Source organism: Carassius carassius, chromosome 21 (assembly GCF_963082965.1).
Source record: "Carassius carassius chromosome 21, fCarCar2.1, whole genome shotgun sequence".
Taxonomy (NCBI): Eukaryota; Metazoa; Chordata; class Actinopteri; order Cypriniformes; family Cyprinidae; genus Carassius; species Carassius carassius.
Window position 1 is genome coordinate 1,052,501 of NC_081775.1, and position 107,500 is coordinate 1,160,000.

At 40.8% G+C, this 107,500-nt stretch overlaps 2 protein-coding genes across 3 annotated transcripts in view; both read right to left on the bottom strand.

The window, feature by feature from the left end:
* The window catches only part of brpf1 (bromodomain and PHD finger containing, 1), a 33,479-nt gene extending 27,378 nt beyond the window's left edge, over positions 1-6,101 (bottom strand). Inside the window, exons 1-3 of one of the 2 annotated variants that reach the window (XM_059502965.1) lie at positions 5,600-6,101; positions 5,045-5,233; positions 3,167-3,894 (exon numbers count right to left, since the gene is read on the bottom strand). In XM_059502965.1, coding sequence (XP_059358948.1) covers positions 3,167-3,849 — 683 coding nt within the window. In that variant the 5' untranslated portion in view covers positions 3,850-3,894; positions 5,045-5,233; positions 5,600-6,101. The remainder of the gene's footprint in view (positions 1-3,166; positions 3,895-5,044; positions 5,234-5,599) is intronic. The other variant, XM_059502964.1, reaches the window with a different exon arrangement.
* A 14,946-nt stretch (positions 6,102-21,047) lies between these two features.
* On the bottom strand, positions 21,048-99,980 carry LOC132097333 (serine/threonine-protein kinase WNK2-like). Its single transcript, XM_059502966.1, has 31 exons — positions 99,814-99,980; positions 98,650-99,272; positions 87,100-87,272; positions 86,349-86,569; positions 85,452-85,609; positions 79,598-79,686; positions 79,040-79,259; positions 76,983-77,220; positions 73,658-73,764; positions 72,613-73,212; positions 70,252-70,845; positions 69,262-69,669; positions 68,163-68,290; positions 68,030-68,126; positions 66,919-66,968; positions 66,685-66,844; positions 66,337-66,453; positions 66,051-66,221; positions 64,453-64,504; positions 64,286-64,366; positions 58,494-59,185; positions 51,905-51,962; positions 49,991-50,064; positions 49,741-49,893; positions 46,683-47,065; positions 45,696-45,913; positions 44,818-45,018; positions 36,954-37,052; positions 30,080-30,124; positions 28,830-29,128; positions 21,048-21,675 (listed from the first exon to the last, which is right to left on the bottom strand). Exons 2-31 carry the CDS (start codon positions 99,199-99,201, stop codon positions 21,334-21,336), a joined length of 6,780 nt encoding a protein of 2,259 aa, XP_059358949.1. The 5' UTR covers positions 99,202-99,272; positions 99,814-99,980; the 3' UTR covers positions 21,048-21,333.
* Between the last annotated feature and the right edge of the window lie 7,520 nt (positions 99,981-107,500).

Below are 107,500 nucleotides of genomic sequence, written 5' to 3' on the forward strand. Positions count from 1 at the left end.
ATATCTTAATTTGTGGATTTTTTTGAGGAAATTATGTGCATTCCTAACCACTACATAATGACATCCACGTGCCCTGCTCACTCCAAAGTCCCCACGACTTGTATGTGTCTGTTCAGAGGATTCAGAAGAAGAGTCAGAGAATTGACAGACTCACTATTTTTGAGTTAAGTCGAGTTATAAAGTGTGAATTTGGATATATAAACTTGGATTTGCGAGGGAAAAAAAGTCAGAATTGTGTGATAAAATAAATAAATGTTATGTAAAAATGTTAATAGTAAGGTTTGTAGGGCTAATACAATACATCATTGAACAGCAAATGTGAATATTATGTAGACTTATTGTTTAAATCAAATGAATGCTTTAAAAGTTAGCAGTTTTCATCCAAAATATGTCCATTTAAACGTCAGCGTTTAGCTTCAAATGGTGTCTTTGATGACAGTATTCTATAAAAATTATTTGCATTCCGATCTTGACATCAAAAGGCACAACAATATATATATATTTCTCTTATTCCATGGATTTTACCCGTTTACCTCCACTTGTTCCCAGTGTTTTTCTGCAACCACTATGCGCTCGCAGCTGTAAGTGACGTAACTGTGACGTCTACTCTGAATTGGTCTATACTCTATTATAGTTCAATTCTGCAATTAATCCTCGGATCACATGCGTGCCGAACCATGGGGCTTGGTCTGTACAGATCATGGATCAACTACGAACCAGTTTACTAATATATTATAGCTCAGTACCAGTCAAGAGTTTGGACACTTTCCCATTCATGTGTCCAAAAATTGGACTGGTACTATATATAGAATACAGTATATACATAAAATATTTTTTTTTTTTTTTTTTTTTGTTGCAAAAACATCAATATTTTTATCTGCATTATAAATCAGCGTATTTGCCGATACCGATATATCGGCGACGGGCTCATATCGGCTGATAACATCAACAAAACTATATACAGGTCAGGCTATATTTGGTACCTTATATAAAAATATGACTTTAAAGAGCAGGTCATATGGATTTATAGTTTATAACGGATCTATCCTTAAAAACATTCTGCAAAGTTGCTATTCAAAAAAGGGCATAATAAAGATATTGTCTCTTAAAAGAGCGAGTGGACACTCTTGGTTATATTTTTGAATCTTTTGCCAGTGTCCATCACTGGGTAACACATTTGCATAATCCCAGAGAAGACACTTTGTTTAAGGATACCACAGAAATACAATTCAAACCTGTTGTTGTGTGCATGTCATTTTATCAAGGACTGCTTCTCTGATCTTGGCTTTTATCTTCGTTGGCTTCTAATCTTCTTAATTTGGACTAACAAGTGTCTCCTAACCACAACCTGTAAGTACGATTGATACGTTGTGTGTACATTTTCAATTGAGTGCTCAAAATTTATTGGGTTTTTGTGCTAATATGTGATGTATACCTAGAGCAGCTTTAGGTTTACAAACTGTATCGTTTCATCAGTTAGTCAAATTAGCCAATGGCTAACGTAGCCACCATTACTGTTTTAAGTGTTCACAGTTTAGCAGCTAAACTTTAGCTGTGGATCGCCTGCATAAGTGTTTGTGTATTTTATGTCACTATTATACGAACGGATTGGAGCTCTATATTATTGTTTCATGTGAAGGTGTTTGGTCAATGGTAGCACTGGCTAACTGGCTCAAGGACTCCTCTCTGTGTCAATCACAGCAGGCTTGTCCAGCTGACCAATCAGAGCAGAGCAGGCTTGAGGAAGGGCGGGGTTTGCTCCGAACTTGCTGGGAACAAATCATTTTGGAATCATTGGCAAATGCCTCTAATATTCAATGTATTTTCTGGGAAAATTACAATGTTTTCTGATTACACCTGTTGTAGGGGACTTCAACACGATATAAGGACACTTTAAAATACCATGTGACCTGCTCTTTAAACGCTCCTTATGCTTAAGATGTCACCGTGTCTAGATTCTTATTTTAAATGTTGATTTTGCAATTAACAATTCAAGTATAGTCTGTAACAGCATCTGCTCTATCAAGATCATGTCTTTTTCATGGGGGGCACACTTTCACTTTTTTTTTACGTTCTTTGAGAGTTTTGAGAATTTCTTACATTGAATATTGTCCAAATTTGGAAAAATATAAATAATTGTGCTTTCATCTAGATCAGCCAGCCCTCGTATGCTCTCATCCCGTAATATATGAAGAGAACACTGCCAGCACAATCTACACCGCACCAGTTTATAACAGCAGCGGCTAGTGTTGTCCACTTACAGTATATATACAGACTGCTAACAAGAGCTGAGATAATACCAATCATTACTGAACACCTAGCACTTTCCAAAAATCTACTTTCCTTTCACTACATGTACAGAAACAAAATAAAGTTACGTAATTACCTTAAGTTAAACCTACACAAATGTTGAAGACCTTATAAAGAATGAAAACATCTTTTGAAGCAGTTTTCTTAAATTATCAGTGCAAAAACATTACTAATTTCAAACAGACCCTCACACCTCTGTAACAGACACGGAGATGTTAGCCCGTCCCAACTGGTACATGAAAATCACAGACGGCACGTGAGAAGAATCGAAACTTAAGCGTAGTTTAGAAAACTAGTCCCGTCCGAATAGGGCTTCATCATCTAGTCGCCCAGAGTAAAGATGTACTACAACGTAGAGGGTCGATACTCCTGCTAGAGTAACTGTGACACTGGAGCACAAAACCAAGTCATACGGGTCTTTTTTATCACTTGAAAGCTTAATAAATAACCTTTCCATTGATGTATGGTTTTTTTTATGATAGGACAATATTTGTCTGAGATACAACTATTTGAAAATCTGGAATCCGAGTGAACAAAAAAATCTAAATACTGAGAAAATCATCTTTAAACTTGTTCAGATGAAGTTCTTAGCAATGCATATTACTAATCAAACATTAAGTTTTGATATATTTACAGTAGGAGATTTACTAAATATCTTCATGGAACATGATCTTTACTTAATATCCTAATGATTTTTGGCATAAAAGAGAAATGTAAAATTTTGACTCATACAGTGTATTGTTGTCTATTGCTACAAATATCCCTGTGTTACTGATGACACGATGATCACACACACACACACACACACACACACACACACGTGTGCAGTAACGGTCTGGTGTGAGCCGAGCTGTACCTGTAGTAAGACATGGGTCGAGGGGGAGCGTCCGGTCGGTCCTGGTCCAGCTCTCGAAACACCACCTCGGGCAGCTTGACCAGCGGGTTCATGTGATGGTGCGAGCTGCTCTCTTTCTTCCTGTCTTTGCTCTTGTGCTTCCCTGTTTTCTGCGGCCCCTTCTCTCCATTGGCTGCAGTAGTGTCCAGCCGGTCCTTGCCGATTCCCGCGGCCTCACCGTTACACGCCGCGGGGACGGTCCCTGTGGACGGGGGGTCCTCCGCGCCGCTGTCCTCCTCCGAGAGCACGTCCAGGTTCTCGAAGATGCTGATGCGGTGGACGCGGCCGCGGATCTCCAGCTCCACCATGCGCTGGGCTTCGGCGTAGGTCATGCTCTCTCTGACGGGCGAGTGCGAGTGCTCCGAGCGTTCGGCCGGGCTGCCGGGTGTGACCCCTGACCCCGTGCTGGAGTCGGGGCCATCACCGGACCCCGTCATGCTGACCCGTGGCGGTCGGCCCTTGCGCTTCTTCTGAGGGCTGCTGAGGGCCGGAGGAGGGTTGTCGTGGTCGTAGTGGTAGAGGTGGTACTCGATGCCGCTGTAGCTCTTGTACACCTTGCGGCAGCTCTCCACTGGACACTCGTAGGGAGGCTTGGTCGCCCGCAGGTTGTGGCAGAACGTCTTCACGTCAAAGTCCAGTCCCATCCTGACAACACTCACGGCAGCGTCACCAACGGGACCAGCTTACATCTGTGAGGACAACACAAATAGGCTTTTACTCGAGCACAGCAATCCAGATTTAACTGCACAACGCGTGCCGATGTTTGGTTTAACAGCACCAGTGCTTCTGTTCCCCAATCGAGCAGTAATACTACAGTACAGCTGCTTCAGTAACACTTTATTTTGATCGTCCACTTTAATCAATCTACTAACAGTCAGTAACTCTGCAGCTACATGTCAACTAACAGTTATTAGAGTATTAGTAGAGTGTCTGCTGAATGTCTTCTAACACTTTATTTTGATTGGTCCACAACACACTGACTATGAGAAACTTTACAAGTTTGTGTCAATGTATTCTACTAACCCTAAACCTAACCTTACATCTACTCTGAGACTTAGTGGACCTCCATTTCATCTTTATTCCTATTCCATCTTTATTTGACTCTCTAACTCTAACACTCTCTGTTCTAACTATATTTTTGCGTGTTTATATAAAATGTTTTATTATATAATAAGAAAAAAACCATACTGCGTTAAGCTAACTGAGACTGTTCTAGCACTTGCATAGCATTGCTCTGACTTCTTCAATTGTCCTCATCTGTAGGTCGCTTTGGATCAGAGCCTCTGCTAAATTGCAGAATGCGGATGTACAGGTGCTGGTCATATAATTAGACTATCATCGAAAAGTTGATTTATTTCCATTCAAAAAGTGAAACTTGTATATTATATTCATCAAGAGTGGCTTGACACCAGGAGTGCGACGGCTGAAACCCATGTCTTGCATACGTCTGTGTGTAGTGGTTCTTGAAGCACAGACTCCAGCTGCAGTCCACTCTTTGTGAATCTCCCCCACATTTTTGAATGTATTGAACCTTTTCACAATATTCTAATTTTCTGAGATACTGAATTGGGGATTTTCCTTAGTTGTCAGTTATAATCATAAAAATTTAAAGAAATAAACAATTTGAAATATATCAGTCTGTGTGTAATTAATTAATATAATATACAAGTTTCACTTTTTGAATGGAAATAGTGAAATAAATGATGATGATGATGATGATAGTCTAATTATATGACCAGCACCTGTACATACTGCAGTTCAGCTTGAGCTAGAGCTGACTGAACTAGAGAAGATTGAACCTATCAAACAAGAGATGAGTGGATGCTGTTAGGTTCAAACCTTTGTCCTTTCAATCACCACACCATGTTTCAACCAGTAAGTCACGGCAGCAGTTCAAAAAAAGTGGTTTTAACCACAAGTGGGCTATTAAACTGTGAGAAGGACAAACAGAAGCGGTGCAGTGTCTGAAGTGAGTGAGTTTCCCTCCATTATGAGCCTCGTCACAGATCCACACACACAGAGCTACATCTGCTTCAGCGAACACACACACACACACACACACACACACACGACGCTTTTAGAGCTCAATCAGACAACCGTGAGATGTTAGCATATCATAGTACTGAAGGATGACTATAAACACTGCATTCAGGTCATATTGGCCATAACATACAGTAGCACTACCGTGGAAATATCAAAACATGCTATCTCCATGCTAGTGGCTGATAGTACGCAAACCCGCCTTTTCTTTAACGTTACACATGTGTGAAGCATAAACTCTGATCAGGTAAAAGTGTGTAAAGTATGAACTCTGATCAGGTAAAAGGATGAGTTTGATGTGGTGCTGTGGTCAATATCACACACAGGTGAAGGTGTGCTGTAGTAAACACTTACTCCTCCAGACTCCGAGCCTCACTCCGAGAATAAGAGTTCACCCCGAGATGAGTTTAATTCAGATCACAAGGCTTTGAGCTCATTAAACGAGGTCGTTAATGACTTCTGATCATCACAGACGGAATAACACCAGGAACTGAAGAGATCGAACAAAGGGGCTAGCGCGCGATCCGCGTCTGCACATTCACCGAGCCGACACACTGGAAAACGCCTTTTTAAAAATACTAACAAAACAATATTTATCTTTCGTGACATGTGGTGTGTCAACGCCGATACTCGGTAAAATCCACTCCGATTTATTTTTATGTCCTTGATGATTTTTTTCCCTGCTACGCTTAATGATGGCGTTGCAGACGAATCAGCCGTCGATCGTCACGCGGTTGCTCGCTGCGTCTGTCTGTTTAGTATGCACAAGTAGGGAAAAATACTGCTGAACTAGTGCTGTTTTAGCTGCAATATTTGTAATGTTCACATAGAATAAAGCACCTTGGCCTCACCTCATGGTCATCACGGTGGTAGAATGTTAGTGTATTGGGTGTGTGAAGGCTTTGCAGCAGAGGCTGGCTGCAGTGATCAGTGGTGACCTGTAGAGGGCGACGCTTCACCTACATTACTCACTCAACCAAGCACGAGAACAAAACACTACTACTGTCTATAGAAAAACATCATTTTCAGGTTTATACATTTAAACAAACCAGTTATGTTCCCAACATCCCATAGCGTATTAACCATTTGTTTGCACTTATCCCAATGTACAAACCTTTCACAATGATTTCAAAATACGTATCTAATTTATCTAATGCATAGATATATTTTCTTTTTAATTAAATAAAATATTTTCTGTTAATGTGTGTTAAACAGACGTGCATTACAAATTCACAAATGTAGCCTAATGTTTCTACACGTGTTCACTCTCCTACAGTCGGCTGTAAGTGCTCAATTAGCCAGGGAATGATATTTAACAGTGTAAACAGCTTTTATTATTATTTAATTTTTGCTATTGAACTTGGGATATGCTTGCATAAATAATATGTGACCCTGGACCACAAAACCAGTCATATTTTTTAAAAATTTGAATCTATACATAATCTGAAATCTGAATAAATAATCTTTCCATTGATGTGTGGTTTGTTCGGAGGACAATATTTGTCTGAGATACAACTATTTGAAAGTCTGGAATCTGAGGGAGCAACAAAATCTAAATATAAATATTGAGAAAATCATCTTTTAAATTCTCCAAATAAAGTTCTTAGCAATGCAAATTACTAATCAAAAATTAATTTATGATATATTTATGGTAAGAAATGTAAAAAAAAAAATATCTTCATGGAACATGATCTTTACTTAATATCCTAATGATTTTTTTGTCATAAAAGAAAAATGTATCATTTTGACCCATACAATGTATTGTTGTCTATTGCTACCAATATACGCGTGCTACTGATGACTGATTTTGTGCTCCAAGGTCCCATTTGTTATCGTAATCAAGTGTGATCTTGGCAAACCAAAAATATATTATTATGCTATTTTCCTACTAGCTGTAAAAGACATGTACCATTATTCTTTAATTTTTTTTATATAAATATGTCATAAATGATATCATTAGGTCTGCAGAAATTTAAATCTCATTGTATATTTAATTTTCTCTTCAGAAATAATTGGGTATCTGCAATAACCAGATTTGCCCTCAATGGCTCTGCACAACAGGTGAGGAGGGGGGCTGTGGAAATATTAACATTTATTCAAAAATACTGACAAAATATGAAAGTACATTAAACCAGTTTACAACATTTATGCATTTAGCAGACTTTTTTATCCAAAGCAACTTACAGTGCATTCAGGCTATACTTATTATTATTTATTTTTTGTACCATTATTCCCCCGTCGAGGGAATAATGGTACAAAAACACCTGTGTCCTGCATCGGCCAAGACCCTGTGCTCGGACATTGGCCTCCCTTCTGAGCTGAGCATGGTCACCACCCACCTCGCTAACAAGGCCTATGCATCGGACGACGGCTTCCAGTTTCTGCAGGTGTTCCAGGCAAAGCTCATGCAGAAGGTGAAGCCCTCACTGTGGATGCAGTTAATGGACTTCACTCTGATGGCCACGAAGCACACTGCTCAGGCTTTTTGGTCGTCCTACAGAAGCAACTATGGTTGAACCTAGCTGACCTCAAGGATGCAGACCCTAAAGTTCTGCTTCATGCCCCGCTAACTCCCTTTGGCCTCTTTGGCGATGCTGTGGAGTCCATCAAAGAGTGCTTTGAGGAGGCTCAAAAGGGATGCAGCCACACGATGTGCAAACATACCAAAGTCCCCAACTCGGAAATTCTGGGCTTAAAAAAATTTGAGTTTCCCACTAGTAAAAACATCTTTGTGGTGGTGTTCATGTGCATTCAACTCGTAAATACGATAATATAATATTTTGTATATGTAACTGTGATGAGAGAGGCGGGGCTGAGAGCCGTGGGAAAGGAGCGAGGCCAGTGGAGTTGGTGGATAGCCTTCGTTGGATGGGCGGAAAAGGAAACTGGAAGTATTATGTTGCCATGCCAACACATTTATAGTGTCAATGCACTCTCACACTAGGAACATTATTTTTAAATGTGGAAAGTAATTTGAAAAACAAATGTTTTACTTGTTTATTTTAGCAAAACAGACATCTGTAGAGAAAAAAAGGAGGATATTAAGAACAAAGTTTGTCCATTTTTTCAGAAGGAAATCTAAGGTAAGTTGTAGCATAGTTCCTTTACTATACAGGAGCATCTCAATAAATTAGAATGTCGTGGAAAAGTTAATTTATTTCAATAATTCAACTCAAATTGTGAAATTTATGTATTAAATAAATTCAGTGCATACAGACTGAAGTCTTTGGTTCTTTTAATTGTGATAATTTTGGCTGACATTTAACAAAAACAACATCTCAACAAATTAGAATACTTCATAAGACCAATAAAAAAACATTTTTAGTGAATTGTTGGCCTTCTGGAAAGTATGTTAATTTACTGTACAGTACATGTACTCAATACTTGGTAGGGGATCCTTTTGCTTTAATTACTGCCTCAATTCGGCGTGGCATGGAGCTGATCACTTTGTGGCACTGCTGAGGTGGTATCGATGCCCAGGTTTCTTTGACAGTGGCCTCCATCTCATCTGCATTTTTTTGGTCTCTTGTTTATCATTGTCATCTTGACAATACCCCATTGATTCTCTCTGGAGTGGGCATTTGAGGGCACTCTGGAAGGCACTTACGAGAAGCGTGCACTGGAGCGAGCTCTGGAGCTATGAGCACTACAGGGCGCTCTGGAAGGCACTTTAGAGGAGTCCGCTCTGGGGGGCGCTCCGGAGATGAAGGAGGGCTGTACGGGACCAGCAGCCGCGAAGGAGACTCAGGAAACAATGGGCAGCTGGATGGCACAAGTGGATACTCAGGAAGAAGTAGGAGAGCTTTCCAGAGCAGATTCTGGGGTGAGGATAGGAGCCGTGAACTCCAGGGACAGTGTCATGTCCAACAATGCATGTGTCAGTGGCAGCCGGCGAGCAAGACTTCGGATCTGCTGGCGGGCATGTGTGATGCTCGAAAGTCAAGACAGGTGATTGATACCTCCAAGTGGTCAGCAATCCTGGACTGAGTACTAGGGAGGAGCTTAGGATTTTTTTTGGGATGCCTCGGTTTCGGGCAGGTGGTTGTTGCTGAGGTAAGTTGGGGTTCACAGCGTGAGGTGAGCTGGGGAGGCATGGCTTGTTCCAGAGGGGGCTGGAAGAGGAAACTTAATTTTTGACTTCTTCCACTTTGAAGTCGGAATTGTTCAAATAGAGGATGAGATAAATCAGCTCGATCAGGGGAAATTCATATGTGAGGAGATCACAGAGAATTATATCCTTGTCCAGCCACCGGCTGGAAACACGCACCAAGGGAAGAGTCATGCCAGCTCACCTCATTGGAAAGCATGAGAAATTCCACCACATATTTCTCATATGTCCGACCACTCTGCCGCAGTGAGTCAAGTCATCTTTATTTATATAGCACTTTAAACAAAACAAATTGTGTCAAAGCAACTAAACAACATTAATTATGAAAACAGTGTGTCAAAAATGCAAAATGACAGTTAAAAGCAGTTCATCATTGAATTCAGTTTTGTCGTCATCATCCAGCTCAGTTCAGTTTAAATAGTATCTCTGCAATCATTTGCAATCAAGTCAACAATATCGCTGTAAATGAAGAGTCCCCAACTAAGCAAGCCAGAGTTGACAGCGGCAAGGAACCAAAACTCCATCGGTGACAGAATGGAGAAAAAACCTTGGGAGAAACCAGGCTCAGTTGGGGGTCAGTTCTCCTCTGACCAGACGAAACCAGTAGTTCAATTCCAGGCTGCAGCAAAGTCAGATTGTGCAGAAGAATCATCTGTTTCCTGTGTCCTTGTCCCGGTTGCCTTCACAAACGGACAAGTGAGACATCATATACCTCTGCCATCATAGCCGCCTCACGTCACAGAGGTCAGTTAATACTCAGCAGATAGAGTCTCTTTCACCTAGATATCACATTGTAGAGACTGTGTCTGTTCCCAGAACTAGGAAATACATAAAACGTCCAAACCAAATTTAAGAGTATCAATTTAATTGAGGTTCAACAAATAAAAAACAGAAGCAATATGGATAAACAAATGAAAAAGCTTGGCTTATTGAATATCACATCCCTTTCTTCGAAAACACTTTTTGTAAATAATATGATCACTGATCATAATATAGATGTACTCTGTTTGACAGAAACCTGGCTAAAACCTGATGATTACATTATTTAAATGAGTCCACCCCCCAAGGCTTCAAGTATAACTCGTTTGAAGTAATGGTGCTTCATATAACATTATCCAGAGAAACAAATGTTAATGATAAATCCCCTGTTATGTTTGTACTGGCTACTGTATACAGGCCACCAGGGCACCATACAGACTTTATTAAAGAGTTTGGTGATTTTACATCCGAGTTAGTTCTGGCTGCAGATAAAGTTTTAATAGTTAGTGATTTTAATATCCATGTTGATAATGAAAAAGATGCATTGGGATCAGCATTTATAGACATTCTGAACTCTATTGGTGTTAGACAACACGTTTCAGGACCTACTCATTGTCGAAATCATACTCTAGATTTAATACTGTCACATGGAATTGATGTTGATGGTGTTGAAATTATGCAGCCAAGCGATGATATCTCAGATCATTATTTACATTATATACTTCATATAGCTACAACTGTAAATTCTACTTCTTGTTACATGTATGGTAGAACCATCACTTCTAACACAAAAGACTGCTTTTTAAGTTATCTTCCTGATGTATCCCAAAGTAACCTATCCTACAGAAAAGAATTAAAAACTGCTAGATCTGATTACTTTTCATCTCTTTTAGAAGAAAACAAACATAACCCCAGGTATTTATTCAATACAGTGGCTAAATTAACGAAAAATAAAGCATCAACAAGTGTTGACATTTCCCAACACCACAGCAGTAATGACTTTATGAACTACTTTACTTCTAAGATCGAAACTATTAGAGATAAAATTGCAACCATTCAGCCATCAGCTACAGTATCACATCAGACAGTGCACTATAGACCCCCTGAGGAACAGTTCCACTCATTCTCTACTATAGGAGAGGAAGAATTGTATAAACGTGTTAAATCATCTTAACCAACAACATGTATGTTAGACCCTATACCATCTAAGCTCCTAAAAGAGATGCTTCCAGAAGTCATAGATCCTCTTCTGACTATTAATAATTCCTAATTGTCATTAGGATATGTCCCCAAAACCTTCAAACTGCCTGTTATTAAGCCTCTCATCGAAAAAAACACAACTTGACCCCAAAGAACTAGTTAATTGTAGACCAATCTCGTATGTCCCTTTCCTGTCCAAGAAACTAAAAAAAGGTAGTATCCTCACAATTATATTCCTTCTTAGAGAAAAATGGTATCTGTGAGGATTTAGACCATATCATAGTACTGAGACTGCTCTAATTATAATTACAAATCACCTGCTCTTATCATCTGATCGTGGTTGTATCTCTCTATTAGAGCTGCGTTCGACACTATTGACCACAACGTTCTTTTACATAGACTACACTTTTTACAACACTTTTTTGGCATTAACGGAAGAGCATTAGCATGGTTTAAATCGTACTTATATGACCGGCATCAATTCATAGAAGTGAATGAAGAGGTATCATATCGATCACAAGTGCAGTATGGAGTACCTCAAGGCTCAGTACTAGGGCCGTTACTCTTCACGCTTTATATGTTACCCTTGGGAGATATCATCAGGAAACATGGTGTTAGCTTTCACTGTTATGCTGATGATACTCAGCTCTATATTTCTTCGCAGCCCGGTGAAACACACCAATTTGAAAAACTAATGGATTGCATAGTCGATATAAAAAACTGGATGACGAGTAATTTCTTACTGCTAAATTCTGAAAAAACAGAGGTGTTAATTATAGGACCTAAAAACTCTGCTTGTAATAACCTAGAACACTGTCTAAGACTTGATGGTTGCTCTGTCAATTCTTCGTCATCAGTTAGGAACCTAGGTGTGCTATTTGATTGCAATCTTTCCTTAGAAAGCCACGTTTCTAGCATTTGTAAAACTGGAGAAAAAAGAATGAAGCACTTTATTCAGCAGAAATCATAAACATGAGTAAGTCTCTTTTTATTTATTTGTATACTTGTAATAGTTTTCACATAACGTGTAAATTTACTAGTTAGACTTTTTCCAAACTATAATTCCTGATTAAATGTATAATCAAGTGAAATATTATGAAGTTTCAATAACAATATACAATACTATACAATTCAAAAGCTTGATGTAAATAATATAAATGTAACAAATAAATGTAACTGTAACAAATGTAACACAATGCTGTTCTTTTCAATTTATCCCCCTAAAAAATTTGAAAAATATTATCAGCTCTTTTCAACATTAATAATAATAATAATAATAATAATAAATGTTTTTTGTAGAAAATCAGATTGTTAAAAGGGTTTCTGCAGGAATTGTGTGATTGGAGTAATGATGCAAAAAATTCAGTTTGAAAGTCAGCTTTGATTGTTCCTAATAAACTGTTTAACTGCACTCACAAGTGGATAATAAATTATATTGTAGGGTAATTAAATATATTCTAAATAAACTACAAACATAAAATTATATACATTTATTTTGTCCTCACATTCTTTCTTGTAACTCTTCCCTCTCAGCCACACACCTGACTGAAAGGCTCATTATGCAGCTCATCATGTAGCTCATTATGCAGCTCATTATGCAGGTCTTTGTCTTCTCAGGAGTAAATCACAATGATATTCATGATAGTTGATGCCTACTCGCATATGACTTTTACCAAATTATAATTACAATAATTACCAATTATTGTTTTCTGTGAGTGAGTAAACAAGATGATTTTCACATAATTTAGAAAGAAAAATTATAGGCTACAGCTCCAGTTCTCAAAAGTCCCGGGAACCAATGTTCTGTATGTGTTTTATGGCCTTATTCAAGTGATTTAACATTTTTAGTTTTTCACTAACCACGCGTTCTAGGTTATTACATGCAGAGTTTTTAGGTCCTATGATTAACACCTCTGTTTTTTCATAATTTAGCAGTAAGAAATTACTTGTCATCCATTATAACAACTATGGATTCCGTTAGTTTTTTTTTTAATTGGTATGTTTCGCTGGGCCGCGAAGAAATATTGAGTTGAGTATTATCAGCATAGCAGTGAAAGCTAACAGCGTATTTCCTGATGATCTCCCCCAGGGGTAACATGTAAAGCATGAAAAGTAACAGCCCTAGTACTGAGCCTTGAGGTACTCCATACTGCACTTGTGATCGATATGATACCTCTACATTCACTGCTATGAATCGATGGCAGTCAGATAAGTATGATTTGAACCATGCTAATGCACTTCCACTAATGCCAACAAAGTTTTCTAGTTTATTCAAGAGAATGTTGTGGTCAATTGTGTCAAACGCAACACTAAAATCCAATAGCACTAATAGAGAGATACAACCATGATCAAATGATAAAAGCAGGTCATTTGTAACTCTAAGGAGAGCAGTTTCAGTACTATGATATGGTCTAAATCAGTGGTCTCAAACTCAATTCCTGAAGGGCCACAGCTCTGCAGAGTTTAGCTCCAACCAGCTCCAAATCACACCTGCTTGGAAGTTTCTAGTAATCCTGAAGACCTTGATTAGCTGGATCAGGTGTGTTTGATTAGGGTTGGAGCTAAACTGTGTAGAGCTGTGGCCCTCCAGGAATTTAGTTTGAGACCAATGGTCTAAATCCTGACTGGAAATCCTCACAGATACTATTTCTCTCTAAGAAGGAATATATTTGTGAGCAAGGATGGACTGGGAGTTAAAAATGGCCCTGCTGACAGAAACAATATAAACCATCACAGAAATTTGAAAGATTTCCACAACAAATAACAGCAAAACATTACAAACCATCAATTTTTAACTAGTAACACCATTAAATAATGGTTTTCTGTAGTGTAACATATTGGGACATATTAGGATTTAGTAGCTTTAACAAAATAAGCCATGAATATAAGGTGACAAACAGGCACCACAGTTTCCATTAAAACCAATACAATTTTCATTATAACCAGTAAAACCATTACAAATTTTATGGTTTTTATTATTTTTTTCAAAAGAGAATTCAAATAATTAACTGAAATACTTGAAATCTACCTAAAAAGAGCAGAATGCAAAATGTATATGACAATGATAAACATAAACCTAGAATCTAGAAACCTGAAACAACAGAATTCTTTCATTTGAGTATTCATATATCTGTGTGTGTGTGTGTGTGTGTGTGTCATTTTAATCAGACTAATTACCTTATAGGCTACCTTATTTACTAGATTTTCTAACTCAAAAGCTCTCAAATTGTAACACGTTGTAGAATCGCTGCTGTCTCTGTATGAATGAATGGAGTATTCATGCAAGAAAATACAGAGTGATAAATAGCAGTGGACCTCGGACTAGGGGTGTCCTGGGATTTTACTACAGTGCTATAGGTTATATGCTGTGTATAATGAGAGAGGCGGGCAAAGGTAACCTTCACTTTTTTTTCTTTTAGATTCTCCTAACCGCCTTGATCTTCACATCTTTTGCTTGCAATCACGAGCCCATCTCCTTCGCGTCAGCTTTGGTTTCTTATAAGCAAAAATAGATTGCATTTGCGCCCCCTTTTTTCGGCCATCAATGTCACTTAATTTGACGCTTTTTCCTTTATGACGAACAAACCATGCCGACGGCCTAAATAATCATTCTAATCTAGCTTGCACTTACTGTTGTAAAACGGAAGCAGTTCCGGGGGAATGACGTAATGACGAGGTCAGCGCTGCACATGCGCCGGTGAGTCTTGTGAAAACCAACGTTTGTTAACAGGAGCAAAGGAAGCAATGTTTCCTTACTTAAGCAAGTCTCCTCTTGGCTTATACTGAAATCATCCTACATTCTTCTTTATAAAAATCCTCTTTTTTTCCCCCTCCTCTTCACTCTGCTGACACATGACTGCACACCGTCACACAACTCCAACCTCTTCATTAAGTTTGCAGATGACTCGACTGTGGTGGGTCTCATTAGCAACAAAGATGAGACAAACTACAGGAGTAAGGTGAGCCGCCTGGCCAAGTGGTGCAGTGACAACAATCTCTCTCTGAACGTGGAGAAGACGAAGGAGATTGTTGTAGACTTCAGGTGAGTGCACACTCAGCACGTTCCTCTGACCATCAACAGTGCGACTGTGGAGAGAGTGAGCAGCACCAAGTTCCTGGGTGTGCACATCACAGAGGACCTCTCCTGGACTGAAAACACCGCAGCACTGGCCAAGAAATCACAACAGCGTCTCTACTTCCTCCGCAAACTGAGAAGAGCCAGAGCCCCGGCCCCCATCATGTACACCTTCTACAGAGGCACCATCGAGAGCATCCTGACGAACTGCATCACTGTGTGATATGGCGCCTGCCACGCGTCCTGCTGAAAGACTCTGCAACGCATAGTGAGAGCAGCTGAGAAGATCATTGGTGTCTCTCTCCCCTCCCTCCAGGACATTTATGGAACCCGTCTCACTCGCAAATACCTCTGCATCACAGGTGATCCCACACACCCGTCACACAGCTTCTTCAGTCTGCTGCCATCAGGGAGGAGACTGCAGAGTCTCCAGGCCAGGACCAGCAGACTGAAGGACAGCTTCATCCACCAGGCTGTCAGGAAGCTGAACTCCCTCCCTAACCCTGAAGCATCAAAAATACATTTTGGTCCAAAAATAGCAAAAACTATGACTTTATTCAGCATTGTCTTCTCTTCCGTGTCTGTTGTGAGAGCGTTCAAAACAAAGCAGTTTGTGTTATCCGGTTCACGAACGAATCATTCAGTTCACCAAATCGAACTGAATCGTTTTAAACGGTTTGCATCTCTAATACGCATTAATCCACAAATGACTTAAGCTGTTAACTTTTTTAATGTGGCTGACACTCCCTCTGAGTTCAAACAAACCAATATCCCGTATTGGTCTGTAAAGTTTTGAATCGCATGTGACTGCATGAAGTCCTGTCACTGATGTGTTGTGGGCAAAAACACAGAAGGCAACTGAAACAATGCAGTTTAACTTAAGCAAATCATTGTGATTCAAAAACAATGGCTTGTGTAGATGAAGCAGTTATACATTGGACATGTCTCTTTTCAAGTACATTATGAGTCTTTATGTAAGTAGCCTATAATTATATGGACAATATAAAAAAAAATTAAATAATATAGTGTCCCTTCTTCAGTTGGACATACATTCAGTGATAGCTGACAAACATATTGTCAATACCATTGAAAAAAAAATTGTGTGTACAGTCGTGGCCAAAAGTTTTGAGAATCAGAGATGGGCGTAAATACATGGAAATGTATTTAAAATACAAATACAAAATACTGTGTGGAAAAATGTATTTTAAATACAAATACAAAATACTGTGTGGGAAAATGTATTTAAATACAAATACAGTATTTTGCATTTTGAAAATACACAAAATACATGTGAAATTGAAGATTCAGTGCTGGTATCCCTATTAGGCTGAAATCTATCTGGGCCTATTCTGAATGCCAAAAAGCATTTAGATGTGTGTAACTGCTTAGAAACTTTCGTTTTAATTTTATATACCTCTTCCCTTCCCCTGCCCTGTAGGAAATAAAAAAACTACAAAAAAAAAACAATTTTTTTTTTTAAACTTTTATTATGTTTTATCACTATCACCAAACAATCAGCTCATCTAATCTTTTTTGTGACACCTCTGTGACTGAGGACCCTGCAAACAACTTGCTCTGCTTGTATTTGGTGTTGGCTGGAGTCTTTTTCTTTGCTGCTGAGGCTGTGAAATCCTGCTTGTGTTGTTCATAGTCCTGAAGTGCTTCAGGGTGTATCCTCTTTAAATTAACTTTGAAATTTGTCGTTGCAGCTAAAGAGCCAGATATGATGTTTTTCTTTTTTGTGCACAATTTACATTCGGCTTGAACTTGAATGTTTAACTTTTATTATGTTTTATCACCATCATTACTTCGAACTCAGTAACAAGAACTCGATAACACAAATTTTAAATAACTGATTGTGTACTCTTCCAGGTGGTGTACCTGTGTGTTTCAGACATCCATCTAGGCGATACCCTTTAGCACCACCAGCTTTTCAAAAAGATCAGGTTTAAGGCGTCGCCTGCGTGGCCTATTGATTAAACCGGCAAAGGAAAACAAGCGCTCTACAGGAGCTGAAGAGGGAATGATTGTGTTGAACCTCACAAACAGCTGTCTAATAAGTGGATACTGGTTCAAGATGTTCAAATCCTTCCCCTGATCTTCTAGGAAGTGCAATGTCTCCAGTTCAGCTTTGCTGTGTGTAGACTTGCCAGAGACCTCAACATCTTCAGTAAAGACAAAAAAGTCTTCCACTTTACCATCAGCAGGTGTTAAACTTGACTCGCTTTCAGTGACAAGCCCAAGGTCTGCTGCTGACTGGAGCATTAGTTCATTTTTCTTTTCTTTTTTTCCTGACAATTGTTGGGGTACCCAGCGCATTTTGAAGTATGGATGGGTTACACTTGCCAGGATTGCCTCATTGACATCTGGTTTAAGATGCAGAAAGCTACCGAATCTGCTTCTGAAACCATCCATAATGGCTTGCAAAAGGTGAGAACAGTATCTGAAATTAGAGGAATGTAAAGCTTCAAGTTTAGATTCCACAGCAAACAGGGTGGGAGGAAGCTCAGCATAATCGCAGGAGGACTGGCCCTGTAGTCTATCAATGGCGACTGCAATGGGCTTCAAGATTTTGGAGTACTCCTCCAGGTAATCCAGTTCAGCATCCCTGAAAGAAGGTAGGTTCAATTTCACCATGATATCTCCAAGTTTTTCTTTTTGAGTGTTTAGCTGGTTGAGACTGTCGTAGAGAGAGGTCCATCGTGTTGGACATGGTGTGATCAACCTGCACTTTAAGACCTCAGAGAGCTTCTCTGCACTCTTTGGTCTACCTGATGCATTCCACAAGGCAGAACATTTGCCCGTTGTGGCATTGTTGAGACGAGAGAGACTGGGACTGTCTCTCATGGCTTTCTTCGCATCTGTGGTGGCCACTAAACTCAAGGTGTGGCATGCACACCTCAAGTGGGTTGGCAAAACAATTCCACTCTCATTCTCCTCTGAAACTGATGAATCAATGTGTACGAAAGACAGATCCTCATTGCCATCTTGCTCATCTTGCTCTTCTACAGTGACGCTAAACTCTTTAAAGGCTATTATTATAATGAATTAATATTTATTTTTTTATTTTTTATTTTTTTAATCCATTTTCACAGTCTTTGAACTGTAATCTTGAAGGATTTGTTATCCTGTGACTCCCTCGTGTGGACAACATTATGATTATGACCTTCATCTCTGAATGCATTTTGAAATTCTCACTGCGTTTTGCTACAATTATCTTGCAGTATCTCATGTAAATGCAATTTCAATTGTCCTACCCCTAAGTCTAAATGCATTTAGTAAAAATGGCATTTAAATGATAATTTGGCTACAGTTTTTGCTTGGACATGTTAAACATCTAATCAATTTGGGTAATACATTTTAATTTTGAAACTTTTAAAGCGTTAAAATATTTTTTAAATTTACATATGAAAACTAGTGTAGGAAATGGCAAATGTAAATTATATCATTGAATTTCCATTTTCGTCTTGCACTAAATGTTGCACATATGCATGGGGAAATGTAAATAAAGAAATGCATTGCAATTTTATATATTGTCTGCCAATTTTTCAAATTACATTTCAAAATAAATTTTGCTACCCATCTGCTTCCATATTGTTGGAATGGAAAAGCACTTATTTTTTCTACCTGTGTGTGAAGATCTCTGCTCAGAATATCACTGGCCATGCCTATGAAAAATAACAAAAACACAGTAGTTATTAAGCACAAAATATTTATTTATTCTTTAATTAAACTTGTACACAGTCTTTTTGTTGTGAGTGCATTTTGTATCTGAGCGGAGTAAAGTAATTCACTGAAGGGTGTACATCATAAGCAACCATTCACAGAGCGCCAATGCAGGAATAAAAGAAAAGAAAAAGTCCACAACCTATTAAAAGCCACATTAGATCAGTAAGTCACTAACATGGCAAAGTAAAGTAATTATTGCCAGAGATTATACACAACAAGAACAGAATATCAGAAACCCCTTCCTACTGGAAGCATTTCTCATGAAGCAGATCATTCATTGAGCATCGATTCAAATGTCTGAACATCTTGTACAAATGAATGGATGGACTGACACATTAAAGGACAGAAGATGCATCAAAAGCACTGATAAAATAAATACAAGGGGACTGTACAATTCACAGTTTTGCAGTTGTGTGGGTCGCAGCCTTTTACAAAGAGGTTTAAAAAAAAAACTCAAAAGAATATGGAAGAGTTCAGAAAGAAAACAGCCTGCTGGCTCTATCAGAAATGTGACTAAATTTCACATCAAAATAAGATGAAATCTTACAAACATAACAAATAAAATTGTATAAACTGAGATGTGGGTTTTGGAAATGGATACATTTTGTACATGTGTCCCTGTGTGAGCTAATATTCAATAGCTTGCATTTTCTCCCATATTGGATCACTTTTATTAAACAACAATTGAACTGCCCTCCTAAAAGAAATTGAAATATAATCTCAACATCACAGACACTGTGCAAGAGCTCATAACAGAGCAAATGGAGAAAAAATAAATAAAAACCTCCCGCTTTTCAAAGCAGATAAAAATCATAGGGTTAATAAAATGGTAACTTAACTTGTGTGTATGAATGCAAAGTAGATTTTATATTATAGGTGGGGGTTATGGTGCTCGTAACGGGGATTGATTCACATGCATGTAATGTCAATGCACTGCTCCAGCATTTGACACGCTACATTCAGGGTAAACACAACACTGATCCCAAAATCCAACCGGCATTCAGTCCCTGTGCTACACTCTAAAGAGAGAAGGTGGCGCACTTTGGGTTTCTGCAAGACCACAAGCACATAAAATGCTCCTTGATATATTTAGATGGCAATTCCTAATTTTGTATTTTGGTATCTGCGACACTTTGATGGCATGCATTAATACATCACATCATCGCAATGTAAACAATTTGTTCACTTCCTTGAGTTTAGTATAGTATGGTAGTGCAGTATTACTTATGAATGCAGTACAACAATCAGAAACCCACTCATCAACAGCTGGAACTGCACTCATTTATCAATCTGCACAGACTAGCTCCTATTTAAACCTTAATCATGTTAAATGTATTGATTGCAAACTCACTTCAACATAGTAAATATGTAAACCACCACATGACTGAAAAAAGAAAGAACTATTGCATTAGGAACAGAAGGAAAACCATGCTACACCACAGAGGAATGGCTCCTCACAAGTGATTCATACCTTTAGAGGGAAAACTGAACAAGGCACTACATCCTCCTGAATTATTCATTTTCATTTTGGGATTTTGTCCTGTGGTCTGAAATTGTTTAAAAATGCTGGATATTTCTGTAAACAGTAAATATTCTGATGAAAAATATTCTAAACAGAGGAGTAGGACTGATATTTCTATAATCAATCAGGACAACTTTGAGCATTTGGCCTCTAAACACAAGCAGCATGAATTTAAAATCTCACATTGTTGTAAGAATGACAACATTTATTCTGCTCATGTTTTGTGAAATATGTCTAAATTATTATAAAATGATACTCTATGGCAGTAGAATTGAAGGCCATGGTCCTACAGTACTCTCAGCCAAACCCTTTACTAACACAACTCAATACAGATTCAAACATAAGAACTAAAAGGTCTTCAAAAAAAAAAAAAAAAAAAAGCAGTGCCCACAGGACTGTTTTGACACAAACACACTTCTCATATGTACAGGCTCAAATGCTTTGCACAGATGTGTCCATAATCTAAAAGCAACCTAAAGCACACAGACATTTCACAGATTGTGGTTTGGCCCAGAAGCAGAGTTAAAAACATATTCTAGAGTATTGCAGAAACTCCCACTTCTCTGCAAACTAGTGGGCGATTCATTCGTACAGGAGAAAATGCTCCCTTCATGTCTGTAATCAGCTGTGTTTAGCTTGCATGATTATCCTTCTGCAAGTGTCTGTTGTGGTGTTTGGAGTGCAGGGTGGCTCTCTTATGCAGTCCTGGTTTTGCTGGGGCACATCGGGGTGTCTGGGCTTTTCACCACCAGAGGAAAAGTGTGCAGTGCTGGGCTGGCCATGGCCGGATATGGGACCATACCAGCCGTAGCAAACATGCCCACTGGACTGGGCAAACCGGACCACTGGTTTGGATACACGGGGGCTGGCATCATCCCAGCAAAGGGGGCGGTTGGTATCAAGTACCCGGCCCGCTGGAGGATGGGTGATGGGGTGCTGGTGATACCATGAGGCATGATGGGACCTAGAGCTGCTGACAGAGGACAGGACAGTGGGAGATGGAACTTCACAGCTGCCTGAGGGATTGAGCCCCTTATCTAGGAAAGGAAAAAAGAGACCGACATGAAAAAAAAAGAAATATCGATATTTTCTGGGATTTTATCAACAACGATTAGACGATATTTTGCTGAGTGTGTTATTGCGCTGATATCTTAAGGACTACCGGGGACAGCTGACTCCTAAAGGTGATGTATGTATGCGTGCACTCTGTGAAGAGTGTTAAAGATTTCTTTTGCAGCGTTGAGTATTGTAGCCAATCACAGACCTGTTTGAGCATGTGAATACAAATCGAATACAATCAGAAGCTTTTAAGTTAGTATCCACTTAATATTGCAGATATGACAATACAAAAGTTAGCATGAGCTTTGCACATTCGTGAATCATTTCACAATGTATAAACAATGTAAATGGTTTCATTGAGATTTATTGAATTTAAAACTGCACTAAAAAACTTTAGCCTCTCTATCACAATCTGTGGTTAAAACATGAAATTGTGTGTTACATGCAAAGTAGTTCCCTTTTGAATGGGAACTCACTACATCCATTTTAGGAAAACACCTCCAGCATGACCAGTGTTTGAAGCATGTGTCAAAACAAAAATGAATGTGATATTGGCCAACGATGTCAATACCAATATAAAAATGCATCTGTAGAATATGTCATCCACTTCTTGTCTGAAGGAGACGAGCATGAATACCTGAAGCATGGCAAAAGTTACATGCGTAACATGAGACTTTCCCTTGCAAATCCCTTAAAGGATCACAATGGGGAACAAATACCCACTCAGAGAAAGTCCCAGAATGCACCGTTCCTCTTCTCTTTGCAGGACAAAGTTAAAAAAGAAATTTAGCCCGTGGGCAGAGCTCAGAGAAAACCTTTAAGGCAATATAGTCATTGGCCGGAGCTCTGAGAATGCCTCAGCATAACAACTCTTCAAATGAGGCCCAACTCCATTCAACAATCAAGACAAGGAGGCTCACAGACAGCCGTACTACTTAGAATTGCTACTTAAGTAGAGTTCTGGGGAGCGGAGGCCAAAAAGAATGACTCTCTACAGTGAAAGGAGACCTAAGAGGATCAGTGCACTTTGAATTAAAGGCAGTAACCAAGGAGGCTCACCAGTAGCCTAACACTACTTCCTAAATGAGCTCTAAGGACAGAGGCCTCGACATAAACACTCTCTTAAGCAGGAGAAGGTCCACATTTGCCCTACACCAAGAATAGCTATCAAGGAGACTCACAGAGAGCCTAACAACTTGATACTGCTGTCCAGGTGAAGCTTCGAGGAGAGACCTCAGCCAAAAGATGCTCCAATCAAGAGGAAGCCTAACAACTCTCCTCTCCTAAGTAAGGCTCACAGAGGACCTTACAACTTGGCCCTACTGTCTGGCTGAGCTCTAAGGACAGAGGTTTTGCATGAAGACTTTCTGAAGTGCAGTATGGAGTACCTCAAGGCTCAGTACTAGGGCCGCTACTCTTCAAGCTTTATATGTTACCCTTGGGAGATATCATCAGGAAACATGGTGTTAGCTTTCACTGTTATGCTGATGATACTCAGCTCTATATTTCTTCGCAGCCCGGTGAAACACACCAATTTGAAAAACTAATGGATTGCATAGTCGATATAAAAAACTGGATGACGAGTAATTTCTTACTGCTAAATTCTGAAAAAACAGAGGTGTTAATTATAGGACCTAAAAACTCTGCTTGTAATAACCTAGAACACTGTCTAAGACTTGATGGTTGCTCTGTCAATTCTTCGTCATCAGTTAGGAACCTAGGTGTGCTACTTGATCGCAATCTTTCCTTAGAAAGCCACGTTTCTAGCATTTGTAAAACTGCATTTTTCCATCTCAAAAATATATCTAAATTACGGCCTATGCTCTCAATGTCAAATGCAGAAATGTTAATCCATGCATTTATGACCTCAAGGTTAGATTATTGTAATGCTTTATTGGGTGGTTGTTCTGCACGCTTAGTAAACAAACTACAGCTAGTCCAAAATGCAAGAGTTCTTACTAGAACCAGGAAGTATGACCATATTAGCCCGGTCCTGTCAACACTGCACTGGCTCCCTATCAAGCATCGCATAGATTTTAAAATATTGCTTATTACATATAAAGCCCTGAATGGTTTAGCACCTCAGTATTTGAATGAGCTCCTTTTACATTATAATCCTCTACGTCCGCTACGTTCTCAAAACTCAGGCAATTTGATAATACCTAGAATATCAAAATCAACTGCAGGCGGCAGATCCTTTTCCTATTTGGCGCCCAAACTCTGGAATAACCTACCTAACATTGTTCGGGAGGCAGACACACTCTTGCAGTTTAAATCTAGATTAAAGACCCATCTCTTTAACCTGGCATACACATAACATAATAATATGCTTTTATTATCCAAATCCGTTAAAGGATTTTTAGGCTGCATTAATTAGGTAAACCGGAACCGGAAACACTTCCCATAACAACCTATGTACTTGCTACATCATTAGAAGAATGGCATCTACGCTAATATTTGTCTGTTTCTCTCTCGTTCCGAGGTCACCGTGGCCACCAGATCTAGTCTGTGTCCAGATCAGAGGGTCACTGCAGTCACCCGGATCCAGTACGTATCCAGACCAGATGCTGGATCAGCACCTAGAAAGGACCTCTACATCCCTGAAAGACAGCGGAGACCAGGACAACTAGAGCCCCAGATACAGATCCCCTGTAAAGACCTTGTCTCAGAGGAGCACCAGGACAAGACCACAGGAAACAGATGATTCTTCTGCACAATCTGACTTTGCTGCAGCCTGGAATTGAACTACTGGTTTCGTCTGGTCAGAGGAGAACTGGCCCCCCAACTGAGCCTGGTTTCTCCCAAGGTTTTTTTCTCCATTCTGTCACCGATGGAGTTTTGGTTCCTTGCCGCTGTCGCCTCTGGCTTGCTTAGTTGGGGACACTTCATCTACAGCGATATCGTTGACTTGATTGCAAATAAATGCACAGACACTATTTAACTGAACAGAGATGACATAACTGAATCCAATGATGAACTGCCTTTAACTATCATTTTTGCATTATTGACACTGTTTTCCTAATGAATGTTGTTCAGTTGCTTTGACGCAATGTATTTTGTTTAAAGCGCTATATAAATAAAGGTGACATTGACATTGACATTGAAGTGAGAGGCCAAACTACACCTTACACACCAGACAACTTCCTAAGAAGACTCACTGATACCCTAATAACTCAGAACTCTTATCCCAGTGGAGATCTAGGAAACTTTCTACAGCAAGAGGAGGTACAATGTCCCTCTTAAAAGGCAGTAGCCAAGGAGACTTACAGACAGCCTAACAACTTGGCACTACTGTCTGGCCGAAGCTCTAAGAATGGAGGCTCTGCATAAAGACTAAGACCTAACCACATCCCACACATTGAACAACATCCCAAGAAGAATCACAGAGATCCTAACTAGAGCCCGACTGATATGGGTTTTTTGGGGCCGATACCGATAATAGGGAATAAAAAAAATGCTGATATCGATATATCAGCCGATATTCTATGTGTATATTACAGTACTGTACTAATCAAAAGTTTGGACACTTTCCCATCTGTGTGTCCAAACATTTGACTGGTACTATATATAGGATACAGTCTATACATAAAGACATATTTTTTTGCAATGATCACTCAAATGTGGTGATCAAACACTTATAATGATGTGACAGAGATATGTAATGGAAGCAGGACATTTAACAATTTAACAATACATTTTACTATTTAAAATGAGTCTGACATCAGTGCACTGAACAGTAAAGTTGAAGTTTATTTCACTTCGGAACATTCATTCAACGATTTGCGCTACTGTCTTCACACAAAGATGTAATTATGAAACAAAGTGACATTTGTACTAGACAAGTGTAAAATTACTGTGGATAAAAAAAGATATATTGTGAACCCCATGTGGATTTACACAAACTGAGAAAGTCAAAAAGTGTTACTTTGTGCCCCGCTCTTCCCTACCGCTGTAAATAAATACAATATAAATTCATGTCTCACGCACTTTAATGCATTTTGAATGTAATGCGTACATTCCTTTGGAACTGGAATCATAGTGGAATTTTATTTGAAGTCCATTTCGCAGGTGCTCTTACGGTCGATTAAGACAATGCTTGAATGCTGCCTGGACAAGAAACCTGAAGGGAAAGTGTTGCTTGGTGTAACTAAATGCGCCGGCAGATCTCCACCAAATTTGAGGGATCCCTTCAGGAGCCCTCTCGAAAGACAGCCTCTGTGGGACAAGTAGCCTCCCGGATCGGTTAGTGCTGGACCGCGAATTTAACCACCTGTAACTCCCGAGCCCCAGGCACTATCAAGCATTTGAAAGAGTGCCTCTAGATATACACTCAATATGCATTCGAGAAGGTTCCTCGAGCTGAAGGGATCCATCGAATTTGGTGCTGATTCGCTGCACCATTATGGAGATATGGCCGTTCAAAGTTTCTATGGTTTTCCATAGAATTGAGGTTTAAAGCGTTTCATCCAGGTCACCAGCAAACAATTGACAAATCAAGTAATTACACCATTACACACACAAAAAAAATCATATCGGCAGCATATACGCCAATACCAATATATCGGAAAACAGGCTCATATCAGCTGATAATATCGGCAAAATTATACATCGGTCGGGCTCTAACCCTAACAACTCAGAATGCTTATCCCAGTGGAGATATAGGAAACAGTTGTTTCAGCAGGAATATGTTCTATAGCCAGAAGAGGAATAACATTCCTCTTAAAAAGACAGCAGCCAAGGAGGCTCAAAGAGAGGCTAGCAACTTACCCCATTCCTGGGTTACAGAGGCCTAGCATAACTCTCAAGCGAGAGATGGCCTAGCTACATCCTATGGCTGTCAAGCAGGCCTAAGAAAGGGTCTAGCAACTATGTTGAGCCCAGGGGAATGGAGGCCTTAGCAGGATGACTTTCTATGGTGAAAGGAGGCCTAACAAATGCTCCTAAACCAGGAGTACCAAGGAGGCTCACAAAGAGCCTGCAATTCAGTACCACTGCCTAACCGAGCTCTAAGAGCAGAAGTCTCAGTATGGCAACTCTCTAAAGCTAGAGGAAGCTTAACCATAGTAAACACACTGGACAGCTTCCAAGGAGGCTCACAGGGAGCCTAACCACTCAGAATTGCTAATCGTGTGGAGTTCTAAGGATCAGAGGCCTCAAAAGAGATGACTCTCATTCCTTTCATGTCCCCTCCTACAATCCCCTTGATCGATTGTGTCTAGCCACTCTGATGGCAGTGTGACATGAACCACAGGAAGTAGGTGAAAGAGTTAAACATTGGTGGCGCTTCTTACTGTGACCACATCACACAGCATGCATTCAACTTCCTCAAAACACTCTGTTCAAATGCTAGATTCTCTCAAATATCATCCAAGAACAGAATCTGCTGTCACAAATGCATCATATAAGTTTGTTCAATTCCCTCGAGATCCGAATATGATCATGAAATGCTGAATACTTTTCCTAAGGTGAGAATCAAAGAAGAACAGAGCTTCTTACATCTCTTTTAGTACATCTAGCTTTTTCATTGCATTCATGTGCATTTAGCTAGCTCGAGAACTAAACATGTGCTTCTTCAGTAGTGTTTGTGTCAAATAACCTCTGACATGGAGGTAGACCCTCTCTAAAAACGCTTGGCTGGGCTGTTTTTGTAGTAGTCACATTTTTTGCAAATGCACAAACATATGGTCTCCTGAAGACAAAGACGACAAATGATGATGTTTTCTACAAGTGCCCTATTACATCTTTTATACATTCTCCATAGCAATCTTCTAAAGGGACGCAGTGCTTCTTATAGAACCGTGGTTGCATGCGTAACCTGAGATGTTACTGTAGGTCAGATGAGAGTAATTGATGGGTGATTTCCACAAATGTCAGTAAGTGCTGCGGTTTAGAACTATGTTGAATGCTAGTTAGCTGACAAATTCAAGCTCTACACAACAACAGTGTTTATTGTAGCAACAAGCTCCAAACATGCATTCAGCTCCACTAATCTATAATATAGAACTGGATTGTTCATGACGTCATTAAAGTGAAGCCGCCGGGCTGCCATATTGGTAATCCCTAGTGTGCAAAAACGTTCCATTGAATTAATAGAAATTTGTATTATTTTAATGAGAAAACATCACCTAACAAGTCAGCCTTTATAAATATGAAGTATCTCTGTACATTATTACAATGCAAACACCCTAGGCATGTAAACGGTTATTTTTTAAATGTTGGGAATTTCCCCTACGTATTAAAAAGCTACGTTCATTACACTAGTGAGCATCATAAACATGATAAACATCAGACAGACATGACCTCAACACATATATCAAACGACAAAGTGTTTGTTCTGAAATCTGAATTTATTCAGAGAAATAATTGACTATATACAGTAAGGATTTAAAGACATAAAGCTTTATTTCCCAGATAGTAAGTTACGTTTTTAATTTCATTATAGAACATAATTGTATTACTCATTATAATATATTAAAATCCATTTCTGATACTAATACGTTCATGTTTAATAATTCCTGAATAATTATGTTCATAAAGAAATAAGGTATATTTTGTGTTAGATTGTTACCCGTCTCATCAGTGCGCAGCAGACACACCCACATAAACGATTTAAATATATCGCTTATTCTGTCCCAAAAGACCATAAACACTGCAGATAACATCTGAAGTAAACATTAATTTATTACACATAACATAAAAACGAGTCCTGTTTGACTGATCTGCTTCAAATCGAGTTATTTTAGGTCAGCGGTTTGAATGTGACTCAATGGTGCTCTCTGCTGGTAGGGATGATGGCGGATCGAACACTTCCGGTGGCTTCACTGTCTGTTGGCCGTTTAGAACGCGATGAGCGATCCAGTCATATATAGATCAGTGATCAGCACCCACAAATCCAATATATTAGTTAGACATTCTTTCTTTTTAAAATGATGTAAATGTGCAAGAAGATATGATGAAAACCAGATTTTATCTACTCGATTGAATTTTCAAAAACTGATCAAAATTTTTCATTTGTTAAAGGTAAAGTTCATCTTCAGTTGCTGGTCCCCATTGACTTCCATAGTATGGGAAAAAACACTACTGAAAGTGAACTATCCCTTTATGGTTCTGAAGGACAAACAGTATAAAGTACCTGATTGGGGATTCTGGCCATTGGAGTGGGGTTGGTCTGGAAGGACTGATAAAATCTCTGCGGTCTACTCTGACACACAGAGGGGCGGAGCTGAGAGCCGGAGGCAAGAGTTTCTTTTGCCCAATCATCAACCAGCTTGTGTAGGTCATCGGTGAAGGTACCGCTTTTGTTGTTGCTGTTGTTTGCTTGAGCCTGAACAAGCACAGTGATCGGCCGAGAGGATGCAGCAGGTATGGCTGTGGGAGGCAGGTTCTGATTGGATGCTGAAGTCACATGGGCAGTACCAGTACTAGGAGAACCTGAGAAAGAGATTGAGAAAGACCTCAAGCAACAACTCAAGAGAATTTACCATGAGGTCCTCAGTAACCAATCTGCTGCTCACAGACTGTTGATGTCATTCATTATGTTATGCAGTGAAGTATGGTTAAAATCACGGTAATACAAAACTAATCAGTAGATGCATTATTAGAAGTCCAAACATTTGTTTTGACAATGATTGAATAATTTTAAATAAATGATGCACTATTCATACTCGGGGTTGCAATCAGATTTGATTATTTGACATGATTCATAATTAGTTTCAACAATACACTAAAAACAAGCCAAAAGTAAGGTTAAATATGTGGATGTATCACCTTTTGAGGTATTACAAAGAAATTGTTTACAAAATAGCTTGGTGTTTGAATGGCATTAAAATTCAGCAGAATTTTGTGGCCTGGGCATAATGTAAGAAATGCAGTTTTGCCAAGCTTGTTAGTTTAAGTTAAACTGTGAACATGCATTATTAATGAATCTAGATTTAACAAGTTTGAGGTTTGTTCCAGCACAGTAATGCAAGAACAAAGCACTGAGTATTCACATCGGGTGTGCTTGAAATGTAATGGTGGATCTAAACGTATCTGCATGTTTTTTATTGAGTACTTGTTTCTAGGTCAAAATCAAGCAGCTGGATGATTACAGAACCAAACAAAGAACAAACACCCATACACATATGCACTTAAATGACCAAGAATACAGAAATCATAAAGGTTTCAATAAGCACTTGACTGTATCGCACAGATATCACCATGCACTAGAAAAAAAAAATCCAATTAATACAAAGAATCAAAATGGTGACGCACATTTCACCTACTGTTGCAAACATTAAGCACGTCGCCCATGCCAACAAAAGAAATGAAAACGGCAAATAAAAAAGAACAAAAGGTAGACAGAGGAACTAAGACTGAAGAAGAAAGGAGTGGGATAGTTACTACTGCTGTGCTCTTTCCCTAGACATAGCCGTTTCAGAGTGGACCCTACAAGAGCAAAACAGCACAGACAGAGGCGTTAAGGGGCGGGGAAAAGCACATGGCACAGCCCATTGGACAAGCTGCTGCACAAGAAAACACAGCGACCAATCAGTGAACAGATACAGAATCAGGTGCAGGGAGGCTTCATCTGTGATATCATGAGATGTTGATGAGTGACGTGTTTAAATGGCTTATGAACTAAAAGGCCTTTTGTACAGACAACCTTAAAGTTTGAACTCTGAATGCACTTCAACATTCTTGTTTGACTAAATGTCCTACTTTAAAAAAAATGGTTTGACAAGCACGATTGTCTGTTCTTTCCTGGCCTATTCCCTACTGAATGTTAGTTTGTGATAAACTGAAGACAGCAGAATTCATTCATGACTGCTTGTAGCATTGATGAAAGCGGTGTAGACTCTTTATATTCTAATTTAGATTTCATGGGGTCTGTAAAAATCAGGACTGAATCATTGAATCCCTGCTCACAATCTTCTGTCATTATTTTAGTTTGGAGTCTGTTGCAGAGTGAAAATATTTAGCATGTAAGACTAAAACTGATCTTGTCCTAAACCAGGCTCCACTTTTAAAAGCAGCACCATTTAAAACCAAAAACAAACATCTAGATGCATCTCTGTAAGCATGCCATGAGTTATTTACAAGCAGAGCCAATCTTCCTTATACGCCAAGTACACATTGTAGCGTAGATGGATGTTTCTTTAGGCGGTGCACTGTCACCCTTTCTATCTACTTTGTACGTAACATCCAAATCAGTCAAATCATGTAAAGTGACTGTCATATACAGTGTCCATGTCGTTTTTGGTCAATACAAAAAAAAAAAAAGAAATCCCTGCATTTTCCCTCTCAAGCACTTTCCGTGTGTGTAATTCAAGTAAAATATGGGGAAATATACGCTACTCTGAGCTTTGTATATGTCAAAATATCAGTCTTGGTGAGTTTTCACTAAACACAGTCAGTTATATTTTAAGTGAACATAAACAGTGTGAAAAGTAGTCAGTATATTATATCTGTGCATTCTGTGACAGCATCCTAATTAGGGCTGTGCGATATGGACAAAAAATACCTATAACGATTTTTTTATCAATTATGCGATTTCGATTTTAATAACGATTTTGACACACACAGGCATGCTTTACAATCATAAATGCATTCAGTATAAATTTGAAACATGTCTCAAGAAAAGACGTAAGTCAAAATAATCACTAAGTAAAGATGTCAAACAAAATCAAGACATATGGCAAAAAATTATAATAAAAAAATAAAATAAAACCTGTCTTCAGGGATGGTTTTTTTTTTGCCATGCATTGGTCATAGAGCTCACTGTAGCGGTGCCTCAGGTGTTATATGTTTTGCCCAAAATATTTATTGCCCTAGGTTCACACGTACTCCGTCTGCAGTGTGTATACAGTAAGTTATGTGTAAACGGTTCAGAAGCAGCAACGAGAGCGCATTATTTTAACACGAAAGCACATTAAAATAATGCACGAGCGCGAATCTATCCACTCGCACGCAGATTTCCTTTGCTCTGTTAACAAAACCAGATGCGCGTGCTCAGATCATAGACTGTATAAGGCTCAGATACACGCTGCCTTACAACATGTCTCCTCTCGCTCAACCTGTGTCCTGTGCACTCACAACTCTGTCTGTGCTTACGCGCAAGATATTAAATCTTTTCGCACCTTTCTATTTATAATCTTTTCTGTTCTCATCTTTTACTGCGTGCAGTGTGAACGTTCTGATCCGTTAACATGGGCTCGAAAAAAAAAGGCTACGCATCACAGACAGAGTGTGTGAACCTGGAGTTAGGCATATGCCCAGTCTGCTCTGTTCTCGCGCTCCACTTAGGTGCGCTGCATCCTGATTGGTTCAGATAACATACTGCGGGAGGTCAGGGCCGCGGAAAATCATGCTATAAAGCGATTTAGAAATCGCGCACACTCAAATCACGATTTTATTTCGATTAATCGCACAGCCCTAATCCTAATGCATAAACCTGCCACTGTCTGTCATCATCTGTTAATCAAAAAACAAACGAAAAGGACAGAATTAATCACTGCTCTTCACTGAATATTGTTCATAACTTTGGTATGAATCAATTTATGTTGTTCATATGGTGAAGTCTATGCAGCGATGTATTCGAACATTTGATTACTTTAATCAGTTTCTGTATAGTAGGCTATTATAGGTTAAATTGTTTATTTGTATATTTTTAATTTTTTTATTCACTTTAATTTCTTTTTTTTTATTATTCATTGCTATTTTGACAGTGAAACTGCTCTGAAAGAAAGGTTAAGGGGTTGGGGAGCATTTTGGGGCCCCGACAATATTTGTTTAGGGCTTCCAGAAGTCTAGGTTCGGCACTGCTTACAAGTGACTATTGTGGACCAGTGATGCGCGGGTCAGTGTATAAACAACCGCACCCGACCAAAGTTTTCACTTTGCTATTTCCATTTGTGTATTTGCGGAGCTTCCACTCCCCAGTCTTCAACTTTTCTTTTGCTGGCTCCATCTGTACCTGCAGACTGTGTAATGATGTGTCGTTTGTGAACGAATCGTTCTCGTTTATGTAATCCACTGACTCATATTTCTCGTTCACTGAAGTTCCACCCTCCACAGCAGCGCGGCGCTATAAGCAGCGCATGCGCAGCTCAGTGAACCGGGTAACAACCATTTCATCCTGTCAAAGAATTACTCAACCTCGAGCCAATAGCCTTCGAGTATGAGATGTGACGGAGCATGTGATTTGTTGAATGTAATGAATGAATACGCCCTTCACTGAACGAGTTTCATGAGTCTGAACGAGATCGAGAGATCTTGTCGTTCGTGAACGAAATGACTAAACTGGTACATGTCGTTCGTGAACGATCACGAGTTGAATGAAAGTATACCTGGTCAGTCAGCCATTTAGCATTTAAATCTCGCAAAGCGCCGTACTGTGCAAATACGCTTGTTTTGTTATTTAGCATACAGAACATAACTCCACATTTAATCCCTGATTTATGAATGTGAATATATATGAACTGTCTGACCAAACATTTAAAATAATTATGGAAGAAAATCTCGTGCTTTATTCATCTGAACAACTTATTTAGACTTTATTTATTGAATGCGATTATGCCAAAGCCAAATCAGTTTTTGTCAGAAGTGAATACATTCATTGACTTAAGACATAACACATAAGACACTCTTTTTCGCTACTTCCTGTGGCGTATTTCATGTAATATAAAGAAATGGTCACTGAACGAATCAGTAAATAAATCTGAACGAATCATTTTGGAGAACGAACTGAAAATGAACGAATCTCCACCACTAATACTGAGCTCGTGCGTCATCTTCGCGCCAGTTATTCAGCCAATAAAGTGTAGGCCTATGTATTTTAAAATTGTGTTTAGTACTATATAAATTAACGACCCGTCTGACCGCGACCCGGATATCGTTAAAAATATTTTTGGATGACTCGTAACCGCGGGTAACCGCAGGTGATCGCAGGCACCCACTCATTTTGGATCAACCCGTGCATCACTGTTGTGGACAGAATTTCAGTCAATCTTTAAAGGGGTCATGTGATGCGATTTTAAGTTTTTCTTTCTCTTTGGAGATATTCTTTATAAAAGTTAACAGTCAACCACACCCCCCTAAAATGCCTCGTTTAAACACCCCCCACATGTCTGTGTCATGATGTGGGAAGATTTGCATACCACCACCCAAATAGCCATATCTTTTATTCTTGCTGTTGCCGCCGGCACCAGGTTATGGAGAGGTTTTGTGTTTCGTTGTGAAAGTGAAGCTACTTTCTTTGTTCTTCCAAAAGAGGACACAACTAGAAATCAATGGTTAAGTTGTATTTACAACACTGTTCCAGAACACTTCAACACAAATATTTAGATGTGTGGAGCGCATTTTATGGAGGACGAGGACTGTTTCCTGAAGCAGTAGCCTACAATGCATCCGTTTCTATAAAGTGAGGAAGTTCAAACTTTGCAAGGACAGTCTGGAGCGTCTGAGTCAGCCTGTAAGTAACGTTACGTTTATATTCAAATAATTTGCCAATGATGATTCAAACGTTTTGAGCAGTGTAGAGTAGGCTTGTTGTTTCTATGATCACAAATGCAGACATGATTTAAGCAGCACAATACGCAACGCATAAACAGACAGTATATGTCATTATAATCAGTAATTATGTCTCCACTGGATGCAACAAATGCCTCGTTTGTAATCAGTTTTATAAGTTTTGCCTTGTCTAGTTATGTCTGTACTGCAAACAATTTTTTTCTATTTAACCGGATCTTCTTAGTGAACCGGTAGAACCAGTTGACCAAATCGTAATCCACAAATTGCTTAAGTTATTCGGTTTATAATTGTGCCTGACACTCCCTCTGATGCAAAATCATCATTTTTGTAGGATTGTAGGAATAAAAACAAACAACAATATCCCGAGTGCAGTTACTCCTATCAGTACATAGACTGAACTGCTAAAAGAGAACCGATAATGGCATGTGCACGAGCAGAGCAACTGGACTGAGTCTCGTCCTGCTGGGAGACAGCATCACAGTATAATGAGGGGCGTAACATTCCCATCACACGCTTGAGGTATTTAGCCAATCACAACACACAGGATAGCTGGCCAATCAGAGCACACCTCACTTTTCAGAATGATGAGCTTTGTAAAAATTTACGGGTTTCAGAAGGCAGGGCATAGAGGAGCAACAATAATGTACAGTATGTGGAAGATAATGTGTTTTGAACCAAAAACCGCATAAACACACTGCAAATTACAAAGGGGGAAAAAATAATTTTTCACACAATGAATGTTAGAATACTGACCAAACCATATAATTTTGACAAGGATGGAGACCAAGTATAAAAAGAAATGAGCTTCCTAATCAAAGCTGTGACGCACTGGTGCAAGGTAAATATAATATGCTTCTTGGACAGCATCATATTATAATCATGCAGGTGACAGAGATAAAAAAAAATTCAAAATACAGCCCTGGTGTTCTCCACAGCAACCTGCTCGTGCCCTTGGCATGCTCGTCTTCTGACTCCAAACATGACACGCACGCCAGTCATCGCCTCATTGGGATTTTACGTGGAATGAAAAGGAAAGAAAGCACAGATATACAGATGATACAAAAGCTTTGGCAGACATCCATACACACTCTCTCTGCTTTCAGTTAAATGTTGGGAATGGCCATGTTTGAGGAAAGGCAGCTCATGTTATCGTTCAAAGCTACAGCCCAGCACAAAGCGTTTGTACAGAAGACAAACTTGAAGGCCAGATGAGAAGACATCCAGCTCTTTCCACCAACACGATACACTTTGTTGTAGTAACTTCTGGATATATAGGATGAACTATTATCTAACCATTTTGTAATCATTTAGACCTTTCTACATACAGTTTGGAGGACAGCGAGGAACGTAACAAAAGTTATGGCTATCTGAAGTTGGCTGATAGCTATGATTTTCCGGAATGGAATTTTGAGAAAAACGGGTTTAAAGTGAGACCGATTTCACTATCACTTCTGCTTAATGATCGCGGTCTTTCAGGAGCTATATAATACATTATTATTACACAAACAGACTAACGTTACCCTGAAGAGGACAGTTTTCTGTTGTTTATCATGATGGGGCATAGTCTCTGAACTTTTGATCACTCCTTGTATGTTTGGATAGCATGAATAGTGTACCTTGTAGTTAGAAAAGTGAGCGCAGCGCACCTGTGCATATAACAAGACTGTCATCTGCCTCCTCTTTAGTAACATCATCATCTGATCCTTCATCCCTGGAGGTGAAATAGTCCATTATAAAAAAATTAGGGCACTAACATCACCATGATTGAGCAGATTGAGAGGACCAAGATTGTCTAAGTGAGCAGCTTGAGACAGCGTTTTTTTTCTTGCGCTCCGCCATCTCACGATCTTAATAAAGAAATAAATACTATTTTGCGTACCGTAGTTTACACAGGACTGGCAGGGAATGTTTATTGATACACCTTTATTACATGTTACTTGATTTATTTTGATAGGTTAACTGTTTTTGTAGTGTTAAGAGAAAGCACCTCAGCAGCACTCTTATCATGAGAGAAAGACAGTCATCTCTGCCTGCTGCAATAAATCACTATTTTTCTGCACTAAACAAGTGAATTTTGGCAAGATATTTTCAACAATTATAGACAAGATGTTATAGAATGATAATTGAATGAAACCATAATTTTTACAAAAAATTTACATACAATCTATTTTTTGAATTTCCTGAAAACATCCCAGTGTGACATCCGATGTGTTTTCCCAGATAACATCGCAAATGATCAACTTACCATTGTCTCTAAATTTAAAGTAAATATCAGTTCATCAAAAACTACAAGCCGAAATTTGCTCCCAAACTAGGAACTTTGCACCCTACTGAGTGACAGCTTCATTTAGAAGTCTGCAAAACTGCTTCCCATAATTTAATTTGATGTATCATATTTCATATTTTTTTAACTGCATTTTAACTGTAGACTGTAGCCATTTACTTTGACCTCATAAGGTTCACAATTACCATTTTAAAGAACATACCTAATTTCACTGAATATCTGCTGCTGTTTTAAATTTCAGACCCTATTTTGTAGCGTATTCATGGAAAGTGCCATCTGACATGAAGATGGAAATGTAATGGCTGAGAATGCCTGATGATCACTGAATGAGTGTGTGCATGAGTAATGGATGTGAAAATGGCAGAAATGCAGTACAGAAAAAACAAATTATGAAAGAAGAGCAGAAAGAAACAGGGGGAAGGGAATTATGGGTAATAGAAGAAAAGTAGAACAAATACAAACAGATGGACATAGACACGGGTCCACTGAGGAATCTAGTGCGTGGTTTGCTACTAGATTTATAGGTGATTCGCTCAGATGTTTGGTGGTAAACGGTCCAGCCTGTGGAGAAATGAATATAAGAGGGAGAAAGAGAGAAAGAGAGAGAGAGAGACAGGTGTAACAGCCGACACACAGGCAGCGGTCAGATCAGTACCCCATCAACAAGCATCATATCAGCAACACACCACCACACTGGTTAAGCGTCTCAGAAAACCGCGGTTGATGTAGATGTGTACATGTGCCTGTGTTTTCTAACAATGGGAACACTTTTCTGGAATCTATACAACAGGTCCCAGTCCTCTTATGCATTACTAGACACTTCCACACATGTAAGTTTAAAGAACTGTAAAACTGCCGAATTAACCATTTAACCTTTTAGAAGAATCGCTGATTTTACTTGTAACTACACCATTATGATAGCATAGAAGACTATTCAAAATTATCCATGTCTACTGGTGCAAATATTACATTTTATTATTATTTTTTTTTTTTTCCTGTCACATCACTGCTCTAGAAAGTCTTTAATAAAGTGTTATCAATAATATGTTAACAATAATATGGCTGCCAGTCAAGTGGGTGTGGCTTAGCATATAATGGTGGTTTTATAGGCATAGCAAGCTGATGTTCTTAAGGATATGGACCAAATGACTTGCTTGACTCTCGAGATGAAGAGCTCAGCCGAACAACTGAAGTACTTTAAGTCAAGAAGCATATGGCTCGCATGATCCGTCGTTATGTGACGGGGTTGGTGGTGACCGAGAGACACCTGTGGTTCAACCACAGATATCCATGAGAAACAGAAGTTGGCTGGATGCTCATGTTGCTTAGTCAGGGCATTTTGCCAATGCAGTGATTGCTGCTGTCATTAAGTTTCCCACTGCAAAATAGTAACTTTGCTACTGCTTTTCAGTAAATGATTTCCCTGCGGGTTCCTCGAGAGGAGCCAAGAAGCAGCCAGGTAATCTGGACTCCCCCTAAAAAAGTACTGGGGTCAATGGCCTTTCTCAACAGTACACTCGTGCCACGTAAACACATTTGAGGCTGGCAACTATAAGGCTTCACTGACCTATAGGGTCAAAGGGCCCCCTTTGGATAATTGTGTCAAACTGCTAAAGCGTAATTGCTTTTCTTCTCACTGCCCTCAAGATTCTGTGTTTCAAGATTCTCATGTTCTGAGCAACAATGCCTTCAGAGCGCAAGAGTCATATGTTTACAATGATGTGCTTACCAAAAGGGTTACCCCCATGGTGCATGCTAGGCCACTTCTATTGAATCAGGCCTTATATTTTAAAACAGTTTTTTTTGGGGAAGGCCTGCAACAGATAAAGGCATTCTATACTCCCCCAATCTCATGGCTTTCCCTATTCTGTGCACTGTCGTACAATAAGTTTGGCCCATATGGGCCTTAACATTTGCATGGTCGACCAAGGTCCTTTTCCACAGGCTTCATCTGTCGAACCACAGAGAACCATCTGTAGAACACTTCCATAGAAAAGGGGTATAATATCCTCATTTCAACAAATTACGCCTCACAATGTTAGGTGCCCTGGTGGTTCTGATTATTTTGCAGGAAATGTAGTCCAAGGTAGAGAAATAGGCTATAGATGAAATGAGTCCACCACAGAAGGAATCCAGTTTCTACAGCCGTTTTTCGTAGTTTTCATATTCATTCCAGTCCTAGGCCCCATCTACTGAACTTCACTATTAGTGCAGTTTCAGATTGTTGACACAGAGACACTGAAACACAGGAAAGCCACTCCAGGGCATGTGTGCTTTAAATTACCTTGAAGACTGGCTGATTTTGACTAGGCTGTTCTCGGTCACCAACAGAGGCCGGGTCTGAAGGTAAACCTTCAAAAGAGTCATGATTTGGCTCATTTTCCCCAGTCTCGTGTTTGGACTTGTTACTTCCTGTCTAGAGTGTCATTTGTGGTCAACTTGTAGTCCTATTGTTTCACTGGTCGTCTTGATTGCTTTCACAGGTGTTTCTTGTTACCTTGTCATCCTATTAGCTTCTCTTTGTATAAATAGCCCAGTGTTTGAGTTAGTCTGTTGTCAGTCGTTGTCTTTGATATGTTGTGTCTGTTTCCTTGTTCTCGGTTCTGTTTCTGGATTTGGATTACCTTTTGTGTTATTAAATGTTCCACTGATTGCATTTGGATCCTACCTCGCCTCTTCCTTGCACTGACTCATTACAGAACGACTGACCAATATAGATCCAGCAGCAGTGGAAATTATACATCTCCGCCAAGGAGATCTGCCCATTGAGGACTATGTGACTGACTTTGTTGAGCTAGCACATTCATTTATCATGGACAAGGTATGCCTGATGATATTTTTTCGTGGTGGCCAATCTGAGCCGCTCTGCTCACTCATGCCTTTGCATGATCCTCACTGCACTCTGTACTTTTACATTGATCTGGCACTGAGTGGCTCTGCATATACTGTGGGTGTGGTGGAGGAGGAACACGGCACTTTTGCAGTATCTGCCTCTCCTGAGCCTCGTCCTGAGATGGCCGCCAGCCCAGCCCAGCGCCACTGCACAAGATGGCCGCCAGCCCAGTGGCACTGCACAAGATGGCCGCCAGCCCAGAGCCACTGCACATGATGGCCGCCAATCCAGAGCCCGCTTCTCACAAGCACGGTCCAGATCCCAGTGTGAGGGATACACCGCTGGTATCTGCACGCGCACCTGGTATCCCCAAACCCACTAATTCATGCACAATGGGCAAATACGACTTATCCATTCATTTCACCTTTGTCCAAATCAACAATTCCTTCAATCCTGATTCCTGGTAGTTTGTTTTGCAGACTTTTGGGTCTCATGGCAGGGGCTTTATCAATGGTAGCACTGAGTTGAGGCTGTTTCAGTGGTAGGTCAACAGCTGAGGTGTTTGGCCCTGTTGGAACCCTAAATGCACAATAATGGTTGAACCCAAATGCTTCCTTTTGAAACATCCCCGGTTGTTGACCCTTTTTTTGTTTGGGTTTAGGAAATGTAATAAAATACATTCCACTCCCCATCCTCTCAGGAAAGCTGGAATCAGTGTTACAAGTACCCTAGGCACATCATTTTCCATTTTTGTAGCATAAACACCATTAAATCGATGTGAGTTCCAATCGGATCTTCCAAAGCTTCTCTATGGCGCTGAAACCTAAAGATGTCAGAGTTCTGATCCTTGTGCAATTGATACTCGACTGCCATTGGCTCATCTGCATTCGATGGGAGGGGCTTACCTATAGTTCAGTTGAGGCCGTTATGTAGGTCTCAGTAGTTTTTTTACATAAAGCACCAGGGGGAATACGTTTGTGCCCCGTGGGAAGTTTAGCATGGCACATTCTTATTTTGGCATAAAACATGCTTCTGGCACTGAAGGTGGCTCATGAGAAGGTTGAGGCCTAGAGAATGGATGTTGCATCCTCAGAAAATGAATCATTTGGTAGGGTAGAGCAAAGGTGGATCTGTTCACATTAAATAAGAACCTAATTTCCCCCTTTCGTTCTCCCTTCGTCCTCTGAAACCTCTTGGGGTGATTGCTCTGGATTATGTGTGGCTGATGACTGGTCTGTATGCCTTCCCATCATTAAGTCTGTCAGGTTGTATGAGTGTACAGGAGGACAAAGTATATCATCTGCTGCTGGCACTGTTTTGGATGTCCCACATATGGTTTTCGGACCTGGTGTCTCTCCTTCGGGAGATACAAATCAGAGTGGAGACTCGGGGCAGCATGTGGCAAACCCAGCTGGAAATGTGGAACATTGAACTTTAGCCTTTGAACGGGAGATTCTGGTTAGTTCTGGTTTTACGTCTGAGATTATGGAGACCATATTGAATACAACAGTTCCACTGCCCTGTTCAGACACAGTATGAGCATAATGCCATTCCTAAGTTTTTTTTTTTGTTGCAATCTTCAGATCTGTACAGATATTCTCAGTGTACTTGAAGCTCTCAGGGCTCTGATTAGGCCACTTTAGAACTCAATAAATTAGAAGGTGAAACTTAAACCCATCATTAGATTAGATTTATATTAGATTCAACTTTGTCATTATGCAGAGTAAAAGTACAGAGCTAATGAAATGCAGTTAGCATCTAACCAGAAGTGCAAGAATATAGTGTTTTATATACATATAAGTGCAGATTAAGTGAAGCTATGATTTACAGAATGTACAGTGGAGTTGCTATATACAGTATTGAGCAGAGTATGTAGAGAATATAAATAGGAATGCAATGTAGGATTATATATACATTATGAATAGCAGCAACGTAAGACAGTGGTAATAAATACAGTTGGTTGAGTGTACAATAGTATTGTTATAACAACGTATTCTATGCAGAGGTGGGTAGAGTACCCAAAAACTGTACTCAAGTAAAAGTAAAAGTACTTATAGAAATATTTACTCAAGTAAAACTAAAAGTACTAGTCTGCATAGTAACTTGATTAAAAGTAAAAAAGTTTTGGATAGGGGTGGACCGATCGAGATTTGCAGACCGTTATGCGCATCTCGTCAGTAAAGCCGGTTGTGTAATCAGCGGTAAATTCCATCAGGTGTGTGATTTCACATAGAGCAGCTGGTACTACACAGAGCCATTGTTAACTGAGAAGATGCGCAAATCCACGTTCATCATCAGCGTTTATTTGCGCAATTAGACAGTTAACAACGGCTCTGTGTAGTAACAGCGGCTCTATGTGAAATCACGCACCTGATGGAATTTAGCGCTGATTACACAACCGGCTTTACTGACGAGATGCGCATTAACGATCGGCCAATCTCGATCGGTGCACCCCTAGTTTTAGATAAAAAAAACTACTAAAGTAGTTAGTTTAGTTACTTTGGGTCATATACTGAATATCTATAGTCTATTTTTATTTAGATATATAGATAAAATGTATGTAATGTATGTATGTATATATATATATATATATGTGTGTATGTATGTATGTATGTATGTATATGTATGCATGTATGTACATACATATATATATATATTGGTATAACTTAGGCTACATGAGATTACAGTACCGTAATGTCTGGACTATAAGTCACACATTTTTCATAGTTTGGCTGGTCCTGCAACTTACTAGTCAGGTGCGACTTATTTATCAAAATAATTTGACATGAACCAAGAGAAATGAACCAAGAGAAAACATTACCGTCTTCAGCCACGAGAAGGCGCTCTATGCTGCTCAGTGCTCCTGTAGTCTACACTGAAGACATAGAGCGCCCTAAAAAGATTTTTACCCAAAAATGATGGAGGAGGAGAGGTTATCTAACTTAACAGACTGAGGTCTGTTAGTCAGAAAATCTAGAGTCCAGTTGCAGAGGGATGTGCTGATTCCAAGCTGACTGAGCTCGGAGATCAGCTTGGAGGGGATTACAGTATTAAATGCAGAACTGAAATCAATGAACTGCATTCTCACATGTGTGTTTTGACTGTCCAGGTGGGTGAGGGCAGAGTAAAGAGTAGAAATGGCGTCCTCTGTTGACCTATTGTGGCGATAGGCAAATTGGAATGGTTCTAGTGAAGCAGGGAGACAGGATTTTAAGTGGGATGCAACCAGCCTTTCAAAGCACTTGGCAAAGATGGGGGGTGAGCTCAGCTTTGAGGGACATCTCATTATTTTGATCAAAACGAGCATAAAAGTGATTGAGCTCATCAGGGAGTGAGGCAGAGCTGGATGGGGGCACAGAGTTAGGTGGTTTGTAGTCCATGATAGTTTGTATGCCTTGCCACATATGCCGGGGTCTGAAGAATTGAAGTGTTCTTCAATCCTCTGTTTATGTGTGAGTTTGGCCTAGCGGATACCCTTCCTCAGGTTGGCTCTGGCTGAGCTGTAAGCCTCCCGGTCTCCAGACCTGAAGGCTGCATCTCTTGTTTTGAGCAGGAGGCAAACCTTGTACAAAGTCCTATGTTCATCCAGGGCTTCAGATGGGGGAAAATGTTTATTTTTTTTGTGTGTGGTCACTCTGTCCACACACCTGTTTATGTGCTCCAAGAAAGAGTTGGTGTAAGTGTCAATGTTGATCTGAGAGTTTGTGGTGGCCTGGGCAGCAAACTCACTCCAGTCTGTGTGTTGGAATTGATGTTGGAGATGGGAGTCCGCACCTTCCAGCCTGATTTTAACAGTCCTTATTGTAGGTTTCACACATTTGATGACCGGGGTAAACTTGGGGAGAAGGAACAAAGAGAGAAGTTCAGACTGACCCAGATGGGGGAGGGGTGTGACTTTGTAGGCATCAGTCACATTGGTATATACGTGGTCCAATGTTTTATGTCCCCTTGTAGTGCAGAAGTCATTTTGGTGAAAATTAGGGAGAACAGATCTTAAAGTGCAGTGATTAAAGTCCCCAGCAACAATAAAGGCCCCATCTGGGTGCAAGGTTTGTAATTTGCTAATAGCATTTTTTCAAAGCCACATTAGCGTCCGCCGGCACATAAACTGCAGCAGCAACAATGCAAGTAAACTCACATAGTAGATAGAATGGCCTGCACTTGATAATCAGGAACTCCAGATCAGCAGAGCAGTAGGTATCAACAATGACAGAGTCTGTGCACCATGATTTTGTTTACATAGTGCGAGTGATCCGCTTGTCTGCAGTGATCTCTGTAACTCCGGTGGGAGTTCGCTGAAGTCGAAAAAACTATGTTGGAACACCATTTGTTGATGTCCAAAAGTGACTGTTTACTATAGCTGTATTTCGCATAACTGAATCGAGCGAAGACGAAGGAAATAACCAGGTAAATTAACACTTTTTTACGAAATCTGGTAAGATGCTGAGCCTTGCAATGTGTTCACGCCGCTCTGAAAATTTTCTTTGCCTCCATCTTGTCCTTTATACCTTGTCCTATATTGTCCTTGTCCTATATGCACATGATGTCATGTCCAGGTTTTCTTCAGTACTTCCTTCCTTTTGGGGATTTAGCATATAGGTGACTGGAAACCATAGAGGAAATCATGAAATGACATAAGCCAGATTCAAACTTATGTCCTGTGTAAGCACCACCACAAACAAAGTATGTGCAGTTTGTGCCACATCTCTGGCACAAAGTATTCATATTACAGATTGCACATGACAAATACAGAAATTCTGTGGCAATGACCCAACTACTTGAAATACATAAGATCAACTGCTTTTCTAATCAAACATGACCTCGTAATAAAAATATTTATGGCAATAATTAAATGTGTGAAAATGTCTACTGATGCGCAAGAATGATGGCAGTATGAGCATCATGCAATCCTTTAAAGTTTCTTTGCTGTCCATGAAATCATGTTGTGTGACTGAGCCATTAGGCAGCCGTTTAAATGTCACATTCCGGCTGACTCCATTTAAACCAAGTAAATGAGTGGAGCACACATGAGAGACTGTGAAAGTCGGTAATAATCTCATGTGTGTGAGTGAGATATGTGTGACAAAGAAAGACATGATAATCTAGAACATGATACACCGTTCAGAGAGGCAAATCTGGCACCTTCGTCTTCTGCATATCAACTATAAATGACCGTCACACTGCATCCAAGCCAGGTGGCGTGCATATTGAGCAATAAATCATATGGTTTGGTTTCTATGTGTGTTGATTAGGCCAGCTCCAAACATTAAAGTCTTGCATGCATAATTGTATCAGTTATCAAATATGATGTAATTGGCTGTGATTGTGTTACTACTGTACATGATGCATTTTGCTTTCCGTGAGGCCAGTGGACACTAGACATTTGTTACACTGTGGCTGGTTGGGGCAGTGGCAGACGCATTTACAGCAAATATGTACAGCAGCATATGCTTGACAGGCTATTGTAGACAACAGCTGTGTGAGTGTGTTCACCTTGTCGAGGTGGTGTGTGTGTGGTGGGCCTGTAGATGTTGTCAGAGGACAGAGAGCCCTTGAGCGAGCAGGGCTGCTGAGTCTGGACCAGCTCCAGTGGTTCTGACACGGGGCTCAGCGTGGCTGTGCTGGATGCCACTGAGCTGTTACCCAGAAGCGAGCTCTTGACCGGAGACCCTGACACACTGGAGCACGTCTCCGCTACAGGAGAACACAGAGGGTTGACAGTGACTTGCTTAGTGGATCCAACTTTCATATTGGTGGATTCAAGTTTAAAAGAATTTAGACGATTTAAAATACAAAGTTGCACGGGTTGCACAAAAGTGGGGTAGACTGCATATCTGGAAATTGTATTATTTTTAACAATTATTACTATAATTACTTTGCCAAGCCAACACATTGAGCTACAATTTATGTTTCTACAGTATCTCATCCTAGAGCTTTCAAGCAATGACCACCAAACTTGGCACAGACCTTCAGACTGTTCTGACTCAGAATGCTACATCTTTTCTAAATGACCAAACTTATTCAACTTTCCTACAATTATTATTATTAGCAATGGTTGCTAAGGTAAAAAAAAAAAGCTAAACTAGGAGATGAACCACTCTCTGCTGCGTTGGTGCTCCAGACATGAATAACTCCTCAAATCATGTGTCTTGTTGGGGAAAGCTGTACTATTACTTCAAGCTATCAAATGGACAATAAAATGTGCACTGTGGTGCCAAGTTTTGCAGACCAAACATGTACATTTTCTTTAGATTAATTTTATTTAACAGAAGCCAGATTGCATTCTGTTGGCCTTGTTCCTCAGGGCTCCCAGATATAGTGTTACCCACCCCTTCTGGTACTCCGGCTCACACAAACTCTCGCATACATACTAGAGCTGTTGCTTCGGTTGTTCCTAAGATGTTGCACCATGGGATTGAGCAGTCGGCTTCCTTTCAGCTTGTGTTTGGAGGCTCTGCGACGGCGGCCTGAAGGTGGCACCGCATGCAAGAAGCCCATGCTGGGAGGAACCGGCTGACCCAACCGAGAGTACAACTGCTCGATCTCTCCTCTCTGATGAGCCTGAAGCTCGGAGATCTCCTTCATGTGCCTGCAGACATCAAACAGTGGGTTACGGTTTTTCCTTCTCTTATTTAGTGAAAAGTGTGTCTATATTACAGGTATGATGATGTCAGCCAAAAACAAAAAGTAAAGTATTGCAATTATTACATTGCAATGAAGCATAAATGTGCATTGATGAATTGTAAGTGGTGCAAAATACTTGAGTAAAATTTAAACTGACTACTTGTACTTTCACTTTACTACATTTCTCAAGAATAGAAACTCTACTTTTTATTTCAACTTTTAAAAAGATGCAAACAAAAATGTAATGGGCTGCATTTTTAGCTCCACTTTCCCGCATTTGAATTGTTGTTGTCTAGATAGATGTTTTTACCTACAGCCAATGTTTTTGGTTTTCTCCCTTTGACTCAACCTGTCTGACAAAACATTTTATTCAGTGTATTAAGACATTTTCACTTTGCATTGAGAAGATGTTTCAACATGACGAAGCAAGAAATGTCTTTTTTATTTCTATATTTTTTTAGTTTTTAGCCAAGTTACTTTTAATAATCCAGTACAGTTTGAAGTTGTACTGTTTTACTTTGAATAAAGTATTTTTTTGGCCAGAAACTTGTACTTTTAATTGAGTAAATATTTCACTGAGTAACTGTACTTTCACTTGAGCATAATTTTAGAGTATTTTTAACCCTTGTGAATTGTGCACAAGACCAAGAATGTATTAGGAAATGAAAGAGGATCAGTGGTGGTAAATGAGGCCTTTGTGAGTTCTTTGATTTGATCAATGTTTCTTTACTCACTTTTCTCTCAGCTTCTGTAGTTCTCGTTTCATATCAGCGTCCTCAAACTCAGAGTCGTTATCACTGCTGATGTAAGCGGAGTGGGCGTGGCCACTAACAGAGTGGGCGTGTCCATTCACCAGAGGGCAAGGGGGTGAGTCGGAGCTTTGGACACTGCTGCTGTGGCCCGAGCGCCGGAGGAACGCCACTGCCCGCTTCATGAAGTCCCTGCCGCCTGACTCGGACGGGGCAGGAACCAGAGACGAGGGCTTAGTGGACGGAGTCTCGCTCTGATCCTCCTCTCCGGTGTCTGAGGACAAGCACTGCACCATCCCGTCCGCTGACAGCGAGCTCTGAGCGCAAGGCAGTGTGGGTCTGGCCTCTGGAAACGAAGTAGTTGTGTCCTGAAAAAAAAATAAAAATAAAAAAAAAATTATATATATATATATATATATATATATATGTATACAGTACAGACCAAAAGTTTGGAAACATTACTATTTTTAATGGTTTTGAAAGAAGTTTCTTCTGCTCATCAAGCCTGCATTTATTTGATCAAAAATACAGAAAAAACAGTAATATTGTGAAATATTATTATAACTCAAAATAATCGTTTTCTATTTGAATATACTTTAAAAGAATAAAAATTATTCCTGTGATGCCAAGCTGAATTTTCAGCATCATTCCTCCACATGTAACATCAGTCGATCACATGATCATTTAGAAATCATTCTAATATTCTGATTTATTATGAGTGATGAAACAGTTCTGCTGGCTAATATATTTGATCAATAAAGGGTTAAAAAGAACTGCATTTATTCTGCAAAACTGCAAAAATTCTAATAATATATTTTCTTTACTATCACTTTTTATCAATTTAACACATCCTTGCTGAATAAAAGTATTGATTTTATTAAAAAAAAGAAAAAAAAAAAAATACTGACCCCAAATTACTGACCAGTAGTGTATATTGTTATTACTAAATATTTATATTTTAAAAACATAGCTTCTTTTTTACTTTTTATTCATCAAAGTATCCTAAAAAAGTATCCCATGTTCTGAACAAATATTAAGCAGCAGAACAGTTTCCAACTTTGATAATGAATCATCATATTAGAATGATTTCTAAAGGATCATGTGATAATGATCCTAAAAATTCAGCTTTGCATCACAGAAATAAAAGATCATTTAAAGTATAATAAATTAAAAAACTATTATTTTAAATTGTAATAATATTTCACAATATTACAGTTTTTTTCAGTATTTTTGATCAAATAAATGCAGGCTTGATGAGCAGAAGAAACTTCTTTCAAAAACATTAAAAATAGTAATGTTTCTAAACTTTTGGTCTGTACTGTATATATACACACGGTATATACACATATACAAACAAAATATAAAAATAAACCAAAAATAAATAAATGAAACATTTCAACTGATGGATTCTGTTTAGAATGTAAAACTGTACAGTATATAGTCTACTACAGAATGTGAAACAGTAACATTTCAAAAAGTATTGTGCTACATTGCTGTCACATGACTTTATCATGTTACATGTTCAATCTAGTGAGTTGCGTCCTATTAATTGACTTATTTTGCATTTACTATCCAATTGCTGGCACAAATGTCTAAATGTCTTTGTCTGATCAAACAATGAGTGAAAGAAAAGGAGATGTTAAACCCTGAATGCCATTACTTTCATGTCACTCTCAAATTGGTCAATTCTCTGGTTTGGCAACTAAAATTATTTGTCCAAATAAGCGAAAAGACTAAATAAATTGTACTGAACAATTACAGGTGCATCTACAAAAAAGTTCTTTATTGTTTGTAATTTAAATAAAAAAAGCAACCTTTCTTATATTCTAGATTCACTGCACACAAACTCTGAAAACTCTCAAATTCTGATGGTTATGACTTACAGCTTAGGAAAATAAAAATTTCAGTATCTCAAAAAATTAGACGAGTTTCTCAAAGATCAATCAAAGAAAGATTTACAAAACAGAAATGTTCAAGACCTGCAAAGCAGGTTTAATTAAGCACTCAGTACTTGGTTGGGGCTCCTTCTGTATGAATGACTGCTTCAGTGTGGCGTGGAGGCGATCTGTCTGAGACACGTTACTGAAGCACAGGTTGATTTGATAGCGGCCTTCAGCTCCTCTGTATTGTTTGTCAGATGTTACTTCTCTTCCTCTTCACAAAACCCCATAGATTCTCTCTGAGCTTCAGGTCAGGTGAGTTGGCTGGCCAATCAAGCACAGTAATATCATGGTCAGCAAACCACTTGGAAGTTTTTTTTTTTCACTGTGGGCAGGTGCTAACATCCTGCTGGAACAGGAAATCAGCATCTCCATAAAGCTTTCAGCAGATGGAAGCATAAAGTGCTTCAAAATCTCCTGGTAGACAGCTGAATTGACTTTGGACTTGATAAAACACAATGAACCAACACTAGCAGATGAAATGGCACCCAAATCATCTCTGACTGCTGAAACTTCACACTGGACTTTGGATACTGTGCCTCTCCAGTCTTCCTGCTGACTCCTGCTTCAGTCCACTCCTTGTGAAGCTCTCACAAGTTCTTGAATCGGCTTTTCCTGACAATCTTCCCAAGGCTGTGGTCATCTCTCTTGATTGTGCACCTTTTCCTAACACACTTTTTCCTTCCAGTCAACTTTCTATGAATATATTTAGATACAGCACTCTGTGAACAGCAGCCCTTTCAGCAATGACCTTCTGTGGCTGACACTCCTTGTGGAGGGTGTTATCAGTAGTCTAATTAAAATGAGTTAAATTAAAATATAAAATATATTATAAATATATGATTTTTCATACTTTGTTTGTAATTTATTTCATTGTCACTAAAATTATGATAACTTTTCATAACACATTTAACTTTTGTTGCACAGAAAAATGTCCTTAAGAGGAGCGTTTTCCCCACTCTAATGTTAAAACATTTTCAGTGTTAAATATTTTTAAATTGTTGTTTTTCTAAGGAAAACTAATATGTAGGTTACATTGGTGATACAGTAGATCTTGTGCAAACACTATGCCATCTGAGACGTGGCCTGCACTTCAGACAAACCTGATATAAGTCAAGAGGTGCTGAGTAACGGTTGTTTTGTGACTTTGATGTGGATCTGTGTCTGTCCTCGATTACAGGAAGAGCTGCAGATTCAAGATCAATCACATGATCTCCTCCATCATGAGAAGAAACATCTGAATCTGTCGGCTCAATCTGCAGCACACAAACACAGAACACTGTCAAACTGTGGCCAGTCATTTCAGAGAAGCATATTTATAACTCATAAACAAACAAACAAATCACTGATAACCTGGCAGTGGCTCTTGGATGTGTGTGTGGCAGAAGTGGCCCCAGAGTCTTTTCTGGTCAGATGTCTTTTGAAGGCTGATCAATGTTTGGGAAAAAAGAAAGAAAAGCACAACAATAACAGTTGTCAATAGTGACAATATCTTGTAGTCTGCAGTACGTCTACAGTCGTGACCAAAAGTTTTGAGAATTACATAAATATTGGAAATTGGAAAAGTTGCTGCTTAAGTTTTTATAATAGCAATTTGCATATACTCCAGAATGTTATGAGGAGTGATCAGATGAATTGCGTAGTCCTTCTTTGCCATGAAAATGAACTTAATCCCAAAAAAACGTTCCACTGCATTTCATTGCTGTCATTAAAGACCTGCTGAGATCATTTCAGTAATCGTCTTGTTAACTCAGGTGAGAATGTTGACGAGCACAAGGCTGGAGATCATTATGTCAGGCTGATTGGGTTAGAATGGCAGACTTGACATGTTAAAAGGTGGGTGATGCTTGAAATCATTGTTCTTCCATTGTTAACCATGGTGACCTGCAAAGAAATGCGTGCAGCCATCATTGCGTTGCATAAAAATGGCTTCACAGGCAAGGATATTGTGGCTACTAAGATTGCACCTAAATCAACAATTTATAGGATCATCAAGAACTTCAAGGAAAGAGGTTCAATTCTTGTAAAGAAGGCTTCAGGGCGTCCAAGAAAGTCCAGCAAGCGCCAGGATGGTCTCCTAAAGAGGATTGAGCTGCGGGATCGGAGTGGCACCAGTGCAGAGCTTGCTCAGGAATGGCAGCAGGCAGGTGTGAGCGCATCTGCACGCACAGTGAGGACAAGACTTTAGGAAGATGGCCTGGTGTCAAGAAGGGCAGCAAAGAAGCCACTTCTCTCCAAAAAAAACATCAGGGACAGATTGATCTTCTGCAGAAAGTATAGTGAATGGACTGCTGAGGACTGGGGCAAAGTCATATTCTCAGATGAAGCCCCTTTCCGATTGTTTGGGGCATCTGGAAAAAGGCTTGTCCGGAGAAGAAAAGGTAAGCGCTACCATCAGTCCTGTGTCATGCCAACAGTAAAGCATCCTGACACCATTCATGTGTGGGGTTGCTTCTCATCCAAGGGAGTGGGCTCACTCACAATTCTGCCCAAAAACACAGCCATGAATAAAGAATGGTACCAAAACACCCTCCAACAGCAACTTCTTCCAACAATCCAACAACAGTTTGGTGAAGAACAATGCATTTTCCAGCACGATGGAGCACCGTGCCATAAGGCAAAAGTGATAACTAAGTGGCTCGGGGACCAGAATGTTGAAATTTTGGGTCCATGGCCTGGAAACTCCCCAGATCTTAATCCCATTGAGAACTTGTGGTCAATCCTCAAGAGGCGGGTGGACAAACAAAAACCCACTAATTCTGACAAACTCCAAGAAGTGATTATGAAAGAATGGGTTGCTATCAGTCAGGATTTGGCCCAGAAGTTGATTGAGAGCATGCCCAGTCGAATTGCAGAGGTCCTGAAAAAGAAGGGCCAACACTGCAAATACTGACTCTTTGCATAAATGTCATGTAATTGTCGATAAAAGCCTTTGAAACGTATGAAGTGCTTGTAATTATATTTCAGTACAACACAGAAACAACTGAAACAAAGATCTAAAAGCAGTTTAGCAGCAAACTTTTTGAAAACTAATATGTAATTCTCAAAACTTTTGGCTACGACTGTACATATTTAGAGTCTAGAGCCGTTTTTCCACCGTCGAGCCATCATTTCATTCCGTGCTGAATTACAGGCACAGAATGGTTCCTAATCATAGAAACATAACTGGAACCATTCACTACCATTTTATAACCATTTGGCTCGACACGGGAAAGAGGAGCTGAGATTAGCACACACACACACACACACACACACACTTTCACTTACGGGCGACAGCAGAATCACTCAAGGTCCCTAGACTGTCAGATCTCTCTGGAATCTGCGGCTACAAAAATAAGAGAACCTGAGAAATACGGTATAACAAAAAAATTTCCTACAGAATTAACATGGACAATCTCTCTTCAGAAAATAAAAACCAGTTGACAGCTGTACAGTTTACTTGGTAATTTCTACTCTTCTGGGGTCTCCTTTATAAAACTCTCCATAGATTAAATCCTAAAAGTGTACATATGCACAAACGCTAGAGTTTGCATACGCCAAACCTGTGCAAAAATCCCTTTATAAATCTCAGACAGGAGAAGATGTGCGTACGTGTATCTCCACCCTGACTCCTCCACGAAATCACCAGATATGGAGCTTACAACGCCTAGTTTTACTATGCATCATCTGCATATAATTTCCATGCGAATTCCCATCCACGTGACACCAGATCTGTACAGCAAGATATTATCAAACCAGACGATATAGACCGTTCCACCGCATCGAGCAGTCCGCCACATATTGATGTGCGCATTACTGATCATTGTTCTCACCAAAAATATTTTCTCAGAACATGAGATCTGCAGTTTAGTTCGAAGATGAATTATTGTGCACCTATAGCACTCCTCGCTGTCATTAAAACAGCATGCCACAGGAAAAGTGAACAAGCGCATCTACTAAACATGCCTTAATTTGTTTTATTTTTAACTTCTGTGTATGTAATTTCAGTGCTTATCTCCATTAATGCCAGAGGGGTATTTAATGTAAATGTGTATATCGAAATGAAAACAGATTATAATATCATTGTTTACTTCATTACTTTTCTCACTCCAGGAAAAAGAGTGTGTACGCATGGTCTAGAATGTCCCTACATATTTATGCCAAGTTAATTTTTTATAAATCCTGATGTGTGTGTCAAAAATTGCATACGCATTTTATACGCCCATTTTGGGCGTACACAACGTTTATAAATGAGACCCCTGTTGCTTGTAAACAGGACAAAACTTCAACAACCAATTGTTTACTACAGAAAATCATGGTTAACAGGGTTCCCAATTTGACACACAATTTACTTTTATTCATAGAATAACAGGATTGATGTACAAATCTTCTCACATTTCTCTTGTTTTATGCAGACTACACTGGCTACCTGTTCGTTTCAGTATTCAGTACAACATACTTCTCATTACATTCAAAGCTCTCAATACATCTCAGACCCATGCACTTAGCTCCTCTGAATCTGGCCTATTACAAGTTCCTGGGCACTAACTAGTGTTTGTGAATGTTGAATGATTGTAAAGCGTCCTTGAGTTTGTAGAAATGCCCTCTATAATACAAACATTATTATTATTATTATGAAACCTCAGGTCTAGAGTTGATGGCCAAAACTGTTTTTTATACAGAACTGGTTTCATTAAAAAGACGAAAGATTTATTCAGAATTTCATGTGAATGAATGGTGATCTATGAATGAACTGCTTTCAGGAGCCTGTTCTGTTGATAAATCCTGAAAGAAATGAGCTAATTCAGTTAAATAACTGAACTGACTGGAGTGCAGTTACTTACCACTCACATAAAACTCAAAATAAACTAAAAATGCATTACCAAAAAAAAAAAAAAGATTTAACAAAACAACCTCCCTTACGAAAATGAACCAAAGTTTTATTATAGTATGAGATCAGTAACCATTTTTTTTGTTATATTGATTCCCATTAGTATAACCACCGTTTAACTACAAATACCATGGTTAAACTATGGTTAAACTCAGGGGTGTCCAAACTTTTTTTTTTAAAGGGGGTCAGATTTGATGATGTGGACACACCAGGGAGCCAGATGCTTCTCCCTATAATATAAGAGAAATATCACAGGAGTAGACGTGAGATATGGCTGTATATGGGAACGGCTGTGATTCGGCTGTAGGTATCCCCTCTTTTGTGCAGAACTACGTCCTTTCACCAAGGATTCACAGTTTAACAGCTGAGCCCAATCCTCCGTTACTAATTCCAAAACATTACATTGGAACTTGTAACAAAGGAACGTTAAATTACAGAAATAGACTGATGGCATGGAAGCTCATTCATGAGATCCTCATTCATAATACAGCACAGATCATTAGACTTCATTCTCATGAATACTGAAGAAAGCCTGGAAAACTGATGATGTAGATGTGTACTCTCCAGCCACGGCAGCCAATCACTGTTGCAAATTAACATATATGTCACTTTACTTTTTGAATCGGAAGAACGAAATTGCTCCAGAAAATGAAAATTTAACCAAGTTTCCCTTAATAATAGACATAATGAGTGCTATTGTTCTTATATGCAATATGCAACCTGTTCTTATATGTTAAGATCTCAAAAAAATGTGCTTTACGGTTTCATGATGATTTAAAAGATCTCATATTCACAATAAAACATTAATTTGAATGTCCATTAGGCTTGTAGGATCCTTTCATTTGTTAAGGGTGATTCTTGATAACAGTGCTGCTTGGTGCATCTGTTGGAAAAATTACTTTCTTGTCCAAAACTACAGTTTAGTGTTTTTCAGTTTAAAAGTTAAAAAAAAAAAGTTTTCTTTACTGCTGACTCGTAAAACAGTCTCATCGCCAGTGGTTAGATTGCAAAAAAATTGCAGGGGGGATGGTGTGGTCAGTATCCTATTTTTTCATTTTTTGGTGGCGGGGGTGAGGGGTGGGGGGGTTTGTCACGTAGATAATTTTACACAATGATCACAAAATTTGTGTATTTATTTATTGACAAATTTTCCTTATTAACAAACTATTATTTGTAAAGCTTTTTTTTCTGCGGCCTGAAATCAAGGATTTTTGCTCAGTACTGCTAATTAAACAATATTTAGCTGAATGTGTTTTTGTGCTGGCACCTTGGCTGAGGGCTGTCATGGATAAATAAAGATGATAAAACCACCTATAGATGGCAGCAAATCCCTGTTTAATGATTTGTTGAATCATTCAAATCAAACGATTCGTTCAAAACAGCTGATTCAATTCGAAACAAAACAAGTGAATGGACCGTTGAATCACTGGCTCACATGATTCGTTCAAAAACCGATTAATTCAAGGAATGAAATACCGCATTGCTCTACACTGTTGTATAAAATTATTAGCATATTTTTGTGCTGGTATTTAGAAAAGTACATTGCTTGTGCAATGAATATAAAACCTCATACATGGGCATTTTTTCTTTCATTGCTTGAATTATAAGGGCATTCTGACTGCATTCTAATGGGCTTTATCACACAGTGAATGCTTCTGGACACTCAAGATGTGTCGATGACTCGTCAGCTCTCCTATCGTCTCTCAGTCCCTCACAGTCACACATACAGCACAATAACAGTATGCCAGGGGAATTTCTTTAAATTCTGATCAAGAAAAATCATACCTTCTGTTGTCTACTTTTTAAAGAACTTCAAAAGTTGTGCTTGAACCATTTTGCACGAAAAATGAAGGAAACTTGCTTCAGCCTGTGGTTTTGATTGGCCAATCGCCATTATATAGTTCAGAAAATATCATAAGTAGAGAATTTTAACATTTAATTTGTACTATAAATTTTATATACCGTATTTTTCGGACTATAAGTCGCATTTATTTAGAACTAAGAGAAAACATTACCGTCTACAGCCGCTAGAGCACCCTCTCGCGGCTGGAGACGGTAATGTTTTCTACTGGTTCATTTCTCTAGGTTCATGTCAAATTAATTTTGATAAATAAGTCGCACCTGACTATAAGTCGCATGACCAGCCAAACTATGAAAAAAAGTGTGACTTATAGTCCGGAAAATACGGTATTACACAACATTATTAATCTAAAGGGGATGGTAAGTGGAGATGGTGGTTTCACAGGGGGATGCTTTCCACTGGGGGAAGTTACATAAACGGTGAGATTTTGTCACAACTATTTGCTCTGGAACAAATAACAGATTAATGAGACCAGAGCCTGCCCGTTAGATTTACCCAAAACAAATTATATCTCTCATGTTTAACCACTATAGAGACATCGGAGCCAGTGGTAAATTCCAGAAGTTCTGGCTGAGGTGAGACGCTCTCTTTGTGAGTTTATGAGCGCTGAATGCCTGCCTGACCTCCTTGAGCTCACGTCTCAGAAAACATCAAAGCAAAATTTCAAATAGACATTATCTTCATTAACAAACCGCATATTTGTAGTCCAAACGAGTAAATTCTCACCTAAAAAGCTCTTAAATCTACATTCATTACACAAAACAATATTATTCTTAAATAAAAGTGGGTTTGATCGTCCGCCATAACACTCACTGTGAGAAATACGGAAAGAGGAGTGACACAAATGGTGACGCATTTGGAGGAGCTCTGTTATCACTCTAATATCGCACTCTTATCAGCCAATCAGATGGAAGGACCAAAAAGAACTGTTATATATATATATATATATATATATATATATATATATATATTAGGGGTGTAACGGTTCACAAAATTCATGGTTCGGTTCGATACGATACACTGGTGTCACGGTTCGGATTGGTACGGTTCGGTACGTTTTAGATACAGCAAAAAGAAAAAATTGGCAGATAAATTTCCCTGATTTTTAAAAAATGTTTTATTTATTAAAACTAACAAAGTATGTTTTTTTTTTTACATTGAACAATGATGGAGCTATTCTTTACCCATCTTCTATGGTGTTTTCTTAGCAGCATACTGTATAAAACAAAAACTCCTTATAAAAAAAAGCTCCTTATAAAAAAAAATGAAAATGTTATATTATTGTAGTAGTTATGAACAAATACAAAGATGTAACTTTTTATTTGGAACTCTATAACTCTTTATATTGAGTGTGTTTTTACTCAATTGGTTCTCTATAGGGCTTATGTTTTTTGGAACAAAGCAGGAATTACGGTCTGTCTGAAATGGGCTCGTGAAGGAATATTGTAACGGGGCTCAATTACATTAAGCATGTCCTTAAAACCTACGTTTTCCACTACAGAGTAAGGCGCTCGCTCACTCAGTACGCGCTGAAGGCTCGTTGCAAAATGGCTAATGATTTTAACAGACCAGAAATAGAAGATCCTCCAATAACCAACAGGTCTGGTGTTTGGGTGCACGTTGGATTCCCTGTAAGCTATAATGGTGATGATAGAATGAATGGTAAATAGTAAGGTCTCATATCCGCGGCTATAACAGAAATGTAGCCTACCAATCGCCGTGGTGATGTCTTTTTCCCTGTTAAAATCCGTTGGAAATGTCTGTCTAAATGCTTTAAATGTTTGTTGCGTGTATGTTTATCCTTTTTTTCGTCTTTTCCCAGATACTGACACACTAAGGTGATGTCGGCGTAAATGAGTTGACATGTTTCAAGTATTACGCTGGTGTTTTGTTTTTTTTGTATTCCCGCTGGTGTACCCTAGATGCGACATATCGTTGTTTTTTTATCCACCACTCTTGCCATCACCATTATAGCTTACAGGGAATCCAAACACCAGACCTGTTGGTTATTGGAGGATCTTCTATTTCTGGTCTGTTAAACGCATTGGCCATTTTGCAACGAGCCTTCAGCGCGTATTACTGAGTGAGCGAGCGCCTGACTGAGTAGCCTAACATAAACATATAAGTTGGTGTTTTTTTCTTCTTCGGGGGTGTCAGGGGCGTTGCCTGTTACGTTGTTTGGGTTATTGGGCAACCTTGTTGAACGCATATCATTATATTTCACTTTTTTTTTATTTTCCAAATACAATTAATTAGTCCAACGAACCGTTCGGTCCATAATGCGTACCGCGTACCGAACCGAAAGCCTCGTACCGAACGGTTCAATACGAATACGCATATCGTTACACCCCTAATATATATATATATGAATATATTGTAGTCAAAATTTGAACTTTACAGTTGAAATTTAGCTCTGGAGCATTCATTTTGCTTGTAAATGTTACCACACTTTGAGTAAAGTTAGTCTGTAGCAAATTCAATTGAATGTGTATGATTTGGAAAGGCACACGTTAATAAAAGGTCTAATAGCTGGAAATGCATATTAGAGAAAAAACCAAGCCGGAGGAGAAAAAAAAAACCTGCCTTTAGTACTCAGGGACAGGATTGTATCAAACCACACATCTGGGGAAAAGTTCAGAAAAAATTGTGCTGCATTGAAGGCTGTGAGCCGTTTAAAATTAATTCAAGGGCCACATTTGGTTTTATTGGTAGTAAAACCATGGTTAATTTTTCCGTAAGGGCTGCAAGCTCATATTGTTTGTAAACACAAACAATACTTCCTAGCCATCTTCAAGAATCGGCTAAAAACACATCTCTTCCATCTTTATTTAAATTTAACTCTAGCACTCTCCATTCTCCAATTCCATTCTTTAAAAAAATGGCCTCTAACACGAATTTGCGCTATTCCTTTTCTATTCTATCTGTTTTCTTTTTATTATTTAAAAAAACAAAACCTTGCTATGTGTACTGTGTTAGGTTAACTGAGACGTGTCATAACACTTGCATATCATTGCTCTTTTGTTGATTTTGCTTCTGTTGACCTCATTTGTATGTCGCTTTGGATAAAAGAGTCTGCTAAATGACTAAATGTTTATGTGAATGAATACAATGAGGATTGACTTTACCAGTTTTTCTGCTTTCCTCACGGCACCATCACTGCCCTGGCTGTCGGACAGCGGCGGTGATCCAGGTGGCTCAGAGGCGGAGCTCGTGGTTTGCGAAGGGTGGTACTCTTGGTACAAAAGATTTCTCAGTTTCTCATCCAGAGTCTTTATCGTTCTGTCTGCAAACTCCAGCCTGGGCGGCCCTTCCCCATCCGATTCGCCTGGCTGCAGGGATGGGGCATTCTGGGGCTGATGGGTGGGGCTCTGGGGCTGATGGGTGGAGCTCTGAGGCTGATGGGTGGGGCTCTGGGGCTGATGGGTGGGGCTCTGGGGCTGACGGGTGGGGCTCTGAGGCTGTGGTTGGCTGCCGCTGACCGAAGCCTGTGGAGTGGGCGTGGCAAAGGGCTGAAGCAGCACCACGGGTGGGGTCTGGGTAGGGCTGATGGGCGGCTCCACACCGGGGCTGGTGCTGTAAGTGACTTGCTGCTGAGGGACCTCTGCCACTTCCTGAGCAGAGACGTCCAGTGAAACTGGAGGCACAATGGGGCAGCATGAGATATCAGGAACCACAGCCGAGCAGGCAGTCTGAGGGCCCTCGACCGACAGAGCAACCTCAGAGAGGGACGCCTGTGACATCGATGGTCGTTTCTGCAGAGGTTTTGGTCTGGCTGTGTTCACATCCTGCGTTTGAGATGTAGAGGAGCTCTCTGGGTCTGAAGACACACAAATATAGTGTGAGTTGATCATTTGTTAGCATGTTTAGTAGGGATGTATGATATTATCAACATGGGGTATCACGATAGCAAAGCTGTATCAATATTATCATGGTCACATGACGATACAAAAAGATAGGTCTTCCGGGCAAAAAGTTTAATTTTTCAAATATATTTAATCTTAATTTGATTTTATATAATTTTATTTATTTATTTTATTTATTTTAATTTAATCTTTATATAATCTTAATTTAATCTTAGATTTAATTGACATACGATGGCGGCATGTCCTCTCGCTCCCAACAGAACAGTGTTTTTTTGTTTTTTGTCTTGTGAGTCGCAGTGTTTTTGTATGTCTTCATCGCTGTTCACAGAAATATGGCTCAGCAACAGTGTTCCAGACTGCGCTATTCAGCTCGACCAGCTGACGTGCTATCGAGCGGACAGAGCTCTCATCACAGAAGGAAAAATCCGCGGCAGCGGGCTTTGTGTTTACATCAATGACGCGTAGTGCCGCGATACTGTTGTGATCTGCAAACACTGCTGGTGGAGTTTATGATTATTAAGTGCCGGCCGTTCTATCTCCCGAGGGAATATACTGCTATACTGCTCATTTAGGTTTACATTCCCCCGATCAACTGCAACAGGGACTACGCACTAAATGAACTTTACCAGCACATCAGTGAGCAGCAGACAGCACACCCTGATGCTTTTCTCATCATAGCTGGGGATTTCAACCACGCAGACTTAAATATTGTTTTTCCAAAAATACACCAACACATTAACTTTCCAACTCGAGGTAATAACATTTTAGACTTTGTTTACACCACACAGAGAGGAGCTTACAAAGCCCTCCCCGTCTCCCACCTTGGTGCCTCAGACCACATCACTGTCATGTCAAGTCAAGTCAAGTCAAATCAAGTCAAGTCTGCTTTATTGTCAATTCTTCCACATGTACAGTACATACATATGTAGAGTCTAAATTGCGTTACTCTCAGACCCTCGGTGCATAGAGATAACATTAACAGTAGAGCCTAAAAATCTAGATCAAATATAAAATATAAGATACAACTATACAATAAGGGAATGTAAAAAAGACATAATAAAATTAAAAATAAAGTTAAATAAAGCAGAGCAAGGCACATGGCAGATAGAGTGCAAATCAGTGAAGTGAACAAACAGTGCAGATAAAAGATTTTTTGTGCAAAAAAGTTGTATAAAGTCGTATAAATTGACAAAGGGCTCAAGAGCAGTTATTTTATTTAACTGACTGATGAGGTAGTAGAATGACGTCAGTTCCATGCTGAATGAGGTAGTGAGCAGACCAATGCTGCATAAAGTGACTGGTGCATCTCATCGTATATTAGTGGAGGGGGGGGGGTGGAAGGACCTGGGGATGTGGGATCTGGGGGGGGGTTCATAGTTTAGTGGTGCCTGGGGGAGAAGAGGGGAGGGGGGGCAAGTTCGGGAGGGAGTTCAGCTTCCTGACAGCCTGGTGGATGAAGCTGTCCTTCAGTCTGCTGGTCCTGGCCTGGAGACTCTGCAGTCTCCTCCCTGATGGCAGCAGACTGAAGAAGCTGTGTGACGGGTGTGTGGGATCACCTGAGATGCAGAGGTATTTGCGAGTGAGACGGGTTCCGTAAATGTGCTGGAGGGAGGGGAGAGAGACACCAATAATCTTCTCAGCTGCTCTCACTATGCTTTGCAGAGTCTTTCAGCAGGACGCGTTGCAGGCGCCATACCACACAGTCATCCAGCTCGACAGGATGCTCTCGATGGTGCCTCTGTAGAAGGTGTACATGATGGGGGGTGGGGCTCTGGCTCTCCTCAGTTTGTGGAGGAAATAAAGATGCTGCTGTGATTTCAGTCCAGGAGAGGTCCTCTGTGATGTGCACACCCAGGAACTTGGTGCTGCTCACTCTCTCCACAGTCGCACTGTTGATGGTCAGAGGAACGTGCTGAGTGTGCACTCTCCTGAAGTCAACAACAATCTCCTTCGTCTTCTCCACGTTCAGAGAGAGATTGTTGTCACTGCACCACTTGGCCAGGCGGCTCACCTCACTCCTGTAGTTTGTCTCATCTTTGTTGCTAATGAGACCCACCACAGTTTTGTCATCTGCAAACTTAATGAAGAGGTTGGAGTTGCGTGACGGTGTGCAGTCATGGGTCAGCAGAGTGAAGAGGAGGGGGCTCAGCACACATCTTTGGGGGGCCCCAGTGTTCAGTGTGATGGTGCTGGATGTGTTGCTGCCGACCTGTACTGCCTGAGGTCTTCCAGTCAGAAAGTCCAACAGCCAGTTGCACAACGAAGTGTTGAGCCCCAGCTGAATCAGTTTGTAAATGAGCTGTTGAGGGATGATTGTGTTGAATGCTGATCTGAAGTCTATGAAAAGCATTCTGACATATGAGTCCTTTTTGTCCAGATGTGTCGACCTGTTGGACCGATATGCAAACTGGAAGGGGTCCAGGGAGGGAGGGGGCAGACTTGATGTGGTCAAAGTCAAAGTCACCTTTATTTATATAGCGCTTTAAACAAAATACATTGCGTCAAAGCAACTGAACAACATTCATTAGGAAAATAGTGTCAATAATGCCAAATATGCAAAATGTGGAGCATGACTAGCCGTTTAAAGCACTTCATGAGGATGGGAATAAGTGCAACAGGACGGTAGTCATTGAAGCAGGATGGAGATGGCTACTTCGGGACTGGAATGATGGTGGTAGTTTTGAAACGTGGGAACAACAGCCTGACTCAGTGAGATGTTGAAAATGTCTGTGAAGACATCAGTGAGTTCTGCTGCACAGTCTCTCAGTACACGCCCAGGGATGTTGTCAGGACCCGGAGCTTTGTGTGCATTGATCCTGCTGAAGGATCTCCTCACACTGTCTGTGGTCAGCGTCATCACCTGGTCGCCAGGAGGAGGTGGAGTCTTCTGTGCAGTGGTGCTGTTTTGTTGCTCAAAGAGATGTTGTTGTCACAGGTCTGTGGTGAGGGCTTGTAGTCCATAATGGTCTGTATCCCCTGCCACAGGTTCCTAGTGTCTGTGCTGTCGCTGAATTGATGCCCTATCTTCCTGGAGTGCTGTTTCTTAGCCTCTCTGATGCCGCGGGACAGGAGGCCCACCTCATCTCCAGCTCTGAGGGCAGCGTTCTTTGTCTTCCGGAGTCTGTAGACCTCCCCTGTCATCCACGGCTTCTGATTGGCCCGTACAGTGATGGTTTTTGTGACCGTTACATCATCAATAAATGTTGATGTAGGCAGTGACAGTCTCTGATAACTCCTGGAGGTCATTGGTGTTATTGTATGTGGCAGCCTGCTTAAACATGTCCCAGTCAGTTGTGTCGAAGCAGTCTTGAAGAACCACTGATGATCCTTCTGGCCACACTTGAATCTGTTTTTGAACTGGTTTGGCGGCTTTAATGAGTGGTCTGTATGCAGGCATTAGCATGACAGTGATGTGATCTGAGGCTCCGAGGTGGGGGAGGGGGAAGGCTCTATAAGCTCCTCTCTGTGTGGTGTAAAAAATGTCTAATGCCTGCATACAGACCGCTCATTAAAGTCGCCAAACCAGGAGTACACAGAGACTGTCACTGCCTACATTAACAAGTGTATCGAAGATGATACAGACCATTACGGACTACAATCCCCCACCACAGACCTGTGACAGCAACATCTCTCTACTGAACGAGGTGAACACCTTCTTCACTCGCTTTGAGCAACAAAACAGCACCACTGCACAGAAGACTTCACCTCCTCCTGGCGACCAGGTGATGACGCTGACCACAGACAGTGTGAGGAGATCCTTCAGCAGGATCAATGCACACAAAGCTCCGGGTCCTGACAACATCCCTGGGCGTGTACTGAGAGACTGTGCAGCAGAACTCACTGATGTCTTCACAGACATTTTCAACATCTAAGTCAGGCTGTTGGTTCCACATTTCAAAGCTACCACCATCATTATTGTATAGTTGTATCTTATATTTTATATTTGATCTAGATTTTTAGGCTCTACTGTTATTGTTATCTGTATGCACCAAGGGTCTGAGAGTAACACAATTTCGATTCTCTGTATACGTACTGTACATGTGTAGGAATTGACAATAAAGCAGACTTGACTTGACTTGATCTTCTTATTCTAACATAAAAGGTCTTTAAAGTTGAGTTTTGGGCCATTATACTTTGGAAGTGAAGTGAAAGTTTGGTAACCCATACTCTGAATTGGTGCTCTGCATGTAACCCATCCAAGTGCACACACACAGCAGTGAGAAGTGAACACACACCCGGAGCAGTGGGCAGCTATAGATCCAGCACACAGAGAATAACCGGGGGTTCAGTGCCTTGCTCAAGGGCACTTCAGTCGTGAGTATTGAGGGAGGAAGAGAGCACTGTTCATTCACTCCTTCCCAACTACAACTCCTGCCAGCACCGAGACTTGAACCGGTGACCTTCTGGTAACTAGTCCGGCTCTCTAACCATTAGGCCACAGCTGCCCCTTGACACACTAAGTACAATATGCTTGATCCCTTCATCAAGTCTGTTTTTGCTACGTGTTTCTATGTGAAGCACACACTTGGTTCAGGTGATCAGCTCGTGAGCCGGTGTTTTCCACATCTCAGATTGGCTTTGTTCACACTGAATAAATGCAGTCAACTCATTTATTGCAACTCCTTTTTTGTCTAAAATAAAAGTGCAGCATGAATTAATGACAGCTGGCGGTTTAAATGGGTAACATTACTGGAGTCCAAATTCACAATATCTCTTTCAAGTGTAGAAATTAGGAAAGAAGTATTGTAATTTCCCTACTGTAAAGCAAAACGTAAATTTCTATGAAATATATATATACATATATATATATATATATATATATATATATATATATATATATATATATATATATTTTTTTTTTTTTTTACAGTGCAATTGTTTTACAATATACAAGTCTTATTAGGAACATGGGTTGGAGGTCTTAATTTTGAACTCTCAAAGGGCATTAAATAGAATTAGTCTTTTTTTTAAATGTTGCAATAAATATTGTATCGTGAAATTTTGATATCATTAAATGCCCAATGCTTAGCATTAGTTCATGTGTGCTGAATTACTCGCGGTGGCCTCTTCTCCATCAGGCGCGACCATCTCCGCAACAGGACAGATGATGAACCAGCGCTTTCCGGTGTGAAGCACTGCAAGACAAGGCAGACTGTGAGTTCATGCTCATTCTACAGCTGTTACAGAGAGATCTGTTGGACATGACGTGTCAGAGTCTTACCGTTCTGTTTATAGATGAGCTGGTCAGACTGTGTGTGCTCCGGTTTTGACCCCTGAGTACAGAGGACAACAAATTCAGTTTGATGGCTGATGCTAGAGGCACAGAAATGAAACACTTCACCTTTACATTACAACAGAGCTAAAGACACAGCAGGGTTTGATTTCATTTTCCTCTTCACCACTAGATGGCAAAAAATTCAACACAGAACTTTCCTAAACATTCAACATGCAAGGAAATATAGTGGAGTGGAAACACAAAGCAACATAAAGTTGTTCTTTAACATAGTTATTTAAAGTAGTTGTGCGTTTATTTGATCAAATATATTGTGTTTTAAAAGAGGACATCAGATTTTCACAAGTTGATATGATTCTTCAGGGTCTTAATTAAAAGTCTGTAACATAATTCGGTTAAAATTTCTCAATACTAGAGTAACACAACACCATTTTCAGCCTGTCAAACACAGCTTTGTTCACAGTGACCTGTTTATTGCATGTTGCTTTAAATGTTAATTAGCTCCGCTGACTCCGCCCCTTCTCTTCCAAGCCGCTCTCTGAGAGACTGTTCACTTTAGCCACATTCATCTGAAACTTGCTAATTAGCACATTATTAGGAAAGGTGATTTGCAAAGATTCATTAAAACACCTTACACTCACTTCTGTAGGTGAAGTTGGATCCTGAATGATTCACAGAAACATAGACACATGCAAAGTTTTAAATCCGAACGTTCACCGTGTATAAAGTTATTGTCTCTCAGAACAAAGGAGTTGACTCTGAATCATTGAAACAAGTCATTTTTAAAACGGATCCCAAGCGTTTCATGGCTACAAAGGAGGAGTTTGGAAAAATTATTTTTTTGGGGAGTTGTTGAGCAATTAAGGTAAAAATAAATGCATATTATAAGAAAATGAAAGTGTTTTTTGCATGCACACATGTCAACCTGTTGTTGGGGACTTCGAAAACCAAAATATTTACCTTTCATAGCCCAATAACAAAAAGTGCACTTTAAATGTATTCTGAGTTTGTCACACCACGGAAAAATGTGTTAACATGCAGCAATTTTTGGTAAACATTACAGCATATTATGGATTGATTATTATGTCAATGACATGTACATTATTATTATATTCTTACCAGTGATGCAACATTAGTATGGTTTTCTTAACCCTCAGGTATTGCTTACTTATAATGAATGGCTCTTTACTTAATAGATCAAGAATATTGCAGGTCACACCTTCACACTTATTTTTAAGTTCTTCATTTAAATAAATATTTAGACATGATTAAACACTAGATTTTTAAACGAGAAATTAAAAAAGTTATAACTTAAATCCTTTTTTTTTATGATACTATATTTAATTTCACACAATGAATGCAAGCAAATATTGAATTTAAAATGGAGCTAAAAAAGGCATTCAAACTAAAGATTTGTATCCCCTTATATTAACAGTATATATACACATGAATTGATTCTGAATCGAGATCGAAAACCCTGTTATTTTCTGCAATCATGCACTATGGCTCAAGGTGTGACTTCAGCTCCACCGTTTGCTGTGTGTCCATCTAAAGCATGTGTGTATTAAGCGAGCAGTGGGCCTGACCTGCGGGCCAGAGTCTGCTGTGACCGGCGTCTGACGGAGCAGTGAGGTCTGGACGGAGGCCTTCTCACCCTCAGCGTCCTCGTTCAGAATGTCCTCCGCTTTATCCATGATCTCCTTCAGCTGCTCGATGAACATCTCCCTCTCCAGCAACAGAATAAACTCATTCTCAACCTGGAGGAACATCAGCAAGAACCAGCACTTTGAGCCCACTCATCTCTCCAGGACAACCTCTGCGAGTTTGCCAGAAGAAGAGAAGGGAGAGAGAAAGTAGAGGTGAAGATCTCACCATATATGTGGCAATCTCCTCTGGAGCATCTCCATCCAGGTCAAACTTAAACGTCACCATCTTATGGTTATGAGTCTCCAGCTGACACTCCACCATCTTGTCTCCGGTGTCGCACACCTTAACACAGTCCCAGAGAATATAACAACAGGAACGTCAAAAGAAAAGAAACCCTTAATGCCTCTGAAAGAACCGTGTCAACATTCTAATTATGTTAGGTGTTCTAATGTCCAAACCAGCACTCGTGTCCAGTGAAACACTCAAACAATCAGAAGCGTCACCTATCACTTGGTTTTGGACAGCTAGCATCTAAACATCATGTCTGGACATTGCTCTTCTTCTGGGACTCACTTTGATCATGGTGAGTTTGGGTCTGTTGATCTTGTCTTGTCGGGAGCGCGTGCGGGATGTTTTGCGGTTGGGTTTTCTCACTCGTGACTCACTGCGAGCTCTGCCGGAGCCCTCGTTCCCATCGCTCATCTCTTTACCGGATGTGGCATCGGAGTTTATACTGCAAAAGAGCAGAGATCCGATCAGTGAGCCTCTGTAACTCCGAAAGTGTGTGAGATGAAGAGAGAAACACACCTGTCATACGTGGACCCAACTGCTGCTGTGTGTTTATCAGGAACATGAGCCTAAAGTGCACAGAAGACAATGAGTTAAACGCCAGTGGCACATGACTACAACAGAGATTTACGTGTAGCCATTACGTAGCCATTTACGTGTTGCTAGGATAAAGATAAAGATGAAACCACACAGCACTCACACAAACGCTTGGTAAGACCGTCCATTAACTGGACTAAACCAATGAATGCTTTACATCCGTAATCTTTATCTTCTGCTGCTCCCTTCACAAATCTATGCATCACTGCCACTTTATTCTGAACACAATATTAGATCATGCAGCATCAAAACGGTTTATAGCTGTTAAGACTGATGATACAAAACACATGTATGCCTCTAATTCAGATGTATTACTATGTATCTACAGTCTGTCCATGTGGACTTTAGAAAAAAGAAAAAAACATTGCAATATGTAAATATGCAAGGATAATTTCTGCTGCCAGTCTTGGCAGAGAGTAATCTGAGGGTTTCAGGTTCCTCTAGTTAAGAGAATGCTCATCTGGTTTATCTCTCTCTCAAATATTATGTAAATATATGTATGAAGAGTTCAGATGCAAACGCCTCAAAGTGCTGTCTGTAATTTTCTTATAAAATTAGCATTTTTCTCAGACACCTGTGTAGGTTCAGTAATTTCACTTTAATGGCAATGAATATGTCCTTTTCAACCTTTCAATCCATTAAAGTGAAATAACTGAACATAAACATAGGAGTCTCATTTTAGAACAACATTTCAGACTTGACTTTGAGGCTTTTGCATCTGAACTCTTCATATGTATATTTTTATTTACACAGCTGTAAATAATGCACATATCTGTACATTAATCTTCTGGTCCATTCATGACGCATTATTATTATGTTTTTCTTATTTAAATGTTCTTTCTGTTCTCATGTCAAATGTATGTATGTACCAAGAGCTTCTAAACATGAAATGTGAAAACACCCCACTCATGATCACATGGTCATAAACAGCAATAATACTTCCTTCAAGTGACCAGTGTAAATACTGTCCACATCAGTAAAGGTGTTTCGAGGTGGTCGCTGTATAATGGGCTCATGTGAAGAAGGGCTTCACCTCGGAGCAGACTTCAGTGGGAGCTGCTCCACATCCGCTGGTGCTGTGCTGCAGCGCTGGGGTCACACTGCTCAGGCTGGGGCCAGCTCCTGACTGCGGGACGCTGGGCTGAAGAGCCTGGTTTGGGTGGGATGGGACACTGGAGCTCAGGACAGGAGCTGGAGTCAGATGTGTCATCATCTGAGAAACAATGACGTGATCGGAGCTACTGGACGAGTTCTGGTCCACGTGGACCGTCTGAGAATGGCTGGTCAAGACTCCCTGAAAAATTTAAGATTTATTTAAATGCATGAATAGGTAAGATTCATTCAATTTCAATTAAATTTCAAATTTATAATTATATATATGTTGTGTATATATGTATTATATGTTTATAACTATGACCTCTAGGTAAACATTCTTAAAATTAGAATTTGAATATTAATACTGAATTACAGGGATGTCCCGATCCGATCAAGCATCGGCTGTCACACCAGTGTCATACAGTAGGTGGCAGCGTGCACATTAACAGACGCTCAGCCACCAATAAAACCAAAATAAGAAGAAATGTGTGTGCAACACACAAGCTGCAGTGATGTCTGTTCTAGCGCATCACACATGTTTGAGCTTCCCTTCCCAGTGTATTTGATGCACAATTTTGTAACCATCTCTCATTCATTTGCAGTTTACTTTTATCTGCCATCAGATTAACTGAGATGTCATTGTCATAAAGCATTGCTATGAGCTGCATCTTGTCTTGGATTTGACTGATAGACTGGCATTCTGACACCTCATGCTTCCTAATCTTATGTTGTAATTATTCTGTTTATTGTACATATAAAATACAAGATGTTTATATCCTTAGTCCTATATTCATAATTGTGATGACACAATCTGTTTCCAATGGTGTGTGCATAGAGAGAGTGCATCTTATTATATTACATGTACATACATATATTAATTTTACTGTCTGCGCAACTCTGTATTAATTGGATTGATTTGAATAACTTTAATGTACTTGAATTGTGCATCAAACACTTTTGCAAGCATCGGATCAGGACCATGCATTGGCAGATACTCAGTATTCAATGACTCAGGTCGGAGGCACAAAAACACCTGAGCAGGACATCCCTATCGAATTAGTATGGGGTAAATGTTTCCTCTGAAAACCATTGTGACTGTGATTCAAAAGCAAGCATTCAACATGCTAATTTTAGTGCAAACTATCCCTTTAAGACACTGACATACCCTACCTGGGTGGGCGGAGCTTGTGTAGTGGGAGGGAGTCCGACACACATAGAGGCGGGGTTTGGAGAGGGGTGGAGACTTTGGTGCACTGTGGGCGTGGCCTGACTGTGGGAATGTTGGGAGAGAGCGGCCATAGAGTTTATGGCGGGCTGCTGGTACTGGTGAATTGTGGGAACTGGAGGCGTGAACACTGGAGCAGCACAGGGTGGAGCAGGACATTGTGTGGGTATAGGAGAGCTGGAGGACAGGTGGGGGTACTGGGTTAGTGCAGAGATCTCCATCTGTGAGCATGCCACTGGTGAGATGTCGGGCTGTGTCGGGACAGGCAGACTGAGGGAGGACTGCACAGAGGGAAGGCAGGCGGGGTACGGCTCACATCCAGGAAGAGCAAGAGCTGAGTTAATGGAAGGAAACTGGAGGAGGAGACAAAAGTGCATTGTAGCATGGGAAGAATAACCACCCTCAAGAACAGAAGAGCTAAACGCATGTTTAAAATGGCCACTTTGTACAGTGGACTGTTTACACAAAACTTTCAAATCATTTTGTCCAATAGTTGATGCCGATATATGTTTTGAAGATATTTGTTCTCCTATTTGTTTACCAAGTCTCTCCTGTGTGGAGATTATGAACAATATTTTTTAGTTTTGAACAAAAAACATTATTTTAATGAGAGTACATTAAATGCCTTAAAAATAATTAATAAAATCAATCTCTGTTGTGTTTTGTTCTCAAAAGCATGACAACTTCTCAGAAAACGATTGTATCATGATGCCAATCTTTCATCTGGACTGACGAAAATCGTGCAATGTATCCCGGGCTTTAAGGGGTCCTATGCTTTTTTACATATACATTAACTTTTAGTGTGTTATACTGCTGTTTGTGCTTGAAAAAGATCTGCAATGTTACAAAGCACAAAGTTCACTCCAGTGGAAGTCATAGTGCTAGGAGGGTCCATGTAAAAGTTGAGAAAATAAAAAGATGACAAACAAGCATACCTGTGGGACAGGTGGTGCAGGTCCTGTCTGGCTCAGCTGCACAGGGGCAGTTTGCTGCATGTTTGAGATGTCTCGGAGTTGCCCATCTGTTGTGGCAGTCGCAGTGAGCTGCTGCAGATGTTGTAACACAGGTGTCTGTCGAGTCTGTGCAGATGCTGGCAGGATATGCTGCATGCTGAAGGCTCCGCTCTGAAAGCTCTGATCTGCAGGCAGCGCTGCTTCTGTTTTAGATTGGAGACTGTGTGCAGCTACGACTGCAGTGAGCTGCATGGGTGGAAATGTCTGTGCATTTGCTAGCTCTGCCCCGGCAGGATGGTAACTCGGACCCGCGCCACTCTGCGGCACAGAGACTGGCTGATGTGATGCTGCAGTTTGGAGCACGTAGGCCTGTGTGTTCACCTCTGCAGTCTGACCTGTAGGTGCCAGCTGCTGTGGATTCATGGTTTGCGGTGCGGTCGAGACACCCTGCAGAAGCACCAGCGGCAGGGGAGCAGACAGATTCTGTCCGGGGGTCTCTGAGGAGACAGAAGGGAACGGCTGCATGTGTTGAGCTGCAGCAGCTGCGACCTGGCTGTGGACTCTCAGAACAGAAGACTGCAGAGGAGGAAACAAACTAATGAGAACCAATACACTTCTATTCCATAAAACACATTATAGGCCAGATTTACTGAACAGGGCAAATTCACATTAGACCACAATCCCACAAGAGCACCAATGGGAATGTAAAGTTCTGCTGTTCTGATCTTCTGATCTTCTGACACTGCACAAATGAGAGAACACAACTCATCTAGATAATGGCCAATGAAATCTACCAAGAGCAGTGCAAACTAACGTAGGGTTGATAAGTAGGTGCAAGTAATCCACTAACACCACAGGCTCAAAATGAGGCATGCTTTTTTGGGGTGTTAAGTAATGGTGCAAATACCTGTAAACTGACAAGCGCAAACCTTACTACATGTTACATGTGGTGTCCCTCAGGGTTCAACTTTGGCACTGTTACTGTTTTCACTGTACGTGCTATCTTTTGGTACTATATTTAGGAAATATGGTGTGTCATATCAATAGGCTGGATAAAAACATGGACATAGTGCCCATGACATCACCCGCAGGTTTCTGAAGAGCATTTTTGAAGGCCAAAGTGGGAGGAGCCAGCCATTGAAAATGGGCAAAGAAGTGGGAGGAGCTGGTTGCTGAAACCACACCCACAAAGATTACCAGTGGTGACAGCAGCAATCCACCTGTCACTCAAGTGGCCACACCCCTAATTATGCAGACCCAAACCACTTGTAAAAGCACTGTACCAGGCTGTAAAAAAAAATTCTGCTGTAAAGTTAGGCATTTTAAAATGGGGGGTCTATAGGACTGTCTCTCCTTTGGAGTTACAGTTTTAGTCACTTCTGTGTTGGTTTCAAAAGAGAGACTGGAAGGCTATCTCGCTCCTCGATACCTAACAAAACGCAGTCAGATTACTCAGATCACAGACCAGTCATCTTCTTCGGGGAGCCAGATCTAGACTGCAAAGCAGGGGTGACAGATCTTTTGCAGTAGTTGGACCCAATTTAAGAAATAACTTGCCATTATCAGAAAAGTGACTACAGTGTCAGAGTTTAAAAAGTTTTTAAAAACCTATTTGTATTCTTGTGCTTTCAATGAACCTGTGAATGTCTACGGGTGATGGACCAACACAATTCTGTACAGCTCTTTGGTCAACCAAGGTTGTTTTAAATGCGCTATATAAATACATTAAACTGGAAACTTACTAAATCCAATTTAATTAATACTCTGCTCCCTTTGTGTCTGAAAGGGAAACACCTACAACAAATGCATTAAATGCAATAAGATCAGCCACAAAATAACTTTGTCCATGGCTTTTCATCACAAAGTTTTCAGCTGCAGGTCTTTAGTAGTTTTTGAAAGTCAAAAGAGGGTTTGTGTTGCCACAGACTGTTGGTAAATCTGGCCCATTCTTTAGTATGTTGGATTGTTAAATAAAACAACAAACGTCAACTACAATGAGTAATAGCAGGCATGCAGATCACACACAACCAGGTTAAGTGAATGAAAACAAATGATTCATAAAGAAGGTTAGCAGCATGACATCAGGCATATCGTAAGTGTGGTTAATGGGTAGGTATTGGGGGGTTGGGATCTCCTCGGTAAGAGAACGGCCACACCTGCAGGATAGGTAAGTACGGTTACAGCTGCCGAGAGGAAGTGCAAAGGAGAAGAAAGCATCTGAACATATTAGACTGATTAGAAGTCCTACAGGCACCCGGAAGCAACAGCAGAACCACTGCAAAGGCTGGAGGAAACCAGAGCTGTCCTCTAAAGTGGCAAGGCGACACCGTGTCCTCCACCTACCGCTTCAGCCAGAGAGCGCTCGCCAGCACAGTAACTGGCTCTGCGACGGGAGGTCAGTGCTTCGTGAGGCGGCTCCAGGGTGTGCCCCTCATCGCTGTAGCTGCGGACAGGCCGGTACTGCCCTCCCTCGGGCTGATGTCTGTGGCCCGTGATGCTCTCCAGAGATTTGTTAAGCTGGGAGAGGTCAGAGGTCTCACTGAAGGAGCCTCTGCGGACATCAGGGACGTGAGGAAGAGGAAATAAAGAATAGGGCGAATGTCTTCTATCTGCACATGTCCCAAGCAGAAATAAGGATAAGCAGGCCTGACACGGGGACGGTGGCTGGTGAGGGGCGGGGTTTAAAGAAAGCCGACGCCCCTGCCTTGCCATGGAGACAGACCCCTCCCCCTTTGTCTCAGAGGACGGCCCCACTGATGTGTCGCTATAGCGGCGAGTCGTTACAAGCGAAGGAGCGCGCAGCAGATTTCCAGAGTGAGAACTTCCCAATCCATCTTGTGTCATCTTTGATTGGTCTCGTGGTATTTGAAAGGAGGCAGGACTTGTGGGTCGGAGCAGGACACGGATTAACTCATTTACAGAAGAGCTTTCATGATGTGCACCCTGGAAGAAAAGCCACTTCTCTGAACTATTATGATTAAATGACAAACAAAGGTCTCTAGCACAGAGCAAATAACACACATCAAATAAAGGACACAACAAACTAGATGTGTACATTTCTCGAGGTGAGGGAATTATTCGTGTCTGGAGCACATAGTGTGAGCACCGCTAACAACACAGACCAACAGACAACAGGGAATGAAACACAGACCATGTTATCATGCATGCTACATAAGAAAAATAATAATGACAAGGTGAAAACACGGTCCAGTTACAGGGCTGCAAACATTGTGTCACTGTGATAAAATGATGGTCTACATTTAAAAGCTATGCAAGTACAAGCATGCATGTGTACACAAACTCCTCACTCTAACAGGGCAATGCAAACGTCACAGATCACTGTGGTTTCTGCTGTGCACCAGTGACAGTGATGGGGAGTGATACAGACCTCCTGGGCTGCTGTGAAGACAGACTCCTGTAAAGACTGGTATATGACACTGTGCAGACCGCTGCTGTAGGAGTCCGCGTACACGGTTGAACCGATGCCACTGTCAGCTAGAGACACAGAGAGTATATTCCTGACACAACACAACCAAAACATTGGAGTATCCTGACCATTACGACAGAATCAATGTCACTCGTCCTTTAGTTTACATGGTAACACAATGAGGAAAATGACCGGAGATTAAACTGAGTTAAACTAAGTAAAAACAGTGAAATATTACAATGTAAAACATCTGTTCTCTGTGTGAATCTGTGTTAAAATGTAATTTATTTCTGTGATGCTCCGCTGTATTTTCAGCATCATTCCTCCAGTCTTCAGTGTCACATGATCTTCAGAAATCAGAATAATATACTGATTTACGGCTCAATTATTATAAGCATTAAGCATTATAAGCATTTAATTATAACATGTCTTAATTTCTCTGGTAAACATCCTCACATTGAAGATGCTCTCTAAATCCAGGTTAAAAATAAGTACACTTCCATAATGTATTTAAAGTGCTCTATTTTGATGCACACATTTTTTACTTAATGTGCTAAAAAAGAAAAGAAAAAGAAAAAGAAGATAAACTTAAGATCAACTAAGTGTACTCAACTGTACTATGTTGGGACACCATGAATATGAACTAAAATGCACTTTTAATTAGAGCCCGACCGATATATATTTTTGCCGATCTCTTACCCCCATGTCGTTCCAAACCCGTAAAAGCTTTGTTCATCTTCAGAACACAATTAAAGATATCTTAGATGAAAACCAGGAGGCTTGTGTCTGTCCCATAGACTGTCAGTAAATAACAGTGTCAAGGTCCAGGAAAGATGAAAGACATCATCAGAATCGTCCATCTGCCATCAGTGATTCAACCGTTACGTTATGAAGTAATGTGAATACTGTTTGTATACGAAGAAAACAAAAATAACATCTTCTGTGTCAGCCGTGCCACAAGGTTATGTTTTTTACTGTCATTTATTTACACTTTGGTCACTTTCAAGTGAATGAAAACAGCTGAGAGAGGAAAAGCATGTTAAAATTGGAAAGCAAGCTAAATTGAAATATTTCTCTTTCATTGCTAATCCGAAAAATGATCCGAAACAGTCAAAAACTGTAATGTGATTCACCCATGAGATTTGTGATTTGTTGAACAGTATAATATACACAAAGAATATCATTGGATATATCAATATTGCCCTTTTTTTTACTCCCTAATATCGTATTGACAACCCCACCGCATTAGTTTTTTTATTGGACTAAACGTGCTTCATGAGATGACGTTCAGTGGACCCTTACCTTTCTAACTAAACCGGGATTTACAGCTGTGGATGTGTTTATGACCCCTTATTACGACGGATCTGGGGTGCGTTCTCCGAAACTACCTTAACGCTACGTCGTTCTTAAGTTGTACCTTAAGAAGTACCTTATCGTTAATACGTGGTTTCCGAAACCTTAGTTAAGTATACCTTCTGTAAGTCATGCGTTCGTAAGGTTGGTCTGGAGCGCTCTTAGCTATACCTTATCGCTGCTGACGGTTCAAACCGCTAGTGGCCACCACTACGCAAAAAGATTTGTTACATCGCAGTTTAATTACACATAGAAAATTTTATATGAACATTTAATATAAAATCTGATTTAGTATTAAAATCGTAAATCGTAAAATAGTAAAATAGTATTACATTTTTACTTTAAAATTATACACATAAAATACTTAAGTTGTTATAGCCAACACCCAGTTTATGGAAGTGTTTTTATTAATAAAGTTTCCATACACTAATGGTTGTTAGCTTTTTTAATTACTATCCTAAGGCACATCAGCTGGCGAACCATTTGACAGAAAAGGCTTAGGAGTCTATAAAGAAAGATGAGTTTACACAAACTTTATAGCTATGGCAGCGAGACAGCGAGTACTTGTTTTAAATCAAAGACGGCGGCGTCCGCGGAGCCAGTTAGTGTATGTCAACTACTTTATAAGAGAACATTTTAGTCCACTGACTACCATGTCAGAAGAGACCATTGTAAAACATTTTGCCTGCCACGGGAGCAAATTCTGCAGCTCTTGCATCTTGTTGGCCCAGATTTGTCAAGACAAACTCGACGGAGCTACCCCCTCAGCCCCGAAATTAAGCTGCTGGCTGCTGCTTCGTTTTTATGCCGTGGTGGAGTTTTCTGGAGGTTGTTGGGGATGGATATGGGCTGAGTAAGACCTCAGTGTGGCTGGGCGATCTCTTTTTGCGGACTTTTTCCCCCGACATAGTGAATGTCGGTATGTCTCTCATGTTTGCACTTTTATTGAGGAAATCATCCAATTACACAAATGAGCGATTTACGCCAATAATGTGATACGGCTGGTGGATAATCAGCATACGTTGTGGAGAACATTAACACACTTATGGCCGTGAGGGTTTGGGATTGTACACTTGCTAAATTATAAACACATACTCATATTTATTTCTGCATGTACTTATTTCAATAAGCCCCGATAAATGCAGTTTGTACTATTTCTAAAACGCTTCTTTATAAAGAACATTGTTTTCTCAATACTTTACCTATACCGCTGTGAAGGAAAGAGCGCACAATCGATCATCGAGGCGTCGATATCAACCAATTCAGCACCTCCACCATTGACAGCGCCTGCTAAGGTCGAACTTAAGAAGGTTTACCTTAAGCAACATCCTAAGGTATAGTTCGGAGAACACACGTAGCAAAGGTATACCTGTAGTTAAGGTGTACCTTTTGAGTATTCGTAGCGCGCTAAGAGACAACGTTATCGGAGAACGCACCCCTGGTATGTACAGCGTTTTCAATGTTTATTTTTTTATGTGAACTGCTTACACAAATGTAGCAAATACAGTCTTTATAAGCTTTCCATTGAAAAACAGCGATCTGTCGTCGATGCTTGAGGCTTAGATCTTTATAATGATACATAGTTTGTCAAGATTAAATTTGTCCTGTTTCATTTAATCTATTCATAATCACTGACATGTGCTCGTGGGGGCGGGGCTTTGAGGACGAGGACGTTCTGGTGCAGGTTAACAGGTTAATACATAGATAGTTTTTTTAGTTTTTTAAAAAGCACATTTTAGTTTATATTCATGGTGTATTCAAAAATATTCAAAATAGCACAGTTGAGTACACTTAGCTGATCTTAAGTAGTACTAAAGAATCATTTTTAGTACATTAAATGATTAGAGCACTTCAAGTAGATTATGGAAGTGTACTTTTTTAACCTGGTTAGAACTATATCTAACCCCAAAGGTTCCCAACCCCGCAGGCTTACAGGTGGTGGATGTGGTCCTGGCACCGAGCGGACACACCAGAACATGCTGATCCACCTCTGGCTCTTCAGGCTCCGGCAGAACGGGCGGCTCACAGAGGATGGGCCCCGTGTCACCCGGCACGCCCTGCGAGGCCCTCGGCACCGTCCTCTCCCTGCGCCACTTGATCAGAGCCACTCGGTCACGGAGAGACTTGCCCACTATCTTTGCATCGCTCTCATGGAAGAAACCAGACTCAACCTGACGGAGGGAGGAGAGGGGGCTGGTGTGAACACGTGTTTTTAGAGCAGAGAGAAAGAAGCCATCGCGCTATTTTAGGAACAGAGGAACACAGATCATAGAATTAAAGGAGAACTGTCTGTGGAGGAAATATTAAACTAGACACAACGCACACATACAGAAAAGTGATGTGCCTCTCCATAACTGAGGCCGATGAGACATGCATCTCGATGCATAGGCAATGATACCATAAATCAAAGATTGGGGAAGCAGCTACCGATACAATTCACCTCATTATGATTTGATTCAACAATGCATTATGATGCAAAGGTAAAAATCATGATGGTAAACAGTAAAATGCTCTAAATAATAAAAGTTTAGCACATGTACTAATTATTAAATTAAAATCATTTTTTACAGCTGCAAATATGTTAGAAATGATGCATCGCTATACAATCTGACTAATGAGAGCAAGAACAATTGTTGTGGCTGTCTCTAATTTAGGAATAAGGTAAATAAACCTACGTCGAAATATGAACAAAAAAAATGTATATTACATTACATTACATATATATATATATATATATATATATATTATAATAGTATACAGTATATAAAATATTAAATTCTGTCAATTCTCACTGTGCTACATTATGCATTAAAATATAATAATACAAAAAGGATAAAAAAAAAAATACAGAAAATTTTGGAGGAGATTTACTCAACTGTCATTTTAAAAAGTCATCAATGAGAGGGTTTCGTGTAGAAAGGCACAGTGGAAAGATCAATATCTGTGAAACGAGGGAACCTCTGTAATGTTTGCAGCTATCAGTATAAACAGCAGCTGCAGACTCATTTTCCCACACGTTACAACACTGCGATTACATAACGTGATTACAGCAAAAGGATTTTCCAATCCGAACCAGGTCCAGGAGGTCACATACTCTACTTAAGTGCATGTTTGAATATATATATAATGCGCTCAAGCGGCTTTGACTGCCTGTGTGTCCTGTATTTAAACCTCAAAACCTGTTTGGTAAGAGCTGAAGCAGGTGATCCAGAGTTCCCGAGAAAGTGAGGGTGGCTTTCACAAAGTCTCAGCAAGTGTGACTGAAAACACAGGCCTCGAGCGCAGCGGCCGAATGAAATGAAAGACATCCTCACAGTCAGAGGTTATGAGGCGTTTGTTAATGGTATATAACGTCCACCTCTCTATCAGAATAATTCAATGTTGGCCAGAAGATTATTGCATTAAAAAGCTTTCAGGAAACACACTGCTTGTTTCTGTGGTGTTCACAAACCACAGTTAAATCGGGTTTACTTCGCTTGTAAGGATCTTTTTAAACTGAACCGTCCAGACATGAAGCACTCCTGTCCACACATCACGTCTCTGACAGACACAATTAGTCCTTTTCACACTTCTGTGCTCCTGGCTTCAGGAGTGCAGCTGCCAGGGAAAGCTTTTCCGGTGACAACAGTGGCCTGAGCTCAAGAATCAAAGGCTTTTTTTACAATTCAGATGATTTTGATGGTACTTTTCTCAACAAAGTGCAAACATTTCACAATGAACGTTTTGCGAGAGCTCGGGTCATCACAAACGTTTAATTCTCAAGGGTGACTATTATAATTTGTGCTGGAGGTGCATTATGACTCCCCACATGAATTATTATTATTTTTTCTGCTAATATTATTATTAATGTAATATTGTGTTTTAATATAACAGGCGCAGACCTGTAACAGAGCTAACTTTAGCCTGCGCTGACATAATCTCAGATTTTTCTCTTCTCTTTGCTCTTTTAGCAGGCACTGCTTGGTGAAGCTCAGAAGCGCACACACGCACCATCTCCTGTGCCACGGCCTCAGGGACCTCCTTCTCCAGGTCGAAGCTGAACTCGATGGCTCCTGCGTCCCTGTACTTGCCCTTCAGCCGGCGGGGGTCCTCCACCCACAGCTTGAGCGCGATGCACGTCTTCAAGCCGTCGTCCTCCTCCGCCAGCTCCACCCTCACGCCGGTGTCCTCCGCGAAGAAGGCGTGATTCAGCAGGTCCTTGATGGAGTAACTGTGGGAAGATTGTGACTCATTTTGCCAGCACAGGTCACAAATGGTGATTTCAAAGTACTGTGCTTTATATGAAAGTATTTCGCTTCTTTTTGCAATTTGAAACCCTATTAACTGCATTTGGGATGTGTGCGTAAAACTAAGCATATATGCATGTGCAGAGAAGATAAACCCATGATGCACTGCCATCAAGATGGATTTTAAATGCAATTCACTCAATAACAGAAAGCTTTATTATAAACATTTGAAACACTTCAGTGTGTATTTCAGTCTGAAGAGCTTGAGATGTTGTCTCTGTGGACTGTACTTGTGATGATCAGCTGGGCTCTCAGTACTCACCGATCCTCTTTTTTCTGACAAATACACTCGCCAATGATCTCTTTGACCTCAGGATCCATCACTTTGTTATAACTGGCAGGCTTCACCCCCTGAGAGAGAGAGAGAGAGAGAGATTAAGCAGCAGTAACTGTGGAGGACCAGCACATTTTGCTCACTTGCAGACTAAAAGACTGATGTTGTTGTTAATCTTTCTGTCCAGTGAAAGCCTGCTGCAAACAGACTTCGAGTCAGTGAGCTCAATGGGGTCACTAGAACCCAGACTACACTACCAAGTACAGCCGCTGCTTGTTTTTCTTCAATACCATAAGTAAGTGTATCCATCCACAGATTATCCTTATTAACATTTTTGGCTAATATAACTGGTTTAAATAATTATGTAAATGATTTTAAAAGATGTCTTCGGCCTGCTGGAATGTCAGTGAATTTAAACTAATCCTTGCATTCAGAGTATAGGTGCGTGTGTGCTTTATTTGAAGGCCAAGTCCCACTAATGTTGTGTTTTTGTCATTTTAAATAAAAGAGTTAATGTTAAAGTATTACTGCTATTTATTCCTGTGGTATTGAGTATAATGTTCTTATACAACTACTTGAATTTTGGTATCGTGACATCTGTAGAGCTGAAATCTGTATTAGGAGATATAAACTTGCATATGCGAGAGATAAAATAGGTACGTTATGTAAAATGTTAATAGTAATGCAAATGGACTGGATGACTTCAATAACGTTAGTCCTATTTCAAATCGCCCATTTTTGGCAAAATTACTTGAGCGTATTGTTGCTTCTCATTTGTGTAACCATCTCACAATTAATCTTTTTGAACCTCTTGAGTGTCACGGCTTACGCTGCTGGAAGGAACACGGAGCCGAGGGATAAACGAAACAAGGATTTATTAAATCAAACATAGGCAAGGTAAGTAGAAAATAACAGGTGGCAAGTGGCAAGTGGCAAGTAACAGGTAACAAGTGGACAAGTAGACAAGTTGACAAGATACAAGTAGACGAGTAGACCCGACAAAACAGAACTGAAAGGACAAGGCTTTTGTACAAAGGATAATAGGGAAAACACAGGTGGATGGAATGACTAAATTAACAGGGACATGGAACACATGCAGAAATGACTAGACACACCTGGGAACTAATCAAACCACATAGAGACAGAAACTGGGTCACAGGGGCAAAAACACACAAAATGAGTCCAGGTGTGTGACAGTACTCCCCCCTCCCGGTAGGTGCGTCCTCGCACCGTAGAAACAACAAAGGGAGGCGTGGGTGGGAACTTGGGAGGAGGTTCCGGTGGAGGACAGCCTCCCAGGAGGGGGCCAGCAGACAGGGACTACAGAGGAAGGAGCCAGGGAGGAGATGACAGAGGGAGGAGCCAGGGAGGAGACAGGAAGGATCTGAAGCAGGAGGTACCCAGCAGGACCCAGGCCACAGCCATAACGGCCCAAGGTGGGGCCGACGGTGGAAGGAGCCATGGAGGAGGAATGGTCACCGACTCCAGGGACTCGACCCACGGCAACGGAGCAAGTGGAGGAGGAGCCCGAGGCGGAGACGGAGAGCCGAAGAGCCAGGGTGACGGGGAGGAGCCGGAGGTCCTAGGCGGAACTGATGGCTCTGGTAACTGACGCGGCGATGTGGATCCGGAAGGCCGCGGTGAGGCCAGAGTGACCGAGGACTGAGGTGTAGCCGAGGGGATGAAGGAGCCTGACGGAGCCGGAGGGACGGAGGGATGAGGCGAAGCCGGAGGAGTGGAGTCCCGAGGCATAGGATGGACGACGCCAGACCAAGGCGGAGCCGGAGGGACGAGGGAGCCAGGCAGAGCATGTGGACTGCTGGGCCACGGCGGAGAGGAAGGAGCTAGGAGCCATGGTGGAGCCGACGGATCAACGGGCCGAGGCGGAGTCCAGGCCTCAGAGGCTGGAGGCGGAGGTGAGGGAGACGCCGACCAAGGCGTCGCTGGAGGATGGCGGTCCCGCTGAGCTCGCACCACAATGATGGTAGGCTGAGGGCGAGCAGAGGGGCAGCCAGACGACAGCGGAGGAGGAGGCAGGAGTGGGTGGGAGGGAGGGAATTTTGGAGGAGCAGGCATTGGAGTAAGCTCTGGGGCTGGAGCCCTTCCTGGGCTTAACGGAGGATCAGGAGCCCGTCCTGGGCTTAACAGAGGATCAGGAGCCCGTCCTGGGCTTAACGGAAGATCAGGAGCCCGTCCTGGGCTTAACAGAGGATCAGGAGCCCGTCCTGGGCTTAACGGGGGAGCAGGAGCCCGTCCTGGGCTTAACAGAGGATCAGGAGCCCGTCCTGGGCTTAACGGGGGAACAGGAGCCCGTCCTGGGCTTAACGGGGAATCAGGAGCCCGTCCTGGGCTTAACGGAGGATCAGGAGCCCGTCCTGGGCTTAAAGGAGGATCAGGAGCCCGTCCTGGGCTTAAAGGAGGATCAGGAGCCCGTCCTGGGCTTAACGGGGGAACAGGAGCCCGTCCTGGGCTTAACGGGGGAACAGGAGCCCGTCCTGGGCTTAACGGAGGATCAGGAGCCCGTCCTGGGCTTAACGGAGGATCAGGAGCCCGTCCTGGGCTTAAAGGAGGATCAGGAGCCCGTCCTGGGCTTACAGGAGGATCAGGAGCCCGTCCTGGGCTTAATGGGGGAACAGGAGCCCGTCCTGGGCTTAACGGGGAATCAGGAGCCTTTCCTGGGCTTAACAGAGGATCAGGAGCCCGTCCTGGGCTTACAGGAGGATCAGGAGCCCGTCCTGGGCTTAACGGAAGATCAGGAGCCCTTCCTGGGCTTAACAGAGGTTTAGGAGCCCGTCCTGGGCTTACAGGAGGATCAGGAGCCCGTCCTGGGCTTAACGGAAGATCAGGAGCCCTTCCTGGGCTTAACAGAGGATCTGGCATAGGTGAATTGGAAACCCCCTCATTTTGACCCATTTGGCGCTCCACATTTTGCTCCCTCGTGGTGGGCAGTGTCGCCGGCTCTCGCACCTGGTCTGACGGGTTGCTCTCTGGCTCTCCGTCATCGGTGGGCTCGGGCTTATGCCTCGTACCGTGGGGAGATTGTAGGCTGGGCTCTGGGTCCAGAGTGGACCTGGCGAGATCCTCCATTGGGCCAACCGTGAGAGGTGACCCATTTCTCACCAGATTCCACTCTATGAATGCGGCGAAATCCTCCCGAGGACCATCTTCGGTCGACAACGCTCTGCACCTGGAGTTCAGGCTGGCGTGATAAAAGGTGCAGAGCGCGTGGTCCGGGTAGCTGGTGGCATTAGCTATCAAGAGAAACCGTCTAGTATGGTCCTCGAGAGAAAGTCCCTCCTGCTCCAGCAGGAGGAGGAGGTATTCGGGGCGATAGAGGGGATCCATGACACACTACGGAAAGAAAAAGACTGTGAAAAAACGGAAAACAAAACGGAGGGAAAACACGCAGTTTTTAACTTTTTAGGTCGGGTCTTCTGTCACGGCTTACGCTGCTGGAAGGAACACGGAGCCGAGGGATAAACGAAACAAGGATTTATTAAATCAAACATAGGCAAGGTAAGTAGAAAATAACAGGTGGCAAGTGGCAAGTGGCAAGTAACAGGTAACAAGTGGACAAGTAGACAAGTTGACAAGATACAAGTAGACGAGTAGACCCGACAAAACAGAACTGAAAGGACAAGGCTTTTGTACAAAGGATAATAGGGAAAACACAGGTGGATGGAATGACTAAATTAACAGGGACATGGAACACATGCGGAAATGACTAGACACACCTGGGAACTAATCAAACCACATAGAGACAGAAACTGGGTCACAGGGGCAAAAACACACAAAATGAGTCCAGGTGTGTGACATTGAGTCAGGTTTTCATACATTTCACAATACTGAGACGGCCTTGGTCAAAGTCACCAATGATCTGTTGATGGCTGATGACTCTGGTGCAACATCGATTCTTATTCTTCATGATCTAAGAGCCGCGTTTGATACTGTCGATCACCGTCTATTACTTACTCGTCTTGAACGAGTGTTTGGTGTGTCTGGGACTGCATTAAGGTGGTTGGGGTCTTATTTAACTGACTGCTCCCAGTTTGTTTCTAACTGGCGTCCCTCAGGGGTCTGTTTTAGGTCCTTTGCTTTTTAACATTTATTTGTCACCTTTAGGCCACCTTTTGAGATCGCTCTGCCTTCATTACCATTTGTATGCAGACGACATGCAGATTTTGTGCCTTGAAGTTGCTTATTCGTCTGACTGCATAACTGAAATTAAAATGTGGATGGATAATAATTTCTTTTGTTTGAATGGTGGTAAAACTGAAGTTATGCTCATTGGTTACCGTTATCAGACTTCTAAAGCTGGTTGTCTGTCCCTGACTCTTGACAGCTCGGTCCTGGATATCCAGAGTTGAGTGAGGAACCATGGAGTTAACTTGTTAAACTGTTAAAACCTCTTTTTCCACCTCAGAAATATTGCAAGATTACGTCCAGTCAAACTCTATCACCAAATCTATGGGTGATAAGGCTTTCTCTTTCTATGCTCCTGTTCTTTGGAATTCTCTGCCTCTCGAGGGAAGTTCAGAATTATAATGTTTTTAAAGTTCAACTTAAGACATTTTTTAAACTTGCATTTGCTTGTTAATTTTGTATTGTTTTAAAGGCGTTTTATAAAATATCGTTTTATAAAATAAAGTTTATTATTATTTTTAGTATTAATAGGTTTAAATCATATTCTGTGCTGTAACTGTAGGGATAATACAATATGTCCCCAATGAACTGCATATATGAATATTATGACAGAGACCTATTGTTAAATCAAATTTATGATTTAAAAGTAATCTAAGCAGTTTTCATCCAGTCTGTCCATTTAAATGTCTGCATTTAGCTTCAAATTGCATTGTTGACGACATTATTCTATAAAAATGATCTTCACTCTGATTCTGACATCCAAATGCACAAATATATATATTTTTTCTTATTCCATAAATTTTATGGAAAGTTATGTGTTTTTCTGCACACACACTGAACACGCAGCTGACTGTGACGTCTCTGTCAAAAAGGACTTTGAAATACACATCACCCCCTTAATTTGTCATTTAGAAGAACAGTACATCCAACAATTTGCTAAAAATGTCCTTTTGGACTTGTGGATTATTGTGATGTTTTTATCAGCTGTTTGGACTCTCATTCTGACGGCACCCATTCACTGCAGAGCATCCACTGATGAGACCCTACTGCAATGCTACACTTCTACAAACCTGATGAAGAAACAAACTCATCCTAATATTGGATTGTTTGAGGAGATTTGCATTTTTAGACAAACTATTCCTTTATTATTAAAGAAAGAGAAAAATGAAACAAAAAAGATGATCATGACATGAATTTACTTGTGGTGGAATGATGTGATGTGTTTCATATCAGACTGAAGTCAGAGCTGAATGTGAGTTTTTTTCATGCAAAGATTGAAATTCAGGGAATAATAAGACTTTTTATGCTGTGAATTTCCTTGTTTGTGTTTTATGAACATGCAGAAACATGCTGAGCAGGACTTAAACAGTGGCCATGCACTTAGAAAAAAATTCACCCCCCTCACAGTTGTCATTAAGGGCAAAATTAGCTATACAGACCGAAATCTTTTTTTGCACCAGGCTGTAACCATGTTTTTTTATGCTGTAAAGTTGGGCATTTTAACATGGGGAGATTGACTCTCTTCTGCAGCCAGCCTCAAGCGGCCGGTCGATGAACTACAGCTGAAGTCACTTCTGTGTGGGCTTCACGAGAGGTGATAACATGAGTCTCAAAGATCACACAATCACAGCAGTCTTCCTGGAATGAAAGATCGCTGCAGTACAAACATGAGGAAGTGTTTAAGTGTGGTGTGACTTACGCTGGTGACCTTGCGATAGATCTGAGCGGCGTTCTGGCACTCTGAATATGGGTATTCAGACGTGGCCATCTCCAGCATGCACATGCCAAATGCATAGACGTCCACGGACTCATCGTAGTGCTCCTCGTACATCTCTGGAGCCATGAACTCCGGCGTACCTGAGGATATGATCACAGCAGGCAAAGATCCTCAGACCCACTACATCTACACCACAGCTACAGCTCACTTCTGAGATCACATCAACCACAAAACACTCAAATAACGGGTTTCTATTTGAATACATTGAAAATGTATTCCTGGGATTTCAAAGCTGAATTTTTACATCATTACTCCAGTCACATGATCTTCAGAAAACATTCCAATATTTGAATTGCTGCTCACAAAAAACATTATTATGTTGAAAACAGCTAAATAGATTTTTTCAGGTTTCTTTGATGAATAGAAAGTTCAGAAGAACAGCATTTAGCTGAAATAGAAATATTTTGCAAGATTATAAATTTCTTTATCATCAATTTAAAGCATACTTCCTAAATAAAAGTATTAATTTCTATAAATTATTTTTTTCCAAAGAATCCTGAAATAAAATTACATAATTATTTAAATATTAATAATAATAATCAGAAATGTTTCTTGAGCAGCAAATCAGCATATTAGAATGATTTCTGAAGATCATGTGACACTGAAGACTGGAGGAATGTTTCTATTTTATAATAAAGGTTATATTAAATATTAAAAATATTTCATGCAATATTTTACTTTTGCTGTATTTTGGATCAAATGGAGGCTGGGTGAGCAGAAGAGACTTCTTTAAAAACATTACATCATACTGTTGGAAAGCCTTGACTGGCAGTGTCTATTAATCCAGAAAAGCTGGTTATGAGTGGAGCGCAGTCTCACCGATCACACTCTTGGCGAAGGAGGCTCTTTTGAGCGTGGCCAGCCCCAGGTCCCCGATCTTCACGCTGCCCGTGGGCCCCGTGATGAAGATGTTGTCACACTTCAGGTCCCGGTGGATGATGGGAGGAGTGCGTGTGTGCAGGAAGTGCAGGCCTTTGAGGATCTGACGACACCAGCTGCGCAACACCTTGGGTTTCATCACCTTGAAGCGCTTCAGATACCTGGAGAAAACAAATACATGACTTGGATTTTGCATAAAGCTCAACTGCAAACATGTCATGTGTGTGTGACAGTGAACTCAAGAACTCTCCCTCTCAAAGACTTCAGAAGACCCACTTTATATGAAGTGTCGGCTCGTTCCTCATATCTGCTAAAAGATCATGATCGGGTTGCCCTGAGATGCTGAACATTATATTTTAAAGCTGTCTGTCATCAACAACCTTATCTGAATTCAACATTGTTCACTGGATGCTTATAAATCAGAAATCATTACATGACAATAAAGTCGACATCACTTCCTTTTAGATAGAAACAACTTGTAAGTTGTGAGTTGAGTGAGGCTTGACCATTTATAAGCTTCTATTTCATAGTTTTTGTTTCATAAACACCTGAGCTTGACTGCAAACTACATCTGCCGATCATGATTACATGAAAGCAGTGAACTCTGAACTTCTCCTTTCCTGCCACACTGAGTGCAGCTCGGACTGTGACTCTAACGTTCGCCTGAGACGTCCAGCAGAGAGCCCCTCACGTTTTGAGCGTGCCTGACGTCATGAGCTCGGTCACCAGCACAATGCACTTCTTCCCCTTCAGCGGAGACTCCCAGAAGTCATAGAAGCGCACGATGTTTGGATGCTGGAGACCCTTCAACATCTCAGCCTCCTCTTTAAAGCGCTGCCTCTCCACCTTCGTCAGCTTGCGGTCCTGGAACACACACAACCAATGAAAACAGTTCATCTGACACTCTGAGAAAGGAGAACTCACATCAAACCACTGGAAAATCCTTTCTTCAGGATCACTATAGGCTTGATATTAATCACAGCTAATAAATCAGGAACAGACAGAAAGATCTTGTGAGAAACTGCATTAAGAAATATCTTCTATATTGAGTCTCTCATTTCTTCAAGCGAGAGAGAGAGATGTACCATCCTGCAGTGAAACATGTGTCCCTGCAGCACAGAATCAGTCATCGGTATCACAGGTATATTTGTAGCAATAGACAACAATACATTGTATGAGTCACAATTATACACTACTCTTTTATGACAAAAATCATTAAGATATTTGGTAAAGATGATGTTCCATTAAGATATTTAGCAAATTTTCTACCGTAAATATAAAAAAACATATTTTTTGATTAGTAATATGCATTACTAAGAACTTCATTTGGACATCTTTAAAGGAGACATACTATTTTACCATATGCAATATAAATCTCTGGTGTACCCAGAATGTGTCTTTGAAGTTTCAGCTCAAAATACTCCACAGATCATTTATTATAACATTTTGAAAATGCCTATTTTGTTTCTTTAAATGCAAATGAGCTGCTGCTCCCCGCCCCCTTTTCTAAAATAGAGCGGTAACATTTATTTACTTAGTCACTTTATTTTTTAACTTTATTTTTATTACAGCTCGTACCTGCTACAAACATCTGTTTTGGTTCTGATTATCATGTTTATTACACTGAAATCATGCATTTTAAACCATATTAGTTGAAACTTCTGCCATGGCATTAGAACTGGTACACCGTTGTCGCTTGTGAAATCAAAATGATGGCGCCGTTGGTTTAAACTTATAGATTAAGGTCCATTAATATTATAATGAAAGGGGCGCTCTGAATGGGATTTAGGGACTGGAGCACAGCATGGGCTAAACACAGGGACAGGAACCCTCACTGGCTCTGGGGCTGGAGTCAACACTGGAGCTGACACTGGAGAAGACACTGGAGCAAACTCTGGGGCTGTAGCGGACACTGGAGCTGACACTGGAGAAGACACTGGAGCAAACTCTGGGGCTGTAGCGGACACTGGAGCGAGCTCTGGGGCTGGAGCGGACACTGGAGCGAGCTCTGGGGCTGGAGCGGACACTGGAGCGAGCTCTGGGGCTGTAGCTGACACTGGAGCAAACTCTGGGGCTGTAGCAGACACTGGAGCGAGCTCTGGGGCTGGAGCGGACACTGGAGCGAGCTCTGGGGCTGGAGCGGACACTGGAGCAAACTCTGGGGCTGTAGCGGACACTGGAGCGAGCTCTGGGGCTGGAGCCGACACTGGAGCGAGCTCTGGGGCTGGAGCGGACACTGGAGTGAGCTCTGGGACTGGAGCGGACACTGGAGCGAGCTCTGGGGCTGGAGCGGATACTGGAGCGAGCTCTGGGGCTGGAGCGGACACTGGAGTGAGCTCTGGGGCTGGAGCGGATACTGGAGCGAGCTCTGGGGCTGGAGCGGACACTGGAGCGAGCTCTGGGGCTGGAGCGGATACTGGAGCGAGCTCTGGGGCTGGAGCGGATACTGGAGCGAGCTCTGGGGCTGGAGCGGACACTGGAGTGAGCTCTGGGGCTGGAGCGGATACTGGAGCAAGCTCTGGGGCTGGAGCGGATACTGGAGCGTGCTCTGGGGCTGGAGCGGACACTGGAGCGTGCTCTGGGGCTGGAGCGGATACTGGAGCGAGCTCTGGGGCTGGAGCGGACACTGGAGCGTGCTCTGGGGCTGGAGCGGATACTGGAGCGAGCTCTGGGGCTGGAGCTGACACTGGAGCGAGCTCTGGGGCTGGAGCGGATACTGAAACGAGCTCTGGGGCTGGAGCGGATACTGGAGCGAGCTCTGGGGCTGGAGCGGATACTGGAGCGAGCTCTGGGGCTGGAGCGGATACTGGAGCGAGCTCTGGGGCTGGAGCAGACACTGGAGCGAGCTCTGGGGCTGGGGCAGACACTGGAGCGAGCTCTGGGGCTGGAGCGGATACTGGAGCGAGCTCTGGGGCTGGAGCCGACACTGGAGCGAGCTCTGGGGCTGGAGCAGACACTGGAGCGAGCTCTGGGGCTGGAGCAGACACTGGAGCTAGCCTAGGTACTAACACCATCCAGCTTCTCCAACTTAGATTCTCCTCGAAATACGAGATGAAAATTGTGGCCACTGCTTACGGTCTTCATCTGGAATTCTGTCACAGGTTATGGTACTGTGAGGAGCAAGGAGACGCAGAGTCAAATGCAAACTTTAAGTCTTTAAAAATGTCCAAGGAAACAGGTAAACACGTAGCAAGGAGTGAATATGAACAATTGCAGATAGGGAGAACAGAACGGGTTAGAATTCAAATAGGGCAGAAAACAAGGGGGCAGAGAGGTGATAAGGATAACTAGTAACAAGGAACAGGTGATTACTAACATTGGGGAAAGGAACTGGAAGGACCAAATAAGGACAGGAACTAGATGGAAACATAAACGTGACATTATGTCAACTTTAAAGGCGATTTTCTCAATATTTAGATTTTTTTGCTTCCTCAGATTCCAGATAATAATATTTGTATCTCAGCCAAATAGGAGAGACGATTTAATTTTAGCTGCATTCATTGTGAAACGTGCTAATTAGCACATTATTAGGAAAGCAATTTGCAAAGATTCATTAAAACACCTTACACTCACTTCTGTAGGTGAAGTTGGATCCTGAATGATTCACGGAAACATAGACACATTTATGTAGATTGAGGGCATGTTCCCTTCAGAAAATACAGTAATCTACTGCGACTTCAGTGGCTCAGATGTTAGGAGTAAATGACGACTGCTTTGTTCATTATTACATCCAACAACAGAACACAATCTCTTAAGAGTCATTCTTGTCCACATCTGCTCCAGCGGTGAAACACTGGAGGACTGATGACAGTCACTCAGGGGGCGGAGCTCAGGTAAGACGCCAGTCCAGTCTGTGCTGAAACACTATGGTCAATTAAAGAATCGTGGGAGGGGCCTGTTTTTGTGACATCACACAGACAGGCATCTCAGATCGGCTCGATTTGAGAAAGGGGAAACGATTTAACAAGATTTAAAAAAAAAAACACTAGGTGGATTTTTATCATTATAGGGTGGTTATGTACACACACTGCCAACACACATTTCAGTGCATGTAGCATCCGATGACCCCTTTAATGCCAACTTCAAACCAGAGTACATGTGAAAGCATAAGTGTCATTTTTAGGCCTGATGAATGTGCACAAGGAAATCTACTTGTGTATAGGGAGAGGCTTCTGCAGCTCCAGCAGTCTGTCTCATGCATTATGCAGCGGTTGCTTCATGCTCCACCTCTGCTCCATCTGCATCACCTCATGCTCACAGTGCATCTCTGCCAGTGAAGGTTTCAAAGCACACTTCCAGTATAAGGTTTGGAATTAATGTTGATGAAAAAGGGCTGCATTTATTTGATCAATAATACAGTAAAACCAGAAACAGTGAAATATTATCAGAATTTTAATTCTTTGTCTCAGGTGTTTTTAACTACATTGTATTCACATTAAATGCATATTAAATTAAATTAACATTAAATTCACATTAATTTTTTTACATCGAATTTTTATTAAAATGCATTAATACCCTAATATAAAGTGTTATCATACTGCTTTCTGTGTCAGAATATTGTACAATTATTTGCTGTGATCAAAGCTGAATTTTCAGCATCATTACTCCAGTCTTCAGTGTCACATGATCCTTACATTTTAAAACAGAAAATTTATATATATATATATTTTAACATTTTCTCAGTATTACTATATCTGTCATTAAATAAGTGCAGCCTGGGTGAGCATTAGCGGTATAAAGCGACCTGGTGCAGCATGTGCATTTCTCAGTGTCTACTGCATTTCTAGATTTTTTGAAAAACAAAACAAAAACAACTAGCCAAGTCAATTTACGTAGCCCATGATACAGACATAGCTAGGGTCTCTTTTTATGAAAACACCAGCACATCTGTACACAACATGGATCAAATGAATGAATATGCTTTACCCACTGCTTCTCTCATACTATACACACTGACAAACACAGTTCAAAGAATATGCGGTTTCTTCAGGAAGCTTTATTTATTTCATTTTAAAATGAGTGTAGGAGCACAAATAAAAGCATCAACAGTCTCACATCCTGCTGTTCCTTTGTCGAGTGATTCAGTGTTTTCAGACAGACAGGTCTAAAGATGGGCTGTTAAACTCACAGGAATTAATCAATACGCTTCTGTTCTAGCCCTGCACAGCTCTATTAGCGTTTATTGATAGAGCTATAATATGTGCAGGCATACTCACAGGTGAGCGCACACTGAGGAAATCTGCATGTTTCCATTCCCCAAACGATATCACAAAAACTGCATGAGTGTGTGTTCACACATGAATAAATGACTGCACACATACAGTGAGACGCCTGTGTTTAGTCAGGACTGACAGAATGACACTCAGTAGATTACAACACACACACACAAAAAACGCATATTAAAGAATAGTACTCTGCCCAGTGCACTGATCAAACCCGAATGCACAATAAAGACCCCATCAAACAGCTTGACAAGCAGTTTCCTTCCGTATCATTTCAGACAGGAAGTACTGAACTGGGATGCAGTGAAGGGCTGTTTATCACTAAAGTGAACAGGCTTCAGGTGGCTGATTTATCAATGGCAGATGCTCTTAAAGGGGCAGTTCACCTGCTTTCTTTCTAAAACTGACTTTTTTCTTTTCTTTTCTTTTTTTTCCTAATGTCCATACATGTTAAGGAAAAACTTAGAGTAATCAGTTATTTAATAAAAAAAAGTGTGAGCTGTGGGATTTACAGATTTCACTGAAAATAAGACGACTTGCTCTTTTATGTAAAATGTAATTATAATTTTTAATAATTTACCTAGTACAGCTTTTCACACCAACTCAATAGATACAAGCAGCGTTATTCAATTATCTTTCTTCAATATAACATTTTTCATCATATCTTTCATGTTGTACTCTCCAGTGTCAGACATTAATAGAGAACACTGTAATTGATAATGTACAAAATTACAAAACCTTTACATTAAGGTTATACCTTCTATAACCTTTAACAATTTCTAACAGCACTCTGAAAATAAAAGAATATAAACTTTAAACGTGTAAAGATTCGCAGCATTAACAAAAATGCAGAGATGGATAAAGAGATATATGATTTAGACGGTGTTGGGAAGGTTACTTTACAAATGTAATAGGTTACATATTACAAGTCACTATGTAAAATGAAATAAGTATAGTGTAACTATTTCAATTACTTTGTTAAAGAACTGAGATAATAATAATTTAATTTTAAATCAAAACCAGTCTTAAGCACCTTTTTACTTTAAGATACAAATTTAAAATCATAACAAGAAATAGTAAATATTAATACAAGTAGTATTCTGATGTAAACCCTTTGTAATCGTTAACATTTTCATAAGTAACTAATTTAATTACAGATATTTTTGCAGTGACTAACCGATTACAGTTACATGTATTTAGTAATTAAATGATGTAATTCTGTCACATGTAACTTGTTACTCCCCAGCAGTGAGTTTAGACCGTCTTTCAGTCAGTGTCATGACCTCGGTGGCTTTCAGTGCACTACTGACCTCAGCGCTTTACTCCAGCCCTGAATAGAGTCTGACAAGGTCCTGACTGACCCACTGACCCGACTCCACACATCAGAACAATCAGCCCAGTGAACGCTGAGGTCAGAGGTCAACACACGCTGACGCTGCTGTTTCACTTCCAGAGATATGATGAACCGGACAGTAATGAGCTTCTGTTATCAGCTCACAAATATTGCTGTGACCAAAGGTTCTGTCTATCACATGCATTTCATCAGCTTTGTATTTTAGTGCACAACTTTCTGACAGAATAATGATGACGATGTCAAATCTGCTCCAAGGCCTGTTTTAAACACTCCCTGTCATTGTAAATATCCAAACGCTATCTAAAAATTAACACTAAGTTGGAAAGTTAATCAGCATGCACAAATAATAGATCTCTGACTGAAGCAATAAGCCGTGGTTTACAGTGAATTTATAACAGCTAATGGGTGTTGTTATGGGATGTTCTCTGTATGATCCATGGAATCTATAAAGACCAGTCTCATGACAACAGGAAAACTAATCAAAAAAGATTAGCATTTCTGAAATGACATTAAAACTAGGTGGCGCTGTGCTGAAACTGAGCAGGTACCCTCAGGCCGTGGTAATCATAGCACACACCAAGTTTAGTTTTAATACGCTAAATCATTGCAGAGATATAGCCTCATGTCCATTTTGCTGTTAAATTCATTCACCTGTTTTTCAACAGTTTGACTAATCAGCATGAACTCCATTTTATTATGTCAGCATGCCTTGAAGATGACGTGATTCAGTTTTGTGAAAAGATGGACAAATGGCCAATAAGAAAAAAAGTATATGTTTTAAAAAAAAATTAAATGGCAAAAGAAAAATCCTTAATTGGCCTGTATTTATTTACTAATTTACCACCGCTGGGAAAAGCTCCAATACAGGTCTGGCTCCAATCAGACTCCCAAACTGTTCTCTTGAGTCTTTAGAAGAGTTTAGATGGTATTTATTCTGTTCATCTTGTCTTTGTATAATCCATATTAAAGTTCATAAGTGCAGCGCTGCTTTGTTTACAGCGGTAACCACGGAAACGCTTTAAGCTCCACCTGCTGGCAGAGAGTGGATCTGCGTCTCGTTCAGCTCGTCTGCTGTTTCTGTTTCATGCTGATGTTTTTTTATGCATAGTGTCACAAAACTGAAGTCAAATCATTCTGTTTTTGCTACAAATTTTGAAATGATACAATCTAATTTAGATTAAAGACTGCTCATTTTGCATGTATGCAGCATCTTTGTTTGGATCAAGATTAAAATACACTGGTTGCCTCATTTTAAATGGAAAGATCACAGACAAAGCCTTATTTTGTTTATATGAAGAGATTTACTTTATTTGTGTTACTGTTGATTTGGGGCTTATTTTAAAATGTCTATTTATTTTTGATATTTACTATATATTTAAGTTTTGTCATTTAGCAGACATTTTTATCCAAAGCGACTTACAAATGAGGACAACAGAAGCGATCAAAACCAACAAAAGAGCAATAATATGCACATGCTATATTAGTATATTATTATGGTGTTATTTCAAGTTCACAAAGAAACGTGCTGCATTTTGACCAAGCAATAATGAAAGGACACATTTAATTTATAATTTGCCTGAAATCTCAATTTGTTAAAAACAATTGTGAATCGAACTGAATCATGAGTTGACTGAATGGTTACATCCCTAGTTGAGGAGATCTCTCACTGCATCACTGTGCATCATCAAGACCTTACACTTGAGCTCTGAGGAATTATAATCAGAAACAAATGGTGTTTGTGTCTAGGCTAGTTTGAGGACGAGCGGTGCATTCGGCTCTGTTCTGTTTTCTTCACTCCAGCTATTTTTGGGCACAGTAACACATCCTACGTGAACGCCCCCTTCCTCGTCTCCCGCTGCAGTCACAACAGCAGCATCCTTATATCTGGTCCTTCCACACAGATGAACATAGCCTCTAACTTCATGTTTCCTTGGCTTGGTCTCGTTTCAGCTGTGGGCTAGTCAAACCAACAAGGATCTAAACCGTTAAGAAAAAAAGTTTCCTTTTAATTAATCAAATTTTTTAATCAAGGCCAGTGTGAAAGACACTCGGGACAGTTGCCTGATCTGTACATATAGGTTTCCATCCACCTATTTTTATGTGCATTTTGGAATATCGCTTAAAAAGAGCTGCATGGAAACACCAAGATGCGCATATATTCTACAAATACGTATAAAAAATGTATGTGCACAGTCGAGTAGGATAAAGATTTTATCCGATTAGAAAAAATGCGCATAAACTATGATATAAACATTTACAGAATAAATTCCACATTGCACATCTAAAAACTCATGTAGTCATGTAGACTACACCACTGGTTGCATTTCCTTTAGTTTCTCAGAGACTGTTTGCATCACAAAGCCAAAACTATAATGCAATAAAGCCACATCTATCAGCTACTCACCTACATTGCTGCAACATGTGTACATATATGATAATACATGTACAATTTTTACTTTAATTGGTAAAGTGAAATGCTCAGGGGACGGTTGCAGCATTCATTAAAATGATCAGGACTAGTCATCAAACAGACGAGTGACACACTAATTACAGGCTGAAGGACTGCAGTGATGTTGAGGTTCATATCCATATCTTCCTCTCCTGGCAGCAGGGTTTGGGCAGCTCGAGGCCATTCAGTGCATTTCCCATGAGTCTGTGTGAGCGCGGCGCTGTTGACACAGCACAAATTCACCTGATGTGGCTTCATCTGTCAGGTAGGACGCCAGAAGACCATTAACAGATTCGACTGAAGCAGGAGGACTCCACAATCCACAAGATAAAACACTTTCTGACATCTGTATGATGAGGAACTTCACAGAAGCAAAAGAGACACATCCTGAATAGAGACAGACGCTGTGCTTGTGCTGATTTTATCATCCAAGGTTTACAACGGTTTATCAATTTAATCAATGCATTTGCTTAGTTCATGGGAATTGAACCCACAACCTTGTTGTTGCTAGCACCACGCTCAACTGTTTATGCTCTGAAGTGCCTATGGAGAAAATGAATGGCCAGTGCTCTGGAATAATGTGAGCTCACGATCCAGACAGATGTGGATCGGTGGACAGGTCAATAATATCACCAACAATCAGTCAAATCTTCTTCAAAAGAACATCATTTGAATATTAGACAAAGCTATCGGTGTCTGAATCCCTTAAATTACGTTTCCTGCAGTGAAAGGCCAATAGATCCGAGAAGAATGATTCTCACCATGGTCGACTGCCCATCCTCTACAGAACCAAATCAACAACAGTACTGACCTAGTTTGCAGTGTTGTGCATATTTACCCCAAATCCAGCTCAAACACAGGCAGACAAACCCAGACACGACTGGAGTGTGTTTCTGTGGGTCTGAGATCCCCATCAGTGACGCCACATTCCTGCAGCTAGATGCTTATCACACACACACACACACACACACACTGAGAAACTGAAGCTGACATGTTTTAAGTCAGGCTGAAGCTTTCAAACGCATCTGAAGAGGTGTTAAAGTCATCTGAACGTCTTTACAGGACTCCTGAAGTCCGAGTCACAGAGTTTGGTTTGATTTGGTTTCATTCAGACCACCGCATCCATGATTTCAAGCCTCTAACATTTGCTTCTCTGTGTTGTATTAAACTTGAGCGGATTTAAAGATGCATAGATATTTTGAGCTGGCCAACAAACAAAACAAGGTTTTGTCACAATAAGAGTGATTTGTGATGGTCTTGAATGCATCTGTTGATCTGAATGATCGTTTTAGTCTACAGGTCTTGTGAATTTATAGCCGTCTGTTATTGACTTGAGTTCAAGAATAAAAGAACAAGATAACAGTTTAAAAAGAGTCCCAAAAGAAAGAAAGAAAGAAAGAAAGAGGAGATCACAGACTGACTGGACTGATCTCTTGTGTGTCCAGTCAGGATAAGGTTACGACTCCACGCTTCATCACAGCATCCCAAACTTTGAGAGGAGCCTGACAGACCAATGGATTGATTTAGAGAGAGTAACTGCTGTGGTCTTTCTCGGATTGTGGCGTCTGCAGGGGAATCTGGTTCATTATTTGGCTTGCATCTACTGTACTACTGTTTATCCTCTGACAAATGGCTTTTTAATGCTCATTTAAAATATTACAGGGAGTCAGTATGCCATCTCTCACAAATAATGCATCTTTCCCATGAACCCTTCACTGACTTCATCTGCATTATTTCACCAAACTAGTTATTTGCTACTTAAGTGGTGTTTTCATCGAACAGGTCTTTTACTCTCTCTAATAATGACTTTTCCTTCTAGTGTTTGTAGCCAGGATTACTGACCCAGGCTGAAGACCGAGAGGACAGTCACCGGACACAACCCTTCACTAAACCAGCGCTCACACGATCTGAACACAAGCATTATCTTATCAAACCCCAAATATAAACCACAGCCACTCATGACAAGCTGCTTTGACATCCAAGTTGAAATAAAAGTGCCATGTTTCCCACGCCACTGGGAGCTTGAGATTTGTGCATTTTTGGTTTAAGTTTATCCATAAAGATTTCTTGAATATTTTCATACATGATGAAATAATGAAGGGTTTCTAAGTAAAAACATTTGCAGGTTTTACCTACAAGCCCCACACCATCACCATCTGCTCTTTTACAGCAGACAGTTTTGGACCAATGACTCAATTAAACATCAATGATCTGAAACCTCAACCAAACACTGGCACGGTGTGCATGGCATCGACTCAAATCCAGCAGTTACTGTGCAAGATTTCATCGTGTAAATTCTTATGGTCAAGATGTCAACTACACTTCCTCAGCACTTCTTGGACATCTGTAGTATTGTGTCCACGGTGTACTGTGTATAGTGCATTGTATTGAACAGTGTACCATGTATATTGTATAACAGTAGATTGTTTAGTGTATGAATGCACAGATCTGTAGACGGTACACCAGTATTTGTCTGAATCTGGATCAAGAAGACACGTCCGGTTGCTCCAGCAGAGGTTCAGTGTACATGCACACAGAGACCACACTATTATATAGACACTTGTGCTTTTAGGGGCACACTTTTAAAATTCATCTTAACCTACTTTAAGTATTATTCATTCAGTCATTTTTCATCATGTCAGCTCTGTCATACAGCTCTGTGTAGTAAATGCTGCTCCATCTGAAAGCGTGTGGAAGCACCACATTTAATAACATGTTTCTACTCCAAACTCACTTCATAACGTCAGTCGAGTGTTTGAAATGAATCCTTCTGTGAGATGATGTATCATAGTATTATAAGCAGTGATACAGGCAATGTCAATTAGCATTGCATTATTATATACTTTATTATAATAAGACGAACTCCGATAACCCATATATTGTCATAGTGGTGTGTTTATTAGTCATGCTGAATCAATGAAAGCAGTTCAATCTTCAGTGTATGAGCTAGCGTTATAGGGATTCATTCCTGGATTTCTTCTGCGGGGGGTATTTGGAGTTTCTCTGGACTTCGGAGGGAGATTTACTGCTGATCACAGACCAGTGCTTCACTGACCAGATGTGCATGACAATCACAGCTTCTGCCTCATCACGATTGTGATTTAAACGTATCGCACAGCCCTATCTTAAAGAGTTGTGTTCAGCAGGGAAAGCACCACGCATCACCATCACTTCACATGCACACACATGGATCAAGGAGAACATGCAGAAACACACCTGAAGTTCACACCAGGCCACCTCCACCCAGGTGTCCGTGTCCAGGCCCTTGTAGACCGTCTTGAAGGAGCCGCGGCCGATCTCGATGTCAAACTTGAGAAAGCGTCCGCTGGGAGAGGTGGCCACGGCCTTCATTTCAGCCTCCTCCTCGTTCTCCTCGCTGGCTGTCTTCATGTGAGTCTTCAGGCCGTCCGCTCGGAGATCTGCGCCGCTGCTCTCCAGCTCTCTCTGAGCCGTCTGGCTGTCCGCGCTCAGTTCCTCCTGTAAACCGGACCGGACGGCCAGAGTCCTCAGGTGGATGCGGAGCTCCTCACACTCCAGCTGGCAGTCGCTGGCCTGGGGCTCTTCATGATCGGTGAACCACAGGCTCCTGCGGATGAACCTCTGGCGTTTGGAGGAGGGATAGGAGCTGGGGTCGCTGCCGGCGCGCACCAGCACTGAGCTCTCCAGCTTGTTCACGTTCCCCTCACTGATGGTCTCGTAGATGTGGAGCTGAAGCTCACACTGAGAGTTGGGCACGGATGAGGCGCAGCACTCAGGTTTGAGCTCCATGGTTTGAATCAGTCACACGTTTGAGCCGCTCAAGATCGAACCTCAGGGGAGCAGCAGCACTGACACTCCATCTGTGGAACAACATATTCATCACAACAGCATTCAACAATCACATTCAGTTTCAGGCTGAAAGTCATCTTCTGTGTGCATGGAATAACATTTGACCACAGAAAGCACACTTTTCATTTTGATCTCCTCTAGTGTCATTAAAGACAATAATTAGTCTGGTTGTGGGTTAGCTGTTCTTTGGTGAAATTAAAAAATAATAATACATTGTGTATGTAAATTTACATTTTCTCCACTTTAAACTGAACTCAAATCCAAATCTGGTTTTATCATTAAATAAGCACACATTTGCATGTTATATAATCAGAAGGCACATAAAACGACATCTTTTACGCGTTCCTTCATTTAATGAACATTCAAGAGGTAGGCCACTGTCAAAATCCAAAGTAATGAAATAAAACAGAATTTATGTATGGCATTGAGCATGTTTTCACCTCTTTTTTTTCTAAAGCGCAATAAAAACGAGATTAAAAAGTGACTAGAAAAAGGATTCAGTATCTTCTTTTTTTTTCAAACGAGCTGCTATGAAACATGATACATACTCACAGCATGGACAAATGTCACTTTAAGAGTTTGGCCTCTAAATGCTAACCAATGCTAATCTAATCGCAGAAGGTTTCATAATAACAATTCAATGTGTATAAAGACGCTAGTTTTTATTTAGAATATTTGTAAAACGGCTTAAATATCGCGGCAACGTCAGAATTTCTAAATGCTTCGATATCTGCCCAGTAATCCGGCTAGCGATGATGATGATGATGATGATGATGCTGCTGCAGGTGCACAGCTCTAATGTCCTCCGTCACATAAAGCATAAAGCAGCATGATGGGTAACTCACATGAGACGCTCGAGCGTCGGTGGCGGATCTTCAGAGCAGCGCGGTGTTTAACGCGGCACAGATGACGCGCGGACCGCAGATAAGACACGATCAAGCAGGCGCTGCGCACTCACTCCCTCACAGGAGCGTCGCGTCGCGTCGGAGCTGCGCGTCTCATTCAGCTCGTTCAGACAGCGCTGCTCCTCCACGCCCCGCGCCGCCCCGCGCCGCTGCTCCAATCACAGCGTCATTCCCAGCATTCCTCTGCCTCCTCCTCACCTCACACCACAGCAGGAGCACTGCAGAAGGAGATAGTTCGCAGGATTTCCAAGCAGCTCTTTTCCAAGCAGCAATAGCACGAAGGGAACAGAATCCTTAAAAAGTATGATGCTACTCATGCACATTAGTGCATTTACATGCAGTCATTTAGCAGACGCTTTTATCCAAATAAATCAAAATCAACAAAAGAACAAGTGCTATAACAAGTCTCACTTAGCCTAAATCAGTACACATAGAAAGGGTTTTATTTTTTAATTTTTCTGGGCTTCTTCGCCCGAAAACGGGCGAAAACTTGAACGTTTTGAAATGTTTAATTTTTTTGCTTCATCGGATGGGTATGAAACTTGTTGACTTTTGTTGTATTACCTATATGAACACACAAAAAAATCAAGGAGATGATTCTGATATGTTAAAGGGTCGTAAAAAAAAAAGTCACACTTAGCTTCCTCCCGCCCGAAAACGGGCGACATAGGAAATGAATGGGAAATACGAAAAAATAGGAAAACTCAGAGAAACTTTTGGTGGTACAAGCTACAGATCAGCGACTGTGCTGAAAAAAAGTGTACAGCAATGAAGGGGTGACACTCTAGAACATCAAGAGTGCAAATAAGATCCCCCCCCCCCCACACACACACACACCCACGCACACAAACACACACACACATACACAGATAAACTGGCGACTGCAACAGCAAATTTGTAGAATATTCCACATAAAATCAATAAATGAAAAAATAAAACTTGCTCAAATGCACACACACACACACACACACACACAGAGAGAGAGAGAGAGAAAGAGAGAGAGAGACTGGTAAGACTGCAACAGCAAATTTTGAGAATATTCAAAAATAAATAAATAAAAAATACAAAAAGAGACTCTCGCTCAAATGCAACACACACACACACACACACACATTCACTCACACATACACACACACACACATTGTGTTCCCTTTCTAACCAAATGCTATAGTTTGATTGTAATCATAATGCAAAACCTGATACTTATCTAAACATTTTTGTTAAGAAAATAAAGTAATCATCTTTTAGAATATCTAAATGTATATCTAAATAAAAAAAAACGAATAAGATAGAGAAATCATGTCTAAAACAACAAAAGGAATCAAAAAGCCTTTCTATATAGGATATATAGGAAGCTATAGACAGCCTACAGGCTGGTACAGGACATTACACAAAAGTGGCTATTTTTTAAAGCCACTAGATGAAGTTCTTCTCCTGGAACATTTTTTTTTGAGGCTGGCACTCTATTTTGATGTGAAATGCTGCATTTATTGAATTTTTTTTTTTAAATAAATATAAAATAAAAAATGATATATTAATTCTAATGGAAAAAATAGCTCATAAAAATTATATAATTAATGCAAAGTATCATAAAAAAATCTAAAAATTCTAAATAATAATCAGAAAACATTATAGAACAAAAATATATTTGATTGGTTATCCTGGGAAAAAGTAAAGTACAATTTTAAGGCTTCGCCCGTTTTCGGGCGGGAGGAAGCTAAGTGTGACCCATTTACGAAGAAGCCCAGAGGGTTAAATGTTCCTGTGGCTCAGTTGTGTAAGCAGTGCAAAAGGTTTTGGGTTCTGTTCCCAGGGAACACGCATACTAATTTAAAACAAATGTTTATCCTGAATGCACTGTAAGTTGCTTTGGACAGAATAGAGTGCAAGTCTAAAAGGGGTAAGTGTTTATATAATGGCTGTGTTATATATTCTGTAATAAAGACAGAAGAGGTGTGTTTTCAGCCGATTCTTGAGGATGCAGGCAGCTCATTCCACCAGGACGAAACAGTGCTTTTAAAAATCAGTGAGAGTGATGTTGTGCCTCTTTGGGATGAACAATACAGTCAGGTCAAGTTTCTTTCAGTTAAAACAGCTCAGACTTACATTTTAGTCTGGGACTAGGCTTAAGTCTTGTCTGTGAAACCGGGTGAAAGCTGTCGGCTTGTTAAAGGGGTCATCAGATGCCAAATCACTTTTGTTGTTGTTTGAACATAAATGTGTGTGTGCACATCCATCTTATAATGGTAAAACTCCACCCAGTAGTTTTCTTTAAATCCCTATTACACTATAGACCCATGCTTAGACTAAAGTAACACAACTTGAAGCTTTTGTTACCATACCTCAAACACATGTACCCATACCCTGCTTTGCACTCTAGTTGCAAATCTGCAACACACTTACTCCTTTATGCAACACACTTGGTCCTGCATACTACACTCTATTTCATACATAAGACACTTCGTTCAAAAATGAAATCTCAGAGTGCCGTTTGGAAAACACATGTATCCAAAATACAATACACATCGGGTAACTGCTACCACTCAAATACACAACTGAAGGAACTTACTTGCAAAACTGAACACCAATCAGCCAGCTACAAAAAGCCCTCGGTTTAGCCATTTCAAGAACTTTGCAAGCATGGATGGAGGGAGAGCAAGAGGAAGAGGAAGAGCAAGAGGAAGAGGAGGAGGAGGAGGTCGAAGAGGCCATGCACGGACCCATATTTCTGATGATATAAGAGCAACTTTGGTGGACCATGTCATCAGCCATGGCCTGATTGTGAGGGAAGCTGGGCAGAGAGTCCACCGCTTCACAGAGGCATCTGTAATAAGAACATTCCGACTAGAAAACAGGTATGTCTACACCTCTCTACTCAGATGGTATTTACAGCACTGTACTACAGTATATCACGTTACCACATCACGTGTACAGGGTATTGCAGGGTGCTAATGCTCCGTTTGCAGCCAAAGTGGTAGTTTTTGTGAAACATACCATGATTACTTACAGTATATTGAGATGTTTCAGTACAGTGGATGATACAGTATATACAGTAAAGTACTGTAAGAAAAAGAAGCAAACCGATGACAATTTGTGGTTGTATTTCTCTAGAATGACTAGAAGACCTTCTGGGGGAGGACGCCAACGCCTGTTCACACAACAGCAGGAACTTGCCGTTGTGGACCTAGTGAGGGCAGACAATGCCTTCCGTCTCCACCAGCTACGACAGAAAATACTTCTGATAAATAAAGTGTTCAACAACATAAACCATGTGAGCATCACCACCATCAGATGCATCTTGGGAAAACACAACATCACCATGAAGCAGCTCTACAGGGTCCCATTTGAGAGGAACAGTGACAGGGTCAAAGGACTTCGAGCTGAATATATGATATTTGTTTTGTTACAGAGAATCTTGGCCATGGATGGAGCTGCACAGCCTCATGAATTAATTTTCATTGATGAAGCTGGATTCGACCTGAGCGAAACAAGACGACGGGGTCGTAATGTAATTGGCCAGCAGGCAATTGTGCAGCGCGGGGGAAATATCACATTGTGTGCCACCATAAGCCTTCGAGGGCTTCTGCAACATCATGCAAAACTAGGTCCATACAATAGCCAACATATACTCACATTTCTAGATGCTCTCCATCATATAGTTGTACAGAACAGACCAGATCAGCCCAGGTTTGTAGTGGTGTGGGATAATGTCAGTTTCCATCGGGCTGCTCCGGTCAAGGCCTGGTTCACCAACCACAATCAATTTGTAGCGGTATACTTGCCCCCTTACTCACCCTTTTTAAACCCTATAGAGGAATTATTTTCGGCTTGGAGATGGCGTGTATATGACCGCCACCCACATACCCGCATGTCTCTTCTGCAGGCAATGGAACAGACCTGTGACGACCTTCAGGTGACAGCAATCCATGGATGGTTTCTACATGCAAGGGGATATTTTCCCCGGTGCCTAGCGGGAGAAGACAGGGAGTAGGCCTATTTGCTTTTTTGGTTGTTTGAAAATGTGCCTCCTGAAAATTCTTCTGAATAAACAGTGAAAATCAAAGACTGCAGTGTTTTATATAAAGTAGACTATAGTGTGTTCCCCCTGATCTGAAAGTGTGTGCATATGATGCAAGTATGTGTCCTTTTGTCATCAGAGTTACATTTTGACAAAGGAATGTTAGTTTTTGATATTAGAGTTTCAATTTGACACAGATGTGAATGGTATATTTCCCAGTGTTGTGTCATGTTTACTTGTGTGCAGAGTTTTGGCACAAAGTTTTGCAAAATGTGTTCAAGCAACGGGCAAAAACTGTATATCATCAGAAATAGCGGTCCGTGCATGGCCTCTTCGACTTCCTCTTCCTCTTGCTCTTCCTCTTCCTCTTCCTCTTCCTCTTCCTCCTCCTCCTCCTCCTCGTCCTCCTCTTCCTCTTGCTCTTCCTCTTCCTCTTGCTCTCCCTCCATCCATGCTTGCAAAGTTCTTGAAATGGCTAAACCGAGGGCTTTTTGTAGCTGGCTGATTGGTGTTCAGTTTTGCAAGTAAGTTCCTTCAGTTGTGTATTTGAGTGGTAGCAGTTACCCGATGTGTATTGTATTTTGGATACATGTGTTTTCCAAACGGCACTCTGAGATTTCATTTTTGAGCGAAGTGTCTTATGTATGAAATAGAGTGTAGTATGCAGGACCAAATGTGTTGCATAAAGGAGTAAGTGTGTTGCAGATTTGCAACTAGAGTGCAAAGCAGGGTATGGGTACATGTGTTTGAGGTATGGTAACAAAAGCTTCAAGTTGTGTTACTTTAGTCTAAGCATGGGTCTATAGTGTTCATTTTTGGGGGCCTGTGTTGACCAGATTAGCACCAGTCCAGCCCTGATGAGTCTCCTCTACATAATAATAGAAGTATTTAATGTAAAATCTTTAAGGTAGCTGTATATGCTTAACAGCAGTTTCTGCTTCCAGACACCTGTTTGCTTTGACTTCATATAATGTATTTATTATTTTAATCTGTTGTAGCCTGGAATATTTAGTGTGCACACTCATGGTCTAAATGAATTACCACTGTGGTAGAAAACACTGCGGCACCAAGATAGGCTACTACAGGGCCCTTGGGTCTGCTATAGCCCCGGGGCCCAATGGCACTTGTGGTCTTATGGACTTACAATGGCTGCCGCGTGCATGTGTCCTTTAAGTCCACTAGACCGTGGGGTGTCCCATTTGTCATTTTAGTGTTCAGAAGGGTGCTCGCGAGCGCCCTCTGTTATGCTCCCTCCTAATAATATTAGCTTTTCCTAATAATGTGCTAATTAGCAAGTTCTGCAGCTGAAGTTGGACACGGAAGAGAGGGGCGGGGTCAGCAGAGCTCATTAGCATTTAAAGCAGCATGGACTAGAACCGCATGCTGTGAACAGAGCTGTGTTTGACAGGGTGAAAGGGTGTTTTACACTACCATTGAGAAATTTTAACCAAACTATGTTACAGACTTTTCATTTAGACCCTAAAAGAATCATATCAACTTGTGGAAAAGAGTCATCCGAAGACCCCTATAAGTCGTAACATAAGGAATTCTGGATCTGTGTCCAAGCCTCTTTTCATTTCCATTTCTATCAATAATTTGCAACATTCATAAAAGATGAAAATCACTGTCTGACCCTCTGAGATTTGGGTATGGGCATAAAGTCAGGACACTGTGTATAGAAGCCACCAAATAAAAGATGTTTGCATGCAGGGAATTTATCTCACAATTCTGACTGTTATTCTCATTCGACAAATAATTCAGACTTTACATATCTTAAGTGTTTTTTTTTTAATGAAATAAAGGTAATTGCTATTTTTAAAAAAAATATTATTACAGGTTAGAGTACATTTATATTTATACTGTTTTACAGACTAAAGCTGAAGGTGTGTTATTGAATTTCCTTCACGTGTAACACAACCCCCAGTTGGACAATACAAGGTTCGGCTCAGATATTCACAGTGAAATTTGAGTCGTGGCACTTTCTGTTTCTCTACAGCTAAAGACCAGACTTATGCCTTTACAAACAATCAAGAGAATATATTATATTTGCCCCCAAAATTTCTATTTGCATATGCATTTTTACGAGAATTTAAGTTAAGATAACTCTAATGATTCTATTTACTGGGCAAATGTACCAAACGAAGTATAAATTATAACCAGTATGCAGTGTAGAAGAAGTGATAAATGCAGTGTAGAATTGAAATAGTCCAGACTGTGAATACGTGAGTGAGAGACAATGTAAATACTGGATGAGTGTAAACCAGTCATGATAGATCATATACCAACCTCTACCCATCCCTCCCTGAATCCGCTCAGAAACACTGAGGTCTGGGGTCCTGTAAACCTGTGAAAGTGAGGACACAGAAGCACAGGAGAACAGCGATGGCAGCAGACACTACTGAATTAAACACAGCCGCTGGTCCTGGACTGCAGGTGGGTCACACAGACGCTAAACCTGCTAGCACACATCCAAGTCTGTCATGGTTTATACAGTGTGTCTAGAGCTGTAGAGTACGCCACTGACTGCTTAATCAGACTTATAACTGCTGCTTTATAGGCTCTTCATTTTCCCTTTTGTGCTGTTGCTCTCCTTGAGTGATAAAACGGGTGAGAAAGTCCCAGAAACAGACAGATCAACAAATGACAGAATCAAACATTTATAAAGACCTGCTGTAAGCCAGAATTTCTCTCACTATATTAATTTATTGCAATATGATAATGTCCATCTCAGGCCTCAAAGAGCAGGAATATCCTATCAAAGTACACAAGTGCAGCTGTCCTTACATGTGCTTGTGATTCTATGTAAAAGAGCTTCTCCGAATAAACACGAGGAGAAAGTGAAGTTTGTGTGAGGGAGTGAGTGCGTATGCGCATGAGTGTGTGTGTGTGTGTGTGTGTGCGCACGCGTGTGTGTGTAACTAAAAGCTCTGTAGAGAATCAGGGAAATGTAATTTCCCTTCGGTGGATCGATGAGCCGCTGGAGCACAGCCATCCTGAGATCAACAGCATGAGAGAGAGTGAAGAGACTTCATTACATCTGCACGGTCAGCAGAGGAATACTGATAGGAAGGATGGAAGGAGAGGGACAGAAGGAAAGAAGGAAGGAAGGGTATCAGCAACACTTAACCCCCAAAAATGTAAATTTGCCAAGACAATCCCAGATCAGGATGAGTTTGTTTCTTCATCAGGTTTGTAGAAATGTAGCATTGCATCAGTGTCTCATCAATGGATGCTCTGCAGTGAATGGGTGCCGTCAGAATGAGATTACTTGTAGATTATGTTTTTATCAGCTGTTTGGACTCTCATTCTGATGGCA

Bases quoted from the DNA above. Each gene is read 5' to 3' on its own strand.
- LOC132097333 (XM_059502966.1), bottom strand. From the start codon at position 99,201: ATGGAGCTCAAACCTGAGTGCTGCGCCTCATCCGTGCCCAACTCTCAG. The intron at 59,186-64,285 runs GTAATTCAGCAC...GTGTGTCTTCAG, and splicing joins TGGAGAAGAGGCCACCGCGA to ACCCAGAGAGCTCCTCTACA. The intron at 30,125-36,953 runs GTTTGTATTTGT...TTGCTCTTGTAG, and splicing joins ACCCGTGTCTATGTCCATCT to GGTCCACTCTGAAACGGCTA.